Source organism: Oncorhynchus nerka, linkage group LG22 (genome assembly GCF_034236695.1).
Source record: "Oncorhynchus nerka isolate Pitt River linkage group LG22, Oner_Uvic_2.0, whole genome shotgun sequence".
NCBI classification, from domain to species: domain Eukaryota; kingdom Metazoa; phylum Chordata; class Actinopteri; order Salmoniformes; family Salmonidae; genus Oncorhynchus; species Oncorhynchus nerka.
In genome coordinates this window covers 88470536-88572037 of record NC_088417.1, presented here as the reverse complement: position 1 = coordinate 88572037, position 101502 = coordinate 88470536, and the positions used below count along the sequence as shown (strand labels likewise).

Genomic DNA, 101502 nt, shown 5'->3' with positions numbered 1-101502 from the left:
AATATCAAGGAACATTTTACTTTCTCTATTTATAGGAGGAACAACATGAATTTGTGCATGAGGCAGAAATAATGCGATGCAACTCGAGTTTCACCATCAGCTGGAAGACAAGTGTCCCTTTTTGGTCAGTTTCAGTAAAGGAAAGAGAGAGCGGAGGGATGTTGAGAGGTGGATACTCAGTCTGCTGCTCTCTCCCTCCACTGAGACTGACCATCAGATGCAGGCACCATCAGCCCAGTAAAATAAAAATAAAAAGCTAACAATGTAAATGTATGCTCACTCACCTGTGTCTCACAAGTAATATAATAACAGATCTATTACCTGTGTGATCTTATAGCCTACCTCAAATGTTGAGGATTTAGGTGTGTTGTAAATATGTAAGTGATATGATAGATAAAAGAACAGACAGAGAAACTGATACAAGAAAACAGATTATCTACCAGTCCATGAAACATCTCCAATATCCAGAGTAGCATGGAAAGCTCGGCCATACACTTTAAATATTTTAGGTCCTGTTACAAGATGTCGCAAAGGTAATAGATAGCGTTGCTGTTATGTGTATCAGAGTGTGATGCTATATAGTACTAGCGAGCCAAGTTAGGCATTACTTACTATGCAATGAATGGAGCTGTCACGTTCTGACTGTTATTTCCTGTGTTTTGTATTTAGTTAGTATGTCAGGGCGTGAGTTGGGTGGGCAGTCTATGTTTGTTTTTCTAGGTTTTGGGTATTTCTTTGTTTTCGGCCTAGTATGGTTCTCAATCAGAGGCAGGTGTCATTAGTTGTCTCTGATTGAGAATCATACTTAGGTAGCCTGGGTTTCACTGTGTGTTTGTGGGTGATTGTTCCTGTCTCTGTGTTTGCACCAGATAGGACTGTTTTGAGTTTTCACATTTCTTGTTTTTTGTAGTCAGTTGTTCATGTGTACCTTAACGTATTAAAAAGAACCATGGACACTTACCACGACGCATATTGGTCCTCAGATCCGTTTCGCCTCTCCTCTTCAGAGGAAGAGGAGGAAATTCATTACAGGAGCTGTATGCATGCTACTGAGTGATGCTGAAGTAAATACGTTCTAATCAACATTACCTTGGTTTTGTATAGAACAAGCAGCACACAAAACATGGTCAGAAGTCAGAACCAAATAGGTATATCCTTGACTAATCAAAATGACACATGGATAAATGCAAAGTAGGAAGGGACATGCCAACTAGCTAACCAGCTACAAAAAATGATAATAATGACAACAATGTCTTACCCAGTAATTCCAGTACCAGAGCCTATGGATATGAAGGGCAATACATACAACAACTGGACATTCTTTCGATCACAATGGGAAAACTATGAAATAGCTACCGGTCTGGACAAAAAGGAAGCAAAAGTCTGCATAGTAACTCTGCTAACCGTGATGGGAAAGGAATATAATCTCTTCATATGCCTGAAGCAGAGACAACTGATCAGGTAAAAATGATAGAGGCACTACAGAAACACTTTGAGCCATCCAGGAACATGATCTATGAGAGGTACATGTATAATGTTTGTCAAAAATATCAATGTGAAACAACAGAGCAGTACAGGCGTGAATTTGGCACATTACGAGAGGAAACAGTCTGTGACAGGCTTGTCACAGGCACTAAACATTTTGCTGCACGTGCGCATGCTCAGAGAACCGAATCTCACACTGAACAAAGCTATTGACACGTGTTGTTCAAGTGCACAAGCACAAAGGCAAATCAGGAAAATTGATAGAGGTGAACCAGAGACTGTACATTATACCTCCCGTGAGCAACATTCAGAATCAAAATGCCAAACATAAACAGACAGACTTTACAGGGGATAATAACAAACATAGAATGCCAAACGACGTACCATGTCATTACTGTGGTTCATGCTAAAGCCAAATGCTCAGCATAAGGTGTCACCTATAAAGCATGTGGCAAACGAAACCACTTTGCCAGAGTTTGTAAACAAACACAACACAAACCTCAACTCAATCTAGTAGAGGAAGATAATGAGTCAGATGACCAAACAACAGATGCAATGTGGTACATCTCACAGGTTAATTCTGTGGAAAGCAAGGCTAAAAAAAAGGGTTCATTAACCTTAAGCTAGCTCCACTCAGTGATGAGCCATTGACATATGACCTCAGCTATACAATTAAATGTCAGCTAGACACAGGATCAACAGTGAATGTCATAAGCTATGGGGACCTACATGGGGACCTACATTGCCGACTTGCAAGTCATGCAAGACGGCAATCCAGTTCTCCTACCCAGCGAAGCTCCACTCAAGCTATATGATGACACACTGATAAAGCCAACAGGAGAATGCAATCGCAAAGCAGATCATGATGGACAAATGTTTCATATCAAATTTCAGGTCATGGAGACATCCCAGCTTCCTCTGCTGTCAGCTGACACGTGAAATACTCAGCCTACTACATGTGCACCACAGCCATGTGTTACATCACGTCGACACCCCAAGCACCACATCCACTGAGGTCATCATGACAACTGAGGAGATCATCTCCAAGTTCAAGGACGTGATCGATGGGCTTGGATGCTTTCCTGGAGAGCTACACCTGGAAGTAGACAATGCAGCCCTGGCCTGTGCAGCAGCTACCAAAACAGATACCTATTCCACTGAAGAAAAGGATCACAAAGGCCACAGAGCCTACACTGTGGATCAGTAACAAGGATGTCATTGTAAAACCTGATAAGCTACAAATATGCATGGACCCCAGTGCACTCAAAAAAGCCTTACTGAGATCGCACTTCCAGATGCCCACAATAGAAGAGATTATACCAGAGATATCAACGCAAAGGTATTCTCAGTACCCGATGACAAAGTTATAGATGGCTGAGAATGCCATTTGGAATTAAGCCAGCAGCTGAAGAATACCAGTGCAGACAATGTGAAGCACTACCGACTTAAAAGGATGATGATCGCAGATAAGGGAATAATTGTCATTTTAATCCATAGAGACGTGAAGGAGAAGCTCGTTGGATGTTGATCTCTTCTCGGCTGGGTCCTCATTGAGACCAAAGTTCCTTGTTGTTAAGAGACTCTTTCTGCTCTTGCAGTCGCTAACTACAGAGGCCAACAAGGCAGAGTAGGATAGTCCTGGAGTGCGAGACACACAAATTCAAAAAGGCCAAAACATGCATGCTCACGCACACACGCAAGGGTGTTACATCAAACAACATTATGATTGTGCCTCCCGGGTGGTGCACTGCATCGCAGCGCTGGCTGTGCCACCAGAGACTCTGGGTTCTCGCCCAGGCTCTGTCGCAGCCGGCCGCGACCGGGAGGTCCATGGGGTGCCGCACAATTGGCCTAGTGTTACGAACCCCTTTTGGCCCGACAGTCTAGGGGGGGATGGTAATGAGACCCGTAACATAACTCATGCAAATTATTATTGTGACAAAGTAAAAGTGTGCACGAAATAACCACAACAACAGAAATCTACCGTCAAACTCTAGGTTTATTTATAAACACACGGTAATGGGGGGGAGCAGGAAAAGGGGCTGAGCTGGACCCAAGGAAAGAAACAATAAGTATTCAAAAACACCCCTAAGCTAGACTAGCCTACTTTAACAACAGCTAACTAACTAACCAAAAATACAGTGGGTGGTCCGCCCAGTTCTAACTAGTGTATTTAACAAAGTTCACCTACGGGTAGTGTATGCCCATGGGCGACTTGTCTTGGTTTCCCCTTTTCCCACCAGCAAACAAACACAAACACCATAACCAAAAACAATACTCACAGGTGATGACAAAGTGCTATGAGGTGCTTAAACAAAAGAGAGGTTACGACACAAAGCGAGAGTGAAACACAGAGACCTACAGACATGGCATTTACAGAGAGATTGCTAGAACAAACAAATGATGGGGTTTTTAAACCATGGGGAAGGAACTGTGATAGGATAGGAAGTAGGAGGAGGTGTGTCTTCTGATTGATGATTGATTGTTGACTGATTGGGGAGTGATGGTTTTCACCTGTGAGGGGAGAAGGAGAGAAAAGAAACACACACACAGGATACACACACACAGGATAACTGCATCCGTAACACCTAGCGTCGTCCGGGTTAGGGAGGATTTGGGCGGTAGAGATATCCTTGTCTCATCGCGCACCAGCGACTCCTGTGGCGGGCCGGGCGCAGTGCACGCTAACCAAGGTTGCCTGGTGCACGGTGTTTCCTCCTCCGCACATTGTTGCGGCTGGCTTCTGGGTTGGATGAGCGCTGTGTTAAGAAGCAGTGCAGCTTGGTTGGGTTGGACGCATGGCTTTCGACCTTCATCTCTCCCGAGCCCGTACGAGAGTTGTAGCGATAAGACAAGATAGTAATTACTAACAACTGGATAACACAAAATTGGGGAGAAAAGGGGGTAAAATTAAAACAAAACAAAAAAACAACATTATGATTACTTGGCCACTGTTAAAACTAACTTGAAGGGGGCACAGCCTCAGTGTTCACAGTAAATGTGCGCTGGAAGTTGTACAGGGTACAACACTGTACTCTAACCATACTTTTATTTTTGAGAGTATGGTAAAAATATATATATACATATTATTTTTACCAAGAACCTACATCCACTTACTCTCAAAAATAAAAGTATGGTTAGAGTACAGTGTTGTACCCTGTAAAAAAAAGTGTATATATACAGTGGGGCAAAAAAGTATTTAGTCAGCCACCAATTGTGCAAGTTCTCCCATTTAAAAAGATGAGAGAGGCCTGTAATTTTCATCATAGGTACACTTCAACTATGACAGACAAAATTAGAAAAAAAATCCAGAAAATCACATTGTAGGATTTTTTATGAATTTATTTGCAAATTATGGTGGAAAATAAGTATTTGGTCACCTACAAACAAGCAAGATTTCTGGCTCTCACAGACCTGTAACTTCTTCTTTAAGAGGCTCCTCTGTCCTCCACTCGTTACCTGTATTAATGGCACCTGTTTGAACTTGCTATCAGTATAAAAGACACCTGTCCACAACCTCAAACAGTCACACTCCAAACTCCACTATGGCCAAGAGAGAGAAAGAAAGAGAGAAGGAGAGAATTAGAGAACGCACACTTAGATTCACACAGGACACCGAATAGGACAGGAGAAGTACTCCAGATATAACAAACTGACCCTAGCCCCCCGACACATAAACTACTGCAGCATAAATACTGGAGGCTGAGACAATTCATTAAAAATCCTGCAATGTGATTTTCTGGATTTTTTTCTCATTTTGTCTGTCATAGTTGAAGTGTACCTATGATGAAAATTACAGGCCTCTCTCATCTTTTTAAGTGGGAGAACTTGCACAATTGGTGGCTGACTAAATACTTTTTTGCCCCACTGTATGTGTATGACCCATAGCCTATGTTTGTGTGTGTATATATACATATTGTGGATTAGAGGGAGCATGGCCGAGATGCGTGTGTCTGCTGCTCCACCCCACCCCCACATTAAATAGCCTATTTGAGGCTGTTGAGGGGGGGCAGGCCCACAACAATGGCCAAAGTGAAGTGGAGACAGTAGATACAGCTGGTCTGTTGTAATATAATATAGACAGTAGATCTAGCTGGTCTGTCATAATATAATAGAGACAGTAGATCTAGCTGAAATGTCATAATATAAAATAGACAGTAGATCTAGCTGGTCTGTCATAATATAAATGAGACAGTAGATCTAGCAGGTCTATAATAATATATTCAACCATATGTTCCCTGTACTCTATATGTACAGTATCTGTTTATTATACCTGTTGATACAGGGCTCATATGTGAAACTATTCTAACTGAACATTTTCTTTCACAGTGACACTGACTCCGAATGGGAGCCCCCAGTGCCAAGGTGTCCATCCCCCACTGAAGCTGTTTCATCCAGCCGGACACAAGACTTTCTTTTATCATTTCATCGACATTGCTGTGGTGAATGCATTCATCCTACACAAGGAAATGGCTAAGAGCTGTGGAAAGCCCCCCATCTCATAGCTAGCCTTCAGAGAGCTGCTCATCAAGGAGCTTGCTGGCTACAGCACCACTGCACCACATTCTGGCCCCTCTACCTCTGTCCCTTCTGCTCCTGCCACAAGTGGTGTTCATCTGCCCAAATGTATTTCTGCAGGCATGGATGTGCCCCAGGGCCAAAAGGGCACAGCATGGAGGCGTCGCTGTGTTCTTTGCAAAATGAGGTCCCCCATCACCTGCACCACATGCTTGGTGACCCTCTGTTTTACAGCAGAAAAAGACTGCTAGACTGAGGGTCTTCCAAATATTGAAAGTGTTATTTTGTAAATGTTTTTTTCATGTTTTTTTTTGGGGGGTTGTTAGAATACCATTTTGGTATTTTGTATATAGTTATTCCATTCAAAATGTGTACCACTTGGGTACATTTGGGCTACATGTGTGGGACACCTGGGTGACTTCATGATAAATGTCATGTAGCACACTCATTTTGGAAGTTAACATTGTGAAACTTTGCACAAGTACTGTTGCCCTCTTATGTTTTTCACTGAAATTGTCCCCACCATCCTATCTGAATGTTTGTTTTGTCTTGTTCATTTTAAAGATGATGATACAACAATAAAAATAAAAAACATATGTTTTTTTCATTGTACTATCTAAACCAGATATATTGTGTTATATTCTCCTACATTCAATTCACATTTTCACAAACGTCAGAGTGTTTTCTTTCAAAATAAACCAAGAATATGTATATCTTTGGTTCTGGGCCTGAGCTACAGGCAGTTAGATTTGGGTATGTCTTCACGCGGAAATTGAAAAAAGTAGGGGGGTAGCTGTATGAAGTTAACCAAGTTTAATTCTTCCCAAAGGTTCTGTACAGCTGCAATTCAGACAACCCAACATTTCTCCCATCACAGATATATATATCCCACTTAAGATACTCCTTCTCTCCCATCCTTACATCTTATGGTTCCACAGGAAGTGGGTAGTTAACCTTTATTTACCCCCCTCAGGGGATCTGACCTCACCTCATGACCTCAACCCCTCCTTCACCTAGTCCACAGATGTCCATCTGCCTCCCCTATAGCAATCCTTTGATCTCCTCCCATCCACCCAGCACATTCCACAGCCACTCTGTCTTTCTACAGATCTCACTCCTTAATAAATATACTATGCGTCTGATCTATCATGTCTTTAATATCTCAATGTGCAAAATGTCAAATCCAACAGTCCCTTCTCTTGAACAATAGAATCCTAATGTTCAATTTATATAAACTTGGAAATGACTAATAAATGGATATACAATGATAATAAAACATGAATAAAAAAAATGAACAAATGATTATGAAACATTAATTAAAGTAACAAAGGGAACAAACAATTAACATACATTTGAGGTTTACAAATTCAGAGCCTCTGTACTATGATCACACAATTTTATTTCCATCTATCATCACACAACAAAATGCCATTCCAGCTGAATCTGGGGTCTCGTTCTATGGCAGATGGAGCAGCTTTTAGTTTCTCCACTTCCCCCCTCTGGTTCCTAAGAGAGTAATAGCACACGACTTCGAAAGCAACAAAAAGACACACAAAACATAACAGTATTAATAATAGTGTGATAAGCTATGCATAATTATATATGCATGAAAACCTAAATCTGAGACCATGACAATTCCCACTCTCTCTTCACCTGTCTCTATGCCTCCAGGATACTTTCCTGCTGTGTTCCACAAAATGAAAGCTCTATAAAGTTTCCTCATGCTTTGACCCAGTCTTCCCCTTTAGGCCCCAGGTTCCGAGAGGTGTTCCCAAGTCATGTCATTTTCACTTTGTTCCCCATCTATTCCATTTCACCTGATAGGCATGTCACCTGATAAGCAAGTGTGTATCCCTAATCCACGTTCCATCCTCTTGAGGTAACTCAGCACTGTATATGCTTTCCATCAATGACTTCAACATTTTGTTCAGAGGACAATTACCCCTCTATCCTCCATCATATGATGCATTAACCAATAAAGCAGCTAAACCCCAAACCAACTATGATGTTTATAGTAGCTCCCAGACCCAACCCATCTGTATGTCTTACAGTGGAATCTAGTCTCTCTCTCGCTCTGCTTCCTGTGTCATGGGGTCTTCACTCACCCATTATGCAGCTGGACGTCACTTCACGTGAGAACTATGCACCCCCCAAGGAGAGACATGACGATCTTTACCCTTGCTGGTACTGTACGGAGTAGTGTGTGTCTCAAACCAATGCTGTCCCAATACCCCCGCCTGGTGTCTCTTGATGTACACTCAATCTCCAGAATTCAGCCCGTGCCCTTGGTTATATCTCTGCTTTCACCTGAGAATATACACACTGCACCACATGGGTCATTTCCTGACAACATAATTTGTGACATTTGAATAACCACATCCCCTGTCCTCCCATTGGTCCCCCAGTTACCAATCCATGTGACATGAGTCCTCATAAACTGATATCCCAACAATGCTACTAAAGTAACCATTGCTACTTCCAAAATGGCCCATGACTATAGTCTCACAATACCCCTCATTTGCGCAGTAGTACAATTCCATGCTATCAATACAGCATTCTTCGCTACTAGTACTGCGCCTTCAGTTACTGTCCCTACAGCGACTGCCATGAGAATACATGTAATCTGCCAAATGTTCGCCGGCTGTTTGAAATTGGAGAAAAATTAATGATTTGGGAATAATATCCAACCTAACAAAACTGAGTCACAGTCATCCTGAAAGTTTACCATAGTGTCTGAAATGCCACTGGTATCTCTTCTACTCTCACCATGATCTAGGTATGTGTAATATTCAACTAAATCCCCATATTGTGTACAGTTAGCTGTCCTCCCTCTTCTATGAGCTATCTCCTGAAACAATATGCAGTCTCTGGGAATGATACTCTTCTATCATGACATCTAACCCATAACACACTAGTCACTACCCCTAATGCATTTTCTACAGTTATAAACATACTAACACATTCTCACATCAGTTAGTCAATATACATCATTCCCTCCTCTGGAACAATGAACACCCTCATGTTCCACGAAACCTAAAAATATATTGACTTGAAAAGAAAAGAGAAACAAAGTACATGTTTAATAACTTAGCACCACTCATTGATGCTATGTAACATAAAAATTCTGAATCCAGGGTAAAACATTTTTTTTTTACTTTCATGGTTGTCTAAGCTATCATCCAGTGATTCCCCCAAACAAACCACCTCCCCTCAGGATGACACTTGGAGAGAAGTTTCTGTAGAATCTCGGCCAAATAAATGTTCGAAGGGCACCCACCCCTCATCGTGCTTTAGCAATTCTCTCTCGCTGTGAGAGAGACTAACAACTAAAACATTTTATAAATGATCCAACCCAAATTTAGAATGACTGACCTCAGTGCTTACTTTGAGTCTAGGGCTCTAACTCCAGTTTATCAACTTAGCACAGATCATCCCTGTTAGAACACACATTAATAAACAATATTTTATTGCCTGTCATAACTCTTCTCATTACAGCCCCCCTTTGTCCCTGTTTTCCTGTCATGAGTGGCCTGGTAAAGAAAGATCAGTATCTCAATGCATTCTTAGTTTAAATAATTAGCAGGGTGTATACCACCACCCCCCCTTTCCTTCACCCGGCACTTATCATTCTAGCGTGTCTTCTTCAGATATCGTTTACAGTTCATTTTCCCAACGGCACATGTCACATTTCATGGCCCTTGATAATGTACCGATTTTAATATCCAAGTAGATACTTCCGTTTCTCCCACATACAGAAGTCTCTCACCTGAGCTTGTTCTTTCTCCACGCTCACTCCACACGCGCTCTCAGCACCCCGGCCCTGGTTTATGGCTCAGACTCTAATAGGAGTGGTAAAAGTCACTGTCTCTCAGAGCACGCCTTTGTCGCTCTTTCTTCAGCCGGTTAGGGAGGGTTTTGAGGTTTACACACACTGTCTATGGTCTAATTATTCCTACCATGCATTAAGACACGATCTGACGTCACCTTCTATGATAACCTCAAAAGAGCACAGATCATAACAACAGTTAAATTTGATTTCTGTTTCAGGAAATTCAGACAAACATTGACTATATACCTTTTCTTAATAACATCGCTAAAACAAATGTCAAAAAAGCATAACATGCTGTTACTGCTAAAACCATTTTCTACATTAGTCCATACTCCCTTATGCTACTGGTGACCTCTCGGAAGAGTTACCAGATCATGAAGACAGCACCCTAACCCCTCGCAGAACTCCCACTCCAGGATCCCAATCTGGTGAAATTTGTATCAAAACAAAATCACAACATGAAATCAGCAAGACATATATCACAATCCATTTGAAGTAACTGTCATCCCTTATTAACATATATTTTCCTTTCTATAAGCAGACTGAACACAGTACCACTGTATAAGTACACAAAGATCAGGACCTCAGGGAACTGGTCATTTTCCCTTCCAAACACATGATAAAAAAAAGATAAAAAAATAATTTGAATAACTAATCAATTTAGAATTACAACTCTTTATAACTCCCTACGGAAATAATAATAATCTCCTAAAGTAATGGTACAATTTGGATAGAGAATTGGTGTTTCTCATGAATTTTATAATTAAATCCCCCTATTCCATTAATTTCTAATGAGGTTGATCATTCCTCATTAGGAATTTTCACCCTTTCTTTCCCTGTCCTTCGGAAACCATTAAAATTCCTCTTCAAAACATTTCCATCCTCCTGCATACCCAATTTAACTGAATTGAAAAGACCCCATTCAATAAATCCCACAACACGGCGACAGTGTCTCCCCACCGAGTCTAACAATTCACTGGTCTCCTTTTCCCCATGATTCTCCATAACCACTACACCACATAAAAATACAATTAAAAATCATTTTAGGTTAGGTAACCCCTATACTAATTCCTCGTGATCCCAGTTAATTTTAGGTTAGGTAACCCCTATACTAATTCCTTGTGATCCCAGTTCATTTTAGGTTAGGTAACCCCTATACTAATTCCTTGTGATCCCAGTTCATTTTAGGTTAGGTAACCCCTATACTAATTCCTTGTGATCCCAGTTCATTTTAGGTTAGGTAACCCCTATACTAATTCCTTGTGATCCAAGTTAATTTTAGGTTAGGTAACCCCTATACTAATTCCTAGTGATCCCAGTTAATTTTAGGTTAGGTAACCCCTATACTAATTCCTAGTGATCCCAGTTCATATTATGTTAGGTAACCCCTATACTAATTCCTCGTGACCCCTCCACCCTTTCGTCCATTCTAGAATCGTATTCCAGAATAAGACGATATCAAACGTAACTTTATTTAAAAAATAAAACCACATAAAATGTCTCATGATTTTAAAAAAGCGCTGTCGCTGTTAACATGCCCCATTGTGACCAGAATGTACCGAAATCATGAACTACTCCAAATGCATACCACACACAGTCTACCCCGTTACGTTACTGGCTTCCCTTCTGTGTTGTAACTAGAGCCATCTGCATACAATATTTTACCCGTTTCCAATGCTGTCTCTTGCAAACCAGGACTGGGTTTTGGAGTAATCTGATCTGGGTCACATGTATGCAATTCACCCTCCCCATGCAACGGCATTAATGACGCAGGATTCAAAGCACCAATCTTATGTAATTGTAGATTTTCCCCATTTAATGTTAACTTCTTTGTTTGTCCATCTTGCACTAGTAACAAGTTATGCTTTTGTGCTGTCCACTATGGTTGCTACTGCCTGGGGAACATAAATTCTACTTTTTGACCCATTGTAATTGAAGCCTTGTTTTGCAACCCCATTTAAAAGAACATTTTAGGTTTGGCAATTCCAATGCTGGCGCTTGACCCAATTGCTTATTTAACTCGACAAACGCTTCCTCACACTCTTGATTCCACTCTATCCCCTCATGGGGACCCTTCCCCCCCTTTCTTCCACTCTGTAAATTTCTCAGCAATTTCAGAGAATAACTAAATAAAATGTCTAACAAAATTGAAAACTCTTAACGCGCGTGCACTAAGTCCAGACAATTCTTTTTTTAAGTACAATAAAAGTTAGTAGAAACATGCCAAACAATGTTTAAAATCAATCCTCCGGTTGTTTTTGTCATAAATAATATTTAAACCAGACAAAAGCTTCGTCAATAGGAAAGGAAAAACAAGAAAGGCACGTTCCCGATCAGGCTGATTCCACTGGCCTCTGAAAGTGCTGTATCTCCCTCATGTTTCAGAGTAAAAGCCTGAAACAATGCATAAAGACTGGCCACATGTAGAGGAAGCCACAGAGCTCGTGAACTGGGTCCTAAGTCTTTGTATGGTGGATAGGCTTTAAATGGAAAAACAGCCTTTCAAAATAATAGTACTTCCTGGTTGGATTTTCCTCGGGTTCTTGCCTGCCATATCAGTTCTGTTATACTCACAGACATTATTTTAACAGTTCTGGAAACTTTAGAGTGTTTTCTATACAAATATACTAATTACATGCACATCCTATCTTCTGGGCCTGAGTAGCAGCCAGTTTAATTTGGGCACACTTTTCATCCAAAATTCCAAATGCTGCCCCCTACCCTAGTGAAGTTAAAGTTTTCATGAGCTTTAGCTTTAGCAGTGCGGAGCGCCTCCGTGATACAGAGAAGAGCAGTCTCAGTTGAATGACTAGTCTTGAAACCTGACTGATTTGGATCAAGAAGGTCATTCTGAGAGAGATAGCGGGAGAGCTGGCCAAGGACGGCACGTTCAAGAGTTTTGGAGAGAAAAGAAAGAAGGGATACTGGTCTGTAGTTGTTGACATCGGAGGGATCGAGTGTAGGTTTTTTCAGAAGGGGTGCAACTCTCGCTCTCTTGAAGACGGGAGGGACGTAGCCAGCGGTCAGGGATGAGTTGATGAGCGAGGTGAGGTAAGGGAGAAGGTCACCGGAGATGGTCTGGAGAAGAGAGGAGGGGATAGGGTCAAGCGGGCAGGTTGTTGGGCGGTCGGCCGTCACAAGACGCGAGATGTCATCTGGAGAGAGAGGGGAGAAAGAGGTCAGAGCACAGGGTAGGGCAGTGTGAGCAGAACCAGCGGTGTCGTTTGACTTAGCAAACGAGGATCGGATGTCGTCGACCTTCTTTTCAAAATGGTTGACGAAGTCATCTGCAGAGAGGGAGGAGGGGGAGGGGAGGAGGATTCAAGAGGGGAGGAGAAGGTGGCAAAGAGCTTCCTAGGGTTAGAGGCAGATGCTTGGAATTTAGAGTGGTAGAAAGTGGCTTTAGCAGCAGAGACAGAGGAGGAAAATGTAGAGAGGAGGGAGTGAAAGGATGCCAGGTCCGCAGGGAGGCGAGTTTTCCTCCATTTCCGCTCGGCTGCCCGGAGCCCTGTTCTGTGAGCTCGCAATGAGTCGTCGAGCCACGGAGCGGGAGGGGAGGACCGAGCCGGCCTGGAGGATAGGGGACATAGAGAGTCAAAGGATGCAGAAAGGGAGGAGAGGAGGGTTGAGGAGGCAGAATCAGGAGATAGGTTGGAGAAGGTTTGAGCAGAGGGAAGAGATGATAGGATGGAAGAGGAGAGAGTAGCGGGGGAGTGAGAGCGAAGGTTGGGACGGCGCGATACCAAATCTACTAATTACATGCACATCCTATCTTCTGGGCCTGAGTAGCAGCCAGTTTAATTTGGGCACACTTTTCATCCAAAATTCCAAATGCTGCCCCCTACCCTAGTGAAGTTAAAGTTTTCATGAGCGTGTGTGACAGGTTAAAGGACATATTCATAGCCTGTTATACATTGAAAAGTATTAGTAAGTTCATAGTATGTGAGGATCTTAAAACATCTAAGGTTAAAAATATGCATTCAGTATTAGTTGATAGAGATTGATAACATTCATATAATTGTGTTAAAGTTCAAATCTGTCAAAGGGTACGAATTGTGAGAGTAATGTGTAAACGTTATATTGATTACTTTATTTTGTAGTGCCTAAAAGTGTTAATCTGTGATCTACGAAATGTTCTTAATCTATGAGCCGGAGATCGATTGCTCTGGTCTCCACCCATATTCCTGGGGAAATTTGCGGTCTTTTCTCATTGAACTAAATGTTGACTTGAGAATACAACACCGTATCACTCTCGTGATTATTTCTCCCCTGTTTTCAGGTACTTTATTGATGATAAAAATAGTAATTTAAATGTTATAACTAGCGAACATGTCAAGAGTGTTTAAGGTGTGTTTTAGTAACGTCTTGAGGAAGTTAGAGTTAAGTTTGAAGAGAGTAATATTAGCCCTGCTCGGTTGAAGTGAAGGATAGCATCGTACTGAGAGTAGCTGCCATTTTATGTCGATTGTGAATGAACATGCGTGTTGTTAATAAGATATTTTGCTGTGTTATTTGTATAATGGGTTTTCTGTTATGTAATGTGTTACTTTTGTGAAATGATTGAACTAAATGTTGACTTGAGAATACAACACCGTATCACTCTCGTGATTATTTCTCCTCTGTTTTCAGGGGCGTAACATTTTTGGAGGCTCCGCTGAGATTGCTGCTCAGATGTCCAGTTTCCACACCCTGGTCGCTGAATTCCGAGCCAGCTAAATCTCCACATAACAACTCAGGCAGGCTGCAGTGAGGAAAGTGTTGCTGTTCGAGGGAAGTTGGAAGTTAGTGGTTAAGTACGTGTCAACTGAGGCCATTGATCGACCATCAGAGACAGTAAGGACCATCTAATTCAGAGTCAACTCCTGCACAGTAAAAGTTCCTCCTGTTCTGTCAACATGACAAGCGCCTTGGAAGAACTACAGGAAGAGGTAGTAGGAGAATTACACACCCTGACTAAAGACAAATTACTAGAGATATGTGATTTCCTTGAAATATCAGGCGAACAGAGAAGAGATGTTAAAGACAAATCCCGCATAGCATTAATGACTCGCATTATGATGTTCCTTGAAAGAGAGGAAGTCACAGAGTTAGAAGATGGCGGCATGTCGGAATTGTTGCTACTTAGAGACGAAATGACAGAGATGATCAGTGGCAGAGATAACAAAACAGGGCAAGTTGACCCTGATATTGAACCAGCCGGAACACATCACAGAATAGAGGAACTGAGAACTGTAACCTCACAACAAGGGGCGGGAACTGAGCAGATTACTGCAGCCAAAGTCAGTGATTCTCTGCGTCAGCCCCAACACCATGCCAATCTTCAGGGGAGCGTGCCGCTCTCACCCAATGCACAGCCCAGCTCATACTGGCGCAAAGAGTTTAAAATTTACATTTACATTTACATGTAAGTCATTTAGCAGACGCTCTTATCCAGAGCGACTTACAAATTGGTGCTTTCACCTTATGACATCCAGTGGAACAGCCACTTTACAATAGTGCATCTAGGTCTTTTAAGGGGGGTGAGAAGGATTACTTTATCCTATCCTAGGTATTCCTTAAAGAGGTGGGGTTTCAGGTGTCTCCGGAAGGTGGTGATTGACTCCGCTGTCCTGGCGTCGTGAGGGAGTTTGTTCCACCATTGGGGGGCCAGAGCAGCGAACAGTTTTGACTGGGCTGAGCGGGAACTGTACTTCCTCAGTGGTAGGGAGGCGAGCAGGCCAGAGGTGGATGAACGCAGTGCCCTTGTTTGGGTGTAGGGCCTGATCAGAGCCTGGAGGTACTGAGATGCCGTTCCCCTCACAGCTCCGTAGGCAAGCACCATGGTCTTGTAGCGGATGCGAGCTTCAACTGGAAGCCAGTGGAGAGAGCGGAGGAGCGGGGTGACGTGAGAGAACTTGGGAAGGTTGAACACCAGACGGGCTGCGGCGTTCTGGATGAGTTGTAGGGGTTTAATGGCACAGGCAGGGAGCCCAGCCAACAGCGAGTTGCAGTAATCCAGACGGGAGATGACAAGTGCCTGGATTAGGACCTGCGCCGCTTCCTGTGTGAGGCGGGGTCGTACTCTGCGGATGTTGTAGAGCATGAACCTACAGGAACGGGCCACCGCCTTGATGTTATTTGAGAACGACAGGGTGTTGTCCAGGATCACGCCAAGGTTCTTAGCGCTCTGGGAAGAGGACACAATGGAGTTGTCAACCGTGATGGCGAGATCATGGAACGGGCAGTCCTTCCCCGGGAGGAAGAGCAGCTCCGTCTTGCCGAGGTTCAGCTTGAGGTGATGATCCGTCATCCACACTGATATGTCTGCCAGACATGCAGAGATGCGATTCGCCACCTGGTCGTCAGAAGGGGGAAAGGAGAAGATTAATTGTGTGTCGTCTGCATAGCAACGATAGGAGAGACCATGTGAGGTTATGACAGAGCCAAGTGACTTGGTGTATAGCGAGAATAGGAGAGGGCCTAGAACAGAGCCCTGGGGGACACCAGTGGTGAGAGCACGTGGTGAGGAGACGGATTCTCGCCACGCCACCTGGTAGGAGCGACCTGTCAGGTAGGACGCAATCCAAGCGTGGGCCGCGAGAGATGCCCAACTCGGAGAGGGTGGAGAGGAGGATCTGATGGTTCACAGTATCGAAGGCAGCCGATAGGTCTAGAAGGATGAGAGCAGAGGAGAGAGAGTTAGCTTTAGCAGTGCGGAGCGCCTCCGTGATACAGAGAAGAGCAGTCTCAGTTGAATGACTAGTCTTGAAACCTGACTGATTTGGATCAAGAAGGTCATTCTGAGAGAGATAGCGGGAGAGCTGGCCAAGGACGGCACGTTCAAGAGTTTTGGAGAGAAAAGAAAGAAGGGATACTGGTCTGTAGTTGTTGACATCGGAGGGATCGAGTGTAGGTTTTTTCAGAAGGGGTGCAACTCTCGCTCTCTTGAAGACGGGAGGGACGTAGCCAGCGGTCAGGGATGAGTTGATGAGCGAGGTGAGGTAAGGGAGAAGGTCACCGGAGATGGTCTGGAGAAGAGAGGAGGGGATAGGGTCAAGCGGGCAGGTTGTTGGGCGGTCGGCCGTCACAAGACGCGAGATGTCATCTGGAGAGAGAGGGAGAAAGAGGTCAGAGCACAGGGTAGGGCAGTGTGAGCAGAACCAGCGGTGTCGTTTGACTTAGCAAACGAGGATCGGATGTCGTCGACCTTCTTTTCAAAATGGTTGACGAAGTCATCTGCAGAGAGGGAGGAGGGGGAGGGGAGGAGGATTCAAGAGGGAGGAGAAGGTGGCAAAGAGCTTCCTAGGGTTAGAGGCAGATGCTTGGAATTTAGAGTGGTAGAAAGTGGCTTTAGCAGCAGAGACAGAGGAGGAAAATGTAGAGAGGAGGGAGTGAAAGGATGCCAGGTCCGCAGGGAGGCGAGTTTTCCTCCATTTCCGCTCGGCTGCCCGGAGCCCTGTTCTGTGAGCTCGCAATGAGTCGTCGAGCCACGGAGCGGGAGGGGAGGACCGAGCCGGCCTGGAGGATAGGGGACATAGAGAGTCAAAGGATGCAGAAAGGGAGGAGAGGAGGGTTGAGGAGGCAGAATCAGGAGATAGGTTGGAGAAGGTTTGAGCAGAGGGAAGAGATGATAGGATGGAAGAGGAGAGAGTAGCGGGGGAGAGAGAGCGAAGGTTGGGACGGCGCGATACCATCCGAGTAGGGGCAGTGTGGGAAGTGTTGGATGAGAGCGAGAGGGAAAAGGATACAAGGTAGTGGTCGGAGACTTGGAGGAGTTGCAATGAGGTTAGTGGAGGAACAGCATCTAGTAAAGATGAGGTCGAGCGTATTGCCTGCCTTGTGAGTAGGGGGAAGGTGAGAGGGTGAGGTCAAAAGAGGAGAGGAGTGGAAAGAAGGAGGCAGAGAGGAATGAGTCAAAGGTAGACGTGGGGAGGTTAAAGTCGCCCAGAACTGTGAGAGGTGAGCCGTCCTCAGGAAAGGAGCTTATCAAGGCATCAAGCTCATTGATGAACTCTCCGAGGGAACCTGGAGGGCGATAAATGATAAGGATGTTAAGCTTGAAAGGGCTGGTAACTGTGACAGCATGGAATTCAAAGGAGGCGATAGACAGATGGGTAAGGGGAGAAAGAGAGAATGACCACTTGGGAGAGATGAGGATCCCGGTGCCACCACCCCGCTGACCAGAAGCTCTCGGGGTGTGCGAGCACGTGGGCGGACGAAGAGAGAGCAGTAGGAGTAGCGGTGTTGTCTGTGGTGATCCATGTTTCCGTCAGAGCCAAGAAGTCGAGGGACTGGAGGGAGGCATAGGCTGAGATGAACTCTGCCTTGTTGGCCGCAGATCGGCAGTTCCAGAGGCTACCGGAGACCTGGAACTCCACGTGGGTCGTGCGCGCTGGTACCACCAGATTATGGTGGCCGCGGCCATGCGGTGTGGAGCGTTTGTATGGTCTGTGCAGAGAGGAGAGAACAGGGATAGACAGACACATAGTTGACAGGCTAGAGAAGAGGCTACGCTAATGCAGAGGAGATTGGAATGACAAGTGGACTACACGTCTCGAATGTTCAGAAAGTTAAGCTTACGTAGCAAGAATCTAATTGACTAAAATGATTAAAATGATACAGTACTGCTGAGGTAGGCTAGCTGCGTTGTTGACACTACCTAATCAAGTCATTCCGTTGAGTGTGAAGTTTCTACAATGCTGCTTTTCGGGGCTAGCTGGCTAGCTAGCAGTGTTGGTTACGTTACGTTGCGTTAGGAGAACGACAATAGCTGGCTAGCTAACCTAGAAAATCGCTCTAGACTACACAATTATCTTTGAAACAAAGACGGCTATGTAGCTAGCTATGTAGCTAGCTACGATCAAACAAATCACACCGTTGGGACTGTAATGAAATGAAATGAAAATGTGATACTACCTGTGGAGCGAAGCGGAATGCGACCCGGAATGCGAAAGTTCTATTCAGTAGACGTTGGCTGGCTATTGGCTAGCTAGGAGTGTCTCCTACGTTAAGGACGACAAAATAGCTAGCTAGCTAACCTCGGTAAATTAAGATAATCACTCTAAGACTACACACTCTAACTACACAATTATCTTGGATACGAAGACAGCAAAGACAACTATGTAGCTAGCTAATACTACACTAATCAAGTCGTTCAGTTGAGTGTGATAGTTACTACAGTGCTACGGTAGCCGGTGAACGTATGCTAGCTGGCTAGCTGCTAGGCAGATAGGACGACGACGAAATACGATAATAACGCAATTATCACTCTAAGACTCCACACTCTAAACTACACAATTATCTTGGATACGAAGACAGCAAAGACAACTATGTAGCTAGCTAACACTACACTAATCAAGTCGTTCAGTTGAGTGTGATAGTTACTACAGTGCTACGGTAGACGGTGAACGTGTTGGGCAGATAGGAGACGACGAAATACGATAATTACGCAATTATCTTTGATACAACGACGACTATGTAGCTAGCTAAGAAGAAATTGCTAAGATTAGACAAATCAGACCGTTGTACTATAATGAAATGTAATGAAATGTAATGAAAAAGTTATACAACCTGCAGACCGAAGCGCGGATGCGACAGTATCTCCTCCTCTCTGCAGATAGGTGAACCGGGCCAAAAAGAAAAACTGATTTTTTCCAGCCTTGCCCATCAGATTGAAAATGGACTTAACAGAGGATATCCTGAGGTAGAAATAGTAGACGCAGTAGTCAGGGCTATTTCTCCAGGCTCACAGCTACGCAGCTACTTGGAAGGTAAACCCCAGCTAACTCTTCCCACACTTAGATGTATCTTGCGTTCCCACTTCCAAGAGAAGAGTGCAACAGAGCTTTACAAACAGCTAGCTTCAGAAGCAAGGAGCAGAAGCAAGGCTCCCATGATACCAAGTGGGACTATTTGTAAATCCCATCGGTACTCTACTAAAAGTTAGGTAAAACGTGATCTCTGTAATCTCGATGAACCACTTATCGATCGAACAGAGACCCGCAATTATCGTTTGGATCACAGGGTTCAAACCTGCCATCAAAGCAGAAGTGCAAATTCTATCAATACACTCCTGTTCCCAGTACTTCTGTGGCAGCATACTGGTACTCATTCTGGGTTTATCGTGATGCATTTTTTTGTTGATAATGCTGATATCAAAACGCTAGTATATTGAGCTTTTGATTCTGGTTTTATGTTTTTAGGCCAAGTCATAATTGCCTCCCTGGATTCTTTATTAGATTTGAATTCTCCGTTAGCGGGAAAATGTTGTCCAATTTTATCTAATTTGCTAAATTTATCCCATATTCCAGCCGAATTGGTAGATTGCTTGGGCGCTTCTTTCAGCACCTCTATGGCTTTATTAAACACTGCTAGCTCTATATGTCACGTTCTGACCTTAGTTCTTTTATTATGTCTTTGTTTTAGTATGGTCAGAGCGTGAGTTGGGTGGGTTGTCTATGGTCTTTTTTCTATTGATTTGGGATTGCTGTGTTCGGCCTGGTATGGTTCTTAATCAGAGGCAGCTGTCAATCGTTGTCCCTGATTGAGAATCATACTTAGGTAGCCTGGTTTCACTTTTGAGTTGTGGGTGTTTATTTTCCGTGTTAGTGTCTGTGTCACACGGGACTGTTTCTGTTTGACGTTTATTGTTTTGTTTCGTGTTCATTACTTTATTAAAAAACATGAACACTTACCACGCTGAGCTTTGGTCCTCACCTTCTTCCACCAAAAACAGCCGTTCACTATATTACAGGGAGTAACGGGTCCGGTCCGTCTGTCACCATATCAATAGTTATTAATCCCTAAACACTCCCAATGGTGTTCAGGGTATTTTAGATGTCTTCACTCCCGTCTAAAATACACACCTTTTATTAACTATGTGCTAAGATAGCACTACACACTTCCCCGGATAATAATTAATTGGTCACGGCACTTACTACTTTGTATTAGAACCGATACCATAGAATCTGCAAAGTTATTACTGGAGAATACGATTTCTTAATGGCTTTGTGCCATATCTCCTCCAATATCCCTATTATTGATAACAGACATCACCAAAATTATTCACACTTGTCTTCATATTTCCACATAATTGTCCATGGTTCAGTACCCCAACAGGTCACACAACTAACCTCCCATTCACACACACACTTTTATGGCTACTACAACTAGGCTCTCACCCAGTCATAGGTTATGCAGGGAACCAACACTGCCGGAATTTACCCCCTAGGACTTACCCTTCGCAGGTTCCAGCCTACCCGGGCTTACCTTCTGGGACTCACCCTATATTTATAGTAATCACAGGTATTAACCCACGGGTTTACTATTGACTTTATAGTACTAGCAGGAACCAACCTACTAGGGATTTACCCCCTACGACTTACACTACAGGTACCAGCCTGTAAGAGTTTACCTTCCGGGCCTTACCATTTATAATAAAGCTAAGATCGGTCATTACACAATGGGCCTACAGAATTCAACTTAGGCTCTCCAGGTCCGTATCCCATAATTAGTTCAGCCAACGATCCTCATCTCCCCAAGATGTCAAAATGAGTGGAAACAGATATACATGTAGGAACTAGCATACCTTGTTTCTTGCCAGCGCTGCTCCACTGATCTGGACTCTTTGGTCTGACTACAAATCGTGGTGAATCCTGCCGACGCCGCCTTCTGTTAGGCTCATATTTTTCAGAGTAAATAACTCACGGACACTAGAGAAGCTTTAACCAAGTTTAATTCTTCTCAAAAGTTCTGTACAGTTGTAATTCAGACAACCCAACATTTCTCCCATCACAGATATATATATATCCCACTTAAGACACTCCTTCTCTCCAATCCTTACATCTTATGGTTCCACAGGAAGAGGGTAGTAAACCTATATTACTCCCTTCAGGGGATCTGACCTCACCTCCTGACCTCAACCCCTCCTTCACCTAGTCCACAGATGTCCATCTGCCTCCCCTATAGCAATCCTTTGATCTCCTCCCATCCACCCAGCACATTCCACAGCCACTCTGTCTTTCTACAGATCTCACTCCTTAATAAATATACTATGCGTCTGATCTATCATGTCTTCAATATGTCAATGTTCAAAATGTCAAATCCAACAGAGGGTACTATGGTGTTGTTGACCAGCTGGTGATACAATAGGACAGGTGAGAGAAGATCATTGCATGTAAATACATCTTGGCTGCCTGTGTAGAGTGAATTCAAAACATTTCAGAGAATATACAGTATCTGATTCTGTGGACATATTTTTTATGTGTTCTTTAAAAAGTTTAAAGTATAGGATAATGCCAAGATTTTTAAAAACTCTTGTCTGCTTAGATTTTTTTTCTGTGGATGAGTATGTCTGGGTACACCTGTCCGTTTAGTTTTGTGGAGAAGTACATGCTTTTTTAATCAAAGCACTTGAGATGAAGATGGATAGCTTGGAGAGGATGTTGTGGCTAACAGTGTCAAAGGCTTTTCTGAGGTGGAGAACTGCACCTACAACACCTCGTTTGTCCAGCTTGGCCTTGATCATCTTTAGGAGATAGCAATATACATTTTCTGTAGAGTCTGTAGAGTGACCTAAACTGCATGGGGTGAAGGGGAAAACTAACCACATTCAAGTGGGCTGTTAGCTGTTCCATAACCACTTTCTCTGCAACCTTGGAGAAGACAGGGAGGATACTGATTGGTCTGTAGTTGCTCACGTCATATTGGTCTGGTGATTTATATATTGGTGTTACAATAGATGATTTCGATGCCGTAGGAAATGTGTTTTTCCGTATTGAAAGGTTCATTATTTGGGTGTATCCGGATTTCTTTGTACTGTTTTAGAAGTGTGCTTTGAAAGACCACAACGTCAATGGATTTAAGGTGTTTTTTCCTCCATTGACGTGCGAGGTATGCTATGTAAAGGATTAATGCTGTTTTCTTGCTTTCAGTTAGATGTAATGAAAAAAATGACTGAATAAGAATAAACATTATCTCTGGTATACAGCATGTGACTCTTTCTGAAGTATGACATCATACATTATCAATGACCAAGGACACAGCTACTGATCAAAATAGAATAGATTTATTTGATAAAATATGCAACAGATGGATGGTATAACATTTAAGTGTAATTATTGTCCACATCAATACACTACAGCATTGGCCAATGATAGTCATACAGGACATAGAAGGCAGATTCCAAGTTTGAATACAGAAAGATAATTACTGGAACGGACATTCCCTTAAGTGTACTTTCACATTGTTGTGGTCTGAGGGGATTTGTTCATTCTCGTCATCCTATTTATATAGCTCCTACCTCCATTAGGAGGAATGTAACACAGGGAAGATAAAAAGGGAACTCAGTGTGAAATATAAGTTTCAGTTTCCCAGCAGAGGATCAGCTAATAGTTCACTTCCTCCTGTCCCAATTAAACTCCATCCCACCCAATGAAAGTCATCACATACACATAACAGGACATAGCTCTGAGTAGGCCTGTCAGCAAAAGGGTATTCTGATTGTTCTGACACATGAAAATGAACATTTCAATATATTCAGTTCCACGGACAACTACACTGGCAGCATATGGGGTTAGTCAAGTTTAATTATGGTGCTTCTCGAAGCTCTTAACCACATTGTGGTGCATATCTAGAGACTTTTATTTAACCTTTAACTAGGTAAGTCAGTTAAGAACAAATTCTTATTTACAATGACAGCCTACCCCGGCCAAACCCAGACGATGCTGGGCCAATTGCGCCCTATGAGACTTCCAATCACAGCCGGATGTGATACAGCCTAGATTCGAACCTTAGAGCCTTAGACCACTGCACCACTCGGGAGACCAACTACACCAACCAGCCCCAGTTGATATTTATTGGTTTGTTTTTTTAAATGATAGATGTAGTGCTACATGAAGGTGTAAGATGGGTGGGTGACTAAAACTTTTTTCATTTGGTATGTCTTCAGAGTAATCTACAGTGGTGGTACTTCCTTCCTCCACACCCCATTATAACTACACTGATAAGAAAAACAGAAGTGTAATAGATGAGAGTATATAGGACAAATTTCAAACAAAAACCCAACAGCTTTACACCAAACCATACATGTAACATTTCAAATCAGGCATGGATGGACTGAACTTTAAAACCTATTTTGTTACTGTCAAAGTCTAATTTCTTAATTGCTTATAAAATGTTTTATATATCAGATTACTCATTTTAGGTCTGAGACATTTCTGACTCAGACCTGAGCCTCAGACGAGTTGGTGGCCCGTGAGAGATGTGACTGTCCCTTGGAGTACACAGAGGAACGCAGAGTCACATCCTCACTGAAGACCTTCTCAAATATTTTACGTAGAGAAACCCTGACCCTCTCCTTGAAGTCCTGACCCATGAACACATACAGGACAGGGTTGAGACAGCTGTTGACGTAAGCCAGAGAGATGGCCAGGGGGTCTAGAGCCCTGGCCATGACCTGGGAGGCTTCCTTGCCATACTCGATCACCAGTCCAATGACATGATAAGGCAGCCAACACACAAAGAATGCCGTCACCACAACCAAAATTATCTGGAAGGCCCTCTGGGATTTAAAGCGGCCGCTGCTCACCCTCCTACCGATCAGCAGGTAGCAGACAGCGATGACCAGTAGGGGGATGAGGAAGCCAAGTATAAGCCTGGTGACGTGGGTGGCTTTGATAGCCGACTGATTGCCCTCAGTTTTGTCTTGTAGGTGGTTATAGATGCACAGTGTTATGTTCATATCATCATGGACTACAATTTCTCTGTAGATCATAGAGGGGAGGCTGAGGAGCAGGGCCAGGACCCAGACCAGACCACAGAGCAGCCAGGCCAGGGTGATGCTCCGGTGGTTCTGGGCCCAGACAGGCAGGATGACCAGGGCAAAGCGGTCCAGGCTGATGAGAACCAGTGTGAAAACACTGGCGAACATGTTGAGTACGACCATGGACGGAAGAATCTTACACATAGCCTCTCCATAAGGCCAGTGAGAGTTCAGTATGATGTCAGCTATGGAGAAGGGTATGGAGACACAGCAGAGAAGGTCTGCTGCAGCCAGGTTTACAAACCAGACAGTGTTGACTGTCCTCTTCATCTTCACTCCAGCTATCCAGATGACAAAGGCATTGCCTGTGATACCGAGGACACAGGCAATGCTGCAGAGAACTATGGACAGCACCCATATGGATCGATGCCCTTGTTCTGACAGAGAGGTTTCATGTAACGGGTCATAATACAAGTCAAACTCCCCATAAGCTTCTGTGACATAATTCTCTAAGACATTCCCATAATGCTCTGAGAAATCCATGTTGTCCCTATGGAGAAATTGACACAGAATGTCACTCATATTCTGACTTAATCATTAAAACACAATCTATGTTCTAATGTAATGTTTCATGGCATTGAGGATTGGCATTGACGTCAAATAACCATTCATGATTGATGGAAACTTTCTATATGGCATGTGTAACTACATCCTGGTATTAGAGCATTTCGTATTATTCTATAAGTAAATCTGAAAAATCCATTTATGTTACAAATTAATTTATGGATGTCCAGCACCCATTTTATATGTTCCAACTACAATTTGCATTATATGTTACGAATTTGCAAAACATGTTATGTTACGAATTCTAGCTAGGTGGCTAACTTTAGCTGGCTCGCCAACGTTAGTTAGGGGTCAGGGTTAAGTTTAGGACTTAGGTTAAAGGTTTAAGGTTAGGCTTAAGGGAAGGATTAGCTAAAACGGTTTTAACACATTTTTCGCCCGCTTTGAGGATAAAACCAGTGTTAGTGTGTTTACAGACATATTCAATCTCTCCCTATCCCAGTCTGTTGTCCCCACTTACTTCAAGATGTCCACCATGGTTCCTGTACGCAAGAAAGCAAAGGTAACTGAACTAAATTACTATCGCCCCATAGCACTCACATCTGTCATCATGAAGTGCTTTGAAAGGCTAGCTAAGGATCATATCACATCGCCTCTACCTTACCTGACACCCTAGAAGACCCACTTCAATTTTCTTACCGCCCCAATAGATCCACAGACGATACAGTTGCATTTACACTCCACACTGCCCTATTCCATCTGGACAAGAGGAATACCTACGTAATAATGCCATTCATTGACTATAGCTCAGCCTTCAACACCATAGTACGCTCCAAACTCATCATTAAGCTTGGTGCCATGGCTCTGAATCCCATCCTGTGCAACTGGGTCCTGGACCTCCTGACAGGCCGCCCCCTCATGTGGTGAAGGTAGAAAACAACATCTCCACATGAAGTTGTGTAAAGCTCACCACCATTGAACTGTGGAGCAGTGGAAACACGTTCTCTGGAGTGATGTCGCTCTGGATAAGAGCGTCTGCTAAATGACTTAAATGTAAATGTAAATGTAATGAATCACGCTTCACCATATGGCAGTCCGACTGACAAATCTGGCTTAGGCAGATGCCAGGAGAATGCTACCCTGCCCCAATGCATAGTGCCAACTGTAAAGTTGGGTGGTGAAGTAATAATGGTCTGGGGCTGTTTTTCATTTACATTTACATTTAAGTCATTTAGCAGACGCTCTTATCCAGAGCGACTTACAAATTGGTGCATTCACCTTATGACATCCAGTGGAACAGTAGTGCATCTAAATCTTTTAAGGGGGTGAGAGGGATTACTTTATCCTATCCTAGGTATTCCTTAAAGAGGTGGGGTTTCAGGTGTCTCCGGAAGGTGGTGATTGACTCCGCTGTCCTGGCGTCGTGAGGGAGTTTGTTCCACCATTGGGGGGCCAGAGCAGCGAACAGTTTTGACTGGGCTGAGCGGGAACTGTACTTCCTCAGTGGTAGGGAGGCGAGCAGGCCAGAGGTGGATGAACGCAGTGCCCTTGTTTGGGTGTAGGGCCTGATCAGAGCCTGGAGGTACTGAGGTGCCGTTCCCCTCACAGCTCCGTAGGCAAGCACCATGGTCTTGTAGCGGATGCGAGCTTCAACTGGAAGCCAGTGGAGAGAGCGGAGGAGCGGGGTGATGTGAGAGAACTTGGGAAGGTTGAACACCAGACGGGCTGCGGCGTTCTGGATGAGTTGTAGGGGTTTAATGGCACAGGCAGGGAGCCCAGCCAACAGCGAGTTGCAGTAATCCAGACGGGAGATGACAAGTGCCTGGATTAGGACCTGCGCCGCTTCCTGTGTGAGGCAGCGTCGTACTCTGCGGATGTTGTAGAGCATGAACCTACAGGAACGGTTCAGGCTAGCCCCTTAGTTCCAGTGAAGTGAAATCTTAATGCTACAGCATACAATGCCATTCTGGATGATTCTGGGCTTCCATCTCCATGGCAACAGTTTGGGCAAGGCCCTTTCCTGTTACAGCATGACAATGCCCCAGAGCACAAAGCAAAGTCCATACAGAAATGGGTTGTTGAGATCGGTGTGGAAGAACTTGACTGGCCTGCACAGAGCCCTGACCTCAACCACATCGAACACCTTTGGGACTAATTGGAACACTGACTGCGAGCCAGGCCTAATCACCCCAACATCAGTGCACAACCTCACTAATGCTCATGGCTGAATGGAAGCAAGTCCCCGCAGCAACGTTCCAACATCTAGTGAATAGCCTTCCCAGAAGAGCGGAGGCTGTTATAGCAGCAAAAGGGTGGACCAACTCCAAATTAATGCCCATATTTTTGGAATGAGATGTTCGACGAGCAGGAGTCCACATACTTTTGGACATGTAGCAGTGATTCATATGTTAATGTAAAGAATATTTGCTGGTCTGTGGTGAGAGAAATTATAAAATGATTGCGGGGGCTGTCTTGTTAGACTTCACTACAGCTTTTGACATTATCGATCATAGTCTGCTGCTGGAAAAACGTATGTGTTATGGCTTTCCACCTCCTGCTATAATGTGGATAAAGAGATCCTTGTCTAACAGAACACAGAGGGTTCTTTAATGGAATCCTCTCAAACATAATCCAGGTAGAATCAGGATTTCCCCAGTTTAGCTGGGGAAACGACACACCACTGATGGAGTAATGCCGGAGTGTCTATGTATGCTGATGACGCAACACTATACACGTCAGCTACAACAGCGACTGAATGACTGCAACACTTAAAGAGCTGCAGTTAGTTTCAGAGTTGGCGGCAAGGAATAAGTTAGCCCAAAGTATTTCTAAAACTAAAAGCATTGTATTTGGGACAAAACATTTACTAAACCTCAACTAAATCTTGTAATAAATCATGTGGAAATTGAGCAAGTTGAGATGACTAAACTGCTTAGATTGTAAACTGTCATGGTCAAAACATATTGATACAGTAGTAGCTAAGATGGGGAGAAGTCTGGTGCCACAAAAAAAGGACTTAGGAAAATTGCAATTGGCTCAGAACATGTCAGCACGGCTGGCCATTGGATGTACACAGAGCTAATATTAATAATATGCATGTCAATATCATCTGGCTCAAAGTGGAGGAGGTATTGACATGTTGAATGAACTGAGCTGTCTGCCTAAACTACTGGCTCACAGCTTGGGCACCCATGCATACCCAACAAGACATGCCACAAGAGGTCTCTTCACAGTCCCCAAGTCCAGAACAGACTGGACTGGAGGCGCAGAGTACTACATAGAGCCATGACTACATGTAACTCCATTCCACATCAAGTAACTGATGCAAGCAATGCATTTAGATTTTAAAAAAACAGATTAAAAAAACACCTTGTGAAGCAACACAAACATAGGCACAGACATTACCAAACACACACGATGTACTATGCACTCCACACACACAAACACACACACACACAGAGACACACACACACATGGATTTAGTACTGTAGATATGTGGTAGTGGTGGAGTAGGGGCATGAGGACACACAGTGTGTTGTGAAATCTGTGAATGTATTGTAATGTTTTAAACATTTTATAAACTGCCTTAATTTTGCTGGACCCAAGGATTTACGTACAGAATAATACGAAATGCTCTGAGCCTAGGCTGGTGACTAAATGGGGATACATAATAAATACAAATGTAGTGTAGCAAGTAGTTGAAAAGTTGCTAACTAGCTAAAATGATCAAGCTGTTCGTGTTATACGCCAGCCCATCCACCCTACTTTTGATTTTGCCTTAAGTAACCATCTGTCTTATGCAACCATACCAAACGTACCATATTATTCCAAATGAGGTGTCTCGGATTTACGTACAGAATAATATGAAATGTTCTGAGACTAGGCTGGTGACTACAATGTAGTCAGAATGTTGTTTGTTAGTTTGCATAATTAGTAACTGAAGAGTACATTTCTTCTCACAACGCCACAAAGCTGCTGGTAAAGGCATTTACAATTTAATGCTAAGCTATGGTCTATCACAGTATCTTCCATCCACAAGTAAATAACTTAAACAGGTACTACACAAAAGTTCACCTACAATTCTACTGAAAATACAAATCAAACTTACCCCATCTTTGAGCTTTCCTTTCTAAATGTTGTTTTCAGTTTTTAACCACAAGAGAGAACTGAGGCAAACCCACAGGAAACTACATCAGCAGCTGTTGATACCATCTATCCAACAACATCCGATATATACAGTAGGCAAATCCTTACCAAAGCAATTCCCCCCCAATTCTAACCACAGATACATCTCTTGCACATTATTGGAATAAACTCTGCTGTCATCAAATGAAAGCTGAAACGATGGCTATGCGTAGACTTATAGACCTACAGTACATCCAAAGCATTTGACACGGTTGATCATTAAATATTACTTTCTAAATTGCATTAAGGTTTTCATGATTACACATATGATTAGTTATATAGTTATGTTTATGATAGAGAGCAATTTGTTCATGCAAACAGGTGCGCATCTACCAGGGCCAAGATATCCTGTGGAGTGCCACAGGGTTTGGTAATTGGAATTTTGTTATTCCTCATCTATATCAAGGTCCGTGCTGCTGTGTTCCGTACTTCCCATTCTCTTTGCTGATGATACCAATTTGATTTTATTACACTAATTAATGAAGACAAATGTTCTGAATGGTTCCAGATAAACAAATTATTTTTTAAATGTAAAAAAAAAAATCTAACTTTATTGTATTCACAAGTAAGAATAAGAAATATTGTAAAAAATATATATATAAAAAAAAGTGCCAGAATCTTAAATCGGTGGGAATTAAATGAAACAAGTCACATCCACAAGATTCCTCTGAGTTCTAAATAATGAAAAGCTATCCTGGAAAGATCATATTCAATCATTTGTCTGTGCAAAGTGAAGTTATCTTTTGGTATCATCAGAAAGATTACTGGTTTGGTTAATCAAGCTTGCTTGCTCTATACTATAGTTTAATTTAGCCATATCTCAATTACTGTAACATTGTCTGGGCCAGTACATACGCCTCCTACCTACACAAATTACTCATCATACATTTGCAAGACTAGCCACCTCTATTTGCCCGGTTCCGTCTGCACCTTAGTTTAAGAAACTCAATATCTTGTCTATTTATGACATTAATGTATGCCAAATATGCATTTTTCATCTACAAATACTCATACTTCCCAGGTACATCCTCTTTCCATTGATCATCCTTGAGATGTTTCTACAGCTTGGAGTACACCTGTGGTAAATTCAGTTGATTGGACATGATTTAGAAAGGCACACACCTGTCCAAATAAGGTCCCACAGTTGACAGTGCATGTCAGAGCAAAACAAAGCCATGAGGTCGAAGGAATTGTCCTCAGAGCTCCGAGACAGGATTGTGTTGAGGCACAGATATGGGGAAGGGTACCAAAAAATTTCTTCAAAATTGAAGGTTCCTAAGAACACAGTGGCTTCCTTCATTCTTAAATGGAAGAGGTTTGGAACCACCAAGACACTTCTTAAAGCTGGCCGCCCGACCAAACTAAACAATCGAGGAAGAAGGGCTTTGGTCAGGGAGGTGAGCTCCAGAGTTCCTCTGTGGAGATGGTTGTCCTTCTGGAAGGTTCTCCCATCTCTGTAGCACTCCACCAATCAGGCCTTTATGGTAGTGGCAAAACAGAAGCCACTCCTCAATAAAAGGCACATGACAGCCCGCTTGGAGTTTTCCACTCAGACCAGAAACAAGATTCTCTGGTCTGATGAAACCAAGATTGAACTCCTTGGCCTGAATGCCAGTGATGGTGCTAGGTTTCTTCCAGATGTGACATCTGGAAGAAACCTAGCACCATCACTACGGTGAAGCATGGTGGTGGCAGCATCATGCTGTGGGGATGTTTTTCAGCGGCAGGGACTGGGAGACTAGTCAGGTTCGAGGCAAAGATGAACGGAGCAAAGTACAGAGAGATCCTTGAAGAAAACCTGTTCCAGAGCGCTCAAGACCTCAAACTGGGGCGAAGGTTCACCTTCCAACAGGACAACGACCCTAAGCACACAGCCAAAACATCACAGGAGTGGCTTTGGGAGAAGTCTCTGAATGTCCTTGAGTGGCACTGCCAGAGCCCGGACTTGAACCCGATCAAATATCTCTGGAGAGACCTGAAAATAGCTGTGCAGCGTAGTTCCCCATCCAACCTGAACGAGCTTGAGCGGATCTGCAGAGAAGAATGAGAAACTCCACAAATACACGTGTGCCAAGCTTGTGGTGTCATGTCAAAGAAGACTCGAGGCTGTAATCGCTGCCAAAGATGTTTCAACAAAGTACAGAGTAAAGGGTCTGAATACTTAGGTAAAAGTTGTACTTTAAAAAAATATATATACATTTGAAAAAATGTCTAACAACCTGTTTTTGCATTGTCATTCAGGTGTATTGTGTGTTCATTGATGAGGGGATTTTTTTTTTTTGAATAAGGCTGTAAAGTCCAGGGGTCTGAATACGTTCCGAATGCACCGTGTCCCTAAAATATTTATTTTTACAATTATATGTGACTGATGGCATAAACGTCACATGTAGGCCTATACAAAATGACATCACATAAATTAATCTTCTTTCATTCTTTCTGCCACTGTACCAGTTCCTTGCGAAATACTTCCTTCCTTAGTAATTGTTACTGTGACTTTGTTTGGCTACTTCCTCTTTTTCTTGCTTTTCCTGCTGCCCTCCCCTTGCTGAGAGCCAGAGTCTGCCACCGATCCGGGTCTTCAGTTTGGGGATCATCTCAGCACAGTAGATCATCACGTATTTACCTTCGGGAACATTCAGACAGGATAATAAAGCTGTAGTACTAAAGTGTGTTTTACACAAATGTGTTGCATCCACAAACTGGAATGTGTAACATGTAGGAGGGCATTGTTAGAGAAGGACCGTAGTGCAGAACTTTCAAACATGGATCAGAGAGGAGAATCCTTTGAAATAACATAAAGCAGTTGATGGTAAAACTAACTGCATTGCTTCCCATTTGACTAACTTCAGCCATAGGTCATTGCTTCTCCCCTTCACAAACAAGCACTCATGTGATGCAAACTTGTCTGAGCAGAGAGTTCCATCCTCCTGCTTCAGCTGTACACGCACTCTTCCTCCGAAAGTCACATCCCTGTTCCACTCTCTAGAGTACATCTCGTTCTGTGATAGATAAGTAAAATAACAATGAGAGACGTATAAATTGTGCAACGCCATACCTTAACCTACTATGATTACATTTGGTCCCGTGTAGCTCAGTGGGTAGAGCATGGCGCTTGCCAGGGTTGTGGGTTCGATTCCCACAGGGGACCAGTACGAAAATATATGCACTCACTACTGTAAGTCGCTCTGGATAAGAGCGTCTGCTAAATAACTCAATGTTTGACAATGGAAAATGGCTGTTGTGGATTCACCTAGGTTGGAGCTACTGCTACACAATGGTACTGAATGAGGCGAGTTACCCTCTTCTTTAAAGCATGTAAAAGAACAAACGTATGCAATCCATTATCTCCATAAGAACATTTGCCCCCCCTACTGTCAACACATGACGGATCTCAGCACAAGTAGGGTTCTCCACTGCCTGGTTGGGGAGACAGAGATGAAAACCAACATGTCAGACATGTCCCTCAATACTCGTGTGACAAACTACAAAAATAAATAAATCTGTTTCAGAAAGAGTTTGTGGTAGACCAGTGGTGGGTGTGTGTACCCATTCACCAGGATATATCTGCAAAAGCAAGTGGTCCACCATGTATTGAACCAAACAAATAAAAAGAATCCTGCAGGTTTGGTATGACCTTTTCAGCGGGTATCCGTCTCCCCTCTGCAAGGGTCTTCTTTCTGTTTACATAGGAAGGGTATATGCAGATAAACCTGCAAAAGAAAGATGAGAAAATGATTACATTTCTCCTAGCAGCAGGATATTATGCTGGCAGCATGATAGCAGATTTATTTCCTCCAAAATAAGAGTCCTCCTGCAAAGACATGTTAACTTTGGGAATATCCATTTTTTGTTTTTCACGCTAGTGCAGTACAATGGTCTTTCACAGCATATGCAACCACCTCTGGAAGAAAAAAAATGATAGTTGTACGCATTTTATTTTTTACACCACCAATTATTTTGAAAGTTTATACAAATACTGGGATGTTGAAAGCTATTGTGTAAGCTATATTGATAGAAATATAATTTTAATAAAAATACAACTGTTATTGGAATTACTCAGTCTGCGAAACTTAAATGGGTCTCTTGTGCTGGGCAACGGGTTTAATACAGAGTACTGGTGACTCCTTACTCCACCCACTCCTTTCACTGCAATGCAATACACATATATGGGACACTTATTGGATTGTAGAAAGAGAACTTTTCTACCTGTCTCAGCAAAAGCAGGGTGGGAAATACTCAGCAGGGTCTCCACTAACCAAATATGGGTAGTTTTGGAGGGGGACTGTGTTATAGACATGCATTTAGTCCTGCATGTTATAGTAATTCCCAAACAATAAATACATGTACTGTTGTGTTGAACATCAGTTGTAAAGACAAAATAATTATATATTTTTTTGCTTACCCCATTTGCTTCTAGTGTGAAATAAAATATAAACAAAGACGAAGTAAAAAATGATCGACTGGCATACCTGTTAACGACCTAGATTAACCTAATGGTGATGGTAATTGATGCACCGTTACACATTTCAAATCAGCCCAAGGCCAGCCTTGACGTGCCAAAAAAAATGCAGCAGGTAAATCGCTTGGCCTGACAAATAACATTGATATATTTTTTGTGACAAGATTATTTTTTACAAGTGACTATTTGTCTGTTGTCTTACTAGAAGGCCTAAGAAAGGACAATGAAATACACTTGATCAGTTTTACACTTTATAAAATAATGGTTGTTTTTACTTGTGCTCTTTTCAACCTCCCTTCCAATGGCTGGGTAGCATTTCCTACAGAATGCTCTCATCCGATAGGCCTACAGGTAAAAAGGGAGTGGCGTCATATCCCCTCAACCAGAGAAATGAGCCAATGGACATTTACACACACACACACCTTGGTCAATCAAACTTCAACTTGATCCATTCAGAGACAATCCTCATTGCTTTATCCTACCTCTTCAATTATTGCATTGGAATATAATTTATATTCCTGAATTGATTGCATTCAATACAAACTGACCCCAAGCCTAAATCCAACACTCAAATGAGATGAGGATCCCACTGCATTCAATGGCTATCCAAGTCACTTAAATTTAGTGTTTTACTCCGTGTTCAAGTAAACAGTTATCAATAGTTTGTTTCTTTGTTATTTGACTATTCAAAGTGTATAGGCCTACATTTTGTAAAAAATACATACAATGGTCCTGTTCTGTTCTAAACCCAGCATTGTAAAGGGTTTAAACACTGTTTCCCATGCTTGTTCAATGAACCATAAACAATTAATGAACATGCACCTGTGGAACAGTCGTTAAGACACTAACAGCTTACAGACGGTAGGCAATTATGGTCACAGTTAGGAAAACATGGGACACTAAAGAGGCCTTTCTACTGACTGAAAAACACCAAAAGAAAGATTTCCAGGGTCCCTGCTCATCTGCGTGAACGTGCCTTAGGCATGCTGCAAGGAGGCATGAGGACTGCAGCTGTGGCCAGGGCAATAAATTGCAATGTCCGTACTGTGAGATGCCTCAGACAGCGCTACAGGGAAACAGGATGGACAGCTGATCGTCCTCGCAGTGGCAGACCACGTGTAACACCTGTACAGGATCGGTACATCCGAACATCACACCTGCGGGACAGGTACAGGATGGCAACAACAACTGCCCGAGTTACACCAGGAGCGCACAATCCCTCCATCAGTGCTCAGACTGTCCACAATAGGCTGAGAGAGGCTGGACTGAGGGCTTGTAGGCCTGTTGTAAGGCAGGTCTTCACCAGACATCACCGGCAACAAACCCACCGTCGCTGAACCAGACAGGACTGGCAAAATGTGCACTTCACTGATGAGTCGTGGTTTTGTTTCACCAAGGGTGATGGTTGGATTCGTGTTTATCGTCAAAGGAATGAGCATTAGACCGAGGCCTGTACTCTGGAGCGGGATAGATTTGGAGGTGGAAGGTCTGTCATGGCCTGGGGCAGTGTCTCACAGCATCATCGGACCAATTTCTGTTAGTCACATGTCTGTGGAACTTGTTCAGTTTGTCTCAGTAGTTGAATCTTATTGTCATACAAATATTTACACGTTAAGTTTGCTGAAAATAAACGCAGTTGACACAGAGGACGTTCCTTTTCTTGCTGAGTTTAGTAAGGTAAAGTAAAGTAATCCCCCTCACTAGTCACCTATCAAATCATATTAATGACATTTCATCTTTCAGTCATGCCAGACTTTCTGTACGTGTATGGTTCCCGTTACAGCGCTATCAACTGGCCCCAAGCGCCACAAAACCCGCTGGCTGAGACAGATCTCTGGTAAAGAGGTGAGGAGTGGTTCATTTGCATAACTGTATAAACACTAAAAAATAACACATACTGAAATAAGGACGCTCTCTTCTGTATTGCATCTTCTCTGGTTTACAAGTTTAGTTTTTATTTCCCCTTATTATTCATTTTACAGTAACACCTACTGCCCAGTCTTCATTTACCATGATCATTTTAGGATATGGATCATTTCCAAAATAAAACAAAAATGAATTAGTGTTACAAAAACACTTTCCTTAAGTTTGTCCTGGTGGTGGATGATATTGTGCACATGCAAAACCGAGCTGGTCTCACAGGTCATGCTACCCTCCTTGGCTTCATGTCCACTCCTGGAGACAGATGTTTGTGAACTGTGTTACAAGGCCTTGTCCCAGACATTGTCTATTAGCTCCTAGTAACAACCGTATAGACCGTCCATCCATCGACCAGGCAGGAATAGAGTTTAAAGAACTACTCCGTGCTGCTCTGTTGAAGTGGACTCGAGTAATTACCATTACTAGTTCCACAAACACATAACATAAGTGAAACTCACAATTTCCAAGACAATGTTTTGCAAATTACTAAAACTCTGCAATGCTACTGGCAATTATTTCCAGATCTTTGTCCTCGACTTCCCAAGTGGCATAAATGGTCAAAATGGTTTACAATACCAAGAGCAGCTAGAATTGGAGTATAAAAGCCAAGCATGGGAGCTTGGTGTGACTTAGAGAAGGGCTTCGTCCAATGCTTTCCCGACAGTGCTTCTGCTCACACAATAAAGTACGCCGGAGTGATAATTACAGGATGCCAATTTTGGTCATGCTTATCAAAGCCACTTCGTTCGAGGGACTGAGGGGTACATGGGTGCAACTAGGCCTACTTCTGCTGTGATCCAAAGTGTGAGATATCTTATTTTTTGAATGTTAAATCGTGTCATTTTTTCCTACTTAGTTTCTCTGCATTTATGCAAAGTTCAGTCCACAAATAAGGTGTCTAATGCGTCACAATCATTTCGGGATGGGGACAGAAGCAAGGTTGGCTAGACCAATGCCACCACTGATAAACTCCCAACAGCTGTGGCTTCTCCATCAGTAGCTAAGCTAAGACTTAAGGGCACCAGTTCTATTGGACCCCCAGCAAAACCCCTGCCTGCAGCTTCACCTGCTGACCCACCTGCTCCTACACCTTCTCCATCAGTTTAGCCATGTGGAGGCATGATGGTTTTTGTGCCACAGTGGTGTGCAAAGAAGTACTTTCAAATGATCTGGAGGGTATGCATGTTATTTACTGTTGTTCTTGGCAGAAATAATATCCACATTTCTTTAAAAGCTGCAATATATCAATTTTTGGGCGATCCAACCAAATTCACAGAAATGTGTTGTCGATCTGTCATTCTAATTGATAGCAAGTCTAAGAAGCAGTAGATCTGTTTGGTCTGCTATTCCTATGCTATATTTCGCAGTGGTTTAGACGGTACAATGATTCTCTACACTTGCTTGTTTCGTCACAAACTGAACAAGAACAAACGCAGCATGCAACAATTAACGATTTTACAAAGTCACAGTTCATATAAAGAAATCAGTCAATTGAAATAAATAAATGAGGCGCTAATCTATGGATTTTACATGACTGGGCAGCGGCGCAACCATGGGTGGGCCTGGTAGCACAGGCCGAGCCAGGCCCAGCCACTGGTGGAGACTTTCTCCACAAAAGTGTACGGGTGGCTGGTCCCAGACGCTCCTGCAGGTGAAGAATCCAGCTGTGGAGGTCCTGGCTGGTGTGGTTACATGTAGTCTGTGGTTGTGAGGCCGCAATGGTCAACTGCTACAGAAAACACAGAAAGGATTAGTGCCAATCGGCTTAAGTGGCTATAGAAATACGAGACTGCTGATATAGGCCTAGGCGATCGTGTTATGCAGCTAAAGGAAGGAGTAGGCAGGGATGGTAAGGTGGTGAGGCAAGAACTATGTACAGGGATGGAATCTGTGCCGGACACTGGTGTTAATCAGGTGTTTGAATTAATTGAGTCACAGGAAGGAGTAGTAAAGGGTGGACCTAGTGCTTTAGTAGGAGTTGACCATATTGATAAATACAGTTGAAGTCAGAAGTTTACATACACCTTAGCCAAATACATTTACACTCAGTGTCACAATTCCTGATATTTAAATCCTAGTAAAAAATCCTCGTCTTTACTTTATTTTAAGAATGTGAAATGTCAGAACAGTAGAGTGATTTATTTCAGCTTTTATTTCTTTAATCACATTCCCAGTGGGTCAGAAGTTTACATCAACTCAATTAGGATTTTGGTAGCCCTGCTCAATATGCCTTAAGCAACCATGTTGTTTCACTTCCTACATATGCGATGACATCACCTGGTTTAAACGTCTCTAGAGGCTATATCTCTCTCATTACTCAATGCCTAGGTTTACCTCCAATGTACTCTCATCCTACCTTACCTTTGTTTGTACATTATGCCTTGAATCTATGCTATTGTGGCCAGAAACATGCTGCTTTTACTCTGTTCCGAACATGCTAGACGGCCAGTTCGTATAGCATTTAGCCGTACCCTTATCCTACTTCTCCTCTGGTGATGTAGAGGTTAATCCAGGACCTGCAGTGCCTAGCTCCACTCCCACTCCCCAGGTGATCTAATTTGTTGACTTCTGTAATCGTAAAAGCCTTGGTTTCATGCATGTTAACATTAGAAGCCTACTCCCTAAGTTTGTTTTACTCACTGCTTTAGCACACTCTGCCAACCCGGATGTCTTAGCCGTGTCTGAATCCTGGCTTAGGAAAACCACCAAAAACCCTGAAAACTCCATTGCAAACTATAACATTTTCTGCCAAGATAGAACTGCCAAAGGGGGCGGTGTTACAATCTACTGCAAAGATAGCCTGCAGAGTTCTGTATTACTATCCAAGTCTATACCCAAACAATTCGAGCTTCTACTTCTAAAACTTCACCTTTCCAGAAACAAGTCTCTCACTGTTGCCGCTTGCTATAGACCACCCTCTGCCCCCAGCTGTGCCCTCGATACCATATGTGAATTGATTGCCCCCCATCTGTCATCTGAGCTCGTGCTACTAGGTGACCTAAACTGGGACATGCTTAACACCCCGGCCAGCCTACAGTCCAAGCTTGATACCCTCAAGCTCACACAAATGATCAATGAACCTACCAGGTACAACTCCAAATCCGTAAACACGGGCACCCTCATAGATGTCATCCTAACTAACTCGCCCTCCAAATACACCTCTGCCGTTTTCAATCAAGATCTCAGCCATTACTGCCTCATTGCCTGCATCCGTAATGGGTCTGCGACCAAACGACCACCCCTCATCACTGTCAAACGCTCCCTAAAACACTTCTGCGAGCAGGCCTTTCTAATCGACCTGGCCGGGGTATCCTGGAATGACATTGATCGCATCATGTCAGTAGATGATGCCTAGCTATTCTTTCAAGAGTACCTTCCTCACCATCTTAAAAAGCATGCCCCATTCCAAAAATGTAGAACTAGGAATAGATATAGTCCTTGGTTCACTCCAGACCTGTCTGCCCTTGACCAGCACAAAAACATCCTGTGGCGCTCTGCATTAGCATCGAATAGCCCCACTTTTCAGGGAAGTTAGGAAAAACTATACACAGGCAGTTAAGAAACTAAACGACATCATATCCGCAATCGTTAAGAGACATTACTGTGCAGCAGTCTTCATCGACCTGGCCAAGGCTTTAGACTCTGTCAATCAGCACATTCCCGTTTTGATACCTGTGTAAATCTCACTAGGATAAGGTAACGTTTGTCAACATATTTTCATAAATCCAAATGTTTGCTTATATTTAGCCAATATTGATCAGAGTTACCTTGTCCTATGGATATCTACACAGTTATAAAATTGGCAAGGTCGTGTAAGCCTACACGAAACACAGACTTTATTTTAAGTGAATCTAAAAATATCCTATGGAATAAATGAATGAAGGAACAGCTTTTCAGATTTTGCTAGAAGGTGTCATGGGCATTATGACTCGCACTTTGGTAGTCAATTCTTACCATGCCCATTATTAAAATAGGATTTCCTGCATATAGAAATTACAGTTTTTGTTTTCAACATTCATCATAGTTAATTTATTCAAACAGTTGAGAGTATGTCTCCTAAGCAGACTCTTCAGTATCATTGACACTTCAGAGCTGTGTGTGTGTGTGTGTTTTACAGATGGCAGAGAAAAGCAGAGCACCAGTGTGGAACTATTACATGGAATTGGCACCAGGGAAAGCAAGGTGTCTTATTTGTGATAAAGATGTAAGCATGGGTTCAGCAATGGCTAAATAAAAAAAATACCAGCAACCTGTGTAATCACCTTAAGAACACCCATCCAAAAGCCCATAATATGTATTATATAAAGTTAAAATAAGTGTTCATTGTTCATTCAGTATTGTTGCAATTGTCATTATTACAAAAATGTGTGTGTGTGTGTGTATATATATATATATATATATATTTATTAAAAATAAAATCGGTATCTGCTTTTTTTGTCCTTCAATAATCGGTATCGGTATCAGCGTTGAAAAATCATAAATTGGTCGACCTCTACTCTGGACGGCTCTGACAAAGAATGCGTGGACAACTACAAATACCTAGGTGTCTGGCTAGACTGTAAACTCTCCTTCCAGACTCACATTAAGCATCTCCAATCCAAAATTAAATCTAGAATTGGCTTCCTATATCGCAACAAAGCATCCTTCACTCATGCTGCCAAACATACCCTTGTAAAAATGACCATCCTACCGATCCTCGACTTCGGTGATGTCATCTATAAAACAGCCTCCAACTCTCTACTCAACAAACTGGATGCAGTCGATCACAGTGCCATCCGTTTTGTCACCAAAGCCCCATACACTACCCACCATTGCGACCTGTACGCTCTTGTTGGTTGGCCATACTCTTCACCAAACCCACTGGCTACAGGTTATCTAAAAAGGTAAAGCCCCGCCTTATGCTAGGTAAAACCCTGCCTTATCTCAGCTCACTGGTCACCATAGCAGCACCCACTAATAGCACGCACTCCAGCAGGTATATCTCATTGGTCACCCCCAAAGCCAATTCCTCCTTTGGTCATCTTTCCTTCCAGTTCTCTGCTGCCAATGAATGGAAAGAACTGCAAAAATCTCTGAAGCTGGAGACTCGTATCTCCCTCACTAGCTTTAAGCACCAGCTGTCAGAGCAGCTCACAGATCACTGCACCTGTACATAGCCCATCTATCTCATCCCCATACTGTATTTATTTATCTTGGTCCTTTGCACCCCAGTATCTCTACTTGCACATTCATCTTCTGCACATCTACCATTCCAGTGTTAAATTGCTATTTTGAAGTTACTTCGCCACCATGGCCTATTTATTGCCGTAACTTACCTCCCTTATCTTAACTCATTTGCACTCACTGTATATAGACTTTGTTTTTTTTGTTCTACTGTATTATTGACTGTTTTGTTTATTCCATGTGTAACTGTGTTTTGTGTCGAATTGCTATGCTTTAGCTTGGCCAGGTCGCAGTTGCAAATGAGAACTTGTTCTCAACTAGCCTATCTGGTTAAATAAATGTGAAATAAACACAAAAAACAACAGCAAAGGACCTTGTGAAGATGCTAGAGGAAACCTGTACAAAAGTAACTACATCCACAGTAAAACGAGCCCTATATCGACAACCTGAAAGGCCGCTCAGCAAAGAAGAAGCCACTGCTCAAAAACCGCCATTAAAAAAAAGATTACGGTTTGCAACTGCACATGGGGACAAATATTGTACTTTTTGGAGAAATGTCCTCTGGTCTGATGGAAAACAAAAATAGAACTGTTTGGCCATAATGACTGTTATGTTCTGTTAATTACTGATGTCCCCTTTAAGGATGGAGCACCCTTAGTCATGCGCATTGTTGTTCTATGTTATTCTGGCACTAACTAGTTTGAGTAAATGTGAAGCTCCAGTTCAATTGCTAGTATTCAGTCTTTCTTATTACATAAATAAGTACTAAGTGTTAAGACACTACAATGACCATTGTCATGTTTGGAGGAAAAAGGGTGAGGCTTGCAAGCCAAAGAACACCACCACAACCATGAAGCACAGGGTGGCAGCATCATGTTGTGGGGGTGCTTTGCTGCAGGAGGGACTGGTGCACTTCACAAAATAGATGACATCCTGAAAAAGGAAAATTATGTGGATATATTGAAGCAACATCTCAAGACATCAGTCAGGAAGTTAAAGCTTGGTCATAAATGGGCCTTCCAAATGGACAATGACCATACTTCCAAAGTTGTGGCAAAATGGCTTAAGGACAACATCATGGTATTAGAGTGGCCATTACAAAGCCCTGACCTAAATCCTATAGAAAATATGTGGGCAGAACTGAAAAAGTATGTGTGAGCAAGGCCTACAAACCTGACTCAGTTACACCAGCTCTGTCAAGAGGAATGGGCCAAAATGCACATCTTATTGTGGGAAGCTTGTGGAAGGCTACCCAAAACATTTGACCCAAGTTAAAATTGTTTGTCACATATATTACCTACCTTTCTCTGATGGATTATCACTTAACGGAGACATCTTCTCAAAATGCACCTGGAGACAACTACCTGTTTACCATGCGATTTAATTTGCTGATCTGTAGTTCTGTGATTGGTCAGCCCACCGGAAGTTAGTTTATTCTTGCTGTAATTGGACAATGTTTAAAGAGACAATTATGTATTTCAGATCTGGTAGTGGCCAAAGATTGCAATGTACAAAAATGATCAAACTAGTAATGCTCTTTCTAATAACAGGTTTTGTATGATAATCCTGCTAAACATAACCGAGGTCTCAAAAAGGTGCTTCCTTCTAGGTGACACCTTTTGTGGGTGATGCAGTGTCCTTCATCACAAACCACATCAATTCATAATGTCTGTAATTTTTGCAGGGAGACACTTCCCAAGTTCTCCCATGTCACCCTGCTCCTCCGTACACTCCACTGGCTTTCAGTCGAAGCGCACATCTACTACAAGAGCATGGTAGCCTACAGAAAAGCAAGGGGAACTGCCCCTCCCTACCTTCCGGCTATGTTCAAACCCTACACCCTAAAATGAGCCTTCCGTTCAGCCACCTCTGGTCTCTTGGCCACCCTCAGCCCAGTCAAAGCTCCCCTCAAATGTGTTTGGTGAACACGCACTTGACTTTTCCTCCTTACTAGCTCAGACTTTGCTGATAGCAATTTTTTTGGAAACTGCTACTTATGACTGAGATATATAGTTGTCCCACCTAGCTACCTAAAACGTAATATGTAATGCCTGGAGAATATGTCAAAAGAATTAACACCGATGGAAAGTGCTATGACGGATGTGAGATGATTTACTGGGGATTCGCCAGTTTCTACATTTTATTCATGATATCCCATTGATTCTTGATGAATAGAACTTATAAATGCCTCACCAGCTTAGTTCAACTGTCGTACACCATCAAATCCCAAAACAAGCTTTTTCTTCAATTTTTGTAAACATACATGTAAATAAACTGTATAGCCTCAAAACATGGTCAAAACTAAAAATTTTGATATCATGGATGGTCAGACCGTGCATCCATAGTTCTATTAATTTAAGTGGTTACATTTCTCCAGCCCCATTCCCCAGCTTTCTACCAAAACAGTGGTGAGGAGACCACTTCATCATTTCAAATGCGGATTGCCCTTATGTTATTGCACTCGTACAACAGAAGAAATGTGTATGTAGTTGTGTAATGAATTCATGCCTATAGCTATATCTCCTTGGTTTGTATATCAAAACATAGCTGCACTAAGAACACGAGTACATCATTCACTTTAAGCAGAACTTAAGTTCCATTCACTACCAAAATATCTTCAAGACAGATGATAATTAAACACTTCCACTGTTCAGTAACACTGGACACCAGTTTTTCACCCCAACATTTTAACATGATTTATTATGCTGATTTACAATTTGGAATGTGACTTTTTTCCTTTGAATAACCGACCACAAATGTATTGCATGAGAAAAAAGAGAAGAAAAAAGTATTTCAGACAGTGTCATTTTTGGGTAGAACAAAATAGTACATAAACTCCTCTGATCATGTGCTTTAGCATTACAGTGATTACAGGGAAACTAAAACTACCTTTAAAAAAAAAGATAAACCAACACCAAAACCCTATAGTAATATTTGTGTTCATTCAGTCCTTCAGAGTCTCTTAGTTAAAAAGCAACCAACTAACCTGATAACAATTAAAACAACAAACAGCAGAGCCATGTATCGGTCTACTCTCATATAATCTATTTTCCAATGGAAATATTTCAGGTTAACTTGCAGTTAATTCCTTTACTTTCAGAGCACACATGAAATAGTGTAAAACTTTACACTACAGCTACCAACATGTCATGTGACCACAAATGTTCATCTTTACCATCTGGGTAGTTTACATGCAAGGATGGGTAGCTTATAATACATTTGCATTAGTAAAAATTAGAATTACTTTTCTTTCTGACCTAAACACAGGCATATCATTTTTTCCCAATCGAACGGAGTAGTATTAAAGTCGATCGTTAAGTGTTTTAACATCCCAAATATGCAACTTTAAGTGATTATCTTTGTCAAGTCGGACAAGATTCAGGATCTTGACAGGGGTTTAAATTAAATACATAATTAAAATCTGTACAGTACAAATTCACATACATTATCCTTCAGAGGTCTCCCTCTCTCCCTCTGATAACCAGTGTCCCAGCCACATTCCTACCAGCAAAAAACCAGGGTCCATCAATTAGGTATCAACTACAATAACAGTCTAGTGACTCACTATTTACATGTTTATTTTTTACACCAAAAATTGTGATTAATCTTTTCTTTGCTTTGATTGGGTTTGTTGTAAATAATTATTTACAACAGAGATCACTAGGTATGTTCAAGACATTTCCCCTAGATCATCTGTGTATAGTCTAGCCTCAAGTGACTTAAACTGAGGTTACAATGTAGGACCCACTTTCACCAGCACTTTCTCCTTTAGTCTCTCTCTTTTTTGCACTGTTGGTTACACTGACCGGCGTGGGTATCTGTGAGGGTCGTGGTAGTGTGGCACTGTCAGCACTGCTCTTCCTGGAACTAGGGGTGTAATTGAAAGGGCTGACCCTGGCCGCCACAGCCCCACTCGGTGAGCTGTGTTTGCTAGAGTTGGAGGAGCTAAAAGGGGTGCGTTCAGCAAGAGACAGTTCATGGGCCTCTGGGACAATGCTTGGGTTACTCTGAGCAGGCTTGAGGTCTGGCCCTTTCTTATCAATACTCTCACTGCTCCTAAACAAGTTTAAATTAGTCTCTGAACCTAGCCTAAGAGCATTTACACTTTCATTTGAGGAATGTTTTGGATGGGTTTCACTTGTCAAGAGATCAACAGAGGGCATTTTGAGTATAACACTGTCAATTACAGGAGGGATGTTTGCTGTTGGGGATTTTCCAGACCTCGGGTTGTTAATGGGACAGTCCTCAATCCTCACCCACACATCCTCAGTCTTGGAAACTGCAGGGCTCATTTGGTGCCCCATGGCCATGGTGTCCATGGACTCTATGGAGGAAGAATCACGGCCTTCTGACTGAGACATTTCACTATCCTTCATCTTCCTCCATGTTCCTTTTAAAGGGTTTCCATCTTTGCCGTGTGGGGACCTTTGGGCTGGACTCAGTGGCTGTCGTTCATCCTCACTCTTGCCCTTTTCACTTGACTCAGAGGAGGCAGAGAGGATGGAAGATGAGCTGCCGGTTCTCTTCCAGGTGCCAACCCTTGGGAGAGAGGAGGAGTGTTTGCTGTTCTCCCTCTTCCATGTACCTTTCCTGTTAAGATTAGGGAGCCTAGAGGGGCTTTCTGAATGGGACCTGGAGATGTCATGCTTCCCTCCTCTTTGAGGCTTCTCATCCCCATTTTCAGAGGAATTTGGATTCTGAGGAGACTTTTTCCAGTTGTTTCCTTGACAGGGCAAAGTTAACGACATATCTGGCAAAGACGGACTCGACACAGGCGTTTGAGACTGGCTGGTAGAGGGGGACAGAGACTCAAAAGAAGCAGACTCTTCCAATTTCCTCTTCAGTGTTGGACTAGGGGCCTCTTTGATGAACGTTGACTGGCGAACTAGGGCAGGTTTCTCCGACCGGTCTGACTCACTTCCACTAGACTTTGTGGACGACATCCTGGACAAATCCGGCTTCTTAGAAGGGCCAGCAACTCCACACTGGTTCAGACTCTTTGAGGCAGATTCACTCCTAGGGATTCCGCTAGTGCTTCTCGTCAAGCCAGTCTGCTTGGGTGGAGTTTGCTGACCCATCGGTCTCCCAGGGGAGGTGTAAGCCATCCTGCCAGAACCAGAAGACTTAGTTGACAATGTGCTTGGAGAAGCAGTGCGAGGCACTTGGGATAATTTGTTTGAAGGGCCGAGACCATTTCTTCCAGGTGACACAGAGGAGCGACCGGGTGACTGCATGGGTCTGGTGGTCAAGGACTGCTGAGCTGGTCTGGATGGTGTGGAGTCTCTGGATCCAGATCGTGATGAAGCTTTACTTGATCCCGATTGAGATCCAGGCTGATCCTTGGCTGGACTAGGATCAGATTTAGCAGGTGGTTTGATGCTTCTGGGTGAGTTACTGGAATTCTGCCCTTGAGTGGGAGGAGTTTTTGAGACAGAGGCTGGACCACGGGGTGGAGGCTTCTTTTGGACTGGGCTTGTGCTTGGAGAGCTGCTTCTAACGCCAGGGACCTGGATCATTGTCCTCCCACGAGAAATCATGGGAACACTAGGGGCAGTCGGCCTCTGCTGTAATGAGGCTGGGGTCTCAGCGCTGGCACGTGGTTTTCCTGTTATGAGACTTTTGTAGACTTTCTTGCCCCCTTTAAGAGCTTTTGCTGCCTCCTCTTCCTTTTCTTTTTTTTGGGCTTCTAAAGTGCTCTTTTCACCAGGCTTTAATATCCGTGGGCGTCCTTTGTCGGATGCAGATTTATTATCCTCTGAATTTAAGGGCAAGTGAAAAGGGGAGCCAAGGGATATTCCAGATTTGAGGGAAAGGATTGAGTCAGAGTCAGATGAGCCTTGTCTAGAGAGGCTAGCAGCTGCCTGGTGCAAACTGCTGACGATGGAATTGGCACCCTCTTGGATGGCCTTCCAATCAAAAGATTCAGAGTCTGGAGATAAGGCTTGTTCAGAAACTGGACTATGTGTATCAGTGAGATCCAATGTGATATCAGGCTCCTCAGCTAAAATTCTATCCATACTTTTCTCCTCAGTGGAATCTCCTTGGTCATTCCCCCCCTTATTTCTGGCTGTCTGTTTCTTTTTTTTTGGCATGGCTGAACTGATGCACTCTTGTAGAAGGTCATCTTCTGAATCAATGCTTAGTGAGCTGAGTGAACTGTTTCTTGAGAAACACACAGGGGTGTCTTCTACATGAAAGGCTTTTGGTGCGTAACCAGAGGCTTGGGGTTTAGAAGTAGCTTCTACCTGAGTTACATCCTCCACTTCTTTTGGCTGGAGGTCTTTGTTGTTGTTCTCTTGGTCAATGTCACTTAACGAACTGAGAGATGAGTTTCTAGAGAAACACATTGGTGTGTCCTCAATGGAAAACTTCTGCTTCTCATCTGGCACTGGCCCCACGTTTTCTTTGGATGGTTGTGGAAAGACTGCCTGCTTCTGCTGCAGAGGTGTTGTTGGAGCAGTCAGTGGTACATTTGCCCTGTTTGTTCTTGCGGATGGCTCTCCACGGTTTTTCGTTGACACTTTTCTCTGGTCTTTGTCTTTTCTAAGTTGTGCCTTTTCCTTTGAGAGATCAGGTTCATCATCCTCGAAATCCAAGGAACTCAGGGAGTCATTGCGTGAAAAGCAATAGGGTGTACCCTCTATTGGTGTGTAATTCTGTGGCGAGTCAAAAGCAAATCCTGGCCGTGGCCTCTCATCTGCATTTGGTGGTTTATCTGGGAAATTTCTGGAGGCCATTTTTGGATCAAGCATTTTGGTTTCTTTGTTTTTATCAGGGTATGAAACAAAGTTGAAAGGTGGCTGGGGTTTTTTAATCATCCTAGCTCTGTACTCACTACTCTGTGGCATTGGTTTAACAGGGGATGTGGGCTTCTTCTTTTCAACCTCTTGTTTCACTAGACTAACAGGAGAAGCTGATGAAGGGTGCTGTAGTTGATCATTCATTTTCTGTACTCTAAAGGGCTTATGGATTTTACCTTTTGGCATGGCTGAACTGATACACTCTGCTAAGATGTCATCCCCTTCATTTTCTACAGCGGCAGCTTGTGTGAAGGATAAAGTAACACCATCTTTTTCATCTGTACTTTCCCCTTCTGGAATAGTATCCCTTATTTGACTGGAGAATACTTCTGCACAAGGAGGAGCACAGCGTTCAGTGTTGGCCAGCTCATTTGTGGGTGAATCAATGGTGAGGTCGCTGAGAGATGTGGCTGTTGAAAAATTTATAGGGGTTCCCTCTATGCAGTAAATCCTAGGCATGTCCTCTCCATGGGTGAAGCCAACAGTCTTCTGTTGTCCTCGGGTTTGTGAAGGGAGTAACTTGTACACAGGAAGTTGGCTTGGTTTATGGGCAGTAGGTGGTGGTATTCTAGAAGTAGTGTTGGAAGGCGATTGCTTTTTGGGTTTTCTCGATGACTTTGTTGGCATGGCTGAGTTTATGCAAGCCTCCAGTATTTCTATATCGTCATCATCTGAATCATCCAAAATGTCTTTTTCCACCTCACCAGGTGAATGCTTCTCTTGGCTTGGGGAATCTGTAGTGTCATCATGCTCATGCTCAGCCTCATTTCCCTGGTTGTCTTCGTGAACAGGAGACATGATCTTGAGCTCATTATCTTTTTGAATGTAAGGTTCATCTAAGCTTAAAGCACTGAGGCTGGATGCACAAGAGAATCCATCTGGGGTACTCTCTGTCGCAAAGTGTAGGAGGGTGTCGTTATCCGGAAGCACCTGGACTCTCTGGACAGCAGAGTGTACAGCAGCATGCCTTGGAGCCAAATCCGCCCTCGGCGGCGGCGGCGGCGGCACCTTTTTGTGTTTCATTGGTGGTAGATGTTGAGGGGGTGGTGGCGTTTTGCTTCGGCTCGGAGGCATGGTCTGACCAGGGCTGTCGGGCAGATCACTTGGGCTGATGATTCCACTGGGCATCCCGCTGCACAATTCACTCTGTATAGAGCTAGCAATGGAATTGCTCTCAAAGCTGTCCAGAGAGCTTACAGATGTGCATCTGCTGAACATGAGGGGCGTCTCCTGCACATAGTGTTCTGGGGGGCTTTTGGGAGTCTGGGCACCACTTTTAGATGGTGATTTAGCTCCTGATGAAAACTCAACGGCTTTGTGATGTCTGGATCCGTCTCCATGAACTTGACTAGTCCTTGGAGGCTTTATTCGGACATACTGCACAGACTGGCCCTCGGTTGTGCCTTGTTCTTGGGCGTGACTGCCAGTGGACTCTTTCTCAGAGATGGGAAGAGTTGGGTAGTTGCTAGCAGCATTCACATTCCTCTTGCAGCCTTCCATTTCATCCTCATCTGAGGACAATGATGACAGAGAGCTACCCCTTGAGAAACAGATGGGTGTGTCCTCAACACAGTACGTCTGTAGGGTCTCTTGATTGACGGTAGGAGGTTTGCATGTTGTGTTCTTCTGGCCTGGTCGAGTTGGCCCTGACCTCGTTTGAGCCGAGGATGGATGTAGCTGCATTTGTCTCCCTACATTCTTTTTGGATGTCATGGATGATGTTGAACCATCTTGGCTTAGATGGTCTTTCACTGAGCTCTGAGTGGAGGATGACTTTGAATGACTAAACATGGATTTTTGGGAGGAGGTGTCGGAGTACTTCAGACTGTAATCAATTGGTTGTTCCGTATGAGGCCCCTTGTTGTATTTCATACTGTAATTGGTCGGCTGGTCATCCTGTTGTTCTTCCTCTGAGTATCGCTCACTGTAATTGGTTGGTTTGTCATCACCGTAATCATCCACAGACTGGCACATAGTCTGGTTGTTCATCTTTTTGTTCATTCCTTGAGTGGGACCAGTATTGCTTTGATCTTGTTGGTGTTGGTTGGTGTTCCTTGATCTGAATCCTTGTTGCATTTCTGTTTGCACAAACCTGGGCTTGTACTTCAATTTCTCCTCCCCTTCACTGTTGCCCTCCGTGTACATGGGGTAACCTGGGCTTTGAGATCGCACAGACCTCTGATCTGTCTGTTTCATCTCCTCCATGTGCTTAGGCCTCGCCCATCTCTCATTTTGGCTTGGACTTTGCCGACCAGAGTTCAGCTGCTCGTCAGAATACTTTAGGCTGTAGTTGATAGGTGTGTCAACTTCTCCGTCATCATCTTCCATGTGGTTGGCATTGTGGATCTTATGAGCAAGGTCTGCAGGATATTTTCTATAGACGCAACACTTCCCCTCATCATCCTCAGAGTATGAGTCCACAGATGGCTTCATCTGTCCTCTTTTGCCATAGCCGTCAGTGCTGTTTACGCTGTTGAGACTGTCGTTGGATGCTTTGTATTCCAACTTGGGCATTGGACATGGTCTGCCCGAGTGATCGGGTTTAGTGTAGGGATATACATTTGAATGACCATGTACTGCAGTTGTACAGTGAGGGTCTTGATTTGGGGTCTCTGGTGACCGGTTATCCAGGCCAGTCAGTAAGTGAATGCTGTTCACTTCCTCCATCACCATGGCAATCTGAGCAGCTGTTGTGGCGGGCATTTGCATTCTCTTAGAGTCATGATCTGGGTGGAAACCACTGGGTGCACCCCTCTGTCTGTCTCTGTCCTGGCCCCGATCCCTCTCGGCCCTAACACTGTCTATGTTCCCCCTTGGGTTGTCTCTGGGTGATGGGCTCGACAGAACTGGTGTGTTCACATAAGGAGGGCGCACAGGCACACTGTTGGGGCTAAACCCGTCTGATCTAGAGACACCATCGTAATCACTGTAGACATTCTGCTTGTGCCTGCTTGGTTTACCCCTGTGGGACGCCTTGGGGCTTAAATTGTCAATATTGTCGAACGTCTCCGAGAGGTGCTGAGAGTCCAGTTCCTCGATCAGGGCTTTCTGTTTCCTGACGTGAAGAGAGGGCAGGCTAGATCCAGGTGACATGATGTTGGCATCCTTGTATTTGGCGGGCCTGTTGGCCATGAGGTTCCTCAGTGCTGCAGCACTGCCCATAGCGATCATCTTGTGCTTGGAATGGATGAGGTTCTTCAGCATGCTCACAGCACCCATTTCCCACAAGGCCTCCTGGTCCTTTGCATTGCGGGCCGAGAGGTTCCACAGCGTGCCGCACGCGTTGCTCACAATAGTCAGGCTGTGAGACTTCAGGTGCTGCAGGAGTGTCTGAAGACAGCTGTTCTCTCTCAGGATTTGTCTACAGAGAGAGAAAAAAGCAACACAGGGTCTTGTAAGCTTTCAAGTGTAAGAACATTAAACATTATTACAAAGGAGTCCGTATAATAATATCAAATATTTAACAGCACAACACTATAATGAATAGTGATGCGCCAATGTCATTTTTGGACAATATTTTCCTTGCCAAAAAACCCCCGATACGGATAGCAATATTTAATTTTAGAGGCCTGTTAACTATTTAACTGTACTAGAATGCTTAACACACACATGGACATAGCGGTCTAAGGCACTGCATCTCAGTGCAAGAGGCATCATTACAGTCCCTGGTTCGAATCCAGGCTGTATCACATCCGGCCGTGATTGGGAGTCCCATAGGGCGGCGCACAATTAGCCCAGCAGCGTCCGGGCCGTCATTGTAAGTTAGAATTTGTTCTTAACTGACTTGCCTAGTTAAATAAAGGTCACACACAGACCAAAAAGTTATTTTGTTGGCATTTACTTATGTCCCCATTACCAGTAAAACAATCCAAAACCTATTTCTTTGACTAACTTCCTGTGCTGTTCAATTATTTCATTCTCAACCAGGATTACTATGGTAAGAATCCATGAATTCCATCATCTTGGCTTTAATGGATTTCGCCTTTGAGTTGTCTCGCTGATATGTTCTTACTCTTTCAAATGCCTACTCGACTTGTTGACTGCTAGATCCACACAGCAGACATTGTGGGCTAGGTCAGGAATGCTGTGTTGCACGTGCAGCGCAACATGTTACGCGTCGTCATTACGTCCTGTACCTACATTATATAGGTATGCACAGCAGCTTTGACATCGGTTTTTAACATTGGCGTTAAACTAGACATCGGGCCGATAGTTGGCATTTTTAGCTAATATCGGCAGATTCCGACATATTTACAGATATATCGTGCATCCCTAATAATGAATGATTTAAAATAAATTGAATAGACATACCTGTGATCTTCATTTGTAGCGATAAGACTAGACACATTGCGCAAGATGCCTCCTCCACTTTCAATGATGGCAAGGGTGTTAGTTTGGCTTCGGTACATCAAAGTGCTAACCAGGAAGGCCAAAGCCCCCTCTACAGCACAGATATCAGCTTTGTTTTCAGTGCAGTGAGCTGACAGGTTCCACAGGGCACTGAGGACACTCTTCAGAGTAGACTCCTGTGAAAAGAGGACAAATTTGATCAGCCAGTGAAAACATATTTAGGCAAATCTTTATCGAATTCCTACTGTACATTTCATTCAAATATTTATACATGATGTACTCCTTATGTATTTGTTTCAAAGTGAGAGTGGTGGATGTCTCACCTTCTGTACCTCCAAGGCACATTCCATCAGAGCCCTAACACTGCCCACCTCACGGAGGGTCTTCTTACTGTTCACATCCGCACGCCAGGACAGGTTCCTCAACACACTGGCAATCACCTGCTGTAGATCCTCACTCTCAGACTTCAGCTGAGCCACCATGGCCCTCATGCATCCCTTCATGGAACATAGAGTGGCCTGAGGATGGAAGATACAGAAAGATGCTTACTATTAATTTGAAGCCATACTTTATGAGCAAGCACAGAGATTGATTGTCCTCGAAGACACTATTGCCTTTACTTTCAAGTGCGTTTACACATATTGGCTGGTTTCCCAGATCCAGCCTTCTCCTGGACTACAAAGCGTGCTTAATTGAGATTGAAAGAGCTTTTAAACAAAGGAATAGGCTTAATTTGGGTCTGGGAAACCAACCCTAAGGCAGAACATTTGCAAGATATTAGGTCAGAATTGCACACACAACTACGGTTAAATCATCCGGAACCAGAAGCTCACCTTATTGGCCACGTCCCCGAAGGTGAGGTTGGTAAGGGCCATGCCAGCGTATCTCCTCAGAGTGACGCTGTAGTGGTCGCTGGTGAGGCCGTATATTTCACAGTCCACTTGGAGGAGCTCCCCTATAGCCTGCAGCCCCCCTGAGGACACACAGCACAGCAGGAGAAATGTCAATCAATCATTGAATGAGTCTGCCCCATGAATGTTCTACTATATGATGTCCTATGCAAGACATTGCATAAGAGCCTACATCTTTACAGGGATGAACACATACATTAACCTACCTCTTTTCTGTTTTGGTTTCTCGGGTAATGAAACATTAAACCAATCAAACAAAGATTGTTTCATAGTTTCTCTTTTTTTAAGATAACTGCCTGGAAAGCAGTGGCAAGTGTCACCAAGTGGACTATACTGGTTAAATAGCCTAAATAAAAAATTGCATCTGGTCAGAACAACAGTTTTGAAGTGAATGCTTACCGAGCTCATTCATAGCGTGCCTGTGCTCTTCATCAAAGGACAGCTTCATTAGAACACACACCGCTGGGCAGATCTGATGCTCCACGGGAGAGGGCACTGGGACAAACACAATCCATTCTAATAAAAACAGATGACCCATCCAAATATCCATACCCTAACTAAAACAGTTCATCCATCTGAAATAAGTAGGCCTTACTCAACTTGTCCTGTATTACCCTTCCAATTATCCATTTAAAACATTAAACAAATCAAGTACAAGTGATCTGAGCAGGAGGTACTGGTGGTTTACCCCTCCAAATACACAATGAAAAACAAAACCAACACAATTCATTACAACCGTCGCTTTAGTCCTTACTGGGTTTTTGTCCTACATTACTCATCCAAATAACCATACCCTAACCAAAGCATGCAATACATCTGAGCAGGCCTTACTGGGGTTTTTATCCTGGTCCACTCCCCTCTCATGGTTCTCCTGCCACTCCCAGCAGGTCTCGCAGTAAACCCTGATCTGTTCCAGGAGGTGCAGCACCCTGATCTCTCTGCGCCCTCTCTTATCGTCAGGCTGGGAGTGGATAATGTTATGGAGGGCGGCGCTGGCTCTCGCCCGGGCCTCCTTGCTGCCTCGGGAGTTCCCCAGCAGCACTGAGTCCTTGTATGGAATAGAATAAAAAAACTTTATCACTTGAAAGTAATCATAAAAACACGCCTTTCCAAAGTGGTCCTTGACGGAATAAATAACACGCAGCCTAATGATCAAATCAAAGTTTGTCACGTACTCCGAATACAGCAAGTGTAGACCTTACAGTGAAATGCTTACTCACGGGCCCTAACCAACAGTACGATTAAGTTTTTTTTTTTTAAGTATTAGGTGAACAATAAATAAATAAATAAAACCGTATAAAGAGTGAAAAATAACAGTAGCGAGGCTATATACAGGCACAGGTTAGTCAGGCTAATTGAGGTAGTATGCACAAGGTATGGTTAAAGTGACGACGCATATGATAAACAGAGTAGCAGTAGCGTAAAAGAGGGGTTTGGCGGGTGGTGGGACACAATGAGAATGGGGTTGTGCTCGTTCCTCCTTTTCCTGTAGTCCACAATCATCTCATTTGTCTTGATTATGTTGAGGGATAGGTTGTTACTCTGGCACCACCCGGCCAGGTCTCTGACCTCCTCCCTATAGGTGGTCTCGTTGTTGTCGGTGATCAGGCACTGTTGTGTCGTCTGCAAACTTAATGGTGTTGGAGTCGTGCCTGGCCACGCAGTCATGGGTGAACAGGGAGTACAGGAGGGGACTGAGCACGCACCCCTGAGGGGCTCCAGTGTTGAGGATCAGCGAGGCAGATGTGTTGCTACCTAACCTCACCACCTGTGGACGGCCCATCAGGAAGACCAGGATCCAGTTGCAGAGGGAGGTGTTTAGTCCCAGGATCCTTAGCAATGAGCTTTGAGGGTACTATGGTGTTGAATGCTGAGCTGTAGTCAATGAAAAGCATTCTCATGTAGGTGGTCCTTTTGTCCAGGTGGGAAAGGGCAGTGTGGAGTGCAATAGAGATGACATCATCTGTGGATCTGTTTGGGAGGTAATAAATGGGAGTGGGTCTAGGGTTTCTGGGATAATGGTGTTAATGTGAGCCATTACCAGCCTTTCAAAGCACTTCATGGCTACGGACGTGAGTGCTACGGGTCTGTAGTCATTTAGGCAGGTTACCTTAGTGCTCTTGGGTACAGGGACTATGGTGGTCTGCTTGAAACATGTTGGTATTACAGAGTCAGACATGGACAAATGTCATTGAAGACACCTGCCAGTTGGTCAGCACATGCCCGGAGCACACGTCCTGGTAATCAGTCTCGCCCCGCGGCCTAGTGAATGTTGACCTGATTAAATTGTCTTACTCACATCGGCTACGGAGAGCGTTTTCACACAGTCGATTTAGCTCGTCTGGTAGGTTCGGGTCACTGGGCAGCTCGTGGCTGTGCATCCCTTTGTAGACTGTAATAGTTTGCAAGCCCTGCCATATCTGACGAGCGTCGTAGCCTGTGTAATACGATTCGATCTTAGTCCTGTATTGATGCTTTGCCTATTTGATGGTTTGTCGAAGGGCATAGCAGGATTTCTTATAAGCTTCCGGCTTAGAGTCCCGCACATTGAAAGCGACAGCTCCACCCTTTAGCTCAGTGCGAACGTTGCCTGTAATCCATGGCTTCTGGTTGGGGTATGTACTAGAGGGCGACCGATTAGTCGGCATTGCCGATTAATTGGGGCCGATTTCAAGTTTTCGTAACAATCGGTAATTGGCATTTTTGGACGCAGATTTTTGCCAATTATATTGCATTCCATGAGGAAACAGCATGGCAGGCTGAACAGCTGTTACGCGAGTGCAGCAAGGAGCCAAGGTAAGTTGCTAGCTAGCTTTAAACTTATCATGTAAAAAACAATCAATCTTCACATAATCACATGGTTGATATATTACTAGGTTAACTAGCTTGTCCTGCATTGCAAATAATCATTCATCAATAATCAAATGCATTGCCTGTTAATGTGTCATCGAATCACAGCCTACTTTGCCAAATGTGAGTTTTAACAAAAGCGCATTCCCGAAAAATCACAATCGTTGCCCGAATGTACCTAACAATAAACATCAATGCCTTTCTTAACCTCTTGAAGCTACGGGGCACTATTTTTATGTTTGGAAAAATAACGTTACCAAAGTAAACGGCCTATTTCTCAGGACCAGATGCTAGAATATGCATATAATTGACAGATTAGAATAGAAAACACTAAAGTTTCCAAAACTGTGAAAATATTGTCTGTGAGTATAACAGAACTGATATTGCAAGCGAAACCCTGAGGAAAATCAAACCAGGAAGTGGCTTCTATTTTGAAAACTCCATATTCCATAGCCTGCCTTTGCTCCATTTAAAGGGATATCAACCAGATTCCTTTTCCTATCGCTTCCTCAAGGTGTCAGTCTTTAGACAGTTTCAGGCTTTTATTTTGAAAAATGAGCGAGAAAGACAACATCGCGTCATTGTATGGCCGGGTGCGAGCAGCGTTTTGCTTGACGCAACAGAGTTTGGGCAGCCATTGCCTTTCCCTCTCCTACTGATAAAGACAGGTGTGGTTGATATATTATCAATTATATATTTTAAAAACAACCTGAGGATTGATTCTAAAAATCATTTGACATGTTTCTGTAGACATTACGGATACTATTGGAATTTGTCTGCATTGTCGTGACCGCTCTTTCCTGTGGATTTCTGAACATAACGCCCCAAACAAACAGGTATTTTGGATATAAAAATCATCTTTATGGAACAAAAGGAACATTTATTGTGTAACAGAGTCTCGTGAGTGAAACATCCGAAGATCAAAGGTGAACAATTAATTTGATTGCTTTTCTGATTTTCGTGACCAAACTACTTGATGCTAGGTGTACATAATGTTTTGTCGAGCGATCGAGAAACATAAACGCTTGAAATGCTTTCGCTGTAAAACAGATTTTCAAAATCTGACACGACAGGTGGATTAACAAAAGGCTAAACTGTGTTTTTCTATATTGCACTTATGTGGCGCTATGCAATTCAGCGGTTGTTGATGACAATTATCCCGCTAAAGGGATGGGTAGCGTCAAGTTAAAATCAATACACCGAAGTATATTTTTTTAAACCTGCATGTTTAGTTAAAAGAAATTAATGTTAGCAGGAAATATTAACTAGGGAAATTGTGTCACTTCTCTTGCGTTCATTGCACGCAGAGTCAGGGTATATGCAATAGTTTGGGCGCGAGCTTTGTGGAGGGCGAGCTTTGTATGCGTCTCTGTGTGGAGTACAGGTGATCTAGAATTTTTTTCCCCCTGGTTGCACATTTAACATGTTGATAGAAATTATGTAAAACTGATTTGTTTCCCTGCATTAAAATCCCCAGCCACTAGGAGCACAGCCTCTGGGTGAGCAGTTTCCTGTTTGCTTACTTCCTAATACAGCTGACTGAGTGCAGTCTTAGTGCCAGCATCCGTCTGTGGTGGTAACTAAACAGCCATGAAACAGCCATGAAAAGTAAATAGTGAGTTCCACAGTTTATCATTAGATACTCTACTTCAGACTAGCAAAATCTAGAGACCTTATATTTCGTGCACAAGCTGTTGTTTACAAATATGCAGACCCCCTCGTCTTATCGAGGAGTGTGCTGTTCTATCTTGCCGGTGCAGCGTATATCCCGCTAGCTAAATATCCATGTCATCATTCAGCCACGATTCCGGGAAACATAAGCTGTTACAGTTTTTGATGTCCCATTGGTAGGATATTCGTGATCGTACCTCGCCTAATTTATTGTCCAATGATTGCACATTGGCAAGTAATTTGACGTAACGGCAGCTTTCCCACTCGCCGTCTATGGATCCTTACGAGGCACCCCGCGCTGTGTCCTCTGTACCTGCGTATCTTTCTCTCGCCAATGATGGGGATGTTGGCCTTGTCGGGTGTTCGAAGTACATCCTGTGCGTCCTGCTTGTTGAAGAAAAAAATCTTTGTCTAATTCGAGGGGAGTGATAGCTGTCCTGATATCCAGAAGCTCTTTTTTGCAGTAAGATACAGTGGCAGAAACATTATGTAAAAACTAAGTTACAAATAACCCAAAAGTTTATCACTTGAAAGTATTAATTAAAACACTCCTTTCCAAAGTGGTTCTCGACTAAATAAATACCTAGCCCAATGACAAAGAATAAGACAAAGTTACCAAACAAAAACATTACAAACCTTGTCATTTCCATGGAGGAGTTGGATGAGTAAGGGAAGACAGCCTGACTGGCGCATGGCGATGCAGCTGTCCTGGGAGCTGGACATGGCCAGCAGAGTGCGAGACATGTCATCTTTATCATGGGTCCCCAGCATGGAAAGAAGGGAGTAAACCATCTCCACCTATAGGGTTAGAGGGCCGACCGTGAGAACTACTTTGAAGACACGCCCTGATGATATAGGTCAATTATTCATATCGAAATGTATCAAATTCTCCCACTTAGGATGCAATCTAATTTGTGAGCTACCCTCGGTTTAAAAAAGCAAATTTCTATTACATTTTTAAACTAGATAACACTTCACATTTTTGGTTTGGGCATACAGACAGAGCTCATGTGGTTTATTATTAAGGGGGTGGTCGTTTGATGAGAACAGCCATACTACATCAACCTGAGTGGTAGTAGAATCTCTGGATACCTTGGTGCCCAAGTGACTGGTCAGTCTGCGGGGCACAGAGTAACTACCCCCACCCAAACTCATTTCACTGGCAGAGTCCTGATCCAGGCGAGAGCTGGAACCCTAGATGAGAAACATTTATTTTGTTCAACTTTTTAAAAGCTTTAAATTAAAATGTATTCATATTGCTTGCTAGAAATTTCCTACAGTATAACATCTTCGCCAGTTTTCTTCCATAGAACAATCCCAGCAACCTCATTCATTCTGCTAAGAATCAAGGGAAGTCCGACTACATTACATTTTAAAAGTCATTAAAATATGAATCCAACGGTTTAAATCGCAAGTCTCAGGGATAAAACCTACTATGGAGTAAGACACGAATCATTAGCATTAAATGGAAAGTCAAGGCACTAAGCACGGCAAAAAAGGCAGCTCAGCTAAACTCTCCTAACCAACATTTCCAGTCAGTCCAATGGCAGAAGATATTTTCTAGAGCATTATAGGACCAAAGGAAGGAAATTAATCCGTCAAATGTTAACTACGAATCTCTGGGGGTGCAAGCATTGTGTTAGTTTGAGATGGACTACATTGCAGTCAAACTATGCTATATCACAGTCTACAAATCACATTGCATTCCAATATCCGACTCAATGATTTAATACACGCCGATTGTCTTGGATCAGGTATGGAAGGCGAGTCGTACCTGAGAACACCCAGCGCTAGGCCCACCACTGTCCCCTGAAGCCTGGCCTCCCTCATCCTGGGCAGCCGGGTCATGCTTGCTCTGCATGAGGGAAAGAAAGAGGGAAAGAAGGGTCAGACCTCCAAAAGGAGCAAAGCATTCATGTAGCAGGCTAAATGAGAGTAACGAGTCAGAGAACGCAGAACCAGTCACCTGGAAGAGAAGAGGCAGAAAAGAGCATAGAGAAAACAGCAGGATGAGAGACTGGAAGGAAGGAAAGGGAGTGAGAGAATGCAAGACAGAATGAGGACGAGAGAGAGAGTGGGCGAGGGAGACAGGGGAGTGACGGCAATAGAGAGATCGAGAGTGGGCGTGAAAAATTCAAAGAAACCGAGCAATGGTGACTACGGTTGCAAAGAGTCGGAAGCTTGCCGGTATATTTTATGATACATTTTTATTACAATACTGGGTGGGGTGAATAGATTTTATATGACACAAACAAAAGATGTAAACTAGTAAATAGCCTACAGCAAAGTGTTTAATTTGTTAACCATTTCTGCTAATTAGTTTTTGCTACCATGTGGGTTTTCTATTGCATGAGCCTGCTAACTAAGTGTTAATTCACCTGTTTCCATACATGTTTAATTTTAAAACATGTATCTTACAAAGGATTGTTTAATCTAACTGCTTAACTATTTATCTGTACATGGATATGTAATTGAGATTTTTTTCTCATCTTTACAGGAAAATGCCACGGGCACTATCTGATGTGTGGAGACATTTCACTGCAGCGAATGTAGAAGGGAAAACTGTGTACATTTGCTAATACTGTACCAAATCATATGCGAAGAATGCAACAAAGATGCAGAATCTTCTGGCCAAGTGGATAAAGTTCCCTCAGCACTCACAACAAGCGACCTCTGACAAAAATCCCCCTACTTCCATTTGTAGTGAAAGTGATGAATCAGACAAAGCTCATGGTCCTCCTGGAATCAGTTTTTTTTTACTTAATGGAGGATGCTGATGAACGTCTTGCTCAAGCTCTGTATGAAGCTGCTTCACCTCTGATACTCACAGGCAATGTGTATTGGAAGAGATTTCTGAATGTCCTTCAACCAGCATACCCCCCTCCCACCAGATATGCTTTATCTACTCATTTGCTGGCTGCATCACTACAGTGTCTCGCCACCTTGGCCTGGATGAGGACAAGGTTCTAGGCAGTTCCAAGCAAGGGCTTTGAGATGGAGATGCAATATGGCAGTCGCGCCAACATCGCATCAGCCACCTGGTAGAAGGGACTTTCTGGATCTGAGGCTGTTTCCCCTGTTGCCTTGAAAACCCACCAACAATCAGTATCTCACTGATCATCCCTAAAGCCAACACCTCATTTGGCCGCCTTTCCTTCCAGTTCTCTGCTGCCTATGACTGGAACGAATTGCAAAAATCGTTTGTTGGAGACTTTTATCTCCCTCACCAACTTTAAACATCTGCTATCTGAGCAGCTAACCGATCGCTGCAGCTGTACATAGACCATCGGTAAATAGTCCACCCAATTTACCTACCTCATCCCCATACTGTTTTTATTTATTTACTTTTCTGCTCTTTTGCAAACCAGTATCTCTAACTGCACATGACCATCTGATCATTTATCACTGCTAAATTGTAATTATTCCCCTACCTCCTCATGCCTTTTGCACACAATGTATATAGACTTTTTTCCTACTGGTTATTAACTTGTTTATTGTTTACTCCATGTGTAACTCTGTGTTGCTGTCTGTTCACACCGCTATGCTTCATCTTGGCCAGGTCGCAGTTATAAATGAGAACTTTTTCTCAACTAGCCTACCTGGTTAAATAAAGGTGAAAAAAAACTGGTCCTTGTTTGGGAACACACACACACACACACCAGGCTGACCAATATAAGGGTTGAAAAATTGGTGGCCATCTGGGCAAATGAGGCTTTTTGAGCCTGACAACTAGCCATCCTCAACCAGGTTGGAAAATGACAGTGAAGATGAGGCCTCAGTGTCTGATGTTCAAGAGGTGGACATTGAGGAGGTCAAGGGAGAAGACATGGAAGCCTGATAGGAAGACAACCAAAGCTTTAGTTTAGACTTTCATTTATTTATATATATACAGTGCCTTGCGAAAGTATTCAGCCCCCTTGAACTTTGCGACCGTTTGCCACATTTCAGGCTTCAAACATGAAGATATAAAACTGTATTTTTTTTGTGAAGAATCAACAACAAGTGGGACACAATCATGAAGTGGAACGACATTTATTGGATATTTCAAACTTTAACAAATCAAAAACTGAAAAATTGGGCGTGCAAAATTATTCAGCCCCTTTACTTTCAGTGCAGCAAACTCTCCAGAAGTTCAGTGAGGATCTCTGAATGATCCAATGTTGACCTAAATGACTAATGATGATAAATACAATCCACCTGTGTGTAATCAAGTCTCCGTATAAATGCACCTGCACTGTGATAGTCTCAGAGGTCCGTTAAAAGCGCAGAGAGCATCATGAAGAACAAGGAACACACCAGGCAGGTCCGAGATACAGTTGTGAAGAAGTTTAAAGCCGGATTTGGATACAAAAATATTTCCCAAGCTTTAAACATCCCAAGGAGCACTGTGCAAGAGATCATATTGAAATGGGAGTATCAGACCACTGCAAATCTACCAAGACCTGGCCGTCCCTCTAAACTTTCAGCTCATACAAGGAGAAGACTGATCAGAGATGCAGCCAAGAGGCCCATGATCACTCTGGATGAACTGCAGAGATCTACAGCTGAGGTGGGACACTCTGTCCATAGGACAACAATCAGTTGTATATTGCACAAATCTGGCCTTTATGGAAGAGTGGCAAGAAGAAAGCCATTTCTTAAAGATATCCATAAAAAGTGTTGTTTAAAGTTTGCCACAAGCCACCTGGGAGACACACCAAACATGTGGAAGAAGGTGCTCTGGTCAGATGAAACCAAAATTGAACTTTTTGGCAACAATGCAAAACGTTATGTTTGGCGTAAAAGCAACACAGCTCATCTCCCTGAACACACCATCCCCACTGTCAAACATGGTGGTGGCAGCATCATGGTTTGGGCCTGCTTTTCTTCAGCAGGGACAGGGAAGATGGTTAAAATTGATGGGAAGATGGATGGAGCCAAATACAGGACCATTCTGGAAGAAACCCTGATGGAGTCTGCAAAAGACCTGAGACTGGGACGGAGATTTGTCTTCCAACAAGACAATGATCCAAAACATAAAGCAAAATCTACAATGGAATGGTTCAAAAATAAACATATCCAGGTGTTAGAATGGCCAAGTCAAAGTCCAGACCTGAATCCAATCGAGAATCTGTGGAAAGAACTGAAAACTGCTGTTCACAAATGCTCTCCATCCAACCTCACTGAGCTCGAGCTGTTTTGCAAGGAGGAATGGCAAAAAATTTCAGTCTCTCGATGTGCAAAACTGATAGAGACATACCCCAAGAGACTTAATCGCAGCAAAAGGTGGCGCTACAAAGTATTAACTTAAGGGGGCTGAATAATTTTGCACGCCCAATTTTTCAGTTTTTGATTTGTTAAAAAAAGTTTGAAATATCCAATAAATGTCGTTCCACTTCATGATTGTGTCCCACTTGTTGATTCTTAAAAAAAATAGTTTTATATCTTTATGTTTAAGCCTGAAATGTGGCAAAAGTTTGCAAAGTTCAAGGGGGCCGAATACTTTCGCAAAGCACTGTATATATATAAATAATTTTGGGGAGATGCAATGATCATTGGGGATCATTCAATATTCCGTTTGTTGTTCATTGAAATCATCCCATGTGAAGAGTCAACTCATTTAATTAAAGTTTTTTTGTTATTTCTATTAGGATTTAATCATTTGAAACTATGTCTACTTATGATAAGGTTAAAGGTTTTTGTTTGTCTCCATATGATATGGTAATATATCCAATGCAAAAAACATTTACATTTAAATGGAATTAATATTAATTTGCATATATTTCTGTTAATTCCCACGGAAAGTTTCCACCTCTGAATATTCCCCAAAATGTGAAACCCTGATGGATAGAGCATTCAGTCACTAGGCTAGCTAGGGCAGCTGCAGGAGCATCAGGCTTCCTCATCCCTGACCTACATAAGCTGTAGCTCAGCCTGCAGGATGACAGTCGAAGAGTGGGGAATTAAATGTGTCCAATGATTTATCCACTCATGTAGAGGGGGAAAAGCATGTAAGCCAGCACACATGCAGGGCACGACGAGACAAGTAGTGTACGCACAATTACCAACAGACAAAAACACACGAGCACGTATACTGTATGGGCCACCAAACAAACATCTCACATGATGCAGGCATGAGTGCACTGGCTTGAATACAGTATTCATGCACACTGACGCATGAACACACATACCAAGGCCTTATGGCTTCTCGGCTGTGCATCCAACAGGAGCAGAAGGTAGGTCACTGGTTGACTGACTGCACACATGCTCAGTCATCAGGTCAGCTAATGTGTGTGCTGCAGTCGAACAGGTCCCCCTTCATTCAATTCAAATTGGATGGAAAATAAGACGAGTATATAGATTGTGTGCAGGTCTGTCTCACACAGTCTCTTCTCTTTGTGCCAGACTGTGTTCAAATGCCTTCTGTACATGTATGTATGAATGCACAGTGCCATGCAAAAGTATTAATCCCCCTTGGCATTTTGCCTAATTTGTTGCATTACAACCTGTAATTTAAATAGATTTTTATTTGGATTTCATATAAATGGACAAAATAGTTCAAATTGGATAAGTGAAATGAAAAAGTACTTGCTTCAAAAAACAGAAAAGTGGTGCGTGTCTATGTATTCACCCACTTTGCTATGGAGCCCCTACATTCTAGCCATTAAATTCCCCTAAATAACTTCTGTGAGCAGGCCTTTCTAGTCGACCTGGCCCGGGTATCCTGGAAGGACATTGACCTCATCCCGTCAGTTGAGGATGCCTGGTCATTCTTTAAAAGTAACTTCCTCACCATTTTAGATAAGCATGCTCCGTTCAAAAAATGCAGAACCAAGAACAGATACAGCCCTTGGTTCACTCCAGACCTGACTGCCCTCGACCAGCACAAAAACATCCTGTGGCGGACTGCAATAGCATCGAATAGCCCCCGTGATATGCAACTGATCAGGGAAGTCAGGAACCAATACACGCAGTCAGTCAGGAAAGCTAAGGCCAGCTTCTTCAGGCAGAAGTTTGCATCCTGTAGCTCCAACTCCAAAAAGTTCTGGGACACTGTGAAGTCCATGGAGAACAAGAGCACCTCCTCCCAGCTGCCCACTGCACTGAGGCTAGGTAACACGATCTCCACCGATAAATCCACGATTATTGAAAGCTTCAATAAGCACTTCTCAACGGCTGGCCATGCCTTCCGCCTGGCTACTCCAACCTCGGCCAACAGCTCCGCCCCCCCCGTAGCTCCTCGCCCAAGCCTCTCCAGGTTCTCCTTTACCCAAATCCAGATAGCAGATGTTCTGAAAGAGCTGCAAAACCTAGACCCGTACAAATCAGCTGGGCTTGACAATCTGGACCCTCTATTTCTGAAACTATCTGCCGCCATTGTCGCAACCCCTATTACCAGCCTGTTCAACCTCTCTTTCATATCGTCTGAGATCCCCAAGGATTGAAAGCTGCCGCAGTCATCCCCCTCTTCAAAGGGGAGACACCCTGGACCCAAACTGCTATAGACCTATATCCATCCTGCCCTGCCTATCTAAGGTCTTCGAAAGCCAAGTCAACAAACAGGTCACTGACCATCTCGAATCCCACCGTACCTTCTCCGCTGTGCAATCTGGTTTCCGAGCCGGTCACGGGTGCACCTCAGCCACGCTCAAGGTACTAAACGATATCATAACCGCCATCGATAAAAGACAGTACTGTGCAGCAGTCTTCATCGACCTCGCCAAGGCTTTCGACTCTGTCAATCATCATATTCTTATCGGCAGACTCAATAGCCTCGGTTTCTCGGATGACGGCCTTGCCTGGTTCACCAATTACTTTGCAGACAGAGTTCAGTGTGTCAAATCGGAGGGCATGCTGTCCGGTCCTCTGGCAGTCTCTATGGGGGTGCCACAGGGTTCAATTCTCGGGCCGACTCTTTTCTCTGTATATATCAATGATGTTGCTCTTGCTGCGGGCGATTCCCTGATCCACCTCTACGCAGACGACACCATTCTATATACTTTCGGCCCGTCATTGGACACTGTGCTATCTAACCTCCAAACGAGCTTCAATGCCATACAGCACTCCTTCCGTGGCCTCCAACTGCTCTTAAACGCGAGTAAAACCAAATGCATGCTTTTCAACCGATCGCTGCCTGCACCCGCATGCCCGACTAGCATCACCACCCTGGATGGTTCCGACCTTGAATATGTGGACATCTATAAGTACCTAGGTGTCTGGCTAGACTGCAAACTCTCCTTCCAGACTCACATCAAACATCTCCAATCGAAAATCAAATCAAGAGTCGGCTTTCTATTCCGCAACAAAGCCTCCTTCACTCACGCCGCCAAGCTTACCCTAGTAAAACTGACTATCCTACCGATCCTCGATTTCGGCGATGTCATCTACAAAATGGCTTCCAACACTCTACTCAGCAAACTGGATGCAGTCTATCATAGTGCCATCCGTTTTGTCACCAAAGCACCTTATACCACCCACCACTGCGACTTGTATGCTCTAGTCGGCTGGCCCTCGCTACATATTCGTCGCCAGACCCACTGGCTCCAGGTCATCTACAAGTCCATGCTAGGTAAAGCTCCGCCTTATCTCAGTTCACTGGTCACGATGGCAACACCCATCCGTAGCACACGCTCCAGCAGGTGTATCTCACTGATCATCCCTAAAGCCAACACCTCATTTGGCCGCCTTTCGTTCCAGTACTCTGCTGCCTGTGACTGGAACGAACTGCAAAAATCGCTGAAGTTGGAGACTTTTATCTCCCTCACCAACTTCAAACATCAGCTATCCGAGCAGCTAACCGATCGCTGCAGCTGTACATAGTCTATTGGTAAATAGCCCACCCATTTTCACCTACCTCATTCCCATACTGTTTTTATACTGTTTTTTATTTTTTATTTTATTATTTACTTTTCTGCTCTTTTGCACACCAATATCTCTACCTGTACATGACCATCTGATCATTTATCACCCCGGTGTTAATCTGCAAAATTGTATTATTCGCCTACCTCCTCATGCCTTTTGCACACATTGTATATAGACTGCCCATTTTTTTTCTACTGTGTTATTGACTTGTTAATTGTTTACTCCATGTGTAACTCTGTGTTTTCTGTTCACACTGCTATGCTTTATCTTGGCCAGGTCGCAGTTGCAATTGAGAACTTGTTCTCAACTAGCCTACCTGGTTAAATAAAGGTGAAAATAAAAAAATAAAAAAATAAATTTAAAAAAAATAAGATCTGGGGCAACCAATTACCTTCATAAGTCACAAAGCCCACCTGTGTGCAATCTAAGTTTCACATGATCTCAGTATACAGTTGAAGTCAGAAGTTCTCATACACCTTAGCCAAAAACATTAACTCAAAGTTGAACAATTCCTGGCATTTAATCCTAGTAAAAAGTACCTGTTTTAGGTCACTTTATTTTAAGAAAGTGAAATGTCAGAATAATAGTAGAGAGAAGGATTTCTTTCATCACATTCCCAGTGGGTTAGAAGTTGACACACACAATTAGTATTTGGTAGCATTGCCTTTAAATTGTTGAACTTGGGTCAAATGTTTCAAGGAGCCATACACAAGCTTCCCACAATAAGTAGGGTGAATTTTGGCCTATTTTGGCCTACCTAACGGAGTCAGGTTTGTCAGCATCCTTGCTCGTACATGCTTTTTCAGTTCTGCCCACACATTTTCTATAGGATTGAGGTCAGGGTTTTGTGATGGCCAATCCAATACCCTGACTTTGTCCTTAAGCCAATTTGCCACAACTTTGGAAGTATGCTTGGGGTAATTGTCCCCTTGGAAGACCCATTTGCGACCAAGCTTTAACTTCCTGACTGATGTCTTCAGATGTTGCTTCAATATATCCACATTATTTTCCTGCCGCATGAAGCCATTGATTTTGTAAAGAGCACCAGTCCCTCCTGCAGCAAAGCACCCCCATAACATGATGCTGCCACCCCCATGCATCACGGTTGGTATGGTGTTCTTCGGCTTGCAAGACTTTTCCTCCAAACATGACAATGGTCATTATGGCCAAAAAGTTCCATTTGTGTTTCATCAGACCAAAACAACATTTCTCCAAAAAGTACGATCTTTGTCCCCATGTGCAGTTGCAAACCGTAGTCTGGCTTTTTTATGCCGGATTTGCAGATTCAGTCTTCCCAGCATGGTGCAGGTCTACAATTTTGTTTCTGGTGTCCTTTGACAACTCTTTGGTCTTGGCCATAGTGGAGTTTGGAGTGTGACTGTTTGAGGTTGTGGACAGGTGTCTTTTATACTGATAACAAGTTCAAACCGGTACCATTAATACAGGTAACGGGTGGAGGACAGAAGAGCCTCTTAAAGAAGAAGTTACAGGTCTGTGAGAGCCAGAAATCTTGCTTGTTTGTAGGTGACGAAATACTTATTTTCCACCATAATTAGCAAATAAATTCATTAAAAATCCTACAATGTGATTTTCAGGATTTTTTCCCCTCATTTCTCTGTCATAGTTGAAGTGTACCTATGATGAAAATTACAGGCCTCTCATCTTGTTAAGTGGGAGAACTTGCACAATTGGTGGCTGACTAAATACTTTTTTGCCCCACTGTATATACATATATAAATAAATACAATTAAAACTCATCGGATTAAGATTAATCGGTAGCGGCTTTTTTGGTCCTTCAATAATCAGCATCGGCGTTGAAAAATCATAATCGATCGACCTCTAATACCCGCCATGTTGTGGAGTCAACAGAAGTCAGAACTGCATTATAAATATTCACTTTTGATGATCTTCATCAGAATGCACCCCCAGAAATTGCAGTTCCACAATAAATGTTTGTTTTGTTCGATAAAGTCCATCATTTATGTCCAAATACCTCCTTTTTGTTCGCGCGTTCAGTTCACAAATCCAAATTCATGAGGTGCAGGCACACTTGGTCCAGACGAAAAGTCAAAAAAAGTTATATTACAGTTCGTAAAAACATGTCAAACGATGTATAGAATCAATCTTTAGGATGTTAACATAAACTTTCAATAATATTCCAACCAGACAATTCCTTTGTCTTTAGAAAGGAAAAGGAATGCAGCTAACTCACGGGCGCGCGCCAGACAACTGACTCAAACAGCTCTTATTCTCTCCCCTTCACAGTAGAAGCCTGAAACAAGGTCCTAAAGACATGACATCTAGTGGAAGCCTTAGGAAGTGCAATCGGACCAAATTTCCACTGTATATTGTATAGGCAGACATGAAAACATACAAACCTCAGATTTCACACTTCCTGGTTGGATTTTTTCTCAGGTTTTTGCCTGCCAACTTGGATAATATGAATATCTTCGCTTCTGGGCCTGAGTAGCAGACAGTTTACTCCTTATTCATCCAAGCTACTCAATACTGCCCCCCATCCATAAGAAGTTAACTTCTTTGGGACTGGGGGCAGTATTGAGTAGCTTGGATGAAGCTTCAGTGGTAGGCATAGTGTGTAATTCTAAGGATACAAACCCTCAGAATATTAATTCTAATTCCCGGTTGAAGGCAACAAAATAGGAAAGATGCCAAGGGGGGGTGAATACTTTCACAAGCCACTATGTATACATGCACACACTATCGTTCAAAAGTTTGGGGTCACAGACATTTTACTTGTTTAAAAGAAAAGGCCATTTTCTGTCCATTAAAATATCAAATTGATCCGTGTAGACATTGTCAATGTTGTAAATGACTATTGTAGCTGGAAAAATGTTATGGAATATCTACATAGGCGTACAGAGGCCCATTATCAGCAACCATTACTCCTGTGTTCCAATAGCACGTTGTGTTAGCTAATCCAAGTTAATCATTTTAAAGGGCTAATTGATCATTAGAAAACTATTTTGCAAGTATGTTAGAAGAGCTGAAAACTGTTATTCTGATTTAAGAAGCAATTAAAAAAAAAAGGAATTCTTTAGACCAGTTGAGTATCTGGAGCATCAGTATTTGTGGGTTCAATTACAGGCTCTGGTCAAAAGTTTTGAGAATGACAAATGTTAGTGGAAATTAAATTTGCTGCTTCAGTGTCTTTAGATATTTTTGTCAGATGTTACTATGGAATACTTAAGTATAATTACAAGCATTTCATAAGTGTCAAAGGCTTTTTTTGAGAATTACATGAAGTTGATGCAAAGAGTCAGTATTTGCAGTGTTGACCCTTTTTCAAGACCTCTGCAATCCGCCCTGGCATGCTGTCAATTAACTTCTGGGCCACTTCCTGACTGATGGCAGCCCATTCTTGCATAATCAATGCTTGGACTTTGTAGGGTTTTCGTCCACCCGCCTCTTGAGGATTGACCACAAGTTCTCAATGGGATTAAGGTCTGGGGAGTTTCCTGGCCATGGACCCAAAATATCGATGTTTTGTTCCCCGAGCAACTTAGTTATCACTTTAGCCTTCTGGCAAGGTGGAAAAGGCATTGTTCATCAAACTGTTCCTGGATGGTTGGGAGAAGTTGCTCTAGGAGGATGTGTTGGTATCATTCTTTATTCATGGCTGTGTTCTTAGGCAAAATTGTGAGTGAGCCCACTCCCTTGGCTGAGAAGCAACCACACACATGAATGGTCTCAGGATGCTTTACTGTTGGCATGACACAGGACTGATGGTAGCGCTCACCTTGTCTTCTCCGGACAAGCTTTTTTCCGAAGGCCCCAAACAATCGGAAAGGGGATTCTAAGAAAATGACTTTACCCCAGTCCTCAGCAGTCCAATCCCTGTACCTTTTGAAGAATATCAGTCTGTCCCTGATGTTTTTCCTGAAGAGAAGTGGCTTCTTTACTGCCCTTCTTGACACCAGGACATTCTCCAAAAGTCTTCTCCTCACTGTGCGTGCAGATGCACTCACACCTGCCTGCTGCAAATCCCGAACAAGCTCTGTACTGGTGGTGCCCAGATCCTGCTGCTGAATCAACTTTAGGAGACGGTCCTGGCGCTTGCTGGACTTTCTTGGGCACCCTGAAGCTTCTTCACAAAAATTAAACCACTCTCCTTGAAGTTCTTGATGATCCGATAAATGGTTGATTTAGGTGCAATCTTACTGGCAGCAATATCCTTGCCCGTGAAGCCCTTTTTGTGCAAAGCAATGACGGCACGCGTTTCCTTGCAGGTAACCATCGTTGAGAGAGGAAGAACAATGATTCCAAGCACCAGCCTCCTTTTGAAGCTTCCAATCTGTTATTCAAACTCAAGCAGCATGACAGAGTGATCTCCAGCCTTGTCGTCAACACTCACACCCGTGTTAACTTCTCACGGATACGTTGGACGGTAGCGTCCCACCTGGCCAACATCCGGTGAAATTGCAGAGCGCCAAATAAAAGAATCCGAAATTCAAATATTTAACATTCTTCAAAATATGTGTTAAACATCAAAATAAAGCTCAATTTCTTGTTAATCCAGCCAATGTGTCAGATTTCAGAAAGGCTTTACAGCAAAAGCAAACCATGCGATTATCTGAGGACAGCACCCCGCATACAAATGCATGACAAATCATATTTCAACCAGTCAGTTGAAACACGAAAGTCAGAAATAGCTATATATATGCCTTACCTTGAAGATCTTCTGTTGACACTCCAAAAGGTCCTTTTGACGATAATTTCCTTTCACCCTGCATACCACTGCTGGTTTGCTTCTGAAGCTAAGCAGGGTTGGTCCTGGTCAGTCCCTGGATGGGAGACCAGATGCTGCTGGAAGTGGTGTTGGAGGGCCAGTAGGAGGCACTCTTTCCTCTGGTCTAAAATAAATAAATATCCCAATGCCCCAGGGCAGACACTGCCCTGTGTAGGGTGCCGTCTTTCGGATGGGACGTTAAACGGGTGTCCTGACTCTGAGGTCATTAAAGATCCCATGGCATTTATCGTAAGAGTAGGGGTGTTTAACCCCAGTGTCCTGGCTAAATTCCCAAACTGGCCCTCGAACCATCACGGTCACCTAATAATCCCCAGTTTACAGTTGGCTCATTCATCCCCCTCCTCTCCCCTGTAACTATTCCCCAGGTCATAGATGCAAATGAGAAAGTGTTCTCAGTCAACTTACCTGGTAAAAATAACAGAAATTAGCTGGCGCGCTTCAGTCAATAATCCACCCAGTTTCCCTACTTCAAAATGCATACAAAATGAATCCCAAACATTACCAACAAACTTATCCAAACAAGTCAATCAACGTTTATAATCAAACCTTAGGTACCCTAATACGGAAATAAACTATAAAATTTAAGACAGAATCGTAATTGTCTTTACCGGAGATAAATAACAAAGAAGCGTTTCTCCACGCGCTTGGAAAAACTACAGCTAAAATGGGAGCCACCTAGAAAAATTACAACTTCTCTAATTTTTCCAAAAACCAGCATGAAACTCTTTCTAAAGACTTGACATCTTGTGGAAGCCCTAGGAACTGCAATCAGGGAGGATTTTGCCCTATAATAAAAGTGCCAGCCATTGAAATCAGTGTTATGCTGAAATGTTTTTTTTTTTTTTTGGGGGGGGGGGGTGTTGTCCTCAGGGTTTCACCTGCCATTTCAGTTCTGTTATACTCACAGACATTATTTTAACAGTTTTAGACATTGTGTTTTCTATCCAAATCTACCAATTACATGAATATCCTAGCTTCTGGGCCTGAGTAGCAGGCAGTTTACTTTGGGCAAGCTTTTCATCCAGACGTCAAAATACCGCCCCCTAGGCCAGAGGTTTACGAGAGAATCACTGACATGATGTCAGCTGGTCCTTTTGTGGCAGGGCTGAAATGCAGTGGATGTTTTTTGGGGATTCAGTTCATTTGCATGGCAAAGAGGGACGTTGCAATTCATCTGATCACTCTTCCTAACATTCTGGAGTATATACAAATTGCCATCATACAAACTGAGGCAGCAGACTTTGTGAAAATTAATATTTGTGTCATTCTAAAAACTTGGCCACGACTGTATGTATGCATGTATATGTTTACTGCTCCAGGGATATAATTAGTTTTGATTATATTATTTACTATTATGTATTGATATATTCCCCCCCCCCTCTTTATGCGACGCACTGCAGAGAACACCGGAAGAAGAATTATCACTAAATTATCAGTGAACTATTGTAATGTGTGTCAATTAATCCCATACGGGATGGGTTTCCAACTGGCGATTTTACAACAAACAAAAGTCATTTGTCATTCATTCAATAGCTCTCTTTTTCATATTTAACACAAGGAGAGAGGACAGGAGAACGCCTATGGTTGATTTCACCCCCCAGAATCAGGGTCAGAAGTTATAAACCTGGAAGGAACAAGAGTTGCTTCCAGCATTCTAGTGTTCTTAGGAGCCGCTGTAAATAAATGACGCTCTTGTTTAGAGGAGCAGAACACTGCAACATGATTGGATGAGAGAGGACAGTGTGTTCAGTTCAGATAAATCACCATATCGGATCAGTAACAAAGCATTATTGTACACTTGTCCATGTGACATCTCTGTAACGCAGGGATGGAGGCTAAGCATCAATCCCCATTGCATAGAAATGCGCACCCAGTACAACAAGAATTAAATGGATATCAGCAAATGGGATGGCTGACTGACTGACATGGCACGACACTCCGATGTAAGCAGCTTTTGGTTCTTTACATGACTCAAAGCCAACAAACTGTTCCCACAGAATGCCTGTTGAAATGGAGATGTCCACACAGGCCAGGCATTAGACAGAATACAGAGAAAGTATTGCCAGAAATCACTGTAAATACAGTTAGGGCTGGTTTCCCAGACACAGATTATGCTTAGTCCCAGACAAATCAAAGGGCATTGTAGTCATTTTAAACAGGAATAATGTGTCCGGGAAACCAGCCCTAAATATATTTACAGTGAGAAATTCGGTACCTCTATTGTTTCCGGCAATACTTTCTTTGTATTCTAGCTAGAACAAGGCCTAGAGGTACATTCTAGTGTATTACACCTGAGGCTGGGGTGAGTATCACATACCTCTGGTTCTGCAGGTGGAGACTGGACATGCTGTTGGATCTTCAGTATGTCCTTCTCTATCTGCTGAATACGAGTCACCCTCACCTGAAACACAGCAGGACATTTACAGGAAGCAATCACTCAGAGGATGATAACAGGATATTACAATTACCAAATCAAATTTTATTTGTCACATGTGCCGAATACAACAGGTGTAGGTAGACCTTACAGTGAAATTCCTACTTACGAGCCCCCAACCAACAACACAGTTTTAAAAAATACAGACAAGAGATGAAAGTAACAAGTAGTTAAATAACAGCAGTAAAACAACAATAGCGAGACTACATACAGGGGGCACCGGTACAGAGTCAATGTGTAGGGTCGCCAGTTGTTAGAATTTTGTAATTCTAAGTCAATTTACTAAATGTTCTACCTCAACTGCCTACATATCCATCCTACTTAATATCCTTACTGGCCATTCTGTTCTTCCTGTATGTATGTTTCCTAATCAATGACTCATCCTATACATGTCATTTCTCTACCTGCTCTCCCTTTCATTTCACTGTATGCATTCATCATTTTAACCTTTATTTAACTACGCAAGTCAGTTAAGAAATAATTATTATTTACAATGACAGCCTACCGGGGAACACTGGGCTAACTGCCTTATTATACAGGGGCAGAACGACAGATTTTTACCTTGTCGGCTCAGGGATTCGATACAGCAACCATTCGGTTACTGGCCCAACACTAACCACTAGGCTACCTGCCGCCCCAAATTCCTCTCATCCCTGACCTGTGCCCTCTTCTCCATATCCTGGCAGGTTCCCAGCTGTTTCTCCATGGCAGCTCTGATCTGCCTCGCCTCGTACTCCAGTTGCCTACGGGTCATATCCGTCTGCAGGGAGAACTGCTGCAACCGCAAACAGGATCAACAGACATCAGGCTTGGCGAAATGTTTAATATTTAATAATGCAGAGAGGATATCTGCATACTGTCAGTTATGGTATTTTGGGAGTATCTATACGTCACTATACTCCATCCCAACACACGGCATAATGCTGAACGACAAATAAACACTTACATTCTCAGTCAGTGGTAGGCTGTCGATCCTCTTGGTGAGGTTCTGCAGCTGTGCGTAATACTGATCCTTCTTCTTCTCCTCTTTCTCCAGCTCCGCCATCAATAAGGACCTGACAAGACAGATACAATCGCACCAATCAGAGACCAAGGTTTTTTTTTTTTATAATTCAAAACTGACCGAAGTCAGACCAAATAAACTAATCAAAGACCTAAGACAAAAACACATATACAGCATACCAGAATAAAACAGGGTAGGTGTCCTGAATACGAGCGCCTAATGCATCCTGTCTGTGACTAATGCCAGGAATACACTTTGCAACCTAACAATGTTAGCATGATGTACTGTGTGATTGAAGCCCTCACACTGCACCATTGCACTCAATGTGATTTGGCCGGGAGAGAGGCAAACCACTCATCAATTAATATTGCAGCAGTAATTCACAGTGACTGCACCCCACATGGTACCCTATTTGCTATATAGCCTGAAAGGGCTCTGGTACTGCACTATGTAGGGAATAGGGTGTCCTTTGGGATGGAGACTAAGTATAACCTGCATTACTCAAAGACAAACTAATGTGAAAATACAAAGTAATGCAAGCAGGAGCTCACTTCTCCTTCTCCAGCTCCTCCAGGTAGCCAGTGCTGTCTCTGCCCCCATTGGACAGCCCTCTCTTGGGGAGGGAGCCCAAGGAACCCATGGGGCTGCTGTCCCCTGAACGCCCAGAGCCTGAACCCTGCATGGAAGACGGCTGAGATCTCAGCTTCACCCCTGGGTAAGTGTTAGGATCCAGGCTAATTTCTACCGGAGGAAGGAATATCAGAATTTAGGTTATTTAATAGAACGCATTTCAACCAGCTAATTCTGTCACCCCATGTGTGATGCGTACCTTTCAGTCTTTCTAGGAGATCGATTTGTCCGGATGAATCGGTAGAGTCTTCTTCAATGCTTCCCTGTATGTGTTTCAGCACCTCCTGAAATACAGGAAAAACAATCGGTTTTAATGTATTGTTTGTAAACACACAACAGCAAATAAGAGCACTGAACAATATCTAGGTGCACACACACACACACTTCCAAAGGAAAGAACAGCAATGTTCTTTTAGTTTAGAAACAAAAACATTTAAGCCACAAAAACAAAGTTAAAGTCCATTCACACCTGTAAAAAGTCTAGCCAAACCTACTGGCCCACTGCAGTGCAAAATAGAATGTTTGCCTCAACCCCCCCACCACTATCCCATTCCAGACAAGGAACCGGTGGTTGGTCATGCTGCCTGATGGACAGGGTAGAACAGTGAGAGGAAAAACATCCAACCACTGGCTTTGATGTAACATCAAAAACCGCATCAAATTTAAATTTGTCACATGAGCCGACTTTACCGTGAAATGCTTGCTTATGAGCCCTTCACAATGATGCAGTTTATAAACCAGAATAAATAAATAAATAAATAAATAATGGTAACGCAAGAGGAATAAAATACACAAGAATGGAGCTATAGGCCTCCGAGTGGCGCAGTGGTCTAAGGCACATCATCACAGTGCTAGCTGTGCCACTAGAAATACCGGTTCGAATCCAGGCTCTCTCGCAGCCGGCCGCGCCCGGGAGACCCATGGGGTGGAGCACAATTGGCCCTGCGTCGTCCGGGTTAGGAAAGGGTTTGGCCGGCCGGGATGTACTTGTCCCATCGCGCTCTAGCGACTGCTTGTGGCGGGCAGGGCGCATGTACGGTGACACGGTTGCCAGGTGTACAATGTTTTTTGACACATTGGTGAGGCTGGCTTCCGGATTAAGCGGGCATTGTGTCAAGAAGCAGTGCAGCTTGGCTGAGCCGTGTTTCGGAGGACGCACGGCTCTCGGCCTTCACCTCTCCCGAGTCCGTACGGGAGCTGCTGCAATGGGACAAACTAACGACCAAATGGATACCACGAAATTGGGGAGAAAGCTTTTTTTTTTAGTTTTTAAATCCAGTACTGTATTGTAGGTTGGACCCTAAGTTTCTCTGTTCCTAATGAGCATGCCACTAATGGCTTTCTAAGAACTGGCCCCTTGAGGGCATCAGTGACTTTACCTTGAAGGGAGAAACGCTTTTCTTTAGACTTGATATTGTTCTCAGTGAACTCTACTCTTCAGTCAACCAATGACATTGCTATCCTTGAGCACTTTTTCTCCTCCTATGGACATCTTATCCCATCCTTTCAGTTAAGGTCTCTGCATAGTCGTATATGCATCTTAATCTGTAGCCTTCTCACAGGCAACCAACCCAAAGACATACAGTAGCAATACATTGTTAGCTGTTGGCCTACTTCCACAAATGCAAAAAGTTTGGTCACTTTAATGGTGTAATGTCCTATCTCAAAATGGAACTCTGAAACTACTTGAACTAATATACAACACATTATGAAGAACTTAAAGATCTTGATCCCTCTAAGGGTTTGTTTAACTACGTGTCCCATCCATAATCAGTTAACCGCTCAGCTCTACAAAACATGACTGGAAAAAGATCATGAACTTGATTAGCCTATTGAAACTGGCTTGTTGCAGGAGGACTAATACTTACCACAATGAACTTACAACGGTGACAGAGTGAATGGTGGAAAGGCATACTTCCAACGGAGAATAATAAATCCAGCGTTAAAACTAGGCCTATAATCAGAAGGATACAGCATAGCGAACGAGAGGCTGGATATGATCATGTCCATATAGCTCAGGAATCCTAGAGTACAGTACTACAGCTGTAGCAGCAGTGGTAGTCTCCACAGCAGGCAGAATCTTTCAACCAATCTGGACTTATTAACTGCGGGTCATTAAATCAAAAGTTAGATAAAAAGTATTTCCAGGTTGAACAGTTCGTTAACTTGTTTTATTTTTCAAGTGGAATAGAAAGAGTAGTCTCCTGTCCTCCAGTGAGTCCGAGAGGAGAGCAAAGCATCAAAGCGATGTCCGGCGACAACACGGCTCCCGCTCAGAAAACAGAACAGGGTTTTCCTTCCACCCTGCCTGTCCCGCCTCAGTCAGTCAGAGACCAGGGGCCATCAAGAGGCTATGTCCATACAGCTGCTTCCCCTTAGATTGAAGGGTTACTCACAACGTAACCAACGCATGACCCGGACGGTCACAGTGTCCGCCAACCTCTACCCTGTGACCTCTGACCCTGGCCCATGCATCGATGAGCAGGCTGAAAGGGGGTCAGACGGGAGGGCTGGACAGCAGGAAACAAAAACACACAGCCCTGACTGTGCGATGCGCTCCCTCGCTCTGTAAAGCATGTGTGACGTCTAGACACACCACACAACGGCTGCATTATCAGGCTGGGATCATACGATAAAGAGCCCCTCATTCTATTCACAGCAGTTCCTAGCAGAACCACTCCTCTATTCAACCATTGGGGGTGACGGACATGTTGTTGCTAATGTGAATAGAATACAGCTCATTTATAACGTAGACTACTAGCTGACCGTAAATTCAAGACCAAGAGGAGAACCCATATAGATTGATCTGGCCTAGAAAAAGACCTATAAAAACAAATAACCATGGGGCCATTGAGAGTAAATGAAATTGAGGACATGCAATCAAGTCTGAACTTACTTCAATTAGTTGGATAACCAAATAAAAAAGGAAAGTAAACCTTGAAGCTGCCACATCCATACCAAGTCAAGTTGTCAACTCTCGTTAAATTATATTTTTAGTCAACTGCTGTCCAAGTCTCAGAATTCTGGATGCGTTTGCCCAATCTGAAATGGGAAAATGGACACACTCTTCCCTAATAAACAAATCCAACAGAGAGACGGGCTAGAAAACCCGTGCAACCCTGCAGTGTTTGAGTGTCCTGCATACCTTTCACACACACAGGCTTTAAAATAGTCATCCAATAGTCCTAGTAACTCAAATCAATGCTGTAAAAGTACCCATCGGCAGAGCCAAAACCCACCCAGCATGCCGGGGTCTCTCGTTCTCATTAGGCTCTGGTTTCATCTGAGCTGGGCTCCCATGAGGCCCTGAACCATGCTATGTCCAGCTTTTGTACTGCACTCTGACTGGAAAAAGGTAGACTGTCCTTTATTGTTGTTGTTAAGCATGTGGTGTGTAATAAGGAAAAAACAAGCATTGATGTCAAGGGAAGGCAGGCCTGGAGGGTTTAAATTAGAACACTAATGTGTGAAGTAACCTTACTAACTAGGCTGTACTTAACGAGAGACCCAGACCACCACAGATTCCTGTTGGGTAGTTTTAGGATGATAATCCACCAGAAAGACTTCTCAAAATAGAAAAAAGCATGGTAAAAAAATATATAGGAAAAGGGGGTGTTCTGTTTTGTTCAAAAGCTGTTCATTGATTGGAAACCCTTAATTTCCATGTCAAACTCCTTGATTAAACTTTTCTGCTAAACAAAGTGGATTCCTAAAAAACCTAGGAGATTCAGGGCCCCAAATATTTTACACTTATGCAAGTAGCCAGGTCTGAACTTTTCACAATAAAAGTACCAAGATATGCATAAAGTAGAAAGCTTAAATCATAACCTGTCTGTTCTGAGAACTAAGTCTGTTTCAACTAACCCAGTGGCACTATTACACTATTATGTTGTGGAATGAGCCACTAGTATTGATCCCACAAAAGGCCATTTCAATTTCACTAGTAACTTCTTATGAAGAAACTTTCTGCCAGAAACTTGAGATATCAAATGCAAAATGTCACTTTATAGCATCCCTTTCCACATTCAGGATGGAATGACTGAGGATTTAGAGGTTTAGTGCTCATCTAAAGCTGTATGGTTTATGTTAGAACTGGGTTACATAAGATGCAAGTACAATTCGATGTGTCTTTGTGCGTGTGTGAGTGCGCGTGCTCGTAAACATAATTATTGAACTGAAATTGAGCTCTTGTTGTGCTGTGTGTAATTGGCTTGGTGTGCAGGAGAGAGGAAGCCTGCTCAGTGCTCATTGATGGAGAGGCTGTTGTTCATGCTCTCCTCTGGTCTCCCTGCAGCTGTGAGCCTGTGACAGCCTGTTTGTGTCCCAAATGGCACCCCATTCCCTATATAGTGCACCCTATGGGCCCTAGTCAAAAGTAGTGCACTATAAAAGGGAAACATTGTGCAATTTGGGACACAGACCCTGAGCCCCGAGGAGAGAGGAAATGTCTAGATGTCGGAACTGAGAGAGGCGCATTCATCAGATACAATGAGAGGAAGGGAGAGAGACACTAAAAAAAGACAGCTTTCCCCAACGTGCAGAGGGAAGGGAGCGTCTGAGAGCAGAGAACGAGCGAGCGAGAGCGAGAGAGCGAGAGAGAGCAAGCAGCCTACATCGATCTCAAAGTGCCAGAGGGAGATAGGGTTTCTGATGAATATGAAACTGATTAGCACAAAGGGAAAAGGCAGACTGTCTTTAAATTTCATCCATTAGTCATAAACAATATCATTATTTACCCCCTGAATAATCTCATTATTTATGATTAATCTTTTATGATCTCAACAGGGGTTCTCCCCTGTAAGGAATACTAACAGACCATTTTCCCACAAGATAGGCCTAATAATTCTCACTTGGTTGCAAATGATTGCCCTTCCCCCTATTTAGACTATATAGAAACATTGCATTACAGTACTTTAGAGTTTATTCTTACTTAGGCTACCATTAACCAACAAAACAGCCCACTTATAATAAGCATTAAGCTAAACTCTATTTAGTAAGCATTGCAGGATGCAGGAACCTAACCTCCAACACTATAGTTCACAGTCCAGGAAGGATTTCTCAACAATACAGGTCAACACAATGGATGGCGTCGTTGCAGCAAAGGCAGAAATTATACTTAATTTTTTTTTTTTATCATTCTCACCCCTTTGCTCTCCTTAAGCTAGTGCCAGATAAATCCCTAAGCCAAACCCAGGCTGGTTCTGTATCTGCAGCAGCACAAAGGGGTGTGCAACAGCCACCTCCCTCCAGCATGAAATATCAGACTGCAGAGTAGCAGGTAGCCTAGCCCTTGGCTTACTAAACTGACTGAGTTGGCAGGTTTTCAATTTGAGCCAGAGCGGATGGAGGAAGAGGCGAGCTGATGGGGTGCATTGTTAATAGATAGCTTAGCAGCAGTGCTGAATGTGCCAGTCTAAGAGTAGAGCCATCAGACCCCCCCAAAAGTGAGAATCAGGCTAACCTCAAACCCAGCTCCAAACATACTGGATGCATAATCAGTGTTAGGCTACTCACAGAGTAGGACTCTCCTCAGACAAGGGCAGAGCAGAACCCCTAATTTGAAATGCCCAAAAGTGGGAGAGAAACCTCAACCAGCTCCAATGCTCCTGGAAAGTGAGTACAGTCTCACATAAAGTATGTGTCAGTGTTGCTCACATTAAGACACTCCCCAGAAATTACTAATACTGACTAAGCCTGCACCAAACATATACCTCACCCAGTCCCAACACGCTGTGAGTCCTTCCACGGTGACACTCATTCCCTCATTACCAGGAAACACTCTACAAAAGCAACTAGGCCTTTTAATAGATCAGAGTGTATTAACCCCTAGCCCATATCCCCTAGCTATTTTAAAAGATCAGAGAGTATCAACCCCTAGGGGTTGATTTGTGATTGAGGGAAGGATTTGCAGTCTCTTGTCCTTAGTTCGTGGGCTAATGAGTAGTCCACTACATTCACTGCCACTCGTACATTTAAGAAAGTAGTGCTCCCTAATGTGAGGTGGCACCACTCACTACCCAAGGGTGCATTGCGGGGTAGAAGACATTGACAGAGATAGTTGAGAACCCAAATGTTCCTGTGAGAACAGAAAAGCCAGAGGAGTTTAAATCACCTCCTGAAGCCTCAGCCTGCCAGGTCACATCATCCAATTAAAGCAACGGCACCTAGCAGGCTGGTACATTCAACGAGTGTGTGTGTGTGTGTGTGTGTGTGTAAGAGAGATTCAGCAGCCTAGCCCAGGATGGCAGCTCTTCTCGTGAACAGAGTCCTGGTGTCTGAAAATGTTACTAACCGCCAAATCACTCCTTCCTCAGTCCTTGTTTCCTCAATTCCGATGAAAATGTATTGGCGGAGAGGATCCAAGGGGCCTCCCTCAACCCCCCCATTTTCCAATAGGCTTAGAGAGGAATTGAGGGAACGAGGATGACAGCCAAATAACATTTTCAGAGACAGACCGACTCTGGGATGCAGATAGGGAGGTTGAAGCCGAGGGGCTAATTTGAGTGGCAATACAGGGGAATGTGTCGGGAGAGCGAGAGGCCTGTGAAGGGGTTTTGAGAGAATGTTGACAGGATGAGGAGGATATATTTATTTCTGTCTTGGATACTAGCTAACATTTCTATCCATGATACATCATGGTGTCTTCCTCGATAGCTAGGCCTATATTGAGAGGGAGCGGATTAGAGAGTCTAAATGACTTCCTAAAATTCAGCGGAGCACTCAACCCTAACACCTTACTTCAGGCACATTGGTTGTTCAAAGCTGGAAGACAGCCTATGTTCTAAGATCTTGCCTAGGGAAATATCCCACTGTTGTGCTTGATGTAGCCTACTGAGTGAAGCAATAACTGGGACAAACAGAGTAACGACTGTTGCGTGAGGAAAGCTTAATGTACAAGTACTCCCCATGGACAGGACGCCTTACCCCAGATCTCTCTCCTTAATGTGGAATGCCCATTTTTATAGTATTTGGTGTGACTCAGCCAGGGATTGAAATCACACCCTTCCAATCTCAGGGTGGACACTAGAGGTCGACCGATTAAATAGGGCCGATTAAGTTTCCATAATCAGTATTTTTGGACACCGATTTGGCCATTTTATGCCTTTATTTAACTAGGCAAGTCAGTTAAGATCACATTCTTATTTTCAATGACGGCCTAGGAACGGTGGGTTAACTGCCTTGTTCAGGGGCAGAATGACAGATTTTTACCTTATCAGCTCGGGGATTCAATCTTGCAACCTTACAGTTAACTAGTCCAATACTCTAACCACCTGATTACATTGCACTCCACGAGGAGACTGCCTGTTACACAAATGCAGTAAGAAGCCACGGTAAGTTGCTAGCTAGCATTAAACTTCTTATAAAAAACAATCAATCATAATCACTAGTTAAACTAGTAATATCATCAACCATGTGTAGTTATCTAGCGTGTCCTGCGTTGCATATAATCGATGCGGTGGGTATTCGTGAAAAAGGACTGTCGTTGCTCCAATGTGTACCTAACCATAAACATCAATGCATTTCTTAAAATCAATACACAGAATTATATATTTTTAAACCTGCATATTTAGCTAAAAGAAATCCAGGTTAGCAGGCAATATTAACCAAGCAAAATTGTGTCACTTATCTTGCGTTCATTGCACGCAGAGTCAGTATATATGCAACAGTTTGGGCTGCCCAATTTGCCAGAATTTTACGTAATTATGACAAAACATTGAAGGTTGTGCAATGTAAGAGGAATATTCAGACTTAGGGATGCCACCCGTTAGATAAAATACGGAACGGTTCCGTATTTCACTGAAATAATAAACGTCTTGTTTTCGAGATGATAGGTCATTAATATGGTAGAATCCGGAAACTAAGGCTCGTATTTCTGTGTGTTACTATGTTATAATTAAGTCTCTGATTTGATAGAGCAGTCTGACTGAGCGGTGGTAAGTACCAGCAGTCTCAAAGATTCTTTCAAACAGCACTTTGTGCATTTTGCCAGCAGTTCTTCGCTGTGCTTCAAGCATTGAGCTGTTTATGACTTCAAGCCTATCAAATCCCAAGATTAGGCTGGTGTAACCGATGTGAAATGGCTAGCTAGTTAGCGGGGTGCGCGCTAATAGCGTTTCAAACGTCACTCGCTCTGAGACTTGGAGTGGTTGTTCCCCTTGCTCTGCATGGGCGACGCTGCTTTGAGGGTGGCTGTTGTCGATGTGTTCCTGGTTCGAGCCCAGGTAGGGGTGAGGAGAGGGACGGAAGCTATACTGTTACACTAGCAATACTAAAGTGCCTATAAGAACATCCAATAGTCAAAGGTATGTGAAATACAAATCGTACAGAGAGAGAAATAGTCCTATAATTCCTATAACAACCACAAACTAAAACTTCTTACCTGGGAAAATTGAAGACTCATGTTAAAAGGAACCACCAGCTTTCATATGTTCTCATGTTCTGAGCAAGGAACTTAAACATTAGCTTTTTTACATGGCACATATTGCACTTTTACTTTCTTCTCCATCACTTTGTTCTTGCATTGTTTAAACCAAATTGAACATGTATCATTATTTATTTGAGGCTAAATTGATTTTATTGAGGTATTATATTAAGTTAAAACAAGTGTTCATTCAGTATTGTTGTAATTGTCATTATTACAAATACTTTTTTCCCCTTCTTTAAAAATAATAATCGGCATCTGCTTTTTTTTGGTCCTCCAATAATTGGTATCCGTATCGGCGTTGAAAAATCATAATCAGTCGACCTCTAGTGGACACTAAGGTCACTGAGTTGGTACAAGCATTTGAGTGAAGAGGAAAAGCTGGCTTGTGTTCAGTAGACATGAATCAGAAATGCTTTGTCTGTACCTCTCAAATTTGAAAAGTCAGTTTACATAGCTAAATGTTTTGCTACATGTGCCATAATTAACGACCTTCGACCCAATGCGCCATATTGAACACGACCTTCGACCCAGGGTTCTTAGTGTACCATAGAAGAGGTCTGATTACCTTCATATTTGAGGCTTCAGTCTCCAGTTTGTTCAAGTGGTTGGAGTTGTCCTCAAGCTCTTGTCGAAGGTTGGAGTTCTCCATCTTCAGTGCCTCCACTTGCTTCAGCAGCTGATCATAAGACGCTGCAGCCATCTTGGACTACCTCTTGACCTAAGGACAACACATTAACAACGGTTAATAAGGTTGAATCAACTCCTACTAGCACTGGAAAATTGCCCATAAAAACAGACATACCGCCTCAATCACAATTAATCTGGAAGCCTACATTTGATTGATGGATATAATTAAGCTAGGCTACATTATGGTCAGTGGTGACAGAGTCCATAACACCATGCCAATGCCAATTAATATCCAGCTTAATATCCAGCTCTTCATAGACAGAGTCTGAAATCCAGTGCATTCGGAAAGTATTCATACCCTTTGACTAAAATGGGCTTTAAAAAGCCTTGATACATTTATAGCACCATATCCTCTACCATTACATTGGAAAATTACAGTTCAGCAAAGGTTAAGAATTAAAACCTTTTTCAATCAGAGCGGCAGGACTTAAGACGAGGCCAGTTGCGAGGGCCAAAGCAAGTCACATTAAAACAAAAAGCAGCACACAAGATTTTATGAAAAACAGTTGAGAATAAGATCTGGAGAATAAGAGTTGTAAATGCCTTACATGGCTTTGGGTTAAAAGCACTTCACACAGGTTTTAAAAACATTAGGCTTGTTAATTCACGCCTGGGCAGATTTTACAAGCCGTGTCAGTGGTTGGACTAGCTTAACTGCATTTAATTTTTTAACAAGGATTTTTATCAGACAAACGGTTGATGGAAGAAGTGGATCATCATAATTACGATAACCGTTCAATAATAGCGTAGTTATTAACCTACATTTTAGCAAAAAATATTGAGAAACATTAATTTAGTTTAGATGCAAGAACAAAAAGACAAAGAAAGAGGATTAAATGCAAGGTCCAATTTTTCCAAGTCTCCAGCTGACAGACGCCCAGTCCACCACTGTGAAGCTACAGCCAGAGCACAACGGTGCCATACCATCTCTTGCCATACCACCTGTCAAATGGTTCATGGCCAACTACCACTGATATCAATCCACTGAAATCTCAATGCATATGGCATTGTCTAAACACCACAAAGTCCAATAGATTAGAATTATATTTTCAATATTAACCTCATCCTCCAACACTGATAATCCATATCACACATGTTCACTGACCACATCTGTACAATTTAAGCCTAGGCCAAAATGGGCACGGTTTACACTATACTCCTTGTTAATGCAACTAAAAATCTCTGCCATCTACTGCAACCAACAACGTTTGCAAGGACCATACCACAGAGACTGTGCATTGCATCTACTATGAGTAGGGCAGGCTGTGGTTTACTAATGTGTTAACTTGGGTTTCTCTGAGAGCAGCAGAGGAGAGGATCTAGAAGACCGAAGATGTAGTCGGCCAGCTAAGGGAACACCATTACTCACGCCCCACAGAGCCCCCTACAGCCCTATGAAGACAACTCTTCATGACAGGGGGGGGGGAGACTCGTTTGTCTTGCTGAGGAAAAGTTTTTATTTTTTAGATCATCCATCATGGAGAGGGTAGGAGGCAAGCGGGGATGAGTAGTAACTGGATCACTGAGGTGGAAAATGTATCAAAAATGCTTTGGATACCAAATGATCAGTGAGTGACATGTTAAATATCAGCAAAGGCCTTGGCATGAATGCTTACTCTTTGGAACTCTTTAGCAATGCTACCACTAGAACAGACTCCGGCAGAAGCATTCAGACCTAACTAACCTTAACAGTGGCTTATATCCCCTGGTCGACATTGACTAAACAATCAACTTCACAGTGCAATATTAGTAATTCAGAACCATGATATTGGTTTGTTTGACACAATGTCCTGGTTCCCTAGACTAGAGCAACATTTGCCAAAGATTCAATGAAGCGCCAATCGAATTCAGTGAGTCAATTAGGCTGGGTTGATTGGGCAGCGAGTCTGTCCCAAAATGTCAATACTGCCCTCACTAGGCTGGATCCTATACACAGGACGGGTAGAGAAGAACACAAGACAGCATTCCAGAATCACCCTGTGAGTTCTGTCAATGCACTGGCTAATGAACACATATCAGGGTTCTATATCTATTGATGCAAAGGGGTAACCAAAATTAGTTCGGGTATATGTATTTTTTTTAAAAGTTTGTATGGATACACTGCCACTTCATGCATTTACAATACAGTGGAGAACTGCAGAAGGTGAGCCAAAAGACAAGCCCCTGTTGGCAGATGCAGACTGAAGTAGTTCAATTGGCAGCCATTTTGGAGATTCAATTCTAGCCTACGCCATAAGAGAGAGCTTATCATCACCATCATTTAACAGCCAGCGTCTACAACTGCTGACTATGAAGAAGGATGGGATACAGAATGAGGTTGCAATGCTACAATGATCATTGTACTGTGCCATAGTGTACTCTAGTATTATAGTGAATATGGCTGTTCTAGATATCTGGCAGGAAGGTAGGCAGGAAGGTAGGCTACAGTTACACAAATTGTATTAAAAATTACACAACTCCATAGGCTTATATCAGTTTCATAGTTGCATTATCAATTACGTCAACATCCACATCAGTTCAGAATCATATCAGTTAGACCCATCTGCATGAGCTCCCTGTCATCACCACACCATTTCCGTATTAGGCTACTTCTCCTGCCCCTTACTGTACAGTTTTAACCTATATTTCACAAAATGTATTTCCTCCAGATATTAGACTAATGGCGCTGTTATTTTAATTAGGCTAGTAGACAACATTGATCACTCTTCCTCGGTCATTCGCTAGTGTGCAGTAAACGTAGGCTAGGTCATGGATGAAATCAAAACATTTTTTTAGTACAATTAAATTCAACGGATACAATGTGTATGCTGTAACTGTACAATACACACAAAGCTTGCAAGTAAAAAATAAAATAAAAAAAAATCTAGAATCTTACCATGTCCTCTCCCTCTGCATCATGTAGCTATACACCCACAGAACTCAGCCCACTAAAAATCAGTCAGTAATATCTCTAGATAGAGAAAACAAAGCAACACAACATTGAACAAAGCAAACCGCTACTGGCACCATATATGCTAAACCTGTCAAATTTTGCCTACAAAAGGGTTTGAAGGGGGCGCGAGCGAGAAGAAACACGAAGGGGGGAATGAACAAATGATTGAAAAGAACAACAGAGCAGGGGCTGAGAAAGAAGGGGACTGCATCCTCTTTCTACCTCATGAATATTGCATCAATGTTCTCAAAATACATCCTCCCCTTAAATTGGCTAATTCTGGGTATCCATTTTGCAGGTTGATGCTTCCTGGTGCATTAAAATGTATAATGAAAAATCCTCCTCGTGTCCAATTCTCTAAATTAACATCTTCCTCTCTCGAAAATGAGGATTCCATCTTGACACGATAAAACAACTAGGCAGGCGCTCACATTTACCTTTCGTCTAACACTGGCAGTGAACGTAGCACTGCACTGGATGGATGAGGCTTTTTGTGAATCTGTGAAAGGGTGTGTGTGTGAGAGAGAGAAACACACTATGGATGGAGACCCCCCCCCCCCTCAGCAGATAGCTAAACCAGAAAAACCCCAGCAGTCAGCTGCTGAGCGACAAATGCCCTTCCCTTGACACCACAAAGAAAAAGTAGGCAGACAGTGGTGTGAGCTCACACACACAACCCAACTAACCCAGCCCTTCACAGCACAATACAACCAGGGATTAACCAATGACGACGTCAACCCAGACAAAGACGACACAGCCACTGTCAGACTGACCCCATAGCAACCCTACAGCGTCCAAAGAAAGACAGCATCGCACAGTCACAATGACACGTCTGCTTTGTTGGAGCATAACCGGTAGCTAGGCTAAGCAGAAGTCTCTCCCTCCAAAAGGCTTAGCGGCTACGCCTCGCTATTCACACAAACACACCATTATTCCCCCAGGAGCTCCCTGCCTTCCCCTAATCCCCATTAACAGACAGAATTTTTAAAAACGTCTCAATTTTTGTCCGTTGTAGAAAGGAGAAGTGGGGGTATTTTCAATAATTGAAAAAGCAAAACCTTACCCCATTTCGATAGCAGTGACAGTGTCCATCCCATCTCCTTCTCAACTGTGTCCGATGCTGAAAGCACATCCAGCCAGCACCCGGTCACATGACCACTCGGTACAGCCAATCGCCTGGCAGCGAGGATCAGGCAGGGACAGCCCTGTTCTGCTGTTTCCGTGGCTGGTTCTGCAGTGACCGGTGCTGGCTGGCTTCCAGCTCTGTGGCACAGCTGCTTCTCCCAGCCGACTCAATTCGGGCACTTAAAGTGGTGAGGAGTCCACCGTATCCAGAGGGGAATTCACAATTTTCTGGCTTCAGGTTCTCACAAATATAATTTTAAGCTTGGTTTTACTGTTGAAAATTACATCTGATTTCAGGGTTGTTTGTGAAGTTGCTCTCCTTAAATATAAGTCATCCATTTGTTTCTGAATTGTTTAAATCAAATGTTTCCCCTTCAGTCTCCTGAATTAGCCTAGTGCGCATACGTGCGCCCAGCTGTTGCACATGCGCACCAGGCCCAAACTCTTTTTCCCTGGCTAAACTAGCTGAACTATGCTAGTTTTCGTATTCATTACCAAACTTCATAAATACTGAACCCTCAGCTTCAAAACTCCTTTACTGGTTTTACAATAAATGTGTAACTTAGAAATTTGCTGGAAAGAAACTTAATGTATTAATTTATTGTTTGGTTGAATAGTTTGACTGGTTCGAGATATGTTGTAAGATAACAGTGCCAAAGGATATCATTGCTATTTAACTAGGGCTGCCCCCAAAAAAAAATCTTGGTCGAAATCTTTGGACCAAACGACTGTGCATTTTTCCATATATAGACCTATGTGTTTTAATAAAATCGACTATATGCACTGAGCTTGTCTGATGCTTTAAGTGCACTGTTTGATTAAATAATTAAGACAAATGACTAGAGTGAGTCCGACCGCAATTGATTTGATTGTGTCAGACCGGGCTCAGACTTAAAAAGTGCCAGTGTGACTAGCACCCGTTGTCTGTCTTTCCTCCCTGCTGCAGCGGCCACCACAGAACATCAAGTGTTTATCGCTCTGTCCGTGTTGCTGAAGCTGTAACATAATTACAGCCTTTTGACTGAAAAGTTCTGTTATCGAAATCCCTAATTTGTTTAGGAAAAAACATTCCCTATTCCCTCAACCCTTGCTCTCTTTACGCGGCACGTGTATGCATCGCAATCCATGCACGTGACCAATGGGGCCTGACTTAAGTCTATCATAATCACATCAAATTGTTTATGACAAACTCAGAACACTAACAGTATATTAGATGCAGAGGACGTGACAAATAAACTTGAAACAGGGGAATGTTTCCTGGTTGCTCAGGACGGAAAGGGGAATAAATTGTGTGTAAAAATGTGATTAGTTGTGGAACCTACTGGCGATCAAAGAATGTAAACAATGAATGCAAACACCAAATAAATGATAAGCATACCAGTGTTATAACATTGTTTTTTGTAAAGCCTTTATTACAGCAAAGACTAAAACCAGTTGAATGCATTTGTGAATGCAATTGCTGACATGGAACACTATTGTTTAGGCTAATTATTCTAGGGTCGCTTTGTTATGTTAAAACTACAAATGCAACATGCAAAGCTCATGAAACTGAAATAAAACGCAGACATTTTCCACACACAAAGCTTAATTCTCTAAAATGTTGTGCACAAATGTGTTTACATCCCTGTCAATGAGCAATTTTTCCATTTGCCAAGATAACCAATCCACAGGTGGCATGTCAAGAAGCTGATAAAACGGTCATTACACAGGTGCACCTTGTGCTGGGGACAATAACAGGCCACTTTAAAATGTGCAGTTGTGTCACAAAACACAATGCCACAGATGTTGAGGGAGTGTGTAATTGGCATGCTGACTGCAATAATGTCCACCAGCGCGGTTGCCATAAAATGTAATTAATTTCTCTTCCATAAACTGCCTGCAACTTAATTTTTAGAGAATTTGGCAGTACGTCCAACCGGCCTCAACCACAGAACACGTGTAACCACGGCAGCCCAGGACTTAAACATCCGGCTTCACCTGCGGGATCGTCTGGGGAAGGGGGGTTGGGTGTTGCTGAGGAGTATCTCAGTCTCTAATATTGCCCTTTTATGGGGAAAAACTCATTCTGATTGCCTGGGCCTGTCCATGGGATGTGTAGTGATTCTGCCAACAGACGGATATGGACGCCGTCTTGTACCGTTCACTTTTTTTCAACTGTATCATATTTGTTGATTAAAATCGGACTATCACTATAATGAGTAATCCAGGAATGTCATGAGAAAACTCAAGAAAATTTGAGAGCCCTGAAGGTCACACCATTGACCGGGTTGCAGGGGGCGGAGGTTAAGAGGGCACCACACATCTGAAAGCAACACAAAAATAACACCCAGAGAATCAATAGTGATAAACACAAATATGCGGCAAACACCTAGGACCAAAACCAAACACTGATTTAACAACCTGCACAATTGGGTTAACCCGCCCTTATTTATATAAAAAAAATACAAAAATAAAACTTTATTTAAACAGGTAGGCCAGTTGAGAACAACTGCGACCTTAAGCTAATAGGAGATTTGAGGATTAGCTTAGACAGCCTGTTAGACAAAGGATCTCATCATAAACATGAAATAAACCGTTTAAACAAATTAGCTTAGTGTTCCCCGGAAATAGACAAATAAAAACATGCAAATTTGAATCGTACAGAACAGCCTAACTAAAAGAACACACAATTATAGATACCGTAATTGCTGGACTATTAAGCGCACCTGAATATAAACCGCACCCACTGAATTATAAAAAAAATATATGTATTTTGTAAATAAATAAGCCGTACGTCTATAAGCCGCAGGTGCCTACCGGTACCATTGAAACAAATGAACTTGCCTTTAAACGAAACACGGCTTGTAACAAAAATTAAAACAGTAGCCTACCAAGAAAGTCATTGGTCACTATCTTCCTCCTCCTGTGCACTAAAGTCATCTCCTTCGGTGTAGGAGTTGAATAGCCTCAGAATTGCTTCATCCGATGTTGGATCGTTTTCATTGTCGCTCTCGTCACTTTCATCCGGAGGCAAATACCCCGCTGAGCTCATGCTGCCCCTTCAACAGGCAGCAGTCCAGCCTTTCGAAACCAGTTGATGATAGTGGATTTTTAGACAATGCTCCACACTGTCAGGACCCACTGGCAGACTTGACCATAAGATGCTCTTCGCCTGCGACCCGGTTTAGTGAAGGATTTATCCCCACTTGTCATCCAAGCCTCCCACTGAACAAGGAGTGCCACCTTAAATGCACGATTTACACTGATGTCGAGTGGCTGCAAATACTTTGGGCCATCTGCTTTTCTTCCCTCTGAAAGCTTTTGTTGTCTTTCTGCACTGAGTCAGTTCCTCACGCTGCTGTTTCCAACGTCTTATCATCGACTCATTAAGGCCAAGCTCCCATGCAGCAGCTCTATTTCCTTTTCCAACAGCCAGATCGATCGCCTTCAACTTGAAAGCTGCATCATATGCATTTCTCCGTGTCTTTGCCATGATGAGGGTGACAAAATTACTACCGTAATCAGAATGATGGTAAGTTTGCGCACGCTCGATTTACGTCACATTATGTGACGGTGCTCAGTTTTTTGGCGGCATGAATCTTGTGAAAGCGGGAAACCTCCATAAATTAGCCGCGTCATTGTATAAACCGCAAGGTTCAAAGTGTGGGAATAAAGTAGCGGCTTATAGTCCGGAAATTACGGTAATCGACATCCACGTCGATAAGACTAAGGCAGCCCGGCACCTCTGATTCAGAGGGGGGTTAAATGTGGAAGACATTTCAGTTGAATGCATTCAGTTGTACAACTGACTAGGTATCCCCCTTTCCCTTATTGACCACCTAACTGCTAGCTAGCCAGTTAATACAACTCCCCCCCCCCCAAATGTAAGCTAACTAAGTTAGCCATGTTATGAATAACACTCATCTGCTGTTGAAATCAGGATACAATGAGAACACTAGTTAGCTCCAAAAGTGGTTGTCGGCTGCATGCCGACAGTTATTAGACATTCAGGTGCTAGCTACACTACAAGCATTTGACCAGGTTCCCTTAAAGCAATTGTAATGACAGTCCACCACAACATACCCAAGAGTCTCCTGATTAGCAACAGGTAGTCAGTTTAATTATATTGTGTATTAACAAGTTTGAGATCATTGTGAGGGGGATTTTGCCAGTAGTTAAATGGGGAATGAGGCTTCCCAGGAAAATGTTATCTGAGGTAACCAAGGGGGGTGGGACTTAGCAAAGTGTCAATTGACACCTGAGTAAATAAATACATTTCCAATAAATACTTGACATAGCATAGGCCTACATATTTGGTTGTGAGACAGAGTCAGAGTGAAAGCATTTACTGACTGCCTGGAAGGAACCCGCTAGCTTGCGTGGAAGTCAAACACATTCCCTTGTGAGATCTAATTCCATAACAATAGCAACCCCATGCCCAACTCAACGGATTGAGGATTTTTTTTTGTTACACCTTTATTTAACTAGGCAAGTCAGTTAATTAAGAACACATTATTTTCAATGACGGCCTAGGAACGGTGGATTAACTGCCTTGTTCAGGGGCAGAATGACAGATTTTTACCTTATCAGCTCGGGGATTCAATCTTGCAACCTTACAGTTAACTAGTCCAATACTCTAACCACCTGATTACATTGCACTCCACGAGGAGACTGCCTGTTACACAAATGCAGTAAGAAGCCACGGTAAGTTGCTAGCTAGCATTAAACTTCTTATAAAAAACAATCAATCATAATCACTAGTTAAACTAGTAATATCATCAACCATGTGTAGTTATCTAGTGTGTCCTGCGTTGTATAAAATCGATGCGGTGCGTATTCGCGAAAAAGGACTGGCGTGGCTCCAATGTGTACCTACCCATAAACATCAATGCCTTAAAATCAATACACAAGTATATATTTTTAACTTCTTGGTGACAGGGGGCAGTATTTTCAAGTCCAGATGAAATGCATGCCCAAATTCAACTGCCTGCTACTCATCCTCAGAAGATAAGATATGCATATTATTAGTATATTTGGATAGAAAACACTGAAGTTTCTAAAACTGTTTGAATCATGTCTGTGAGCATAATATAACTTATTTTGCAGGCGAAACAGAGGACAAACCATTCAGATTTTTCAATGGGATTTATTGGGAATACAGATTTCTAAGGGACCTTCTTGCAGTTCCTATCGCTTCCACTGGATGTCAAGTCTTTAGAAATTGGTTGAGGTTATTCCTTTGTGTAATGAAGTGCAGCCATCTTGAACGAGGGTCACTTGAAGTGGACTGTTAGATAGAGGCGCGTGACCAGAAAGCTAGCTTCAGTTTGTTTTCCTCCAGTATTGAACAGATCATCCAGTCTTCAATTTTATCGATTATTTACGTTAAATTCCTAAAGTTGTATTACAAAAGTAGTTTGAAATGTTTTGGCAAAGTTTACAGGTAACTCTTGAGATATTTTGTAGTCACATTGCGCAAGTTGGAACCGGTGTTTTCTGGATCAAACGGGCCAAATAAATGCATATATATCGACGGAATTAATCGAACAAAAGGACCATTTGTGATGTTTATGGGACATATTGGAGTGCCAACAAAAGAAGCTCGTCAAAGGTAAGGCATGATTTATATTTCTGAGTTTTGTGTCGCGCCTGCAGGGTTGAAATATGTTTTCTTTGTTTACCGAGGTGCTATCCTCAGATATCATTGTTTGCTTTCACCGGAAAGCCTTTTTGAAATCTGACGTGTTGGCTGGATTCACAACAAGTGTAGCTTTAATTTGCTGTCTTGCATGTGTGATTTTATGAAAGTTAGATTTTTATAGTAATTTATTTGAATTTGGCGCTCTGCATTTTCCCTGGCTTTTGGCCAGGTGGGACGCTATCATCCCACATATCCCAGAGCAGTTAAACATGCAAATTGTGTTAATATAGCCTGCTAACATGACTCGTTGCGAACTGTGAAGACTATTTCTTCCAAACAAAGACATCCAACTTTGACAAACGGGGGCTGATTTAACAAAAGCGCATTTGCGGAAAAAGCACAATCGTTGCACGACTGTACCTAACCATAAACATCAATGCATTTCTTAAAATCAATACACAGAATTATATTTTTTAAGCCTGCATATTTAGCTAAAAGAAACCCGGGTTAGCAGGCTAAATATTAACCAGGTGAAATTGTGTCACTTCTCTTGCGTTCATTGCACACAGAGTCAGTGTATATGCAACAGTTTGGGCTGCCCAATTTGCCAGAATTTTACATAATTATGACATAACATTGAAGGTTGTGCAATGTAACAGGAATATTTAGACTTAGGGATGCCACCCGTTAGATAAAATACGGAACGGTTCCGTATTTCACTGAAATAATAAACGTCTTGTTTTCGATATGATAGTTTCCGGATTCTACAATTTGACCTAAGGCTCGTATTTCTGTGTGTTATTATGTTATAATTAAGTCTGATTTTATAGAGCAGTCTGACTGAGCGGTGATAGGCACCAGCATGCTCGTAAGCATTCTTTCAAACAGCACTTTCGTGCATTTTGCCAGCAGCTCGTCGCTGTGCTTCAAGCATTGAGCCGTTTATGACTTCAAGCCTATCAAATCCCGAGATTCGGCTGGTGTAACCGATGTGAAATGGCTAGCTAGTTAGCGGGGTGCGCGCTAATAGTGTTTCAAATGTCACTCGCTCTGAGACTTGGAGTGGTTGTTCCCCTTGCTCTGCGTGGGTAACGCTGCTTTGAGGGTGGCTGTTGTCAATGTGTTCCTGGTTCGAGCCCAGGTAGGGGCGAGGAGAGGGACGGAAGCTATACTGTTACACTGGCAATACTAAAGGGCCTATAAGAACATCCAATAGTCAAAGGTATGTGACATACAAATCGTACAGAGAGAAATAGTCCTATAATTCCTATAACAACCACAAACTAAAAGTTCTTACCTGGGAAAATTGAAGACTCATGTTAAAAGGAACCACCAGCTTTCATATGTTCTCATGTTCTGAGCAAGGAACTTAAACATTAGCTTTTTTACATGGCACATATTGCACTTTTACTTTCTTCTCCATCACTTTGTTCTTGCATTGTTTAAACCAAATTGAACATGTATCATTATTTATTTGAGGCTAAATAGATTTTATTGATGTATTACATTAAGTTTTCATTCAGTATTGTTGTTATTGTCATTATTACATATATATATATATATATTTTTTAATAGGCCGATTAATCGGCATCCGCTTTTTTTGGGGTCCTCCAATAATAGGTATCGGCATTGAAAAAGCATAATCGGTCGACCTCTACAATAGATACCCATCATGTAAGTGGAGGAGCACAGAGAGAATACTGGTTGTCCTGGCCTTCACAGCGGGACCTAGGTTCATGAGTCTTTTCCTGCCAGGAGCTCATATTCCAACCAAGCAGAAAATAGTACTAAAGTGTTTAGGCTATAGACTGATGCTGTTATAGGATTGGGGCTATAGGCAGATGCACAGGGCTCTACAGTGCAACCATTCTTCTCGCATATGCGCCTAAATATTTAGCTGCATGACCTGACATGTTAATTTTCCAACACCCGTGTGCCTGGAAAAATTAAGGATTCTAGCTTTAATACAATATTTTTTTCCATTGTATGGCTACATTTTTCAACTTACAAGATCTTCAATTTCTTGGCAATTTCTGGAATGGAATAGCCTTCATTTCTCAGACGAAGAATAGACTGTCGAGTTTCAGAAGAAAGAACTTTGTTTCTGACCATTTTGAGCCTGTAATCGAACCCACAAATACTGATGCTCAAGATACTCAACTAGTCCAAAGGCAGCCAGTTTAAATGCTTCTTCAAATTAGCGTAACAGTTTTCAGCCGTGCTAACATAATTGCAAAAAGGTTTATAATGATCAATTAGCATTTTAAAATGGTCAACTTGGATTAGCTAACAACATGCCATTGGAACACAGGAGTGGTGGTTGCTGATGATGGGCCTCTGTACACCTATGTAGATATTCCATTTTTAGAAAAAAATCAATAACAAATCAGCCGTTTATAGCTACAATAGTCATTTACAACATTAACAATGTCTACACTGTATTTCTGATCAATTTGATGTTATTTTAAGACCAAGAATTTGCTTTTCTTTCAAAAACAAGAACATTTCTAAGTGACCAAACTTTTGAACAATAATGTAATTGTCTCCTCCATCTTCGATTCAGAGCGCCACAGTACCATTGTTGACTATATTTGCCTACTCAATTAAAAACCTGACAAATAAGACATCTGAATGAACTTCTTGTTAGTGTTAAATCATACTCATCTCTCTCCCTCTCAATGGTTGCCCTGTATCACCACGCAACAGAATGACGGGAAAATGAAAACATATTTCTAAATGCAGGTTTTTTCATACAAATTAAGACTGAAAGAGCAAGAGGAAGCCAGACGTTGGCAGCCAAGGACCCTTGGACCACATCCCAAATGGCACCCTAGTTCCTATATAGTGCATTACTTTCGACCAGTGACAATGCCCCTGTAAGGAATAAAGTGCCATTTGGGACACAGTCTTGCTGGCTAGCCTGGTCCCCTCTCTCATTGTTGGTGTTGTCCTTAGTATAGTTCTCACACATTCATCCGCCTATGTGTGGGAAACATTTTTCATCAACTTAGTTCAATTCAAGGCAACAAGCTAGCAATATATCATAGAGACCAAACACTGACAGTCCTCCAACCCAGTCAACGCATAGTGGGGCAACCAATGGGAATAACAGTCATTTCAATAATGGGGCCACTTGACAAGATAATAGGCCTATGGCTTGACACTGCTAACACTGTTAGGGTTTCCACAAGGGTCAATGTAATACATCAAACACATGTCATGGTGATATACAGGAGTTTTCTATCAACATGGAAAGAGCAATGCAATAAAAACACTATCCCAGAATAACTTGTGGGTGTTTGTGGTCACCAAAAAAGGTGAGACTTTCCTGTGAGATGAGAACGCGGGGCAGCAGGTAGCCTAGTGGTTAGATCATTGGACTAGTAACGAAAGGTTGCTAGATCGAATCCCCGAGCTGACAAGGTAAAAATCTGTCGTTCTGCCCCTGAACAAGGCAGATTAACCCACTATTCCTAGGCCATCGTTGTAAATAAGAATGTTATTTTTTTATTTCAACTTTATTTAACCAGGTAGGTCAGTTGAGAACAAGTTCTCATTTACAACTGTGACCTGGCCAAGATAAAGCAAAGCAGTGCGACACAAACACAGTTACACATGGGATAAACAAACGTAGTCAATACCACAATAGAAAACTCTGTATACAGTGTGTGCAAATGAAGTAAGAAGGTAAGGCAATAAATAGGCCAACCATGGCGAAGTAATTACAATTTAGCAATTAACACTGGAGTGATAGGTGTGCAGATGAGGATGTGCAAGTAGAAATAATTGTGTGCAAAAGAGTAGAAAAACAATCAAATATGGGATGAGGTAGGTAGTTGGGCTATTTACATATGGGCTGTGTACAGCTGCAGCGATCTGTAAACTGCTGACAGCTGATGCTTAAAGTTAGTGAGGGAGATATAAGTCTCCAACTTCAGTGATTTTTGTCATTTGTTCCAGTCATTGGCTCAGCAAAGAACTGGAAGGAAAGGCAGCCAAATGAGGTGTTGGATTTGCGGATGACCAGTGAAATATACCTGCTGGAGCGCATGCTACGGGTGGGTGTTGCTATGGTGACCAGTGAGCTGAGATAAGGCGGCACTTTAAAAAAAACTAAAGATGACCTGGAGCCAGTGGGTTTGGCGTCAAATATGTAGCGAGGACCAGCCAACGAGAGCGTACAGGTCGCAGTGGTGGGTAGTATATGGGGCTTTGGTGACAAAAACCAATGGCACTGTGATAGACAGCATCCAATTTGCTGAGTAGAGTGTTGGAGGCTATTTTGTAAATGACATCACCGAAGTCAAGGATCGGTAGGAGTCAGTTTTACGAGGGTGTGTTTGGTAGTATGAGTGAAGGAGGCTTTGTTGCGAAATAGGAAGATGATTCTAGATTTCATTTTGGATTGGAGATGCTTAATATGAGTCTGGAAGGAGAGTTCAGTCTAGCCAGACACCTAGGTATTATAGTTGTCCACATATTCTAAGTCAGAACCGTCCAGAGTAGTGATTCTAGACGGGCCGGCGGGTGCGGGCAGCGATCGGTTGAAGAGCATGCATTTCATTTTACGAGCAGTTAAGAGTCCACGGAAGGAGTGTGGCATTGAAGCTCGTCTGGAGGTTTGTTAAAACAGTGACCAACAACGACGAGACAGCCTACAGGGAGGAGGTGAGGGCCCTCGGAGTGTGGTGTCAGGAAAATAACCTCACACTCAACGTCAACAAAACCAAGGAGATGATTGTGGACTTCAGGAAACAGCAGAGGGAACACCCCCCTATCCACATCGATGGAACAGTAGTGGAGAGGGTAGTAAGTTTTAAGTTCCTCGGCATACACATCACAGACAAACTGAATTGGTCCACTCACACAGACAGCATCGTGAAGAAGGTGCAGCAGCGCCTCTTCAACCTCAGGAGGCTGAAGAAATTCGGCTTGTCACCAAAAGCACTCACAAACTTCTACAGATGCACAATCGAGAGCATCCTGGCGGGCTGTATCACCGCCTGGTACGGCAACTGCTCCGCCCACAACCGTAAGGCTCTCCAGAGGGTAGTGAGGTCTGCACAACGCATCACCAGGGGCAAACTACCTGCCCTACAGGACACCTACACCACCCGATGTTACAGGAAGGCCATAAAGATCATCAAGGACAACAACCACCCGAGCCACTGCCTGTTCACCCTGCTATCATCCAGAAGGCGAGGTCAGTACAGGTGCATCAAAGCTGGGACCGAGAGACTGAAAAACAGCTTCTATCTCAAGGCCATCAGACTGTTAAACAGCCACCCCTAACATTGAGTGGCTGCTGCCAACACACTGACACTGACTCAACTCCAGCCACTTTAATAATGGGAATTGATGGGAAATTATGTAAAATATATCACTAGCCACTTTAAACAATGCTACCTAATATAATGTTACATACCCTACATTATTCATCTCATATGCATACGTATATACTGTACTCTATATCATCTACTGCATCCTTATGTAATACATGTATCACTAGCCACTTTAACTATGCCACTTTGTTTACATACTCATCTCATATGTATATACTGTACTCGATACCATCTACTGTATCTTGCCTATGCTGCTCTGTACCATCACTCATTCATATATCTTTATGTACATATTATTTATCCCCTTACACTGTGTACAAGACAGTAGCTTTGGAATTGTTAGTTAGAATACTTGTTGGTTATTACTGCATTGTCGGAACTAGAAGCACAAGCATTTCGCTACACTCGCATTAACATCTGCTAACCATGTGTATGTGACAAATAAAATTTGATTTGATTTGAAAGGGCCAGTATTCAGAATGGTGTCATCTACGTAGAGGTGGTGGTGGGATCAGAGAATCACCCGCAGCAAGAGTGACATCATTGATATATACAGAGAAAAGAGTTGGCAAGAGAATTGAACCCTGTGGCACCCCCATAGAGACTGCCAGAGGTCTGGACAACAGGCCCTCCGATTTGACACACTTAACTCTGAGAAGTAGTTAGTGAACCAGGCGAGGCAGTCATTAGAGAAACCAAGGCTGTTAAGTCTGCCGATAAGAATACGGTGATAGAGTCGAAAGCCTTGGCCAGGTCGATAAAGACGGCTGCACAGTACTCTTTTATCGATGGCGGTTATGATATCGTTTAGGACCTTGAGTGTAGCTGAGGTGCACCCGTGCCCAGCTCCGAAAACCAGATTGCATAGCAGAGAAGGTATGGTAGGATTCGAAATGGTCGGTGATCTGTTTGTTCACTTGGTTTTCGAAGACTTTAAGAAAGGCAGGGCAGGATGGATATAGGTCTAACAATTAACACTTAACTGACTTGCCTGGTTAAATAAAAATAAAATAAAATACTGCCACATTTTTTTAGGTAACCACAAAGGTTACCAGATGGTGCAAAGAAGTGCAACATTGGAGGGACCGGTAGAATATAATGCTGTCTCACATTAATGAAACAAAAATACTTTCACAACATCCTAGCGCCTGATCAATAACAGTGTACGTGGCTAATCTGTCACACAAAGTGTTTGTTTAAGCAATGCAATACAACCTAATGGATACAAAGTAGCAAACCAAACTTAATGGAACGTAAAGTAGCTGTGGCGATTGTAATATTTTAGTTAGCAAGTTCTTCGCACATTACTAAACCTGGTAACAAACTCGTGATAGATGAAAACGTTAAATTACCTTACTGCACGGGACGCTGCACGGTTATTTTAAAACAACTTTGACGTCCATAATTTTTTATGTGTAAGAAAGTAACTAACATAACGTTTATTTTCTAACATAAAGTGTCGTCCTCTTCTTTATTACATTTCCGATAGCTAGCAGTAGCCTGGGATAGTTGTAGGCTAACTATAAGAAACTAGCACGCAAGCTAAATTAAGTTCATGCCAGCTCATTTCCATAGCCATGCTCAAAATAGTTGACATGAGTTCGTGTCCTACTCAGTTGAAAAGGTCTACCGAAGGTACTTGCATTGCCAGATAAATGTGTCGTTTTCTTCCAGTCAAAACAGGCTGCTTTGTAGCTAACGTGTAGCAGATTGCTCGCTAAAAAGCTAACGTTAGCTAGCTCGCGAGCTAACATTTAGCCAAGGTAAATTATCTTACCTGTAACGTTATCAACATTCGCTCCAATTTGCACCAAGTAGTTTATAGTGTATTCCAGGGTGAAAAATCACTATCAAAACCTCGAATCTAACTTTAAACGTGAGTCCATTCCTATACTTTGAAATGTTACAGTCTTCAAGACTCGAACTAAACTTTTTTCTATTGTGTCTCCCTCCGCTTTTTTTCTTTGTACTCTTGCTTCCTTCGTTACGCCATGTTGTCTCTACTGTCAGCTTGCGCGCATGCTTGATGATGATGCGCAAAGGATATCCGCCCTCAGGCCGTGAGAAATAAATTGTTCCGCTACCCGGGATCCTTGGGATGTCCCTAACATTTTTTTTATTAAACTAGATAAGTCAGTTAAGAACAAATTCTTATATACAATGACGGCCCACACTGGGCCAATTGTGTGCCGCCCTATGGGACTCCCTATCCCGGCCGAAATCGAACCAGGGTCTGTAGTGACGCCTCGA

At 42.9% G+C, this 101502-nt stretch overlaps 2 protein-coding genes and 1 pseudogene across 6 annotated transcripts; all 3 read right to left on the bottom strand.

Moving 5' to 3' along the window:
- Positions 1-22858: 22858 nt before the first annotated feature.
- c3ar1 (C3a anaphylatoxin chemotactic receptor) lies at positions 22859-29324 on the bottom strand. Its single transcript, XM_029628499.2, has 2 exons — positions 29245-29324; positions 22859-25122 (listed from the first exon to the last, which is right to left on the bottom strand). The coding sequence occupies exons 1-2, from the start codon at positions 29247-29249 to the stop codon at positions 24033-24035; spliced, it is 1095 nt and encodes a 364-aa protein (XP_029484359.1). The 5' UTR covers positions 29250-29324; the 3' UTR covers positions 22859-24032.
- Positions 29325-31780: 2456 nt separating this feature from the next.
- On the bottom strand, positions 31781-42198 carry LOC115104747 (signal recognition particle 19 kDa protein-like; annotated as a pseudogene).
- A 1346-nt stretch (positions 42199-43544) lies between these two features.
- Positions 43545-101255, bottom strand: apc (APC regulator of WNT signaling pathway). Of its 5 annotated transcripts, none has more exons than XM_029628492.2 (16): positions 101030-101255; positions 84112-84264; positions 75321-75405; positions 75043-75232; positions 74435-74543; positions 74147-74263; positions 73372-73455; positions 59220-59300; positions 58538-58639; positions 58082-58243; positions 53756-53972; positions 53324-53419; positions 52847-52986; positions 52337-52531; positions 51975-52189; positions 43545-51024 (listed from the first exon to the last, which is right to left on the bottom strand). In XM_029628492.2, exons 2-16 carry the CDS (start codon positions 84244-84246, stop codon positions 44583-44585), a joined length of 8370 nt encoding a protein of 2789 aa, XP_029484352.1. In that variant the 5' UTR covers positions 84247-84264; positions 101030-101255; the 3' UTR covers positions 43545-44582. The 5 variants fall into 5 exon arrangements, with proteins under 5 accessions (XP_029484352.1, XP_029484357.1, XP_029484355.1 ...); XM_029628497.2 differs by having other exon boundaries at positions 74147-74260; XM_029628495.2 differs by lacking the exon at positions 101030-101255 and adding an exon at positions 88229-88248.
- Positions 101256-101502: the final 247 nt, after the last annotated feature.

What these genes read in the sequence shown, in the direction of transcription:
- apc (XM_029628492.2), bottom strand. Translation starts at nt 84,246, where the DNA reads ATGGCTGCAGCGTCTTATGATCAGCTGCTGAAGCAAGTGGAGGCACTG. An exon ending in TCTCCTAGAAAGACTGAAAG is followed by an intron (nt 75,233 to 75,320) that starts GTACGCATCACA and finishes TTCCTCCGGTAG; the next exon opens with AAATTAGCCTGGATCCTAAC. An exon ending in CCAGTCACTTGGGCACCAAG is followed by an intron (nt 58,244 to 58,537) that starts GTATCCAGAGAT and finishes CTAACCCTATAG; the next exon opens with GTGGAGATGGTTTACTCCCT.